This window comes from Anser cygnoides, chromosome 7 (genome assembly GCF_040182565.1).
Source record: "Anser cygnoides isolate HZ-2024a breed goose chromosome 7, Taihu_goose_T2T_genome, whole genome shotgun sequence".
NCBI lineage: Eukaryota > Metazoa > Chordata > Aves > Anseriformes > Anatidae > Anser > Anser cygnoides.
Window position 1 is genome coordinate 3461018 of NC_089879.1, and position 143873 is coordinate 3604890.

Here is a 143873-nt window from a genome sequence, read left to right on the forward strand (position 1 = left end):
TACTTCATGTCATTTTATGCTGGCTTTTGAGGAAACACAGCCTTTGTAGGATTGTGCTCTGTTAGTGTCCACAGGCATTATTGACTTATTTCAACCACATTTGAGAGAGGCAGAGATAGCAAGTTTGCAACAACTTTGTGAAATTAAACAAAGAAGGATGTAACAGAAAGCCAGATACATCGTCAGGTATCAAGGGATCCACCAAGGTCACAACAGGAAAAGTGGCTTCCAAGCACAGCTGAACATGACCTAATTCAGTGTCACTGAGCATGAAAACCAGATTCCTGTCACCTTCACAGACGTTGCAATCAATTAGGTGTGTCCTCACGGATGGTTTGTCCAAGCCTGTTTTGTAGTGCTGATCAATCACCTGGTCCTTCTGCCTTTCAGAGATGCTCCTGCAGATCACATTTGGTTTTGGCCCTCAAACTGGGCAGTCTTTGCTGCCAGCCACGCTAAGTGCCAATAATCAGCCAGTTCTGTGAGCAGCATATAATTAAACTTGTCTCGTTTGGATTGAGATATTCAGGCTGCTGAACAAAAGATTTTCTCCTACTTCTCTGTGTTGGTTTTCTATGCTGCTGTCATCAAAGAATGCATTAGCAGCCTTGCAGCCCATATGGTCCAAGGTTATGAAACAAGAAAAATCTGTAAGAGGCAATAACTTTTATTATATTACTTAATACAGAAAAACCTTGACATAGAAAAAGCGCATCAGCATTGTGCTCGTGGTCTGTTTGTCAAGACATTATCAGTATCGTTGTTCAACAAAAGACTTGCCTCTGGAACTAAAATAAAAAATGTTATTTAATATTTGTGCTACAGTACAGATCAGTCAAGATTAGGAGGCTCTATTTTGCTACTTATGAGCCCTAAGAGTTGGAGTTACTTTACATCAGTGCTTCCCTCCTCTTTGAAGGCCACTTCTGGTGCCCTTGAAGGATTAGAATTGGCATTGCTGTGCTTTTTACAATGTATTAAAAATATTCTAGATTTTTAATTACAGCAAAGGCTGCTAAAGGACTTCCAAGAAGAGTTAATACACAGGCTACATACAAAGACACGTTACGACTTTCTAAAGCGCTGCGTATAACATCGAACCGCTGGCTGCTCCTGGCAGATGCCGTCCAGCATCAGTTTCCGTGCGTCAGCCCGCTCCCGGCCCCAGCGCCCAGGGGTGAGGCCCATTGTGCCGGGATTAGCCGCACACATGACCGTCCCACGGGGACAATAACCACCCTGCGGCTCCTATTCACAGCCCCTGGGCACAAGCAGGAGCCACAGAGGTCAGGCTCAGCGCGCTCCGTCCCAGTTATTCTCCAGCCCAGCCAAGCAGCAGCAGGCAAGAGCACCAGCAAACACGCTGGCTGTTACTTCTGGTCTGTTTTTTTTTTTTTTTTTAAGTGCAAAAACTGCTACTGCGAGACGTCTTTTGGTGCAGTCACCAGTATTTTGAAACTTGGGCCAATTTTAAGATATATATGTTTTGAGGCTTTTTTGTGTTATTAAGTGACTTGGAGTGGGACGATCTGAGAACAAAGCAGGCAGCTGGACCCCGCGACTGAACTTCAGCCCAACTTTTCAGCCGAAATACTAATCCTGAAGCAAGCAGGAATGGATTTCCTCGGGCTTACAGGGCCTGCGTGACCTATCAGTACAAAGGGCTCCCTCCGTCATCCTTAATGTGCTTTTGCTGAGTGTATTATATGTAAGAAAAATGGAGTTTTTAATATTTTCTCCAGAGATGCACTGCTTTTCAGAACTGCTTGACTGCAGTGATGGCGATGAAGAGGAAATACTAGAATTTGGAGAAGATTTACAGCTTAATCCTTTTGATGGCTTGCCTTACTCTTCCCGTTATTATAAGCTTATGAAAGAAAGACAGGAACTTCCAGTATGGAAAGTGAAATATACTTTCATGGAAAGTTTGCTTCATAATCAAATTGTGATTGTGTCAGGAGATGCTAAGACTGGCAAGAGCTCACAGGTGAGTATTAGAAAATACTTTGTTGAGCTTTTCTTATTTTTGGAACACTTACTATTGTACGCTTCTCAGAGATACTATTCATATTTTGCTACTTGCACAATTTTTGAAAATAGAAAAAAAAAAAAAAGTGTTCAATTTGCTATTCACTTATACTAGATGCACCAGTATCCAGATTTATGTTATCCTGGTGTCTGGTTTTGGTTAGTAGTGGGCTGTTGCTACACTGAGTGCTGTGTGGCATGGTAATATAAAATATAACAGCATCCAGTTCTGAAGAGTTCAGCTGCAGTGCAGGCACACAGCTGTACTGGTGTCTAGCAATCCTGTGTGTAAAAACAGATGTGCAGCCATCTATTGTAATCCGAGGTGTTAAGGCCAGAGAGAGTAAAGTACTAAAGGTGACAGAAAAATCAGTCAAATATAGATGTAAAGCATATATAAAAATACATATTTGAATAAGTTTCTGCAAATACTTACAGGCAATTGACACTTTATGTTTCTCCATAAAAGCCATTTTACATAGTTGATGGTGTCTTTTAGGCTTCGGGGTAAGTTGTGTACTGAAGAATAATAATTTTCAGCCTGTGATTGTCTACTACAGTGTCATAAAACAACTAACAACAACCTCAAGCTACAACTTTTTACATTCTAAATACTAAATTTTAAAATTTCAAACCCTTTCTAAACACTGGCTGAGGAACATGTACATTAACTACTGTAGTTTAAAATTCAGAACCAAATGTATAAAGAGAGAAAAAAATACTGTATATATTCTTGTATCTATCAGTACATGTACTGTAAATTTTTGTTTTGTTTGTGTATGATAACATCACATCTCAACTTGAAAACCTATCAACTATATAATTTCAAATCTGTTACAGAACATATCAAATACAATCCTTCCTTACTGATGTTACAGGTGCATTTTCACTGTCTTCAGAGAGGCCAAGGCTAAGTCTAAAATAGTCTAGGACTTATTTCAAGTTGCTTTAGTATTTTGTCAGTAAATCATTCCTTTGGCATTTTGCTGGCTGCTATTTTGCTCAGCTGGAAAATTTTGTCATCTCCTCCCTTGTATTGACTAAACTTGTCATTTCTTCCTCTTTTTGTCCATCATCACATTGAACGTCAAGTGGAAATGGTAAACTCTGCAGTACCTCTGTTGGATTCAGCTCATATCCGTACTTGGAAAGCATGGTTTTGTTCTGATTAATGTTATATCAGGAAAGAAATACAGTGGATTTGCAGACAGTTCATAAGAGAAGGTGGAGAAGTTCTCAGGGAATGAAGGACTGAAATCAGTAGGGCTGTTTCTCAGGGAGAAGCCATAGCCCTTCTCTCACTCCAGCTAAGAGCAAATGGTTTTTCAAGAACACACGATTTACAGAATTAATGGGAAATGCATCACTAAAGCCAAGATCTCAGTTGATTCCAAACATATACATATCCAATAGGACTATTAAATTCTACCGTTATAATAATGTATATAACAACCTAAGTCTGTTACTCCAATAAGCAGAGAATTGTCAAGCAAATATTATCAGCCACAATATGAGTGTTTATGGCTGGGAATTAGGAGGAAACTTTCCTGCATGTAAAGCTATAGGATAGTTTACTGTTGCAGGGCTTCTCATACCTGTCAGAGACTGATGCTGGACACTGCTAGAGATCACATATGGAACTAGAAACATTATCCTTCAATTGAGAATTCCCATGTTTCCATTAAAAATGCACACAGCGCCTGAGGCCTGGAATATTTCTTGGAGTGGAAAGTCTTCACCCCCTGTAATTGACTGTGATTTATATAAAACAAATTTTGTATAATAATAAACTGCTTATTGACAACCTTCAGCTCTTTCAATTGTCCTAAAACAGGTTTAACGAGATGTAATACATTACTGGCTTTTTAACCATTTTTATAAACAGAAATAACTACACAGAAATAAATTTTATGTGGCTGATGTTGTCACACCTAGTTTACATATGTTAAGTAAAGCAAGGGATTTGAAACCTAATACTTTCACTGAAATAATATTTACAATGAAATTGTACATTCTTATAGCAATAACACATGATTTAGTATTTTCCAGTATTGATTTTCTACTGTAAATATATAAGCTAGAGAGCTGCTGCATAACTTTCTGGAACAGTTCAGCTTCAGATACCTTGTTTGCAAAGTAATTAATCTGCAGTTGCATTTATTTATTTATTCAGGTATTTATCAGTTTGAAATCCTCTTCCTCCTGGGACACATTTCTCACGCCAAGCACCTGAATACAGCACCGCAGGGGCAGGGTTAGCACTAAGCCAGCTAGAAGCCTCAGTCAGCAGATGCTCACGGTGACACTGCCCGTACTGCCTGCTCCCAGATGCAATATATTCTCCCCTCAGCAATGTGTTCAAACTAATCCAAGTCCAGTTGAGAAACTCCCAGACAGACCTTTCAGCTCATGTCACCCCAACTCTCGACCGTTTAAGGGTGTCAGACTCTTGACATTTAGCTGGTGGATAATTTCTGTGCCAGGAGAAGCTCGTCTGCCCTTAGTCGGGCAGAGAGCAAGCGCCGGGTGCTCGGGTCGATTCGGTTCTTCCACAGCCTTCTCCTTTTGCATTACAGCCTTTGTTAAACGTGTTAAGCCCTGAAGATGCCCGTTTTCTTGTTTACACGTAGATCCCCCAGTGGTGTGCCGAGTACTGCCTGTCCTCTGGCTACCGGCACGGCGTGGTGGCGTGCACCCAGGTGCACAAGCAGACGGCCGTCTGGCTGGCCCTGCGCGCAGCCGACGAGATGGACGTCAGCCTCGGCCATGAAGTGGGGTACTTCGTCCCGTTTGAATGCTGCTGTACAACAGAAACCATCCTGAGGTTCGTGTGTTTAGTGTTTCAGCCCTTCAGCCTAGTGCGTGCCTTACGGTTCTTTGCGAGGATGCTGCAAAGGCTCGCAGTGGGCGGCTGCCCAGTCCTTTGTAAAGTTGCTTCTAATATTTTAAAGTATAACTACTGGAGATTTTGCGATTAGCCAATAAACTGTAGAAGGCCTGAAAGAGGTATTCTGTATTTAATTGCAGTAGAGATTTAAATGGGGTAATGCTAGCATCTGCGCAAAAGTTCTTTAACCGTCTCGGTACACTCTGTATCCTTCTACTGTTTCTTACTCTGTGTTCCAGGAGTGTTTGTAGCCATAAGAGAAAGCAAAGCCAGAATATAAAAGCAATTAAAATGCTGTCTAGTTGAAAAAAAAATTTTAAAAAATCATGTCTAGAAAAGGGTGTATTCAGTAATGAGAAAAGCACTAAGGAAGATTTTTAAGGAATAAGAAATGTACATAATATGTCAGATATAGATAAATAAAAGCAGCCACACAAGGGTCCAGATTTTGAGCCACTCTGAAAGCTAGATTTGTTTTATCAGGTTACTTAATATAGCATATTAACATATATATGACTATAAAATTTGAGCCTTTTTCCCAGCAACATGAGCTCCCCCTGATTTCCAGTGCAGGCGAGGTACTCACCACTTCTGAAAACCAAGTTCCACTGCTCTTCCTTTTATGTGTCTTTTCTTTTTCATGGAGAGCTGCGTACCCCTCACCCAGCAGCATGCCTTCCTGCAGCTGCACCTGATGTGAAAGGGAGACGAGTCCTATCCTTCCACATGTTGAAACCTGGTTCAAGAAAATTCAAAGTCCTACTGAGCAACACAGCGAAAAACAATATCCTTTGTAAAAATTTTGAGTAGCAGGAATAATAGGAAAAAAAGTGGAGAAAGCCTTACAGTATGAATTAATCTCTCGTCTTGGTTCTGGCAGTACATCAAGTGTGTGTGTACACCTTCATTTCCTTATCTGAAAACATTAGTTCATAGCTTAAGGATTAGTTATGGCATGCAATATGCTGAGATAGTTTGGAAGATGAAAAGCAATATAAGTGATGATTTTAGGGCAGAATTATTTCTTCTTTTGCCTAGAGCATCTTTTCAACTATAGTGCCATTTAGCATCATTGACTTTCATTGAGTTTTTAGCCACTTAAAAAGGATTTAAAGAGGAAGATGAGACTGTGATACTGTCTACAAAATAGGCAGTATTCATTCTTATCAAATCTGTCTTAGTAGAACAGAAAGAACAAAGCTGTCCCCAGACCTTTAATTAATTTCTTAGAGTCAAACCTGAATATTCCAAGAAACTTTGTGCAGTTTTCTGTTTGCATGGTGCAGATACTGTACAGATGATATGCTGCAAAGGGAAATGATGTCTGCTCCTCTTCTGAACTCCTATGGAGTCATCATCCTGGATGACGTGCATGAGAGAACTGTTCCAACTGATGTGTTACTTGGCATTCTCAAAGATGTCTTGATATCAAGACCAGAGCTGAGGCTGGTAATACTCACTGCACCTCACATGTCCATCAAACTGCAGAATTACTGCGGCAGCGTCCCCTTCATAAGAGTGGAAAGCAAACACCACGCAGAGGTCGTATATTCCTGCAGCATTCAGGAAAACCATTTTCTGTCTGCACTGAGACTGCTCTTTGAGATACACCACTCAAAAGAGAAGGGTGACATTGTGATCTTCCTGGCATGTGAACAAGTAAGTTATTAACTCATTCTAGGATTTCTGATTTTAACCAAGAAAAATTTACATCTGTGTTTTTATATGACCTATAAATATCTTGTTGCCAGAATTTAAGACACTGGACATTGCTAACAGCTTCATTCCAGGTTGGTTTTTTTTTTTTTTTTCTGCAAAAGTGTTTTTGTATGCATAATGCTTCATTATCTGCCCAAGGAAGTGGTAGAGTCCCCATCCCTGGAGGTATTTAAGAGACATGTGGCTGTGGTGCTTAGGGACATGGTTTAGTGGTGGACTTGGTAGGGTTAGGTGGTGGTTGGACATGATGATCTTATGGGTCTTAACTCAAATGACCCTATGAATCTATTATTATGTGTATAACGTAAACTAAGAATCTATCAATTTTTTGTAGGTTTGAAGAAAAGCCATCCTCTTCCTGTGTGATGCAAAAAATAGCAAATGTGGCATACAGGGACAGGAGTCACAGATGTAGGGAGTTAATGCATTGCAACCCATTCTGGCATTGGGCTTATCATACTTTATTTTATCCCTTTTTGGCAGGAATGGACACATCCAATTCGCATAAACATCCTACTTCACATGAATGTTTTTACCCTAAACCTGCCTACAAGGTCTTTCCATTTGCATTCTCCTTTACAGTTGCAAATTTCCCAACCATTTGTGTACACAACAGCAGCAGGTAAATGCCACTCCAGAGGTGCTACAGATAATTCAGGAATCCATATGGATATAGCTGTTCTAAACAGTGACATCTCTGAATCCCTAAAGTGACGCTCTAAATTCATTGCTGTCAGGATTGCATAATTAGGTCCTTCTCAAAAAAAAAAAAAAATCACAAAATTTTATACGCGTCAAACCAATGTGCCTATCACTTATATTCAAATAAACATTTTAAAATTTGGAATTATTTTAAATTATTATTATTTTTAATTTCCTGATAGTGGTCTCCATCCTTCCACTTTGTGAAATTAAATCTGCTTTAGAACAACAAATTAACTTTCATAGCTCCAGATTTGTGAGATAATGACTTTTCACAGGCAAAGATAAATTACTTTGAACTACCCAAGGGTTTTTGGTTTTGTATTTTTCTTTTGATTGTACTGCTATTCATTGTAAAAAAAAGGGGGATGGATATGTAACATTTTTAATGATGCTAGTAATCAGTTATAAGCTTCTTAGACACAAATTTTGCAAACATTAATGAATTCCCTGTATCAGTTCCTAAGATTACAATACATAATGTTAGAGAGAAAACACAGTCTTTCCATTTGGAAGTACTAGGAAGAAAGTTTTATTTCTGCTAAAAACAATTCTGACAGGCAAGCCCCACACAATACTAAAATAATAATTAATTTATTGCTGAGAAGAGATTACTTAGTTTTCTCTCTCATGATGAACAAAACTCATATGAATCGCTACCCCACAGTTCACACCCCACGTGATCTTGCTTAACTGTGATTTAAAGTTTCAGCTTGCTAATGGCTCACTGTTCCTTAGCACTCAACTTTTTTCTTTCTACTGAACAAAAATGTGAATAAACCAAGAGCATTAACATTTTTGGTGTTGTCTTAGTGCCAGCCTTGCTATTAGATGTCATTACCATATTTTTGTAAGATTTCTTATGGAATATTGTAATTGTAACTACTATGGATGTGGTGTCACTCTCAAAGAGGAGCTCAATGTGCTTTTTCAATTTTGAAAATTTTTACTAATAAATTAAAAAAAAAATCCGTTTCAAACTGAGTGAGTCTATGCCTATTAAAAGTCATGCATATGGTAAATTATTCTATTAAAAAAAAAAGACAAAACCAAAACAAAAAAAAAACTTTTAAAATTTGTTTTTGACCTCTGAATTTGTAACTGTTTTTAAAGGTGGTGTTCCATTAATGTACCTTAGGGGCATTTTATTTACTTTATTAGTCTTCACAAAATTTATTATTAACTAAGAAAACACTATAAAAACTTATATAAGTTTTATATAATAAGCCTCACCAATGGCTCACCTGAGTATCTGTTACAGCATTCCCAGGCCTGCACACATGACAAATTTGCAGCAAAATAACCATTTTTCAGAACTAAATCACAGATGTGGATGCATCCTACATGTCCTATATACATAAAGGTTAGAGGCCATTTCATAATTTCTCATTCTTGATGTTCCTGTACTATATTTATGCACATCTGCCTTCCCCTGGAGGTTGGTTTGGATAAGATTAAAGCTGGAGAGAACTGTTAAGGAAATTGCACAGGAGAAAAAGACATTTCAAAAAACAGCCCAGATTTTCCATGGTCTACATTTAGTGGAGATGTTTGCTGAATTCTCATACATACTTCTGTTCCATTCTGGTTTTGTCTTGTAATGATCATTCATGTAAGATTTAAATGTTGTTATAGTTTGATATATAGATAAACTTCATTTTAGAAAAAAATGTTTTAAATATTGATATTTGTTTTTCACATTCATCATAAAAAAATAATCTTTCTCCTGATTACAGGAAATTGAAAAAGCCTACCAAATTATCAGACAGGAACAGTCTAATTTAAATCCCGACCTTGGAGAACTCATCCCAGTTCCTTTATATCCCACAAAAAGAGACTTAATCCCCAAACCAAATCAAGACAAGCAGAAATGCTACAAAAAATACAGAAGAAAAGTGCTGCTCACCACAAGCTTTGGAGAATCTTTGATTTGGATTAAAAATGTAACCTTTGTCATTGATGTTGGTGTTGAAAGAAGAAAGGTTAGTAAAGTTAACCAAAATCAGGATGCCAAAAATGAACAATGCATAGAATTTTTTTCAGAGCGCAGGAAAAGGAAAGGTATAATTGGTGCAAGTGATTTCTAGAAATATATATATATATATTTCCATTCTTTCATAAATTAGATTGTATAACATTTTTAACATTTCAGTTACCAAAAGGTAAATAACTTCCAAAGACATTGGTATGTCTTCAGTTTCTTAAATACAGAGCAAAATACAATTAGTTCTTGGCTACCTGCTGGCAGTTTACCTGGTTTAGTAGATTAACCTCATTCCTTATTTCCTTAATTCCTGTGTAAGCAGCGTAGTGCCACAAATTAAGTAACAAAGAAGAGGGGCTCAGACAGGAAACCACTTCTTTTTGAAGTTGCTTCTGCCCCGTCTGCATATGTACTTCCATCCAAGTAGCTCAAAACATTGCAATTTATTTAATTAAGACCTTTTACAGTTCATTCTATGTCCTCAGTTCTTGTTTTCCATCCCATCCTGGGAAGAACTACTGCAGCAGCAAAACTAGATCTTGTTTCATTTATAAAAAAGAAGGATGTGAAGTCCTAACAAATGAGTGACAATGTAGGAACAAGTCACTGCATGAGCTGGAAAGCTGCACTACTACAGGCTTTATAACCGCCCTACATTTTCTGCTAGACAAAATAAATTTTCCAGTAACAGGCAAAAGGAAAAATATCAGAGGTTCTGTACATAATCTGCTATTGAATCACCCAAATTGAAATTAAGTGTTCCTAAACTTTTCAAACAGGGATGACTAATGCTGATTAGCCTGGAGGGTTAGTTCAGGCAAAGGGTTGGGAACTAACACTACCTCTCATTTTCATTACAAAAAGAAAAAAAAGAAAAAGTGTCTAACACTGGCATTTTTAAGGGTTCTCATTTTGGGGTTATAAACTAACTCAGCCTCAAATCAAGGAAAAAAAAAAATGGTTATACTTCTGTGTGGGAGGAACAAAAGTCTAAATACAGTTTTCAATTAGACCATGCATAACCCAGTTATTTCTGAACTACAGTTGTTGTTTCAGGTGGATGACTGAAATGAATTTCACTTCCATTTTCAGTTGGATGGAGATGAATCTCAATTCCACTTTAATTTGAAGCCTAAAGTAGAAGTCAGTGCTTCCAGATTTCTGTGAATCACAAATATGAAGTGATGGGAACAAATCAGTTTCATCACAGTCCTGATGGCTGTCAAATCACCTTTATCAATTACACAGTTTCTACCCTTTAATTCGATTACTTTGTCATAACAGCTGAAGCTCAGTCCTCTAGTATTCATTCCTCAGCAAATCAAATTTACATTCAATCCATATGGCTGGAAGTCAGTTCAATCTAGGCAAACGTTTGTGCAGAAGGAAATCCCACATAAGTCTTGCAGTTGGGATATATAATGAATTTACCCAGTGGAAAATAAATTTGTCCATTGTACTGAAGCACATTTTATCTTTTGATTGAAATCTTGCTTAAAGTAGACAAGGTTGAATCAGATGACTTGACTAGAAAAATGCCTTACCCAGCTCTTGCCGTATTGTACAGAAACTTATGGACATCACCTGGTGGTTGGAAAAGTGAGTAAATCAGCTCCTTATTCTAATCAAAATAAACGTAAAATTAAGAAAAAAATAAATAAAATGGGACCTTGCACATCCACATTACAGTCCTTGTGTCCTGTACTGACCTGACAGATTTCAGTATTAAGACAAAAATCTGGAGCTACGGAACAGAACATTAACAGGCAGTGCTGGGATTCTTTCTTTGGAAGAAATAAACTTTTTTGATGCTTTTCTTGGTGATACAATAGATACATTTTTTTGTGCTTTAGTATGTTACGTTTCTTCAGAAAAAGACATCCATCTTAGAGAATACTTACAGAGCTATTGCAAAACTTAAGCATCTGTCAATTTATCAAAGTGTTGACTGTTCTCATTTCCTAGCTGGTGAAATATACGTTATAAAAAGAAATGAAACTGTTATTACACACTGTATTCAATAACCTAGACAAAAATGCAGTACAGACCAATACTTCTGTAGTCTTCACTTACTTATCTGATGCTTAATATCTCTTTCATTTAAAGGTGTACAATCCCAGAATCAGAGCAGACTCTGTTATAATGCAGCCAATCAGCAAAAGCCAAGAAGAGATGCATAAACAAATTCTGGGCATGTCTTCATCAGGTAGAATTATTAGCTCAAAATGCAAACCCATCAGTGTAATTATTAATAGGATCAATGTGACAATGCAAACAAAGTAATTTTCCTGAAAACTCTTCCAGGAAAACTCTTCTGCTTGTATCCTGAAGAATTTACACACAAAGAAATGAAACCAGATTTACCAGCCAAAATACAGGAATCAAACCTGACTAGCATGGTTCTCTTCCTGAAGAGGATGGATATAGCAGGCTTAGGACACTGCGACTTCTTAAGTAGGCCAGGTAATGATGATGCACCATTTTTCCATATAGTTTATATTACTTTTGTGGTTATTTAAAGAATAATTTTGCCCTGTTATTCACAGTACTGTTTTTATTGAAGTACTTGTAATATAATTGCCACTGCTTTTACCACTTACCTACTAGAACAACAGTTCATAGTGCAATAGTTGCACTTAGAAAAAGGGTACCCACTATGAACCATTTGCTCTGAAAAAGACCATCAAGTATCTGAACGGAATTGGAATTAAAAAAAAAAAATCAATATTCCAGACATCTTCTCATCTAGGTTTCATATTATTTTCCTGGAGCCCACAAAGAAAATTTGTGTCCCATTGTACAAGGCATCGTACAGATACCTAACAAAATATATTCTTTTAATCAAAAGTTTACAACCCAAATAAACTACTCTTGTTACCTTGGGGATACATTTATAGGAATTCAGCTATCTTCTTATCCTCGAGCATCTCCAATCTGAAATTTACCATAAGCTGTTGCTTAAGGACAATATTATTTATAAAATAAACCCAAATAAACTTGATATTAGGCAGGAAATATGCTGAATTTTCAGTTAAGAGTGCAAAGAAAGTGGTTGCTTTATATTACTATTATTATTTTTTGTTTTACTGACTTCATATTTGGGGGCTTTTTCTACAGAAGGAAATTCTCCTCTGTTCTGACCTACCACAAAATCTGAGTACCACAGCAAATGCTGTTGATTTGAAGCTAATTACAGTGAGGGAAATACCACTGATATAATTGCTTTGGAGATCATGTGATGTGTTGCTAGTTTCATTTATGATAATTTTCCAGTGCAAATAGGAAGACCTTTCATATTGTCCTCCCCTTCCCTCTACACATGCATGGAATTAGAACAAACACTTGTCCTTCACATCTTGTGCACCTTAATTAATCAGTCACAAAGTTTAATTCCCACTGTTGGGTGTTGTGCTACATTCCAAGTGGAATTTTAAGTGGAATTTATTCTGCTTTTCCCTCGTCTATCTGCTTTGCAAAAGCATACCTAACAGAACTGTGAAAAAACATCGCCCTCCTGAGCAGTAACTAGTTGAAGATTGATGAGAATCAGCAAGTATTTTGGCCTTGTGAGTGTCACCTCCTGTGCTGGATCCAGGAAACCTTCATGGAAAATGGTTATGGAACAGAGTTGGTTTCCACTAAAGTTTAGAAAGTGTTTTACTAAAAAATAAAATAGAAATAAAAATCTAAAATATATTATTGCCTTTACTTCATATGAAGAAAGCTGTTCTTGAACTGCAGAAAGAATTAGTTATGTTACACTAGGAAACGCATTCAGCATTTTTGGATTTAAAAGCACAATGGAGACAGAGTTGGTATTCAGTAAGAATGAAATGCTAGAGGCATTTAAGGATTTCACAGATGTACGAATTCTAAGTTTTGTCTGTATTTTGAGATAATGCAGCTGAAGAAAGGATCTTGCTGATGTGTACAAAATCGTAAAGGCATTTGATGAATGCATCAGCTTTACTTGGATGGGCATTAAATATGAAAAAGTTTTTGCTAACTAGATGAAAAGTGTGAGTTCAAGGTATTGAGAAATTTGAGGAATTACTGAAACAGCGTGAGGAATGTTAGATACATTGCTTGACCAAAAAAAAAATCCCACAAACACTGTAGGGGGTTAACTGAAATGGGATGAGAAAGTCTGCAGAAGTTCCTGGTCTTCCTGTCTCATGGCCCCACAAAATCAAACATTTGAAACACTGCTTTAATTGTGTAATAAAACTCTTCCCGGTTTATCCTAGGATAGACCACACAATGACTTTATTTGCCTTGGGGCTTTCTGCTTCTTAGTGGGCAAACAACCTCTTTCCTACTAAAACTTGGGCTGTATTCCTACTGCAGCTCTCCAAAGATGTCTGTAGAAGCCACCCTGTCAGAATACAGACAGTTTCACATACCTGGTGCTAAACAGGTTTGTCTGAAAGAAACAGGACTACTGATGTAAGGATATTTGTAAGGGGATTTAGTTATCTCACTGCACCGGCCAACGAACTCAAAACATGTCAAGCTTTCAAGCACTGAAGACCTCCTTTTGGGCCCTGCACCCTCCCAAGAGCTTTGGGTCAATGATCTGTACCTGTGGAAGCCCGAGTTCCCTCATCTGTGCTCAGAGCCCTAACCTGCACGCTTGGTGCCGCGGTGGCTATAGCAGCACAACAGCACCCAGCTGAGCCAGGGACTGATTAAAGCCACACCCTGAAGTTAAACTGGTCCCAGTTAAATTACAGCCATGCAGCTTTTTCATCGGTAGTCATAAGGTCAAGTAGTTTTTAGACCTTTGTGGATTGCAAATTGCAGGGGAGTGTTGCAGACGAGGTGAAGAAAACAGCTTCCAGAGATGGAAAGCATCCTCTCCTGTGCAAGAGATCTGAGCTTCCCAAGAAAGCTTTGTTATTTTTGCAGCAGCTCAAGTTTAGTTGCATAAGTCTTCTGAAACCTGAAGAAGATGAGGAGGGGTCTCCAAGATGGTATGCAAGCATAGAGTGGAGAAGATAAGCAACAAAGCTCCCAAAATGAGAGCCGTTTTGCCCACCCTCAGCCAAGCAGGGTACAAGATCAACTGGAAAACAAAACAAAACAAAAAGACACTGCAATATTTCAGTATGCTCTCATTTGACTTTGCCAAATCAATTGCTGTTCAGAGGATATAGGTGCTAAAACCAGAAATAGCCTATTTTTCCCCCGCATAGTTTGTCCTGAGATTGACTACTTAATGGCTCTTCACCTCCTTGATTTCCCGTTGAGCAGAGGGAGCAAATGTGTTGCAGCTCCCCTGTCATGCTCACTCCCAGAAACAACGTGCCACAGGATTGCCCATGCACCATTTCTGTTCAGCTAACATTTTCAAGTTTTCTTTGCAATGGAAGAAGGAGAAGGGTTATGTTTGTTTATTTATTTATTTTTTATTTATTTATTTATTTTTTAATCAAAGGTGAATTTCTCCTAAAGAAAATGACTTCACCGAAGTGTCAGAGAAATGTATGGGCATGATCTGGCAAACAGAAAACAAATTAAATGTACACATAAATTCATTTATAAGGAAAAAATGCAAGATGCATAATATGGAAAGAATTTCTTCCAGTTGTATGAAGTACTTCTTCACAGCCCATTCCCTGCACACAGATTAGTGAACATATAGTAGATAAGCAAAGAAACAGAAATTACCTCAGTAAAATATTTTATTTCTGTTCTACAACATAATGCACAAGGTTTTCTTTTTCTGCTGCTCTTCCAGAAAAAAAATAAAAGCCTGGATTAACTCTGACTCATTACTGCATTATGAGAGCAACAAACATGTCAGGCTTACAGCTGCTGCATTTAATTCATGCTATAATCAAGATGAGCAAATGCAGCAGACTTGTTACCCTTTTTAGAATTCATGAGCCATATGAAAATGTATTTGGCACTGCAGTTCTGAAGTGCATTATTTGAATTCCTGTGCCACTATAATAGCGATGTCCTTACATGTTTATCAGTTAATCAGCTAGATCTTTATTGTGTTATATAATGGGAGAAAAGAACTCTTTTCACATAGATTGCCGCAACATTATGCATCACTGGAAAATCCTTATTTAAACTATGCAAATCGGTATAAAGACTAAGCCATGTAAAATTTCTGTAAGAAATCAAGGTGAAAGCAGTTTGCAGATTCTGCATTTGTGCAGAATTATCATAAGCAATTTTCAGATTAAAATATTTGTCGATGGCCATGGATCCCATGACATTTGAGACCTATGCTATTGTAACTCCACTGAGCAGGTATTTCTAGAATATCCATAGTAACAGGAGTTGTATAAATGTGTATCATTTCAAATCGTTTCAGAGAAAATTTGTTTGTGTGTTCTTTCATTAGAAACAGAGTGTGTCAAAGACAGAAGCCACGCGAGGTCTGCTCAACAGAGAGCACTTCATGGCAGATTTGTTACTCGAAGCTCAGTTGTCGATTCTTTTATGTTTTAATTTCGGAACTTGATTGATTAAATAGTATTACATATCGCATAATGGAAAGCTTTCTGATAGCGTAGATATGGCCACACACTTTGCATTCTGTACTGCAGCCTGGGCACCCAACAACGGAGCACATAGCACGCTGCATGCAGCCACCTGCTTCGAACAGGGAGCTGCTACCACTGCCCCACAGGGGGTACCCCAAAACGGGGAGGGGTGGCCCAGTACTGTTAAAGCTAGACTAAGCTCATGTCATTCAGTAAAAAGTAACAAAATAAACCATATTAATTATTAAATATTATTAATATTAAATATTTTTTCACACTTACAGGACTTTAAATTATACTCTGTGGATGACTGCTTGTTGCACAGTCATCTACATGCCTTGAGGATGACACAAAGCAGAAAGAAACCTGACTTCCTTCACAGTCACTGTTAGCCCTGCAGCGTGGCTGTAACTCAGGGCATTTATGTCAGGAAAACACAGGTCAGCCCCCATATCCTGGCTGTCCCCTCTGGCAGAACAGCACAGTAGGGTCCATTACCAGCCAGCTCGGAGGCGTGAAGCAGCAGCATAAGCAGGAATAGAAAGGCTACAAAGTATGAGTTTGGCAAAGGAATTTTAATGATCAATTAAAACTATAATTTCAAAATAATAGCGATAGAATTGGTAGCATCAGAGCGTAACAGACTCATACAAAAAATAGAGCCTCGGAAGTTACAGGGAAAAAAAAGAGATTCAAGATGAAATCTGCACACAGAAGCTTGTCCTAAGAAACAAATACCAAGAAAAAATCTTTGCATAATTCAAAGAAAACCTGGCACTAGATTTCTCCATATCTTCAGTTCGTTATCCAAAGAGTAATGTTAAAACAAACAAACAAACAAAAACAGAAAACGCCATTCCCCAGAGCTGGTCTCCCTGCAGTAATTACTCTGGCAGCTCTTCATGCTGTTAAACCTAATAGAAAGTGGAAAAACTTGTGGTTTGCCAGGCAGCGAATCAGCTCTTTAAAGACAATGTCCCTTCACCTGACATCTGTTTCAGCTCCAACTTTCTAAGAGCTACCCTGACGTCCACTTCAGCTCTAACTTTCCTACAGTTATTTCTGTGGAAAGGGAAGATCTATCAAGAAATTGGTATTTTAGGCACTCAAAACTTTCACCGAGTAGGAGATGAGAACACAGGGCCTGTCAAGTTAGATCCTCCAGATAAGCATGATATGCCAGTTCAATGGACTATTAATAATCATGAACTGTACCTTTCATTCCTGTCTCTAATACTCATTCTTTGTAGAACTTTGGGCAAATCACTAAATCATTTGCTTCCTTATGCAACGAGAGTAACACTTTCATATTTATTTTATCACCCAGTAAGGGCTTCAATTTCTGGCGTGTAGGATGTGATACAGAAAAGATTAAAGGTGCAGCTACCTTTAGAAACAGCTTACTCTGTTCGTGTCAAAGCTGCAAAAAGCTGTGAAACTAAGAATGTCATTTTAAGCTAGCTTGAAACCCTCAATAAACAATTTCAATGCTAACAACGACATTTAGCTACACATTTGCTTTACAAAGCCCACGTGTGACCATCACCAGTAGGATGTGTAATTAATAAAAGTGGTCCAGCTTCCCTGAGACAAGTCCAGAGCAATCCAGCCATAAGTAGCCAAAGAACACAGGCAAGGGAAAGAAAATATCGGAGAAGGAAATAACTTTCAAACTTCCAGGGATGTGACAGCTTCTTGTTGAAAGTACAGGATGTGTCTTGAGAGCTTCTTTTTGACTTTGCTCCTGTGAAAGCAGCAGCTGAGTCACCAAGCCTCGCGGTTTGCCTCCATGGCAGCAGCGGCCCTAAAAATAATGATGCTTGCATCATTATAAGACAATGCAGGTCGTTCTTTAAAGAAAAGCTTTCCATATTTAAGCATTTATACTAATTTTATTTATCATGATATACATTAAATGACATTACTACATATAATAACATTGTATTAATATAAGAATAATATCTAAAAGAACCCTTAAATGAGCATTTGCTGCCTTTACAATGGCTTTTTATTGACTGAGTTTGTGCCTCAAAATGCAGACTAATATATGAAATCCCTATTCCAATTTTCATTTTCTTACTATTCCTTCACCTGCTTAATCTACTTTTACCATCTTGTCTTTTCTAACACTATACAACTTTAGGAGTCAACTTTTTTTTTTTTTTTAATGTAACACTGATAGCAAAATTGGGAAGTAATTTGTGCTTATAAATCTCGAAGCAACTAACTCTAGTGCATAAAAATGCAAATTACTGATGCTATCAGGGAATTGAAATTGACTGCCATATAACCATATATTTTGTAACTTATGGCACAAACTACTTTGTTGATTTCTGGAAATTAGTTTTCCTTGATTTCCTAGTAATTACTATATGTCTGAATGACGACTCTAATTCCCCTGTATTTTCAGTCACTGATAACTCTTTCCTATCAGTGACTCTCATTCTTCATCAGATGTTACTTTTCATTTCCTTAAATATCTTAAGTATTTTCTATTCAGATGCTTCAGCTTTTGCAAGGGCTCACCTCTTACTCCATTGTACCTTGTATGTCTGATAATAAATGTTCTCTCTAGGCAGAAACCCATGTGAACTCTAATATTAAATTAAACAGGTTAAAACTGAAGAGTTTTGACTGAAATTTATAGAATCCTGAGAGAATTTCTCTGAAAATGAATAGTAACTGTTTTAAGATTAAATCATAACAATAACAGATTTACACTCTGGAGAAGTTCTGCAAAAGCAGAAAAAATGTAAAGGGAATTAATAAAGTATTTTCTTCTTCCTACATTATTAACTGAAAAGAGTTAAAAACAACAGGTGTTTGCTTGCTTTTCATTTCACTTTTTTCTTTAATTCATTATACCCAATTAATTACAGAGCAGAGTGATGACAATAAACAAACAGTTTGTTGCCAATTAAGAAAAAAACCAAAGTCAAGACTTTGCTGCAGGAAGGCCAGGCACCTGGAGGTTGGTGTTATGGCTAAAGGTGACCTACCAAATCCTTACTGGCTGTCTTTGCTTTTAATCTTCACGATGCAGAAGAAAGCAAGAAATGATTTCTAGTCATCTATTAACAAACATACAACTCTAAACACACAGCCTGCTTGTGTACATTTTTTTTTAACTTAGAGATTTTGGGGCAATTATATGCAAACTGACAGCAGCCCACAGAGATCTGAAAAAATTGACAGTGCAGTCATCAGTTTTCCAGTGCATGCTTGGCTGGGGAAGGGGCAAGTCCTGCTGTAATACAATTTTTGCCATAAACTTCAGAGGGACTGGGGTTTGTTATCCGCAACACAGAGGGAAAATATCAAAGAGCTCTTAAACTGGAGTAGGGGGAAAGCAGTCAATAATAGTACAGGGGCCAAGATATACAGAAAAAGATTCTGCCTTCCACAGCTTCAGATGCAGAAAAGCAAGATAAAATAGTGGAAAAAAGTAAAGGAGAAATTCAGCAGGATACTTGATGAAAAACAGAACCTTTGTCAAGCCCCTTTGCTATTTATTCCCATGCAGCTGAGAGGTTCAGAAGAGCTACTGCAAATACCATCTTTTTGTCTCTCGAGAAGTAACCGATGAGATGTAATGATAACTGATGAAAAGGGGATATTTTGTCTGTGCATATAAGCCATTTTCTGCATCTTCAAATCTTGTGGGTTGTTGTTTTCGTTCACCCCCTTCCGTCTGAGGAATGCACACCTATGACTTGCAGAGGTACTCTCATCCTCACAGAATAAGCTTAATAAGCCACTGAACAAAACTGATTAAATTGTGTCCATACTCCAGCAGTCTTCAGAAAAAAGAGCACTTCAGCCTGAAAGCTCGGTGTTCAATGTATGCAGAAGCAAAACTCCCCGCTGAACACTCCTGGCAGACCTCCACTTGCCTTCCTCTGACTTCGAAGATATGAAAACCATCACTTTGGTCCTTGTTCTCCTGCTGTCACTGTTCAGACTTGCACCTTAAATATTCAGCTCTAGCTCATGATCTCCCTCATGTTTGCCTCTGTTTGAGTCCATCTCATACACGTGCTCCCTTCTCACCCTATGCGGCCCGAATTCACCCATTTATTTGCTACATTTTTCTCTTTTTCTCCCCCAAGTAGTCTCTCAGCCTACCTAATTATTTTCCTATACTCACTCATCATTTTTTCTGCCTCGCTGCTCTCGCTTCTCATACAGGTTATAAGGAAGTTATAACCTACAGTAAGGCAAAATTGAACATTTCATTTCGTGTGAACAGTGAGAAAGTACAGCCATTTGCTAGGGAGACATTTTCTTTTACTATGTTCCCATTATTCTTCTGGCATCGTGAGAAATTCCGTAAAGAGAAAAAAAAAATAAAAGCAAATACTCCATATACCTGCAGGATTGGTAAGACATGTACAACTCCTGTAAATGCTTGTCTTCTCCCCTGACCCTGGTTTCATGGTTATCCTTCTTAGAGCTGTTGTTACTTGACCACCAACCACTAAAGAGTATACACACAAAAGAAATAAGTATTCTTTGAGTAATTTCTGTTATTTTTAATACTGTAGTCAGCATTGTCTTGACTTTTAACAAAAACTGTTCTTATAGAATAAGGATCAATGGTTATTTTCAGCCTTACAGTTGTTACCCCTTATTTTCCTCCTTAAATTTCCTCCTGAATGTTCTCAGCCTTCAGTTCATCTCATTTACTACTACTGCTTCTTACTCATCGTCAAATAATGGAAGCTGACTTCTATCATTTTCACATAGAAAACATACAACAGAAGTATTGCAATGAGAATTCAGACATTCATTTACATGCAGCCATTCTCAGGAATTTGAAGTATTTTTCCTTTTTGTTAGCTCCTGAAAGCCTGATGCAGGCTTTGGAAGATCTCGATTACCTAGCGGCACTGGATAACGACGGAAACCTTTCCGAATTTGGAATCATTATGTCAGAATTTCCCCTGGATCCACAACTGTCAAAGTCGATTCTGGCTTCCTGTGAATTCGAGTGCGTTGATGAAATGCTCACCATTGCAGCCATGGTAACAGGTACTCCTAATTCGGGTCTTACTGCATGGCTTGGGCCACCTGCCAAAAACACGTCGACTTTTTCAAAGTCTGTTCACGGGGGCAATCCAAAGGCAAACTTGTATTGTTCACATCCTGCTTTTTCAAGTAAATGAGTGTCTTTGGCTGCTTAAGTCCTGATTTTGAGCATGCAACGAAAGACAAGTACCAAATTTGTAAGTAGCACTCCAATTCTGTGTTTCAGATGCCCCGTTAGCTTCCAGCCTTTTGTCAGAGCATGCACAGAACATTCCTTCCAAATGCACCTTCTTATCTCATTACATTCATGCACATTCATTACAGAGTGGAGAAGTAAATTAGGGGAAATTTCTAATTATAGACAATATTGAACTGTTGACCTACAAATAATTACTTTGTGATCTTGTTTCTCCACTTCCAATATAATAATTTATGAAATGAACGTAACTTAAAGTGCTCGTCCCATCCTGTCCTGGTGGATCACTCTGCTCCTACGTAGCATTGTGACACAAACCAGCTGGCCCCGAGCACTGCGCTTGTGAAGTCTGTAGCCAGAACATTTAGATTACAGGAGGTCGTTAACAGGAGGACTTTTTTCATGGATGTGACACAAACTTAGCCCTTTTGCAAGAGCCGCTGTTGAAATCTTAATAGACTCAGTTCTTCAGCAGCAACCCAACATTGAAGATTACAGGAAACTGAGAAAAATAAAAACAAAGCAGAAATACAGGTGGAGTTATTGACTAGAGTGCCTGGTTTGTGCATGTATCTAAGCATCTTAATAACTATCAGCTTGATTTTATTTTTGTTTTTTTCCTAAGCTCCTAATTGCTTCTTACACACGCCTCCTGAAACAGAAGAGATTGCTCTTACTTGCTGGAGAAAATTCTCACACCCTGCAGGAGATCACTTCACTCTTATCAATGTCTTCAATGCCTTCAGGGAAGCGGCTGCAAACTCCACAAGCCAATGTAAGTGTACCCATGTCAGACCAAATAAAGCCTTTTTTTTTTTTTTTTTTTTTAAGGAACAGTCATTGTTGGTATTAGGTTCATAAACCCTTTTTGAATTTTTTCTAGAATTGCTAATTTGCAGGGAGAGGAGAAACCTAAGATGGCAGCCTTTGCTAACAAACTTTTGTCTATTAACTAATTAGAAGTGACCTAGGACAGCACAACTCACCCAACAATAGCACTCACCCAACATTAGCACTTTTACAATCGTCATTTGAAGTGACATTGTAGAAAAACAGAAAGATGCTTCCTGCTATAAGAGCACAAAACCCAGGTTTCAGATGTGAAATGACACGAACCCAGCTGAGGAGGGACTTGATTTCCCAGCAGCCCAGCAATTGCTAAGGTGGTTGTCAGAGTAAAAGGAAGGTTTAAGGGAAGAAATTGGAAGTTGTAACTTTCACGACATTTACGGGAAGCCAAATGAAAGCCAGGGAACCATACAGCAGACAAAAGGACTTTCAGGGACTCTTCAGGTGAAAGAAGCTTCTCTGCTGACAGGAGACATGCCAGAACAGCAGTTCCACTTTCTAATACAGGACAGCAGGATGTCCTAACGCAGGATTGTTTCACGTTCAGTAATGCTGAACGTTGGAAAGGTCCAAGAGAAACTGTCCTTTAACAGCGCACGATATCACCAGCTCCACAAACATGATTTCACTTCTGGGTCCCAGCCTGAATCCAGAAAGTCAGGAAATAGAGTTGCCAGTCATTCTATTTGAAGCTATTACCTTTTACGTACCAAGTAAGGGACGTCTAATATTTTGATTAAAAAATAGCTAAAATTTGATAAAATTACGTGAAGATATCAAGTATTGCCCACTCGCTTTACAGACAAGATCAGTGAGCCTAAGCTGTCCATATGGCTCTTGATAGCAGAATTTCGGACAGCTCTGACACAGCTACTTGCTCTAAATTGTGTTTAATCTATTGTACCAGTCAGAGCATTTTACAGAGCAGTATCTCTGCAAATAGTACCTATCAGTAAGACTGTGCTTTAAGCCAAAATACTGTTTTTCCCTCCACAGACTACAGTAATGAAAAATGGTGTCGTGATTATTTTCTAAGCTGTTCTGCACTGAGGATGGCAGAAATTATCAGAGCCGAACTAGTAGAGATTATGAAGCGTATTGAACTTCCCATTTCAGAACCGGACTTTGGATCACAAGAAAATACACTAAACATTAAGAAAGCTCTCTTATCTGGTTACTTTATGCATGTAAGGAAAAATACCGTGGTTTTATCTTACTGTGTTGTTAACTTACGTAGAATTCTTTCAGAGAAATTCAGTTAGGTAATGAAATCTTTTGATCATCAGAAAGGGTAAAAGCCCCTTTTCCTACACCGTATCAGACAAACACTTTAGCTGATTCCAATCTTCTCCCTGGTGTTCAGCTATCACAGCATGAAGTCCACATACTTCGCTGCAAAAAGAACGCTGTCAACATGCCTTTCACTCAAAAGAACTTTTTCACCTCAAAAAGCTCTAACTTGTAATGTTTTCTCAGATATTATTTCCTTTTTGAAGATGTTTTTTTGTGGAAATACACTGAAATACACTTGTCGAATGTTTAGGTATACATAATAAACAGCTTTCTTCATCTCAAGCAAATGAGGTAACTCTAATTGTGCACATAAATAAGATTAATGCTTTATTTCCACTTGACAGCATGCTTTCCTGTACATCACTGTGCTCTACCCAAAAATACAAGAATGATTCCTCCAGATAAGTTATTACTTCAAGTGCCCCACACACATTGTTTTTTAAAGTCTTCCAATTTTTTAAGAATACATCTGTTTGTGCATAGACCCTTCAAAGCCCACCACCCAGTTCATACATTTACTGTATAAGCCTGTCCGTATTTGTTGCAGATGGTTTCCTTTCAAATCAACATTCTCCTTAACAGTAAACCCCATTTCACAGTATTCAGTCCCTAGCTTTCCCCCAGAAATTTGGGAATAGGTTTATGTTCTCCCCATGCAAATATCTGGAAACAATTTTAATGTCTGGATTGAATATAATAGGGAAACACTGATCTATGCGTCTTGTACATTCAATTAAGTAATGGATAACTCTTTGCTTTTTTAGATTGCTCGTGACGTAGATGGCTCAGGTAACTACTTAATGTTAGCACACAGGCAAGTAGCCCAGCTTCATCCTTTCTCATCATATTACAACACCAGAAGAATTCCTGAGTGGGTTTTGTTCCATGAGTTCAGTATATCAGAAGACAATTTCATCAGAGTCGTCTCTGAGATATCCCCTGATCTGTAAGTTAACAATGGTGACACCACTTCTTCACTCGGGTCTCTACCACAAAAAAACAAAACTTAAGTCATAAACAGGGTCAGGATGTACATGTATATTGAGAGCAATGCTTGCAGAACAAATCAACTAGTGTCTTTTCCTTTTTTGTTTTCATAAAAGTAGCTATCTTCTAGTTCAGCTGAGAAATCCTTTGTCTCATAACTGATTCAGGCACTGAGTGAGCCTCAGTGTCTGCCACTGTAACTGTTATCAATTCATCCACTGAAAAAACACCTTACAAGATGCAAAAGCTCTTACAAGGTAATATATATGGAAAAAAAAATCAAGGAAAAGTTGACACTGTGTACTTATAGATTAATCTAGCAGGAAAATTATTTGTTTCCTGAAAAGCTATTTTCCAGCAAATCTTTTTCTTGACATGTTTTATGTACCCAGCCAACTAAATCATTCCATACCAACTGTTTATGAATTCAAGAAAAGACTACAGCCTCTTCTCTGCAAAACGCTCTTTGTACTGGAGAATAAGCATTTCACTGTCCTCTCTTTTATTTCCAGTGGTTGTAAGAAAGTCTTCTCCTACTCTTATTGAACAAAAAGTATGTTCAAAATCCTGAGAAATTACTATTTAATGCAATCTGCAGTACTGAGAACTGAACCACAATGAACCAAAATCACCTGATGCATAGGCAGAGGATATTAAGTCCAGCAAGCCTACTGAAAGCACAAATCACTACTACATCTTGCAGACAGCTTTGTTTTTGAGTTTAAATACCAGTTTTGTAGCTGTATGCATCAGCGTATTGATAGTCTCTTGTATAAGTCTGAAAATAGCTATCCAAACACTTCAAAATTCAATTAAATAATACTAGTTTTGTCTTATTTCTTCAACAGGTTCGTGAAGCTGACACCTCAGTACTATTTTAGCAATCTTCCTCCTAGTGAAAGTAAGGATATTCTGCAGGAAGCGATCAATCACTTGTCACCTGTTTCAGCCATGAAGGAGGAACAGAAAACGAACAATGACAACAAAGAAAATGAAAAATATCACCAAGCTCCCACGGAACAAAGATGCATTATTCAATGATTTTAGACTATCATATATTAGATCAATATAAATAAAACAGTATATGTACTATACATCTCCATCTTAACTCATGTAGTTATTTTGAACTTCTAGCATAAATGTATTTACCAGAAGAAAACATATAGAAGCACTTTTGTTAACAAAAGGAGTTGCACACATTGTTTTGTTCCATCGTAATATATGACTTAGATCTGGTTAAAAACATTTTGAGAAGTTCTTCAGGTTTTTTTTTGTAACACTGGACTTTTATTGACTGCTTAATGATGATACCAAAGTATAGTAAGATACAATATTGTGAAATATTAATTTGATGGGTATTTTTAGTTGTACCAACTACTTGTCTTTTAAGTGTAGAGAGGAAGCATTTCAGTAGTACAAAACCGTTAACTCCATAGTAATCTTCTGAAAAACATAAAGTTTTGCATGTCTGATTTATAAAAAAAAACTTTATAGGAAAGTTCATGGAGAGAGATAGTCTTTGAGTTTATCCATAATTGCACTAATTCCATCAGCTGGAACTACCATAACAGTCCGCAAAGGTTTCATCGGTACATCATCAAAGGACCATCTGCCGCCCAAACAGGTGTCACTTTCCTCTTGCACAGAATAGTTGAACTTCAGAAGAGCTTTCTAAGCAACAGAAATAAATGCATTAGGATTAAGTGTTTTGATTAGCCTGAAGATAATACATCACCTAAACAAAGTAAAATTAATGATCCTATCATGCACATGCTTGTTAAGAAGAAAAAGTTATTTTCTTCCCTGTTGAAAGTCCACCAACACAACCTACAACAGAATCCACTATTAAGTGCATTAAACTATTTGCTTTTCACCTTATTTTACAACTCATATTAAACTCTAAAATGACTGCCATCATTACATTTTGGTAGCATCAGAATAAAAAACAAAAAGGAAAAACTAACACCCCTTCATTTGCTTACTGTGACTCATTTTACATGGTTTTAAAACAGCATCTCCTTTCATATTATTGCATCAAGAAATGTGGACCCTTAGAAGCCATTGTGCCTAATATTAGATGCAATAGACATGGTCAACAATATTATTGGTTAATAATACTAGACCTTCAACCCTGGAACAAGAGCAAACCACTAGCTGTGTAATCTTGAGAATTAGCAGATCAGCCAAAACCCAGAGGAGAGGAACAGTAAGAGACTGCAGGCAGAATGGAGCCCACATGAAAGGGGATTGTTTGGGGCAGGCAACATGTGGAAGGCCTGATGGACAGGAAAAAATTTACTTAACAAGCATTTCTAGTAGTCACATGAGCCAGTTTATGAAGTATGAACTGAACTCCTAAGGAGAAAAACTAATCTAACATCTACCCTTGCAGGGAAAGTTAAGTTCCAGTCTCCCTGTAGTTTGGCTATTTACTAACTGTACCTCAAGGCTGTAAATTCAATTTGGGAAGACTGGAAGAACCATCAAATTAATTGAGTGGCTTTGCTAAAGAACAAACGATTTGAGCAATTGTTTTAATCTAAACTTTTAATCAACTCCAAGTCTGTTTGTAATACAGTTTTTCTTCTGCTCCCTCAATAACATTTTAAGGACCAGAATAAAGCACAGCCAAGGAACTGACAAGTGCAAGAAGGCATCTCTCTGTTTTATTCAGCTCTAAGTATCTGCCTCACTGCATTTAATACCATTTTATGGAAATCTAATTAACGTTGTGTGACTGGGGAGGATATACACTCCAACACTAATTTATTCAGCACATATATATTCTTAAGTTCAGAGACTAATCTTGAAGGATTAGGAAGGAATTCTAGTATTAGAAGGATTCTAGTATACTTCAGAATGTGTTAAATTATTTTGTTAAAAATGCTAGAAAGACTTACAAAGAAAAGTAAGTTCAGTTTGAGTCTACCCACTTGAGTTGAAAATTATTACAATTTAGATAAAAACGTACAATTAGTCTTTAAAACGCTTCTCTAAATAACTTAAAAACAAACACAAAATAGGTCTTTGAGAATGTAACACCTGGTAGACGCATGGGCATCACAGGCTTCTCCCCTTCATTTTTTTAATAGCATGTTTACACAGAGTTCATTTTCGGTTGGTAAAGCTGCTGTGACAAACACAAAAAGAAAACCCTAAACTTGTTGCTGCACAGAGGCTACAGCAGTACTCCCTATAATTATCCAAGAATGTGCCCGGTTACATTTTTCTTCTTCCCAAGGAATATAATCATAGCCATATCATAGCCTCTGCAGAGAGGAACGTCATGAATGATTACACAAGGAACTTGTGCCATTAACCATGATGCATGTGCAAGGACTTTATCCTGTAGGCACTGCCAGAAATGAAGAAACAATGGGCTCTTCACAAAACAATAACATTATAGAATAACATTTTTAAAGCTTAGGAAAAAGAAAAAAAAAAAACCACTGAAAGTTTCTATGCGTTTCAAATTACGTTTTTAATTTAATTTCCTGCATCCTTGCCTTTCTTGATTTCGCTTGTGACCAGAATTGTGTAGGCAGCCTGCCTTGGGAAATTAGAAGTAATATTTTCATCTCAGTATTTTTACACTTAATATTAATATACTTGTTCTGAGTATAATAGAAAAGGGAAGTGATGTCTACTTGTTTTCATCTTCAAAGGCCATATTCTGAGGAGTCTTTGAAAATAACAAGCATCCAAAAGGAAATCGACACATCAGCTTTGCACACAATACCAACAACACAACTGCAGAGCTTTGCATCTGTTAAGTTTCTTGGAAAGAATTCTCAGAGAAATATATTTAATTGCATTACTATATCTAAACAAAGCCTCAACAGCTGTTTCTCTGACACTGGTCTAACTACATTAGAAGAAAAGGAAATGAGATCTGTGTTTTTAAGTGTTACCATGTACTGAAGGTTCTGATTGAAAGTCCAACAACAGAATACTCTGCGGTTTTTTTTTTGGAAACTTTATTCTTTTAAGTGTTTAAAGCTGTGACACATGATTAAGTTAGAGCACCCTGCAAGCTACTACCTGTTGTTCGAGCTGCTGCTCTCAAACACCACTTGTTATGTAGATCACGTTAGCTTAAATCCCTCTGACAAAGCTAACCTGCTCAACCAGCAATTCACAAGCTCACAGCCGGTCTTCTCCAGTCAGCAGTTTAGCAAGTCTTCTGCATTTGCTATTATTCAGATTAAAGACAAGAACTCCACCAATCCCCAAACTAAAAATGAGTAACAAATTGTTGCAAGGAACACTCAGAAGTCCTGGGACACGCTGTTAAATTCAATGCCCAGATTCATTACCATTTATTCATTCATCCTCAAAACGTGGACATTTCATTCACAAGTCTGACAATTATTACGTTCAGTTAAGGCTCTTCAACATCGCTACATAAGTAAAGAGATGGAGTTAATTCTCTGAGGCCAAGACACACAGAAAATAACACTTGATATTTCCCTTGAAGCCTCTGCCTATTGCAGGTATCCTTCACATTTTTTTCATCAACCTCACAGCTCTGGTATCAGGTAGTAATGCTGCCACAGGCAGTACCTAGGCAACAGCATTCTTACCATCATGCTAATTGTGGCCTGATACAAATCACATTAGTAAATTCATGCCAGTGCAGAGGGTTAATCAATAGTTTGGACTTATGGGTGCTTGTCAACTGCCAGCTGAACGTGAGCCAGCAGCGTGCCCACGTAGCCAAGAAGGCCAACAGCAACCTGGCCTGCATCGAAAATACAGTGCCCAGGACTGAGGGAGTGCTTGTCCCGCTGTACTCAGCACTGGTGAGACTGCTCCTCAAGCAATTTGTTCAGTTTTGGGCCCCTCACTACAAGAAGAATAGTATGAGTTACTGGAACATGTTCAGAGGAGAGCAATGAAACTGGTGAAGAGACTAGAAAACAGAAGACATGAAGAGTTGCTGAGGGAACTGGGGTTGTTTATTATGGAGAAATACGTAACCGTATCTTTGTAAAAATATCCCTCGAATTTATGGTGGTACACCTTTTTGTAGCTGTTGTAAAGAAAAAATAAATATTTTGAACTAATTGAATCGAGTATGTTACCTCATAAAAGAATTCTTCCTCTGCGTTTGCAAACATTAATTCCTCCTTTTGCTGATTTCTCTTCCCTTCTCTCTTCTTAGAATTGCTCTTTGCAGCTTCTGTAAAGGTCTTGCTGATAAGAATGTAATAGTGGCACTTTCCACATGGTTTGTTTGTTCTCTGTGCTTCCGTCAACTCTTTCCTAAAGATAAATTAATGTTTAGAGGTGCAAGTTAAAAATAAATGTTTACACACACAATTTAAACCTTCAGCAGTGTAAAAGTAAAACTTATGATGTATTAGAATAGAAAGTATATTTGTACTGCATCCTATTCTTTTACTGGTGCCTCAGAAAAAAAAAAATGTATATGCATTCCTAGTACTTAACACACTATTTGCACTTTAAATCAATAAAAATAAGGATGTCTTTTCACCTCCCTCTGCCAACATATCTTTTTTCCAGAATATTGTTCACGGCAAAGAAAGTATTTAAAAGGATTTGAAGTGCAGCTCTCCTTGAAATACATCACTTTATCACTTCCACGAGGAGCTCTAACAGCCAGAAGATACTCTTGCCCACCCTTGTGTTACACATTATCACTGCAATGCTCTAAAACCGTTAAGACAAAGAGACGGATCTGAATTTGAGTTGTGACAAGTGCAGTCCTAGCAGTAAACCTCAAGATCAAGCCCTCGAGTACCTCGTTTTTTAATTTAAAAACCTTACTGACTAACCCTATCTACATGTTTTCTTTCATATAAAAGTAGTAATTCCTTGAAGGGCTATGTTACTGTTTGAACGAGCCTAACAGCAGCCAACCTAATCTGACTTCTAATCTCACCTCACAGAGAGGGGAAAAAAAAAAACAACAAAAACAACACATCTTCGTTCAATTACTAGAGTTCCTTAACCAACATGATTTCCTGGTTCTCAATGTGGCATTAAAACAATATGCCATCGTATCACAGCTGATTTATTTACTTACTGTCACCCAATCTATGGTGTAAATACAAGAATTCAGAAAAGATCAACCATCACCTAACCTGCTTCACTCATTTATCCGAAACTAATCAAAATACTGCATATGGTTTTCATGGGCCAGAACTTATCCACCTTCTAAGACTGTCCCTCAATCCAAAACTTCCGTTCCAGAGCCAGATGTTAACACAAGATCAGAAATATCCATGTTGCTCTATATTAGCAAAGTTACAATTTTAAAATTTTCCTAGATCAACATGAAAATAATCTGCAATACAAAGACATACTATAATACACACACAGCTATTTCTTTAGATGAAATCTCTTAAAAATATGTGCTGCGATACCATCTTAAATGTATTGTTTGAAAAGCCTGAGGATGTAAAAAGTATTTAAAAAAACACAGAGGAGAGGAAATTTCATCTCATATGAGATGAAAATCGTTTTTTTTTCAGTTCATGTCTTACTTATACCTATAGTATCAGTTCTCTTAACACAGTTCTATATAAATAAGATTTCTGAAGAGATATGAAGGAAAAGTACTGTTCAACATCACATCAAGAAAAAAAAAACAACTTACTGAAGCTGCTGGTGCATGGGCAAAGCAATCTGTGGTGGTACATTAATGAATCTTTCACTTAGTAGGAAACCCACAGGCTTAGTATCATCTTTTAGGAGCTTATCCAGTTGTTCAACTACATGCTGTTCACAATTTTTCTCACACCGGCTTAGAATCAGCTCCTTGATTTGTTCAGTACATTGTGTACCCTAGAATCAAAGCGTACATTTCCTTTACATTCACACATCTTGAAAATGAACCTCAAGAGAATATTCAAGAGGTCTATCAACGATTTCCTAAGTGGTCCCTAAAGCACTGTACAATGTCTCTGAAATTATTTACCAACCCTGAAGCTGAGGGTAAGCAACAGTTCTTAACTGATAGGAATGCAACTAGGAGCTACAACACCAGTACCTTCAGCAGAAAAAACTGAAATCTGCAAAAGATGAAAGTGAAGAAATACGAGAGGATGACAGTCCAGTTGCCCTGGAACTACTTGTTACACCTAATTTTAATTCTCTATTCCAATCTTAGCTTTATGTTTGACCTTCAGCAAGTTATGCAGGACTAGAAAGAAAAGAAATTCAGAATACTGAACCAACTGTCTAGGCTTGCTATACAAGGCAGAAAAGCAGAAGAAAGCCTCACTTAGGACAGCCTAGAAGTTAATCATGAATACCAACCTTCCTTTCAGTTAAGTTTAAGAAGCTTATAAAACCAAAGACTTCATCATCGTCGTCATCTTCATCACTGCTGTCTTCCTGGACCTCTGCTTGCTATTTAATAAAGAAAAAGCAACAATTCATTTTGACATCCTATTTCCACTCCCAGCAGCAAAAAATGTTCATCTTTCTAGAAGATGCTCTGCAGATGACAACCATCTAGGTAATCTGTACCAACACACAACCTACAAATTCTGGTTATGGTTATGGAAGTGCCACATCATGGAATGGCTCTGTGTATTTAGAGCCAGCTATAGAGAGCAAGGTCATGCATCTTCTACAGCAGGATCTTTTGAAAGGCACTAAAATTTGATAGCTCATATTTAATATGCAGCTTACTGGCATAAGGGATAACACTACCTTAAGCAAAACATTTTTTTTTCTTTCTAATGCAGAGGAATAAACCTACAAAGCCTTAAAAAAAGAACATAGAATAGAGCTTTAATAAGAAGGGTAAGAAAAAGCTCAACAACACTCCATAGTAAGAAACTTGGCCAAGCAATAGGGGATCGTGCAGTTGTAACATAAGTATTACGTTAACCTTGGGCAGAAAAACTGGTGGCACGAGAAAAGACGAGAAAGTATAGCAATGACACAATGCAACCAGGTACCATGGCATTAACTGTGCCCTGCAGCCACAGCTTGTCTGGGTTTGAAAGTAACAGCACCACGAAATCCTGAGCACTATACGGAACAGTACTGAACAGCTTCCTTGGCCAGCAGTAACTCAGGAGTCTCTGCAGAGTGCTCCAATGCCACAGGAAAAGGAATTCAGGGCTTGCTTCAGGGTCCTTTCCTACACCCAATGAATTCTGCAGACTACTGAGGAAACCACAAGAAGAAATTGCATGGGAGTATTTTTGGTGTATACTTCTCTATATCCTGAGAATGCACGGAAATTATAAGGTCCTATTTCTTACTGAGATGTAACACAGAGATACTTCAGCGTTATGACTCTACCACACCAAAACTCATTAAGAAAACTGAAGAGACTTCTGTATGTGAAAAGAAAGCAATCGAAAGAGTAAATCAAATTCCTCATTTGGCTGAAACTAGACATGGAAAATCTCACCTCCCGTAGAACAATTATTCTCAAAGCAAGAAAGCAAGCAAATTACAAACAACATTAAAGACAGGAGCCGCTTCTGGAGATGTGTTATTTCATTTTAAAGTAAAAGGTATTGGGCCTAATTTACATAAGTGATTTCTATCTTACCTTGATAATACTTCCAATATGATTCTGTTGTATTAATATATCTGTTAATTCAGCAGTGTTAACAGGAGCTTTTAGAAACAACTGGAAAATAAAGAACAAGTATTAAGATGTTTTAGACCTCATACTATATCGCAGGCCACTCAGTAGAAAATAAAATTAGAAATTTCTCTAAGTTGTTATGCAATGGTGTGTACCTTCTTTAACTTCCATTTAGTGGGGTTTGTTTATTCCTACAATGTGATACCATAAAGACCAAAAAGCAGCTTCTTAAAGTGCTTGCTCCTTGACTCTTTAACAAGCTGGCATTTTGTGTATTGAGTTTGGTACGATCTGAACAGTTGCTGAGCTTAAATTTACAAGAACGAAAAGAGCCAACAGAAGACTGGAAGCTGCCACACTGAACACACACATTTAGAGCTGTAATTTATAAAAAGCTCTCCAAAAAGATGATTAACACTGAATGAGGTTTTCCAGGCAGCAACTAACACAATGAAGAAGGAAGGATTATACACACTGTGGCCTACGGTTCATTGGGTAAAGTTCTTGAAACTGTGGTTTAGTAGACACATTTATTAAAATGTGGGTGTATTTAATCTTCGTGAGCTGAACCACAGTAAAACTATGATCCCATACAAATAACATGAATCAACGACTCTGTGTGACTCTACTATTTAACAGAAATATCGTCCAAGCTAACAAGAAACCAAAGTACCTGTTGAAGTAACTTCTTTATCCCACTGTAGTCATTGTCTGATATTGAATGTGCTTCAAATTCAATATTCACTTCCTACAAAGAAGCAAAATGCAGAAAATCAAACATACTTTGCTGGAAGTCATATGAAAACAAAGCTAGACTATAAGAAACTTGAAGCAGTCAACATCAGAAATTGATCTTATTTCCATCTTTCAGTAAAATCATCAATTTTACACTTTTTATCATTTCTTCTGTATTCTTCAGAGCGCGCTTGTGAAATAATTTTTTTAAAATTAATTTAAAATTGCATTGTAAACAAACCTTCAATGCTTTGTTCCCCCAATCTGGTTCCCATAATTATGCTTACTATAACCACATACACTCTTAGCGTAAAGAAGTTTGACCCAGCCGCTTAAACTCTTAAAACTGCAGGATTGGAGTATAACGCCTTGGCTAAAGATGAACTTTTCTGCAGACATTCAGACTACTACATCCGAAACCATACTTCTGCTATTTCCTCCAATATCAACGGAATCGTTATCCCACTCAGGAAGTCTGTTTAGTAGACACACAATGAAACACAGAGCAAAAAAAGGATGTGACCTGTACCTTCTTCCAGAACAAACGCTGTGCATACACCAAACATTCTACTGTTATTCTATTTTACTAGTACTGCCTGTCAAATCTGTATTGTCTACTTATATTTCTGTGAATCACTGTTCAAGATCATCTAAACTGACTTTGCTATTTAATTGTTGGGTTTCATCCCACTTTCTGAACGATTTAAACAACCGAGCCTTACTTTTTCACCCATTAAGACCCACAACTCTCTCTAATCCCAAATCAAGGTCCTGGACTTGACTGCCCGCTGGGAGAACAGCCTTAATAGCATATTTACAATGCAGAAAACAGGTACACAACTAATTCTGAAATGGGGAAAATGAAAATAAGGACGCTCATTATCACATACATTCTTCTGTGGTCTAGCACGGGTACGTGACACACAGAAAACACCCTCAAAACCCCTGACACTCAAACAGTGCTCCGAGGCTCAAGAAACTTCATCCACAAACACCACCCTATAAACCACTGTTCTACCAACATTTTGTAGGAAAGCTACATAACGCACTTTAAAAAATATGTAAGGTCAAACTAAGTCAATACCCATTTTATGTGGCACGTATTTCTAGTATGTGGTAAATGTGCTTTTTTGTCACATTGTATAACTGATACTAATTTTCTATTGTGACAGTTTAAAAGTATTTTTTTTTATTTGGTAACAAGCTAACTGAGGTCTTAGCTAAGAAAAAAAAAGTTAATTAACTCAAAGTAAAATCCTAGTGAATAAAATAAAGTTAGCGAAATATTTGTTTTGAAATATACCAAGTTAAAAAGAAAAAAACATGGATACTTCTACTCTTTTGCTCCATTTACACCCTATGAAAATGAGAAATGGCCTTATCACCCTAAGGCTGTAATAACGGTGAAATCTGGGGCCCATCCTCCCAGAAAGAAGCCCCTGCCCAGCGCTGTGCTGTACAACCGGCACGTTCCCTACTTGTGCAGGCACAGCCACATAAACAGAGAGCTCAGGGAGGAAATCAACATGTGATCTTGATGCCTGGTGTGGCTCTTCTTTTCTTTAAATACACAGAAATTAACGCCAAACAGAGCACACGTGTGCTGAAGGCACTCCTTTTAAGCAGCTGGCTGTGGCTCCGCACAGGAGCTCGGCTGGTCGCTGCATCACTCGTTGCAGCTGCGGTCCCAGCGAGCACGGGGGTGTCCGCAGCGGTGTCCTGCTGGCTCCAGCACACGCCTCTGTGGCTCCACAGCTCACCTCGGTCACGACGAGCCACGCGCGGCGACAATCGCTCACCTGGAAGAACAAACCTCGGCCGAGCGCGCCCGGATAAAGGCAAGGCTTACAGGCGGACCAAGGCCGGGGGCGAGGCGCTACCCCCAGCCCCCCCCCGCGGTGCCCCGGCCCCACTCACCTCCTCCACCCGCTCTTCCTCCGACCCCGAGCCGCCCGAGGACTCCGAGCCCGAGTCCGACTCGGAGCCCGGCTCCGGGGCTGGCGGCTGGGCCCGGGCCCTGCGCTTGGGCGGCGTGGCCATGGCGGGGCGGCGCAGGCGCTGCGGGGCCGGAAGGCGGCGGGCGGTGCTCGGGCCGGGCCGGGGCCGGGTGAGGTGGGCAGGGGCCGGGGCGGTGATGGGGGGAGGCCGGGGGGGTGGGGAGTGCAGCGGGGCCCGGCCCGGACCGGGAGGGAGGGATTTGGGGTTCCCCCACGGGGTGCTCCCCTCGTGCTGCTGGGGCCGGGTGTGCCCAGGGCAGCGCTTCTGGAGGCCCTGGGTGTGTGCTCAGAACGAGCCCGAGCTCTGCTGAGGCACCCGGAGGTGTCCCGTAAATGTGTCCTCGTGTCCCCTGCGCACCGACCACCTTCACGCTTGGCCTGCTCCTGCGGCTCCTGGCAGGTGCCCGGCGTGTGGGAAGGGGTCTGGGGCCAGAAGTGAGGCCGTGGCACCTGTGGCGTTAGTCAAAAGAAACTGCTGACCCCAGAATCGGAGGAATCAAGTGCTTCCTGCTTGCTTAAAAAGGTTAATTCCTAGGCTAGTTACAGGTAATGTCAGGCAAATGAACAGAAAAGGTAGTAAATTTAAGTGTAAACACAATGCAAATATGGTCTTCCTAAACAATAATAAAAAACTGAAAATGCATTGAAAAATCCTTCTCACCAGAAGTATGAAAGCTGCCGCTAACATTTGAACCTCTTTAATGCAGCTCATGTTCTGCATAGGACTTTGGGCCTAGCTCGTGGAGAAGGATGGGTGCTGATGAAGCTGTCTGAAGAGGACTGGGCTGCTGCTGACCAGAAGCACAAGGCCTGAGGTCTAATTCTGGCTTTGTACATACAATCCGGACAGGTCAGAATTTGCTTGTCCCTTTTAGGTGTCAGGTATGTCCGTGGTGGGCGCTTCTGGTTGTTTGGTTGTTGGTGTTTTGGTGTGGTGGGGGTGTTCGGAGCTGTATTTGCTCTGGAGCGCTGCCAAAATATAAATGCTGATCCGTAGGGAGAGAATTCAGTGTGGGAAAAGATATATTGGCAAAACCCTTTGCTGCAGTGCAACTGTCTCAGTGGGGCTGCATGCGATATATCTGCATACGGTTTTCCATTGTATTTTTGAAACTATATCAGTCAAGAATCACGCTAATTATCAACATTGCTCCTGGTAAAAATCCATGATGTAGTGCAAAGGTCTGAGTTCTTTGCAGCTCCCCTGGACTGGCATGTCAGGGAACAAGTTTTGTGATAATAGACATCTAAATTGCAGTAATTATTCTCAAAAAGCTCTGTTTGCGTTTAATGGTGTATGTATGTTATGTTAACTATGATTTGGTAAATTTGTGAAATATGATTCACAGTAGTCTTACAAGTAATCCTTTTTCCTTCTCTGGTTATTAAACCCAGCTAATTTCTGTAAAAGAATATTAGTAATACATACATAGTATCAAAAATCCTAGCCCAAGGTTTTTCAGAGTTTTTTTAACGTGTCAAGGGTGTCTCCAAATTCATCTCCATTTCTGTTTATGATGGAACAGACAATTCCTTTTACACTTGGCAATCGAACCTTATTGTGTGGCCCATACAGTTTCTTACAATCAAAGTAGGGTTAGAGTTTAAGATATTTTGCAGCACTTGGTGTCACCTAAAAGCAGAAACAAAAGGACCCCTTTATTTCTTTTTGCAGGCTGTCCTCTGTCCTAAAGCTAGTTAGTTCACAATTAGTTTGGGGAGAGCTTTTAGAATGAAAATGCCCTGCAGAGTTTTACTTTGTAGACACGGTTTTATATTTTTAAAAAAAAAGGCGAAGCTGCTCTAATAGAATACTTTTCTAAGGGAGCAGGAACCTGGAGATACACAGCTAGTAATCAGCTCTGTATTTTAACTGAAGGCACAGTGATGTTGAATTTTACTGTTCAATGCTGTGAATGGGAAGCATTTCAATGATGTCTGTAAGCATTAATAGTGCTCTGAATGCACAATGTGACCCAAAAGTACCCTTCTAAATTAAGTAATGTGGACTAAGAGAAATAGCATCAAACTAGTTTGAGTCTTTGGTCACAAACAAATGCCTCAGAAGTTCTGATCACTCTTCTGGTTTGTTATCAGAGCTACCTCAGTGGTTCCCTAACCGCAGACTGGCCAATACAAGTTTTTTCCATCTTTGTGTGTGTATTTGCTGAAGACAGAAAATCTGTTGTCCTTTTATTAGCTGTTTGCAAGCCTAATGGCTTTTAAATGGTATTTTCTTAACATTTGAAAAGCAATCATTGAAGGGTTGTTATTGGCACACAAGCAAACAATGTGCTTGTTTCCTGAGCCAAAAGTGGGAGGCCAGCAGCATCCTATAAACTTGGCAGTGTAAAACTTACTAAGGTTATTCATACGCATTCTCATTTCCAGATGTAAGCTGGGCACCGTTTGACTCTGCAAAGTCCATGCATTGCTCTAAGTAGAAACTTTTTATGGTTGTTTAGAAGTTTATGCATTCCTCTCTTGATGAAATATAATAATACATAAAATGAAATGTATATGTTAAAATAGAAGATCTCTAAAATACACTTTCAGCAGTTCATAAGAACTTGCATGTAATTTTTTTCCCATACAATCTGGATAGTTTGTGTTGCTCCCTAGTGGAGTCTTAACTTCACCCTAGAAATTGACGTATTTCGGTTTGAAACTGACCGGGTGCGTCTATTCCTCTGAGACCTGGTCAGTCTTCTCTCCTGCCTGCCTGTTAAGACATCATTTTACCTGGATTCACATCGATGTGAGCAGTGTTGGGGCACAGCTGGTAAGAAAGTGGGTTTGGATGGGTTGTGACCCTAGCATGTTGTGTGCCAGCCCTGCTTTTGGAAATGGGTGTGTTCCACTTTTTTGTATGGTCACACCTGCTACCAAATCTGCAGAAACCTGTCTGAACTGCTTGGGCAAGAACAGAATGGCCGAGAGGCTTATGGCTGCTGAAAAGGACACTAATTTTTCAGCATTAATACCAGAAGCTCTCGGGGGTACTAGCTGATCAAAACAAATGTTGTTTGTGACTGTACAGACTTACAGATTCCCTAGCTCTAATTCAGTCTTCTGTTGGGCACTTGCAGCCCCTTCTTGGAGTCAATAAACAAGCTGCCTTCTGGCAGAGATGAAAATAAGCCAGTGGCTTCTAGCAGCCTTCTAGTGGTTGTGCAGTCTTGCTCCTTTTATAAGTAAGCCAGATGGCTGAGTCCAAAAGGCAGTTGTATGATCTCTTTGTAGAGGGGACAGCTAGCTAATTGCACCTTGCAGTAGTAGTTCATGGTATTTTGTAATTATTCTTTGGTTTCAGTATGTTTTCCATGTAGGATCTAAGTAAAATTAATTTGATTATTGTAACTCACCTTGTTAAGTGTGGATGTTTACTGTAGCACGTAATGAATAATAAGAAATGGGTAATAAGGTTTAGTTGGGAAGTTAATTCATTTCTAACTAACTAAAGAAATAATTAGAGCTCTGCTCTCCCTAGGTGAACCTGAATAGACTTTCATGTTATCTGGGGTTTTTATTACAATACCTTTGGAAATCATTCTTTCCAAAAAGACTTACAATCTTGTATTGTATACTTTGGAAGGACTTTTAATTTTTTTTCCATATGCTTACATTTTGATGACTTCATAATGTTATTAAACTCTACATATTTAGCAATATATACTTTGGAAATAGGAAGGTTGGATTGGAGTGAAAATTTTGAATGTGGAAACGGAATGATTGTATGGTACTCATAGACTTTAAGGGTACCTGTAGATGTTTAGAGCCTAAGCACTGCAGCTGGAGTTGTAGTGAAGATTGTTAGTAACTTCAGTATCACAACAATCAGGGCTACAAAAAACTGCCTGCAAACTGTTTACAAGGATGTTGGATTTCTTTAATTACAGGCTGTTATAATCTTAGTGACTGAGAAAAGTCTCTTAGGGCTACTTAGGCTTAGTAGCAACTGGATACTCAGAAGTATTTGGGAATCTAAATCTTGAAAGCCATGGGATCTACTTTAGCATTTGCTATAGGTTGAAATCAGTGAGAATTGTACTTTTCAAGAATATGACCCCCCAGCGAAGTCCTTGTTTCTTTCTCTGCATGTGCTTCTAATTGCTGCCACTGACTTCACGGGGTATTTCAGAACTGCAAAGCCTAAATGGTTCCCATTGTGCCAATTTTGAGTACTGGAAGTCTTGTAGGAATGCGCACTTCCACGTCTAATAGTAAGGTGCATGGAATTAAACACCTCAGTTATGAAACAACATTAACCTAGGTTTAAAAAAAAAAGGAAATTTAAAATCCACAAAATGACTGTATTATGACAGTCAGGTACTGAGTTGCTGGAGATGGTTTTCTTTGGGTGCCCTTACACCACCTGCATTTTGCAGTGCTTCTGGCTGTAGAGGAATGCGTGATGCCATGCTTGTTACTTGCACCCAATCTGTTTACTGTTGTCTTAAGCTGCCTTTTCAGAGAAGTGTTTAGATATTTTTTCAAAGACAAATTTGTCCAAATGGGTCTTTTTGGTCTTTGAAGTTTTGAGGATTTCAATGCATTTCATGCACATGAATCAAATTTAAGACGTTCTATACATCTGAATATTTGTATTTGTTCTTTTTAAAGAGAATTAGCAGGAACATAACACATGAGTAATTAAGGTAAATGTGCAATTAGAGAATAGATTTGTTTGTTTCTATTAGTCCATTTGTTTACTTTGATGCTTATTGGATTTGCTTAAGGGTTGTAAACCACCATTGAATTCAGCACCAGAGTCAAATTTTGAGGAACTGAGAACCTTCTTGCATTTTTCCTATCTTCCATTTTAATGGCAGAATGTATTTTTTCAGTCTTGCCTTGTTTACTACAGATGTATCAAAAAAAGGCATATGAATTATGTGCATTATATTCAGATATGTATGTCTTTATACCTGTGTTTGCATTAAAAAAAAATGAAATGCTGTCCTGCACATGCTTGCCCCCCTGAAAAGGGTGATAGACCAAATACACCCAGTTATATCACTTGAACGTGCAGACTCCCTATGAGGAGCATAGGGTTGAAACTGGCACAGAAAAGGATAGAATAAAACAGAATAGAACAGGATAACATTGTTACAGGTAGGAGCACATTATATTGCTGAATGTGACTGCATTTTAAGGGTTGTTACTTCCTTTACAAAATATTTTCTTTAAATTCACTTTCCTTGATGGCTTTCATTGTAGTTTCTCCCTTAAGCGGTGTTATCTAAAGCCAGCATGTTATTTGCTGGTCTTATCAGGGTGGATATTCATTCCCAGAGAATGTACATTAACTGCTTACTCATTGTATAGACAGCAGCGCAACTGTTAGCGGACCAGTTTCTTCTGAAGCTGAGCTATTAAAGTTGCTATTCAGTAAAAAGACCTCTAGATCTAATTTAGATTTTTTATTGTATTTCAGAGTTCTTTTGCAATTATTTGGCAAACAATGAAGGTTCTGTTACTGAAGGACCCCAAAGACAAAGATTCAGGACCAGATCCGTATATTAAAGTGAGTAAACTTAATAAAAGTAAACAGTTGTGTCACTTCACTATTATATAATACTGTCATCCAGTTTGTTAAGATAAATGAATCTAATTGTTTCAAGTGAAAAAGCTGCTCAAGCAAAATTAGGAGTACATGTCTGAAATTACATTATCTTCTAAGGAAAAAAGTAAACTAGAAAATTGGCTGTTACAAATTTCCCATAACTGAAATTTTTTGTACTGAATTCAGCATTAAAATTCTTAGACAATGCTGATATTAAGACAATTTCATTTAAATTAATTAATAGTGGTTACGTTGATGTGATAGTTCTATGATTACAAAATAATTTGGTGATTTCAACCAGAAATGTAGTGGGCAAAGGAGGCTGTGTGTTGCTGTTGCCCTTTCTTCTGTAGACTTCATTGATGGGAGTAGTTCTTGCTTGTGAAAGCAGTTCTATTGACTTCAAGGAATTACGGAGATGTTCAAGGATATTGGCAGGGTTAGTTGATTATTTGTCACTTGGGAGTTCAGGGCTATGTGCTGATTTATACTGTAACTACACAGTAGGAGACCTCAGTTTCACAGCTGTTTATTCAGAATCATGCTGTAATACTAAATCTACAAATATAGATTCACTAATAAAAACAAATCAGATACTGTTGTGTTTTAGTTTAGGAAAAAATACTTGTGCTGACCTAGTCAATTTTTTGAAAAAATATTTAAAATGTAGAAACTTATTTCAAGAACTGTACATATTTTTCCATAGGAATTAGGATTATATGGACTTGAAGCAACTTTGATTCCAGTTTTGTCATTTGAATTTGTATCTCTCGAAAGCCTATTTGAAAAGGTAAGTTTTGAGTTATTTGGGTTGTCTTATTTTCAACAAAATTTAGGCCATAATTGCCAAGGTGCAGTATCATATCTTGATTTAATAATACTGCTGCCTGTTTTAGTACCTCTTTGTTTTTCTACAAACAGATGTTGGTAATACAATACAGTATTGTACCCAATAACAAGTATGTCGTTGATATTTTCTAAAGAATTAAGTTAGATAGAATAGTAAGGGATAGATTTCTGTGGGTGGTGTAGCATTTTGTCACAATAAAAAAGTAGATGACTTGGGACAACTAAAGCTTACCTGAGGTTCACCATTACATTGTGCTGAAGTTGTGTACTGCATCTCCTACGTGCATGGAATAAAATTTCATAATTGCTGGTCTCTTTGTACTCTTTCTTATTCATTTTCATATGTTGAAAAGGTTTTCTGAGAGAGGTTACCTTTACTGAAAATCTCCAGCAGCATTTAATTCTGTTAGGTGTTTGAATGTATCGCAGTATGCGTTTACAAGTGACCCAAGAACAGTTTTCTTTTTTGTACTGATTTTTGAGAGCATGCTGGTGACCTTAACTGTTTTTTGAGTGAGCAGAGGGCAAGCAACAAGGAGCTGGCTGGGCAGTACCACAGTGTTAAGCTTGGAAAAACAATTGATTTTTCCTGTGTGAATTTGGAATACCTCCCATGTCGTTTCCCTATCCCAAAGGTCATTTCAGTGACAAGGAACCTTGTCTGCTCCTACTGATTTTCAGCATTAATATCACACAAAGTATTCAATGTTTGTATGCATTTATCATGTAAATATCCTGGTTACTGATAGTAATCAAATATTTGCCTATTTCAGTTTCAGATATTTATTGAAGCTGCTTTGTTGTTCACAAGATTATAAAGAATTGATCAACTTATTTTTTTAAATGTATATACTCACTTCTACTTAAATCTGCTGTTTACAAATAGCTCTCTCATCCAGAATCTTACGGGGGCCTGGTTTTTACCAGTCCAAGAGCATTAGAAGCCATCAAGATCTGTTTGAAAGAGAATAGTAAAAGTGAAGGTAAGTGCATATTTATATTCCTTGTTCTTTCAATTTCAGTATTTTGTGAAGTTTGTCACTTTATTTCACCCATCAGAAGCTGTTTGGAGTACTCCTTTTGAAAAAAACATCCTATAGCTCTTTTGACATCATAAAGGCCTCATGCTAAATGGAGCTTTTAAGGGACTGAGTGTTGGTTTTTCTGCACTTAAGATGCCATTAGAAATGAAAAGGGTAAAGCTTTTGGTGTAAATTACTAATTAACGTGGGCTTTTTCCTCAATCTGTTGTGGTTATCTTTGTTGAAGCTACAAAGTTATAAACAAACTCATGGATGAGCAGTATTTTGCTGCAGTGCCTGGTTTTGTTTACTAAACACTATCCTCCCTTTAAGGGAGGTGCTTGTTACAGAAACTGACCACTGCTGCTACTCATGTAATTCATTTGAAATCTTACAGAAAAAGCTATTTCTGTCTTGCATATAAAATTTCTAAAATGAGTTAAGTGTTAGCTAAAAAGCAGTAAAGAAATGGTAGTACGTAGAAACCAACAGATCAGTTGTGAGGAAGAATCCTGCAGAGTGCTAAATACAAACTGGCATACCAATGAGCTATCAAATCTTTGTGAACTCTTCTAAACTCTTCTGAGAAGTGATAACTTCCAGCATTGAGTTCCTATGGATATTTACGTACCCTTACATTTCGTGACTATCTGCTCCATATTTGGGCTGTAGTGATAGTAATCAACGTACAGTGAGTGAGGTTAACCTCTTGAATAAGTGGTAAATACACTGATACTGTTCACTTACTTTAGCATTTTCAACAGCAGAGGGCTATATTTCAATATTTTTGGATCAAATGTGACGTCTTTCATACAGATACCATCCCCTAATCTTGGTTAGGGCTTTTGGAAGTTGCTGAAGTATATACTTTAAACAAATGAGTCTTCATTTCCTATTCGGGTTCCTTTTAAAGCTACTCAATGCTTATCTTTCCTACTTTTTTACTCATTTAGGAAGGTTTCCTCTGATTTACTTTTTACTGTTGTTGTAGCTTCTATTTCTAATATCTTTTTTCTTTCCTGAGAATGCTAGAAAAGAACTGAGTGTCCTATGCTGTATGGTTTTTAGACATGATAGTAAGACTTAATTTATTTAGCTTTGATCCCTTTGAGTTTCAGGCATAGGGATAAGGTACCTGGATTCAAGAATTAATTAACGCCTAAAGGATGGTAAACCATTTTCTAGTAATTGTGGTCTCTGGTACATTTTATTTCAGAGCTAATAGCTTTTTTTGGTGTATGTTTAACATACAATCAGATTCTACATTTTCCACATGTAAGAATAAGAATTACTTTATAGAGTATGTAGTGAATACATATACATTTTTACCCTTTTTTGGTGTTAGAGAAGATTTTTTTGTTCTAACAAACAATTCAATTTTAAATCTACATCTGTATTTGCAAGTTGTAATGTTCAGTTTGAAATTCACCAGTTTGTATGTTGAAATCTCACTTTGTACTGTCTGCTGTCCTTTCTCAGAAGTTTTGTTGCTTTTAAAAATTCTTAATACAAAATATAAATGAACATTGCAAGTTGCATATGATCTGACATAAGGTGAAATAAGCATTAAAAGTGCTATTTTACATAAGCAGATAAGAGCTATTTACTCAAATGGAGCTTTTAAAAATGTGTTTTTGACTGCTATTTACACAATGGAAAGAATATATTGAAAATTCATTTTTATACATCCCCAGATTTTGCTGAAACATGTAGTGCTGTATTAGTATTTTGCTGTACTTGTAGATTTAAACAGAAGTCCAAATACACATTTAGCATTCGTATTCTGTTGCCATATGGTTAAACTTACTGTTTTACAGCCTGGTCAAAATCTCTTAGACAAAGATGGAATATCAAACCAGCGTACGTGGTAGGAAAAGCTACAGCTTCTCTAGGTAAGCTGGAGTTTGAAAGAAGTCGTCTTAGATAAATCTGTCTTAAGTACAATTTTTGGAGAATTGGCAGCTGTTCAAGTGTGTTCAGAAAAAATATAGGTAAGTTTTATAAATTGATATTTTGAAAAACAGATAATGTGTATACAGCTATCTGAAGTAAGCATGTACAGATCACCATCTGGTCTCCCAGTACCTTTTTTGTAATGTGATGGTAACTACTTCAGAAATTTGGTCAAAAACGCATGCTGTTCTTAATTCCCAGATTATTTTTTTATTCTTTTCGGAAATGAAATCGGGCAACAGGAATTATAGCATAATTGTCTGAGATGGTAGGAAATCTGATGCACTGGCCCATCTTTCCTTCTGCTTCTGTCGGGTATTTGCCAAACAGAAGTCACCAGCATACAATCACTTTACTTCAGTGGGCCAGCTGCTTTATTTGTCTTCACACTGATTTTAATCCGATGCAATATAAATTTGGTGTGCACAAATAAAAATTCAGTGTAGGTTTTAGTTCATGTGAGACTTTCTTGTTGTAAAATTGCATAAAAGCTTTTATCTTCCCACTGAACCACGCAGGAAACATTACAAAAACCAATAGCATTTGAGAATTTTAAAAGTCTTGGTGTTTTTCTGCCTGTAGTCCAAAAATAATCTGGGTAAGTACTGGCTACCTTCATAAGAATGTTTTTGCAGGCGGGCTACTAACAATACTGGATCATGTAATGGTGACACCTAGCAAGCACTGTGAATCAATCGAGTCTAACCTAAATTAGTTAACTTGTCAGGGATTCATATTATGCCTATTAACTTGTTTAAATAACAGCAGCGTTAAACTCTGCAATTTTCTGATGGGATTTCTGCCTTTGTTACAAACAACAGCAGTAGCCTCACTGGGAAGTGAGCTCCAATCAGACCATGTCAGGAATTGCAGGCCATTCAGCATGGTCAGGCAGTGCTTTTTGCTTCACCACTTCAGGTGCGAGAGTTGAACTCTCCAAAACAGCTTAGCCATCCCCAGAATTTTTCATTTGTACTCCTTGTATGTGTGTCTCTAGAGCCAAAATTGAATCTTTCATAGCATGTTACTTGTTCAAATGCTCACATTTTTTGCTTTCAAGGAAGTGTTTGTGTGCTTAGATCAAATTGGGTCTCCCTTTCCAACCTACATGTTTCTGTGACTGAATCTGAATTGCTCTTATTGAATTGTTGCTGTTGTTTTGCTGCTTTTGGTTATAGTGGAAGAAATTGGCCTTTCCCCACAAGGAGAAAAGACTGGAAATGCTGAAAAATTAGCTGAATATATTTGCTCAAGTAAGTATCTAAAATCTTCTACTTAAATTAAGCTCATGTGCATCGTTTATTACATATAAAGTCAGGTGTACCTTGAAGCAGAAAAGTATATACTATGTAATTCATCATATGTAGAGTCCTTGAATTCAGCTTCTGGGAAAATACTAGTGTTATCTCTAAAAGACAATATTTTGAAATCCCTATTAAAATACTAACTTACATGGAATCTTGGACTCTGTAATTGAATACTATAAGACCTGGTAGACAAAGTGCTTTTTTAATTAGTGGTCAGAGCTGTAATGATTTGAAATTGCTGTTTAATCATGATTTAAATGATTCTGACTGTAGGTGTGCTGATTCTCTGTGAACTTTGAATGACCTGATCTTCCTTGCTTCAAACCAGCTGATGCTGGGCATTTTTCACCAAGCCATAATTCAAAGTGCAGAAGGGGAACTTCTTTCCTCAGAATGAACACACAGTTTCAGAGAGCTATTTTTCAGCACCAAAGGAGGGGGATTCTGGAGTGGTTCTGAAGAAGCAGCAGGTTCTGATAGCCGCTAGTGGGAAAGAAAAGGTTTACAGCCTTTCACATAGAATATCTTGAGCAGAGGACAGTTTCTTACAACACTGGAAAACTACAGAAATTAACTTGCTGCTTTAGCATTTTCATTATCATTACAAAAATGACTGCCTTTGAATACCCTTCAGTTTTAATAACCAACCATTGATTTTTCAATCATTGGAGATTGTTTGTTGTTGATACATATAATCGTGCTTGGAGATTTATTGGATTTATTGGATGGTGCATATTTATGCCCTCACAATTTATAAAAGTGGCTTACAGAAAAAATACACTAAGTGGTTTTTAAGAACCTCTGAAGTACAGCTTAAATTATATCAAGTTCCTTATTTTTGTATTAATTTATTTTTCTTTATTCTTTTATTTGTTTTAACATAAGTAAATGAAAAGAGTAACTTAACATCTTTTATGTCAATAAAATTTATTGTCAGAATAAAAATAAAATCTGCAGCAATGATATTTCTTTTGCTACTTGCTGTGCTTTGGTACCAACTTCAGCTTAAGGGAAATAAAGGAGTTTACTTAATTATTTAGTGAGGTTTAGTGTCTTTTCAAGACAAGTAGTTTTCTTAGATGGGAGTTCCTCACATTAAGAAAAACTATTTTGAGAGATGATGGCACAGTTGTGTGCAGCTGTATACAATTTCACCTTAAAATTCTGTGCTTCTATTTGAAGAAAAGACAAACTCTCTGCAAAGAAAGTCTGTTTAATTCCTGTCCAAAACCATCAGAGCTTCTATCTGTATTTTAAAGGTAAAGGATTACTGATAATGAGTTTCAGTTTACATTAAAGAAAACTATTTCTTCGGTTTCACTTATTGCTCATCAGAACTGCTCTTACACAACATTTTTAACAATGTACTTTAATAAGCATTGAACAGTTAGTACACCTAAAACAATCACTGTATGGGCATCTAATTTTACTAGGGAAAGTAGCTGCAACTGCTGTTGTATAAAAACAATTGTCAGATAATGGTGTTACAGTGTTTTAAAAGCTTACATTGTAGTAATCTTCAGAACAGTCCCACACTTTTTTGAGACCACTTCCAAGTTGACTAAAATCTTTTTTGAGTTTTCAAGAAGTGGTAGCAGTTAGTGTGACCAAGGAAATCATAAGTAGCATGTATATACTCCAGATCAATTTTGAAAGAAAATAATTGAGATTCTGTGATAATTAATCCTATAATACTGCAACATTTGATTGAACTGTGTTAGATTTGAGTGTCTTCACTCTACCATTTTTCTCATGTAGAAATGCGATCTCACTAGGCTATTCGATTTCATCTGAATCCTTCCTTGATTCAAAATGTTCTTTGTCGGTTTGCAGAGCCCTAATACTCATTTTTATTAGATAAAATACAGTAACGAAAAGCTTTCCGAAATAATTAACTCATGTGAGAGCCCTAAAATCAGCAAATTACTGAGAATCTCAGACTCTCATATAGATGGTGCTATTTCATTCTTCCCAAGCCTGGTGTTGGCATTCCCCATCGTTATTGTGTTTTCCCTTTCATGTGAGTGCACTCAGGGTGTACAGAGTTAGGATGGCTGCAGGAATAGAGATGTAACCCAAGAGACACATGTGAATAGCATTATCTGGTAGGATATTTTTTGAGCAGAATTGTTTTCCTCTGATAACTTATTAGAAACATAGTCCTGTGAAAACTGCATCCCAGGTGTCATACTCTACAAGAGAGAAGTTATAAACAGGACCAGAAAAGTTCTCCTTTCAAAATAACCAGGGGGCTTTCATGTGTAGGCAGTGCAACAATTACTTCTCTTCTAATCTTAAGAAGTAAAGGATAAGAGGATGTGAGGATACCCACTTCCACTCTAGCATTGGAAGTAGAACCATTTTTCCTTGGGGAAGTAGGAAAATAGACTTTCAGATATACTGAAACTTTTCAGCAAAGTATTTCTGTCCTCTTCTTTGACTTCCTGAATATTCTTTTACAGAGAGAGCGCTGTTATGTACAAAGTGGGACTGAAATTTTAAATGTAAGAATTGGGGAAGATTGCCTCTCTGAGGGAGAAGAGATAAATTGTGCAGTGCTTGTTTGTCTTTGTAGACTTTCAAGGGGAATAGAAATGCACTTTATCTTTCACAAGATCTTTTTAGACAATGTATTCATATTATAGTTACGGAATATTTTTTAATTTACATGCTAAGTAGCTCTATCCTCTGAATTGTGGATGCAGTTGCACTGCAAATGTTTTCAGCTATTTTAGAGCTGTGTCTGTGATGAAACATGCAGCATTTGCAGCAGTGTTCAACATTTGATACCTTTAAAATGTATTAAATCTATCATGTTTGTTCTCTATTAAAAATGTTAATGAAATGTTCTTGTTTGTGTATTTACAGGAGAGAAACCTAATTCATCATGCCTGCTTTTTCCTTGTGGAGCCCTGAAAAGAGAAGTACTTCCTACAGCACTTAAAGAAAAAGGTTGAACTTCCATTAGAGCCTTGTTAAATTAGTCAGTTGTGAGAGAATTTGTATCTAAAGATTTTGAACCAAATTTGAATAAGTAAAAATTGGGTTTTCTATTATCTTGTGTAGAAGATGGGAGTAAAAACTGAGGTTGCTGTCCACAGTGCTGGGACTGAGTTGTAGTATGGCTTGAGCAAGGTTCTTTGCCTTTGTTCATCACCTTTGTTCTCACCTGTGAGAAGGAAGAAGACTTATTCACAGAAATGTTGCAAGACTTGCCAGTTTTTCTTAACATGCATCAAGGTCCTCTGGTTACTAAAGCTTTATTGTGTCTTGTATAATTGATAGTAGAAATAATCTAAGAATCCTTCACATAAATTTTTCTGTATCTTTTTAATCTTCTTAGGCTGAAATTTAAGTGCAATTAGTATATTAAGAGTGTTTTACTGAAATAATAGAAATTAATGAAATACTATTTAGTAATGAGTGTCTATTCTGATTCCAGGCATACCTCTGGAAAGCCTTACTGTATATCAAACAACGCAACACACCAATCTCCAGGAATCATTGAGCAGTTATTTCTCACAACAGGTATTGGATGCTGATGTAACTTGAGAATTTTTGAAGTTTGTGATAAAACCTGGCAAAATATACTAATTTTTATCATGTGTCTGCAAACAACAGTTGTGGTGATACAGGGATTTCCTATATAGGCTTCTTTTCTTCTTATCCTGCTGACTACCAAGAAAATACTTCAGGAAACACTATAGGCAGAGCATAAGTCCCTCAGTTATTTGTTACAGCGATTATAAAAGTCACAATGCCTCTGATGGAAGAAGAAAACAAAACCTTTCACACCTTGTCTAACTTCCAGAAGATAGATAAACTTCAGAATCACTGAGAAATAATGGCATAAAAAATTACATATTCGGTTTATTCCTTTGAGCTGGACGAATGCTTTTTAGATAATACCATGTAAAATATTACATTTAGTGAAGTTACTTTTTGAACAGGATTTTTTAATTATTATTGTCATTGTAATATTACTGGACAGCTTTGAAATTTTGTGGGGCAGAAAACTACTGATTTTTCCTTCATAAGATAAGGCCATGTTCCTTCTCTGATTATCCAATTTATTAATATGAGTCTAGTTTAAGTGTTAAATTCTAAGTGACATGATGTTGACAAACATATTGAGTTTTATTTGCTAGAATTCTTATTATTTTCTCCTTTGAAAACTGTCAAATGTCACTAAGCAAGGATCATTACATAGTAAAAGATTTGAAGCTAGTAATAATTGACTTTATTTTGCTGAGATTGGCTTTGTGAAATTTCCATTTGTAAGAGTCTACATTATATCTAGGATTAATTTTATTCAAAATGCAGCCTTTCTGTCTTGGAGAAACTTGGCCTGCCTGAGCATGTTGCACCTCTTTTTAAAATCTATGCATTAATGTCTTGTTAAATCACATATTGATTTTAAAGTCCTTTTTCAAGAGGTCCTAAAAGGCTATGGCATGGGCTGTCTAGCTGATACATTGCAGTATCCTGCTATTCCTAGGTGGATATTACAATTCTAATCCCCACAGAACTTAGTTTATACCAGTTATAAAAGTGAGTCAGTAGTAAATACATATTCTGTAGCTTCCTGAACTCTTTTTATGGAACTCCTTACTTGCTGCAATTAGTATGTTAGTTTCAGTGTGAAGCTATTAAAATGTTTCTCATGAGCTTTCTGGTTGTTAACTGATGATATTGTGGTTATATAGTGCCTGGATAGCTGATACAACATGACAAGTGTTTCTCACTTTGTGAGACAATGAACAGCAGTGTGTTAAACTATCATTCTCTTTTCTATGAGCTAAGGCGAGCTTCCAAGTCATGCACCGTAAAATAACAGCAGATGTAGAGCTAGCATATCCTTCTAGCCAAACAGAAAATCGTGATAAAGAAGGCATGTGCTTTGGGTCTGCAGGTCGGGAGCTTGGGACCTTCACGCCAGACAGAATTTTGTAGAACTTTCTTTTGGCTACAGAATGTTTCTGCTGCTATCTTAAGACAGCCTTGTTCTGGGAGAGAAAGCCCTCCCAGTGGTGTGCAGTTTTAAGCCAGCACCTCATCTTCGTCACAGCATCTCTGCGTGGGCAGAACTTAGGATAAACAACAAGAGCTGGGAAGCAGAGAAAATGTCCAGAACTAAGACTGAGAATGGATTTAGGGAAATAAATTGTTGAGTTTATTTTTCTAAACAGGAAAATGAGTATGGCTGCAGAAAAATTTCAATACTTTTATCACCAGTTTGTGTGACAAAGTATTCAATTAAAGTCGCACCTGGATTTCAGCTATCTGCACCACAGGAAACCCTCTTTGTTGTTGATGAGAAACAGATGTTAAACCAACAAAAATTCATGTCCATGTAGAGACAGTTAGAGAGGCTTGTATGAAAGTGTATTGATATTATGCTGGAAATGTGAGAAATCTGTGCCAACCTGTGGTTTATTTTACTCAGGGAATCCCAGCAAGTGTTGTGTTCTTCAGTCCATCTGGTGTCAAGTTTTGTCTCCAGCACATTCAGAAGCTATCTGGGGATTTTATCAACCATGTGAAGGTACTTTTTTCTCTTCAAATGGTGGTGAAATAAATAGGGTGTAAGCTTAGGTTGGGAGACTGAAGGAGAGGAAAGCTGTTGCACCCTTTACAAACTTTGACCAAGAGTGCCTTAGACCAAAAAAATAGAAAAATACAAAGTCTGGAAGGGGTAGGACTGTAAGTGTAGTCTCTAGCAATCTATGCAAGCTAAATAGAGGTTAAGGGTGCAAAGTGTCTGTAGAGAAGCAGCAGCTTACCTAGGTGGAGACTGCAGAACACAAAATTTGGGAATTGTTTGAAAATTGTTTTGCGTTGAGAGTACAGAGGACAATGCTCTGCGTTTGCTTGCAATACAAAACCAGCCATCATAAAATAAGCACATGGAATACATGATATAAGAATATTAAAGTTTGAGAGAAGGTCAAAGAGAATTGTATTATGAATGCTTTATTTCTTGTAAGTGATCAGATATCTGTGTTAAATGTGAAGTAACAATCTGAAAACTCACAGAATAATTCACTTCAAAAAAATTGTCAGTTAAGTCTAACAAAGCAATACCCTGAGAAATTGAAATACAAGAATTTGTTTTCTAACTTACATTTTTAAGACAATAAGTCTGTGCATGTTCTGTCACAGTATTGCATAGAATGAGAGAAAAAGCTAATGTTTTTGCTAGTTAAAGAGTCAGAAGAAGCATGTATTCTTGAATTAGGAACTGTTTTAGGCTCAAAGGAGAAGAGTTTGCATCAGTACACATTGACACATCTTAGTGATCCTAGGAATTAGTACAGAAATTCTAGGGAAAAAAAGGAAACAAATCATTCTAATTAAGAGACTTTCTTAATAGCAATTAGAGATGCGAAATAAATAATTCCAGTTCTCATGTCCTTTAGAGTTATGAATATATAACCATGCTTCTCATTGCAACATAAAGAAGAAACATCTTATTGTACAGGATTTTTGAACTTTCGATTTACATAAGAAAGCGTAATCCCCTTGTGATAGCAGATAAGAATGCTAGTTTGTAACTTGTTCCAGTAAATTTCAGTAAAAAGAAAATCACTGAAGCTGGTACTGGCAGTTACTGATCACGTACCTTACATGTTTGTTGGTGGAAAAGCAGCCTGATTTCAGTGTGGGGGGAAGTAAGGCCAATGGCTGTCTCAAGGAAGCACACAATACTTCTGTCTTCAGCAGTACAAGGTAGCTTGTAATGCGATTGTCCTTGTTTGTGTGTTCAGCCTAACCACAGATGGGCTATCACCTGCACCCATCAAGCTGTTCACACTGTATTCCTTGTAACCTCCACTTGTTCTGCTTTCTTATTGGCATGCTATCTTATTTTGTAGCTGAGAACCCTTTAACAAAAAAAAAAGAGTTGTTTTCACCTAGATTTTTTTCCCCAACAACTTGCCCAGTTTCCACTGGGTAAAGGCTTTATCTTCTCCTAGTCAAGGTGTGATTAGCTCTTGCTTGAGTCAGCAATTACAGGCTTAAGCATATTAAAATTCCTCTCACTTCCTGTTCTTTTTGAAAGAACAACTATAAATGTTTGTAATGAAGGAAGAAATAATCTTTCCTAAGTAATTTCCAAGTAGCTCAACTGATGGCTGGTTTTTAGTAGTGAAGATCTTCAACCTGACTGGTTAGTACAGTTCAGTAAGCTCAGACGTACAAGCTGATATACTGACAAGGTCAGCAAATAAAGCAGGATGTGTACCTAAGTCACTGTTAAGAGCTTGTACCATACCTGCCTACACTAATTGTAACTGCAATCAATGTCATTTCAGTTTGCTGCTATCGGTCCAACAACTGCTGAAGCCATGGAAGCAGCAGGAATCCCAGTAAGCTGTACTGCAGAGAGTCCAACTCCCCAAGACCTCGCTGCTGGGATCCAAAAAGCACTTCGCTTACAGAACTGCATTTTATCTAAGAACACAGCACATACTTCAGGCTGAATATGGTTCTCTAGAAGGTTTTTAATTTTGCAGACCTTGTCCTGCAAGAAAGTATTGTTTGGGAATATGCAATGCTGTCCTTGTCAGCAGCTTGTGAGAGCAGCTTGCATCTAAATATCTAAGAAATCTAGAATCTGTCCAGCATGTCTTAAAGCCTCTGGCTATTCCCCTTCATCTTATGTGTGCAGTGTAAATATTTTATGCGGACATTCCTAGAAAACTAGCTGCAAGAGGCTAATCTGCATCAGTGTTATGTTGACATCTCAGGTTCAGTGTGTTACCTCAGGTATCTTCCCCTAGTACACAGGTTTTCATTCCTGTGTATAGTCAATTTTACATGCACATCTTCTATTTTTTCTGTAAAAAAAATCATACTTGCAATGAAGTATTTTTTTGTTGTTTTAAAGCTTGCTTGTTTGTTTTTTGCTTTCAAATATTTATACTTTCAAATATTTATATTAAAGTGATTGTAGATCCTCAATGGAATAGGACAATTCCTGGAGTAAAGTTGCACTGTGTGGAGCTGATAGCAGGTCAGTTATTGACACTTAATATCCTTACAGTACAGGTCTTAAAAATCAGGTTTTGATTTTGTTTCTGTAAAGGAGGAGGATTTATTAACAAAAATAAACTGGCTTGTCATTGTTAATAATGGTGTTAGAGTTGTCTAGTTTGGTTGTGGCTTATGCTTTAATTGTTTATCTGTGAAAGGAGAAAAAGTAATCCTATTTAGCATTAATGCTACCTTCAGCCAATGCTATGAAATTCATAGATTTAAATCATAATGCACTCAATTATAATCCTCATGAAAGTCACTTGTGTTGTTAGTATAATGCTAAGGTTCATAAAATAACAGAAATCCTCATTTGCTCTAAGTTTATATTAGCTTAATTCTGAGTATATGACCTGAATTTCCAATTAGGTAAGAAGCTTTGTACCTAGGATAAGAGTTAATCTGAACCCATTTATGTTAATATAAACGGAAATAATTTCAAATTGTATATGTGGGTTCACCAGTCACACTGGGCACAATAACAACCATTTGCTTTATGAAGCAGTTTGGTTTCTTGAGATGAAATAGAATCTCAGAAGTATACTAATTGCTGGAAGATAATGTTGAGCAGTGGGAGGAATATTTCATCATTAAAGAACATCCTGTAGGATCCTGGGATCACTATGGTAACTGGATGGAGCTGCAGGACTCCGTGCAGACGTGCCCCCAAGGAGAGAAGGAAGAGAATGAACAAGAAGCAGTTGTTGACTTTCTCTGCCACTTTTTTTAAGAACGATTGAAGTTAAGCTGTTTAACATTCAGATACAGCTGGGTAGTGTCATTATAACATGGAGTGTGCAGAACTGTTCATCTCTGCATTCAAAAATAAATCTGCAGCAGACTGGGGATTTGGAAGTCAGTTCAAGTCCCCTGCAGTACTGCTCACATCTGTAGCATTGGAATAGAAGACAGCTGGAGAAGATTTGTGTGAGCTAGTGCTTAGGGGCAGAAGGAGTGGTAGGGTCAATCAGAGAAGAGAGCAAGAACTGGAAACAGAAGGTGTTCACATGGGCTTGTGCTCCCTTGCATTATATAGCAAATACTTCGGATATCTAATTATTTGCCTTGTTCATCAGCTCAGGCCCTTTCTACAGGTCTCTCCAGGAGACACTATCTGTTCCTATGACTTCCACGTAACACGTTCTTACTGCATTTAATATAACAAAAAAAATCACAAAGTTTTCCACCAGGAAAGTGGGTTGCCTTACATCTGCCACATCAGACTGCATGTTCCTTCTTGACCTGTGGCAAACAGAAGATAACTTGGAAGACTTGATCTGCAATAGGTGAGGTTGGTCTAAGGGAGGCATAAGTGGCATTTGCTGAGGAAGTGGGAGGCTGTGCAAAATTGCTGTGACTCAGCTGACATTGTCTGAATTTCAGATCCAGACATACTCATTGTTTGTCAGTGAGCTGAAACTACCAGCTCTATAGCTTGGTTCACTGTAGCACTTAATATATTTCATTAAAAAGAGAAAAGGGAATAGAATTGCAGCAGCTGAATGACCTTTCCAGTCAGGTCAGCTGAGGGCCAGGCCTGGCTTTATCTAAGGAACCTGTCCACACCTGAAACAACCCTTCCCAGGGCTCAGTTGCCAGCTGTGTTCTTCCCAGGTTGGAGATTAGGATTTCTTCTTTTTAGAAGACCTAAATATTCTTTACAATAGGCCAGTGGTTATCTTACCCACTGCCACCCTCTCTCTAGGACATGGCATGAGCCTGTTCCTTACAGACAAACATTGCCTAAGGAAGAAACCACTCTTCCAGTTGTGGGCTTTGTGATAGCAAGTCTGCCTCTGTAATTAAGCAACAAGAACCATCCTGCTGTCTTACTCAACCACTACAGTATTCTTAAACCAGTGAGGGCTTAACATTTTATTAGTAAGCCCCTTGACAGATTGCAGATCTGATGTATTGTGTGTCTTGGTGAAATATTCTAAGACATCAGTTCCCTTTTGTGACAGGAAAGCAAGAAGAGGTTATACAACTTCCCCCAAAATAAGCAGTATGAGGCTTAACTACATACAGCAAGTTCTTTGTTCTCAGGGCTTACACTGAGGGTCTGCTCTTGGGCTGACAGGGGTGTGCCAAATACTAAGAGCTGCAAGAGAAGCACATACTGGTATCTCTGTGAGCAGCTGCCTCTAAAATCAGCAGGATGGAGATGTGAATGATGCTGGAGAAAGCAGTGCCTTTGAGCCTAGGTTGGTGTAGTTCGGTGCCAGTAAAATGCAGTCAGGAAAGGTCCTGTCTGAAAAAGCCCATTTCATCATGTTGCCCTCCCAGGATAACCAGAGATGACACTGTAGTCTGTCCTTTTTCTCTGGGACAGACCTTTTAGACTTCTGTAGTGAAAATTGCAGCAGTGCATGCACTGAGCTAGCCTGCATGATCAGAGCTGCTCAGTGGCTTTCAGGGGACTTCTCCCTTAGCATAAGGAACCTGCCAGTGCCAGTCAGATCAGTAGACTATTCACTGGCCAAGACTAAGTGTCTGTTCTCTGCACCCAAGACTGCTACTGATCTCAGCAGTCTTGCTTAACTACCTTCAGCTCTGAAGAGATTGTCATGAACATACTGCTCCTGCCCATCTGCACTGCCAGGGTGCCTGAGGATACCAATTTCAAGCACAGTGCTTTTAGGCAGCTTGCCTCAGAAACCTGCTGTTCAATTTTCCGCAGCTTTCACCTCACAAAAAGTGAAGGCAGTATTAAGAGGTGATGGATACAGGCAGACCCCAGGTAGAAAAGCAGGAAAGGACACCAAAACCCACACCCCCACTCTGCCCTTTCTTTCACATCAGGCACTTAAAACTGGAAGCACCAGAAATCAGGTATGTTAAGCCTCTCATCTTCCATCCTTTCACAAGGTGTACATCCTTCTTTCAGATGCATTCAGGCTCTGGGTTGCATCAGTGTCTTCTGAAGACAGATCCAAGGTATAATTGTAAAACCACATTAAATTGTTAGAGGTTTCCATAAACTGCTGGTTATTTTTTTCTGTGTGAAAAGAACCTGCCCTATATGAAAAAAATCATTTCTCTCACCTTGATCTTAAGTATCACTGCCTCAAAACAAGCAGCTTAGTTTATGCAGCACACATGTAAACTGTATATATGTTTAAGTGACAAATATACTCCTACCACCTAAAATGAGCTCCACTTCTCATTTGCAAGAGGAAAAGATTAAATAAACAAACATACCCACAAAAAAAAAACACAAAAGAAGCAAGCCCCCCTTCCTTGTTTCAAAATAGCAGCTGCCCTTCCTGCACTGGACAACACCTTCCTCCCTTGCCAAGTCTTACCTGGAACAGACACACAGTTGAGCAGTTTGCTTCTGACAAAAGTAAAAAGGTCACAACCACTAAAAACAAAGCAGAATGTTTCATAGGTTTATTTAATAAATAAAAATTTTATTTAAAAATATGCTTTTATTTATTCACAGTTTCAAGTCTGAAAAACATAATACTATTCTCCATCAAGTCAAAACACAGCTAAAACCATTCAGTTCCTGTTGTAAAAGAAATACCAGTGATGGCTAATATTTGCAAGGACCTTGCAAAGCTAGAAAGGCACCCATTTTTGTGCAGGACAGTAACTTCAATAAGAGAAACATGTCCACATAATCAACAGGAATCTCCTTGTACAACTTCAGTTCATGTTACAGGTTAAAGTGTTCCAATTAAGCTTTGCTTACAAAGTATATTTCATTAAAAATCAAACCAGAGCAACTGTGAGATTACATTTTAATGCAAAATATTTGCATCACTGCCAAGCCCATTACCTTTAAGAGAAAAAAATGTGCATTTCTCCAAGATAAGAAATTAAGTTTTTATCCAGAACCTCAACTTTGCATTTCAAACAACGAAATGCTAGTAACCGAACCATTACGGAGCTATCACAGGATAAGGATCTCCTGTTCTTCCCCAGGTGTACTGTGTAACAATGTAGACAATATTCTTATCACCTCTGATAAATCCAAATATAAATCCAAATCCCACATGGGAAAAAAATACCACTGCTCCCACGCAGATGCAAGGCACTATTTCTGCTCATTTGCAGCACTTAAGTCACTGACCTCCTCCAGTACCAGCTTCACTACTTTGAGTCAGCTGCTCCAGCAGATTTAGGATTACCTCTATCCGCTCCAGCAGAGTCATGCTTTTGTTAGCAGTTGCACGCAACAGAAGGGAGTAAACTTGCTTGTTTGTTTTAAGAGTTATTTCTTCTTCATTAATGGCCCTGAAAAAGGAACAGATAAAAGCTATTAATCTGACCACGATATTTAATTCTGCAAATTATCAAGACGATCATCAAGGTTATTGTGTAATAATTGTCTCTTAACCACATGGTTGGTGCTTGGATTTGAAACTTATTTCCTTAGTTCTTATTTCCTGCCATTCCACAGCATTGCAGGCAGAGCCTCTGCTTACACTGCAGGAGGGATAAGGAGTTCCAGCTTTTCTTCAGCTCCAGCCTGGCCATTTTATTAAGTTATAATCCCAAAACACATTGTAAACCCTCCAGTCAATGTCTCTGTGCCAAACCTCTGTGCTTTTGTCAAAGTTTGGCTAATCTGATCAGGCCAAATGCAAACAGACACCTGAGCACTTGTGAGATGCTATTTGCTCCTATTTGTAACGTTGCCTCCCATTCGCTCAGCCCTACAAACCACTACGGACATCAGCTTCCTGTTGAAGTCTGAAGCCCGTGATCTGGCCTCATTCTCTCTAGTTCCATACACCTAAATTACTTCCAAACAATAGAGACTTCTCCATGCCCAAAACCTTTACACAAGAGCTTTTCCTCTTTTCCCAGTCTGCAGTCAAAGCTCCTGTTAGTATTTGTCAAAAGGAGAAAACTGATGTAAGTCACACGAGTGCCAGCTACTGCTTCAGCAGTGTCACCCCTCCTCTGTGCCACCCCACGTTTAACATCCGAGACTAAAAAATGACCCAAACCAGAAAAAAGAAAAAACTAAAAACGCTACTGCTGGTATTACAAATAAATCAAGTGTGCATGCATACAAGTAGCAGTCAGTTTAATTATAAATGCTTCAGGAATTAAAAATTTAATTTGCTTTACCTTTTTTGTAACACTTGGCAGAAATCAGATTTATTTATTAAACAGAACAGGTAGTCAAAAATAATAAAAGCCACTGAAATGCAAAGTATTTCTAGGATAAGCTACAAGAATTCCCAGAACAAAGTATTAGTTTCAATTACTTCTTTCCTCCAATTTACATAGCCACGTTCAGTTATGCTTATGCATTTAATTTCTAGAAGGTAAGACTGATTTCATTCAGTTTTATTGCTAGTCTGCAAGTTTCACTATCAAACAGCTTTACCACATGTTCTTCTGTTCTCTGCCAAAATGCATTCACGACTCAAATAGTATTCATGAGCTCTAATTTCCTCCCTTTTCAGCTTGCTTATTAAAACCCAAGACAGACATCATTTTCTCCTTCTGTAAAGCAGAACTAAGGAAGCATATGGAAAACCTATACAATGTACCAGGCACTAAAAAGGATAAATAAAAAGGTAGTTTTAAGCTGAGCCTCAACCCTCTGCTGTTTCAAGAAGTTTAAGACGTTACAGCAACACTCCCATTTCACAATACTCAAGTTTGAACTGCAACCTGTTCCTTGTGTGAAATCTTCAGTACAAAGCCTCGTTCAAGAGAGGTTCAATGGTAAGAAGTAAATGGAGAAAAGTTTGTTACACAACACTTAGCCAGGTCATCAAGCCACAGAATTGGAACAGTTTAGTCAGTTACCTGGGACATCTACTTGGTTACATACAGGTTACACTTTAATCCTCTGCTTTTCACATATTCAGATTGCCACCTTGTGGAAGCTCTTTTCTCTAAGCGAATGCACCTAAGCCATCACTAGAAGAGCATGCAGGCTTTCTTCTAAGTCTCATGTTTTTCCATTTACTTGTCTCTTCTCAGCAAACAACTTATTGTGCAAGATGAATTCATCTCGCAACTTACTGCTTCAAAATAACACTTAACATCAGCAGCATTTTAACGTCACGAATGATTAACAACTTCCAACTTCATCTAGTAAAAGAAATAACAATTGTAGATTGCAGAAGCTACAGCAACATGACACATTTGCAGCTGAGGGGATAAAAGGTGTTCTTTGGATCCCCAAAGCAACACCACACACGTTCACATCTAACCAACTGAAGCAATGATACAAATTACACTGCCACACCTGATCACAGCAACACTTCAAGGTCAACAGAAAAAGATAAGCCAGGCATGCTCCAAGCTCCAGCACAAGACAGAAGATTGTTTCTTCTTGCACTCCATTTGGCATTAGAAAGGTAACGATGAGCATTTTCCCCACATACATCCTTCCGTTTACAGCACTACTGGTACACCTACATTTATTCTGAAGTGTTCAGAATGTTCAATGTGAGCTCAGTGTTGTCACTGGTACATTTTATTATCAAAATCTATCTAAAGATCAGTCCTACACAGCAGCTTCTCCCCTCACTAACCTTGAGGTATCCTGCCACAGATGAATACCAACATCAGTAAGACAGAGGACCCCATTATAAACGTACCCAACGCACTGAACAAACACTTCTATTTACAATAAATAGAATCAAGACAGTGAGAAGTATGCCAGCAGCTTATGGCAGTACAGGTTAAACTGCTCTGTGTGCATTTACACCTATGAAGGACAGGAGATTTATATCCAACAAAGGATAAGCTAGATGCTTTATGCTCTGATATCTGCGATTTGTAACTGTATTGTGCTTTTTATACAAAAAATTGCAATTTATTTTTTTGAATAGAGGCCATTCAGGCTAACATATTTTTTTGTCTGTTCTCAGTCTCTGGACTCCTATCAGGAAAGGAAAGAAAAAACTGCCAAGCCTAGGAACACACAGCAACGGTGTTTCTTGGTCATACCCTCAGTTACATACACACACGAAGAACAAAAAAATGTTCAAGCTTTAGATGATCAATGAACACACTGAAAGTCTCCCCCTAAAAAGAATCACACACTGTTGCATACCTAGGAATGTACAGTTTGTACACATTTATGTACCCAAATCACATCTGCACAACACGTATCAAGGTTCAACTTACCCACTCTTCTTTTTTGTTGAAGTTAAGAGTTTAATGGATTGGAGGAGAAGGAATGACATTCTAGACTCAAAAATACTAAGTAGCTTCAGTACTTCTTCCTTGTTAAGGGCAGTGGAGGAATCATTAGGTGATGTATTTTCAGTACTACTCTCATCTTTACTTATCTACAAAAAGAAAAGCAAAAAAACATTTCACCCAACTCCTCCATTAGAGGAACAGCGATTAAGTCAGATGACCATACTTGCAGGGTCGCTTACACTTTACAGGAGTGGTACCAACTGCACAATTGCTGGTTATAAGGCCTCAGTAATTGGCTTGTACTCACACCTACACAAGTTACTACAACTACCTATGCTAAATGTATTTAATATTTAATTATAATACCAGGCAAATACGGACTTGAATATTCAATCTGCTGCTCAAGTTGTCAGTAAAAGATGATCACATCAGCAAATATGAGTCGATGTTTATCTAGGCATCAAGAACACTGCCTACAGATAGCCTTCCACGTTTTAATGCTGAAATATTACATAGATTTTATAAAAAAATCTAAACTTCAGTGGCATTATATAAAGTGCTTTTTACGGAGGTTAAATAGAGGAAAAAAAGACTCTGAATGCAGAGATCAGCACATCAAAGCAGCAAGATAGAAGGGGAAGGAAAGTCTTGGAGAGATTTCTTGTTCTAAAAGCCAAGAACTTATGGTTCCATTCCATGTCGGATTATTAGTGTTGCAGGAAGAGGTGGAACTTCTGACAACATTCAGATATAGGCAGGTTCTAGAATTTTTTTCATCTAATTCCACCTAACAGCTAGAACTACACTACAGTAGGCTCAAACCCTGTTTATATCATTTAAGCAGCTAAGCCAACTGAGCAGACAAGCCACACCTTAATCACCAATTGACCGATTTTATGCAAATGCACCAGACAAGGGAGCAGACAATCGATAACTTGACTTCTGTTTACCTGTTCACTCTCTGCTGCAAGCTCTTTTCTGATGAGCTGGAACGCACACTTGGTCTTAACCATTATATCGAGGGCCCCAAACAAAGTCTTTAGTTTTCCAGCACTGCTGTTCTGACCTGAAAATCAAGGACACTGTTAATGGCTTATGTTCTGGTTTGTGCTTTTTCTTTCTTCCAAAGACTGAGATTCTCATTAAAAAAGCGCATATTGTTCTAGTTGAATGAAAAACAGTAAAAGAAAAGCCTCTCCTCTTCCAAACAGGACTATTCTGAGAAGCAGATTACTCCTGCTTTCATATGCAGTTATTTAGAAGTGAAATAAGTTAACAGGATTTTAGAGGACTACTGCAGAAAGACAGACTTACTTGCCATCTGGAATTCTGCAAATGCCACTCTTTCCAGCTGCACGCGAAGAAACTCACAGGGTGCATCCTTCAAGAGTTGAAAGAGTCTCACCGCTTTACTATAATGGAGATCAGCAAGTACACGATGTTGTTTCCTCAAATGCTCATCACCAACCTGCACTCCGAATAGGGTACATAGTAAATGTCAGATGATTTGTATGTTCATGAAATACCCATTAGAAAAAAGTGTTATGCAAAGTGTTAGGTACCAACCATTCCTCATCTCATTTCAAAATTGTTCATCTAAGTGTCTGCACACTTCTAGAATGCATCACTAGCCCACCACCACTGAAGTTACTGTATTTTCATAGTTAATACTAACAAATCCACATGAAGTAGAACCAATTTAATCATAAAAAAACAAAAAACTAAGATACTGCACGGCAATGTAGACTGGCATACTGCTTCCTAGGGCTTTAATAAGTCATTAGCAGACAGCCTTTCTGATGGATCATTAGCAGAAGTATCACAGGAGTGACTTGGAAGCAAAACCAAACTGAAGATAACACTCATCATCAACAGCCTCTATTATTCCAGATAGCTTTGCCCAGTCAGACTGTAACAAAGCTCAAGCACTATGAAGGACAGGAGGGCTACAGGGCAACCTCACTGCTCTCTGCTCCCTGTAGAGGGGAAATGAAGGAGGTGACAGTCTCTCCTCCCTGGTAGCCAACGATAGAATGCATGTGAACAGCACAAAGCTGAACAAGGGGAGGTTCAGATGAGACATTAAGAAATTCATTATCTTGAGGGTGGAAAAACACTGGGACAGGCTTCCTAGCACAGTGGTTGATGCCCCACACCTGCCAGTATTCAAGAGACATTTGGATAATACCCTCAATAATATGCCTTAACTTTTCATTAGCTCTGAAGTGGCTGGGCAATTGGACTTAGTGATCTTCATAGATCCCCTCCAACTGAACTATTCTATTCTAGTCAGAAGTAACAGCTTATTTGCAGATCAGCGTGAAATACATCTTTCTGGTTAAATCATTTAAATGAAGATATTCTAGCTCTAGGTAGACAGATAAATATCAGTCTTCACAAATATTACATATTAAGCATGGAACCTATACAGAAAAGTGAACAGTTTGTACTAATACCTGATTTCTCAGGCAACTGTGGTACATGGAAGCAAGCCTGTGGTGGATGGTTGCAGCCCGATACTGGCAGAGAGGCTGCCGTGGAGACACTGTATCGACATCACAGTATTTCAAGGACTTCATCATGGCTTCACTAACTTCCTTCTCTATCTACAAAAAAAACAAAGCCACGTAGTCATGTTCTAGTTTCAAAGTAATCACACTATGTGGAAGTGTAAGGGTTAAATCTATTAAACAAAACCTAAAAACTTTATATGACTCAAGTTTTATGGTTTGCAAGAACTACTTCATACAAGATTTTAATCTAATAAAGGTTTACAAGTTATTCCAGTATCAGCTGCCTGCTGTTCAGTTTTTCAAGAAAATAGCTTATTTTATCAGATTTTGTCTCAAATCCTCTTCATTACCTGTTCCTGAGCCTTTCTAGATAAGGGAGCATAATCCTGCTGTAGAGTTGCCATAGTGAAGTATGTCGTAGACAGCTCCCAGTTCACAGAATCCCAAACAGCTGGATGCATGTCTCTCTTGCCAAGTGATCTTAATGCTCTCAGATAGTAGTCAATAGCCTACAGATTGTAAAATAATGCATTTATAGTTACTGCTTGTAGTGATTATAAATACAAGTTCATTTCCTTTTACCTGTTCTCAAGGAATGATTTCAAAATACGCCTGAGCCTTCTTTAGTATTTTCCTTATACCCATTTTGGTCATAGTTTTTAATCCTGACCAATGCATTCCCTTCTCCTTTGTATGTGCTATTGCCATCTGTTAAATATCAAGATCTGAATGTCACAGCACTTTGTGTATCAGAGCAATGGAATCAAACCTAAACACTGACAAACAGAATCTATTTAATCTTAAAAACCATGAGAAAGCATTTCTCAAGATAAATGCCAAAACATCAGAAGTGCCGGTTACATTATGGAAATGGCCAACTTGCAGATCTGTTATTGCAACTGTCCCTCCCAGGTACACTAATTACTTTTTGCACTCTCCTCAGTAATAAGCCAACAAGGACCATTCAAAACTACTCAAACACTATTTGAAACAAATCCGTGTCTAAGGAGTTATATGGTTCCTTCAAGCATAATACAAGTTTAAATGAACCAAAAAGAAGTTATGTGGTTTTGCATCCTAGACACATTGTAATAGGGAGGGAAGACTAGCCATTAAAAACATGCCACAGGGGACATTCTAGGAAAACAAACTCAACCTCCTCAAACCAACACTGCAACATGAGAGAGGCAGCTTTAAGAAAAAAACCACACCCCCACACACCAAAAAACACAGGAAACAAAAAGAGATCAAGTTATAACGTTAAGACTCATCACAATAAAACAAAGGTACTTCCGAAACATGCATTTGCTTTTGGTAACTTCCATGTGTGCTACATTATTCACTACAGGTATTTACTTTATTTTACGTATTAAACATGTTTAGGAGACCCCTTTATTTTGGGGCAGAAGTCCAGGGGTAGCTACTTCGCTCCTTATTTTTACACATTCAAAGGGAAACATTCAGGTATGCAATTTCCCCTCTACATTTAACCAAGTCGGAAGTAGTACGTTACCTTATTGTAATAAAGGGCCTCTTCTGGGGAAAACTCCCTTTTGAAGTCACCTTCGGTCGCACAGTGCGCTTGAGCACAAATTCGCATGAGTCTTCCCGTGTTGCACAGCAGGAGAGCAGCATTGGTTGCATCATCAATTGACTCAAAATTCTGAATTCCCTTTTCAAAGCAAGAGAAGCTTTTCTTCCAGAGTTGCTGCTCTGTTGTCGATACGTTCTTACTCACTGAAGTGAAAAATACATAGCTTATCAGCAGTTTAAATTCTCAAAAAACACTGAACAAACATTTCCATTGTTTTCTCACAAGTTTATAAAGATGGTCTTTTAGAACTAAAATGTGGTAAAATATTCTGAAAACCCAATTTCATGGAAAATAACCTCTGTTAATACCAGAAGTGCACTATACACAGTACATGTTAGAAAAAATTATGATAACATGACAAAAATCATAAATTAGCAGAATAAAACAGATTATAAATGCTTTTTCCCCCACTACAGTAATATTCGTGATATGACAATTGCTCCTACAGACCTTCAGTATGAAGTAAGCAAGAAGTGATTTTTACAGACAAGTGAAATTCAGTATTAAGGTTTTTACTTCAGCTAAATAGCAGTTCTGCAAAAACATGGTGATGATGAACAATCACCAAATTAAAGTCTAACACAAGCTGCTCCAAATATTAATTAGACAAAGGTCACAGAACACAGCCAGTATTTAGGAGTATTTACACTGAACCACCAGTGTCTAGTTCGTTCCAGTTTAAATAACTAGTACTTCTAGACTTTTTTTTTTTAAAAAAGCCAACCACCAAACAAAAAAAACCAAATTTTTGGAGGGCATTCAACATATTCTATAAGAATTTCTCCAAGGCATCCCATTATTCAGTTTAGGTTCAATTAATGAAGTATACAAGCTACATTGATCTCTAGACCATATAATGGACATTAAATTATTATGTCCATTATAAATTAATGGACATTAAATCTCTAACATCGTTTTTAGAAAAATACTTACTACAAAGCTCTTCAAATGTCATCTTTATAATCAGGAATTCTTAAGATTTCCCACTCTACTACTGAACATAATCATTGTTCTAGGTCAGTAAAACAGTGTACAGTATGAAGTGGAAAAAGAATGCTTACCCACTCTCTCAGTCTGCACTGCAGCAGCCTGGTTCATGTAAAATACTCCAATTTCATTCCTGATGTTACCCATCCTCTTCAGCACCTGTATGTGCTGCTCAGGATTTTGCTTTTTTAAATTACTGAAGAGTAAAATTTCATAAGCTGCTTCATAACATTTACAGCTGACTGAAAGTTGGCATTCCAGGTCTGTAGACAAGTCAGTAGCCCAGGCAAACACTAAAAAACAAAAAACAAAGCCTGCCTGTCAAACAGTACTTCCAAATAAATGCAGGTCTGTGACAGCCTAGATGAAAATGACTAAAGTATAAGACCAATGTCAGGATGATCACAATTTCCACACCCAAGCAGGATCTATCCAATAGGTAAACAATTTACATCTTCAGTTAGTTTACAGCTCAGGCATGTCACGCAGTATCTTGATAACCTCTGTACTTCTGACAGAGATAAGCTTTCCCCAAATAAAACAATGAAACATAATGAAGAGTGAAATTACTTTGTCTGCCACACAGCTAGATCATGACAGTTATCTTATATTGGTTTCATACCTTGGCAGCTGGATTCTCTGTGAAGACTGTGTAGTATTTCCTGATCTTCCTTTGTCTGGTAGTTATATTCTTCAAGATACGCTGCTCTGTTGTTTGCATTTTGAGCAAGCATTAATTGGATATCTCCACAAAGCGTTAAACACTGACAAAGAAATACTAATACTTCAGGAAGCATGCTGGCACAGAGACAACAGTAGGTATCTATTAGAAAAGAGCACAGGGGTGAGGGAGGGGGGAAGAGAAGAGAATCACACTTCAGAAGTTTTGACACGGTCTGACAGTGTAATTGGTTTTATGTTACTTGTCACGTTTATTCTCCATATCCAGACAACACATGTCCTCCTAAGAAGAACTAACTTATTTTAAAATCTTTTTCTACACATCTGACAGCTTCAGAAGAGAGACTGGTTCATTAAAGATGAGCATCGACTGAAAATTACAAATACTAATTTCAGATTTCAGTCTAAAACCAAGGAAAACCAAATTTCTACAGACCAACTCAAGTCAGATACAGCCTGAAAAATGAATCTTCAAACAGCACAGCTTAAATTTAATTTTCAAGTCTTCCAAGGACTGGAAAGCTGAAGAATTTTTTGAGTTACTGATAAGCATATTGATGCTTTGAGTAAAGATCATGTTCTTGTTTTGTATGTGTTCTTTCACATACACGCCCACCACCCTACAAATACGGAAGCAAAATAGCAGTACTGCAGCAGTAAGTTGATGACATTTTCTGATTACTTAATATCCCAAACAGCCTGATTTCCCCTTTTCCATTTTCCTTGGTAATACATCAGGGTGTAATTCATTTTAGAGGAGTGTCCAATTCAGCTGGTGAACAAGTTTGTATTTCTGAAAAATCTGGTAAACATTTAGATGAAATGGGAACCAGCAGGCAATTCCAGAGAGTAATCTGCTTGCAGTGCTAGCACTAACACAGAAGGCTACCTCTGTCTTGGACCAGGGCTGAATGCTCCCACCTTCAGTGCTCTGAAATTTAAGATCTGTGCTATAAGTTTTTCACTGCATCAAAATAGGAGTAACCTTTCCTCCAAACAGAGATGAGCGAGTTATTCTTACTACAGCCTTCTCTCCAGAGCACTGAGCTACACACTTAAACACAGAGGCGTCAGACTTGTCACTGCACGCCACTAGGCTCAATCATGCAGAGGAGCGTTTGATATTGTGAAAGATACGTACAGTCAGCGGCACTGACGACAAACTAACAACTTACCGTGGCACTGTAAAGCCAGCTTGATGTATCGTAACGCTCTCCCATACTTCTGTAGAATCATAGCAGCATCAGACAGGACATAATAAGCCTTTGATGATTTCAGAATGAGCTGGAGCTTCATTTTATATTGCCATGACCCAGGAATCATTCCTGACTGACTGGAATGCTTACCCTTCTGAAATGAGCCCACTGTAACACAAACAGAACCTCATCAGTAAATGTCATGGCCATAACATAAGCCACAGGCATGGCCCAACTTCACCAGTATACAGACTGGATGTAAATTGCCATATTACAGCTCTACACGAGGATACCACCTTGCCTGCTGCTGCATTTTTCTTCTGCAGAACGGACTCAACACTTGGAACTTTTCCACTTATTTCACCTGATAGCAGGATGTTGGAATACAGTGAGTACAGTGCCAGCGCAGCTAACCTCCCACTGTCTGAACGGCTTTTGAAACATTGGTGCAACAACCGGGGCTCTTCCATTTGGTAGCAGCAAAGAATAAGTAAGTCACAGGCATAATTTGCCACGTTTTCTGCCAAATCCCTACGGTATGTTCTGTATTAATGTCTCAAACTAAGGAAGTCTCCAACACCAAGGGAACTGATAACCTAGTCATTTCTAGAAGTAAGGCCAATGTGCTTCTCACACTAATTCCAAGATATCCTCAGCATAAGATGAAGAACATTCCTTCTTTGGTGCTGCTGTTATTATGGAACCAGAAAAAAAGCCACTGACTTTAAGCACATTAGAGGTCCTGATGCCAAGGGACAGAACTTTGCTGTCCTGACAAGCAGGTCTGAAGCAGAAATAAGAGGCTAAGTAAAATATTGAGGATCTTTGCAATATTTACGTCCTACAGTACCCAGGAAACACTTGTTTCTAAATAAAAAAGTTATGTGGGCATTCTCCCTTCCAGCTGGCAAGCAGCTGCAATGTGTCATCAGCTCCAAACAGCAGAGACAGAAGATAGAGCCTGGCTGCAGCAGAGCTGAAATCAGCACACTGTTCTTACTGAGCTGACCCCAGTCACATTTTTCCAGTAGATCTTGGTAAAAACTAATCAAACGTTCCACATTAACAGTACTGTGCGGAATTCATGCAAGCTTGACACAGCTCAACATCTCTATCAGAAAGCTGCATTCTGTGGTCACATATCTGATATCAACTAAGAAAGCATTAGTACATCTCCAGGTCATTAACATCCATGAGAAACAAAATTAGAATAAAAAACATCAGAACACTTCAATAAAACTCAGACTGAATTTTTTTTTGTTCAGAGATTTAAAGGGGAAATGAAGAAAAATGAAAGAATGAAGAACTTTACAAATATATAAGACTGAAATTTCTTTGCTTACAGGACTTATCACTCTGCAGAAAACTATTTTCTTAAGGAGTCCTTCCTAGACTCTTTTATGGGACTCAAGAGCAAAATAAAAGTTGGCTATATAGCCTGAAGCTTCTGGACTTTGAGTATTTAAAAGCACCTTTCTTTCCTGCTTCCTTCCACAATTTAGAGCTACACAGAAAAACCCAAAATCCTAGTTATATGTATATAAATATGTATGTCTACTATAATACATAACATGTATAATATAATCCTAGTATAATATGTATACGTTAATTGCAACGTTTATATGCTTGCTGCTGGATACTATGTGTAACAGGGAAACCTGCCAGAAGAAGTGAAAAGTTCTTTCACAAAGCTTCCAAGTCACAAAGAAGAGAGACTACTGAAACTCAACAAAACACAAGACAACCCCCAAAAAGCCCCAACACAACACACACCCTACAGACAACTTACAGTGCTCCCCACACCAAGTCTACTGAAGCCCAAACTACTAAGCCCTTACGGAAATCATCTGGAAGCCACAACTAAGTAAGATCCAGCAACATTATGTGTTTAATACAAAAAGATGCTTTGATATGCAAAGTCTCCCAAATGTGCTATTCTCTTCATATTTATGAAGAGATACTGCGTCCTCTAATTTTGTTTTTATGGAGTATATATATATATTTTTGCTTATACAATAGTGTAATTAGCAACCTACAAGTCTACTGTTTTGACAAACAAAGTAGCAGCAGTTTCTGTTGGTACTTGAAAGGTCTTATTTGCACAACAATGCAACTTACTTTTGTCTAAAAATAAGGCCATCTGTTTTTCCAGACACTCAGGACCACCACTGGTGGATTCATCTTCATATTTCAAAGGGATTGGCGTGCTGGGGTCAGCTGCAGGAAGGTCACTCTCTTTTTTAACACTGCTGTCAACAGACTTCAAGCCCTACAAGAAGAAATGCTTTAATTCACCTTGAAAGCAATACTTCACAAATACTGAAGACACCAAGAATTGTGTACCAGGTGAAATACCATTAGAAATGTGACAGTAAGCTTACCTCCAGGACATAGCTAAGCACCAGCCGGCAGCGTTCCTCAGTGCCATGGCAGACAGGAAATGTACAGCTAGGCTTGTTTGAGGGGGGCAGCAGGGGAGAAGCAGGAAAAGAACAGAAGTTCAAAATACAAAATATCAAGGTCACTAGCTAGAAGGAACAAGTGACAGACTGCAGTAAAAAAACTTGTTAATGAAACATTTGAGCCCTACACTGGAAAGCACCAGTGTTATCTCAGAGAGTAATTCATATACCTGCTTACCACTACACTGCTTACTTTAACATCTATACTTGGCTTCTCTCAGTAATCTCAAGAGACAAAGCAAGGAGGAAGAGAAAATTTATTTCTCAACATAAATTATGAAAGTTTCCACAGATAATCTGCAATGCAGACCCAGGCAGATTTGATACCATACGGAAACTCTTCCATCAACCTATAAATTGAAGCAGCACTTTCAACATCTTTGCATTGCTTGGTAGCTTAGGGCTTTTTTTGGTTTGTCTTTGATTTCTCCTGGGGTGGAGTAGAAGGGGAAGAGGAAATGGGAAATTTAGTGTTTCTACACCTGTATCAGTTCCTGTGTTTTCAGCTGATGGACCCTCAAGTGTTAAAAATTAAGAAGAGTCACAAATTTTTTAGGAATGTTTGTTCATTGCTACTCAGCACAGAGATTAGAAGAACAGGTTTAGTTTTTGACTGATGGGAGTCATTCAATTCTGTAATCTTATATAATAGATAAGTAAAATATCAGAAGTAGAACAGTATGGACAGTTTCTTTATTGGTCTTCTCAGTTTCTCACTTTCCTGTTTTTCTATAATAATGAACATAAGATACATTAAAGGTAGCAGTGTCACACTTCTGCTCATTCATTTACAAAGCACACTTATGCCAATGAAGCTTCAGGAATACTATAGTTATGCATCCAGCTGCCCTCTTAGGAAGAAGATTCAAAAAGACATGAAGTTTTATTCTTCATACATATGAGGAGTATGACATACATTAAGGCAAACTGCCATATCCTGACCAAGTATCCTACAAAGACAAATTAGAGAGGGAGATCGGAGACTAACCCCATGGATCTAAGCTGATGCTCCAGTAAACAAAAACTTAATATTGCTCCAGAAGTAGGGGGAACTAGAAGAGGCTCACTATCCATGTAAACTTGTGGTCACCTGCAACTGTTAAACATGACTGCAGTTGACTATTTTCTCTGCTGCTGTAAGAGGAATAACTTTTATGTTTTAGTAGCTAGTAATGCAGAATCATGCCCCACAAAAACAGGCGCTATGCAGTAGAGGAGAAGTTTTACAATACAGAAGGTTTAATGTAAAAGCCTCAAATTCTATGAGCAGCTAAAGAAAGGTTTATTTCCCTTCTGCCTCATACTTCTGTTAACCTGAAATCAAAAAAACACACAGAAGAAATCCTACAATGATAGCTTAGAACAAAACTAACAGGTAACTGAATTTTGATAACAAACCTTGCTGTATCAACGCTTTCAAGAAACCCCTTAAAAAAATCCACAACTTCACTTACACGTATTCGATGAACAGACTTGTATTTTTCTGGTACTGATAACTCTCCAACAGATTTAATTATAGCCACTGCTTTATTGTCATCTGGTGGATCAGAACTGTTACTGTAAGAACCGTTTTCATCACTGTCAGGCATTTCTTCCTCTTCTTCACTATAACTTTCATCAGAGTTTCCATTTATAGGGAAGTCTGTACTGTCTTCTTTTTTAGGTTCATCCAACTGAAAAAGCTCTGATAACATGTAGTTTGCTGAAGCAATTATCTTTTTAAATAAGGAAAGAAAAATCAGTGATTTATTTTCAAGTTAAGTTCTTCTGTTGATGGGCAACATCAATGCAATTTGTCTTAGGCTGTATTTACAGGTAATCAACTACCTAACTGTACTCAGACTATGTTCTCAGAGTGTTTGACCATGTTTCAGTGCTAAATTTTTAAGCAACACTTATACTGTCTTCATTGATTTGCTTATGTTGTCAACAATTTGTATGTGCACACAGACCCTGCAGTCAAGCTTGCCCACATTTGTTTTTACCCACCTTACAGATGAAAATAAAAGACAAAATCCCCCAACTTCTAGAGAAGAATAATATTCCTTACAAGAAGTTTCAAGCTGTTTTCTTTCTACCTCAAGTTTACTCAAAGCCTAAATTCTTGCTCAGATAGTTCTCACATTCCTATCACAAGAGGAATTTTGACACTCAGAGATGAGTCACACTGCATCAAGTCTGCTAGGAAATTTGGGTCAGACCTGGTTAAAAAAATACACCACACATACTGCCTTAAAGTGATCATATTTTAGGCACCTGGACCTTGAATTGGCCTGAAAAGTTTTCTATTACATGCCTCCCAGGCTCCACCTCAAATTAAGGACTCCTGTGTACCTCAAGAATTATCCAAACACTTAAGCAATAGATTTCAGGCTTGAAGTTTTAGATTTAGGCATCCAAATAGGGAGGGATCTGACTGCCAAAAAGACTTTTCCACTGTATTTGCACAAAGATACACAAACACACTGTTCTTACTTGAGGATGTCTGCCATTGTCCAATAACTTAAGACAATTAAGAAGCAGTGTTCTGATAGTGCCATAGTGCTTTTTGTTCTGGTTTTTCTTCAGCATCATATTACAAGCAACTCTAAAAGAAAAAGTTGAACAAATTAGTGATCCCAGGATAATTTCTTTGTGTTAGAAGGAAACAAAATCTTTAAAGCAAGTTTAAGTCTTTAAAGTTATTTAAAAACTCACTTGTACAGAAGAATTGCCACTGGCATTGTAAAAGGATTTTGATATTTGTCTTCTGTTTCTTCACAAAGGGTGGTTAGGTCATAGAGCTTTACTATATCACTCCCACTTGCTGAAAGGCAAGACATTTCATTAATCAGCATGACATTAACATAAATGTTTTCCTTTTTATCTAAAGTTTATCTAAATTTACTTACCCTTAAATAGCCAGTAAGTATGTCCTTCTTTGGTGCAATTTGATTTTAGAAAAGATAAGATATTTTGAGCAATATCTTTTATCACTTTGGTAGAGAAATTAGAGTTTTCTAAATTGGGAATATCTTCAGTCTTGATCATTTCATATTTCTGCAAGGAATACATTTTAAAACAAGATTAGGAGGCTTTTCTGCTACTACCCCACCCAAAGCAGGTCAATGTCTCTTAACTGCTTAAAGAAACAGTCTACTATTATGATACAGTGTCAAAGTAATTTTTATGACTTCAGCTTTTATTGAGTAGTGCTATCAAGATAAGCTTGCTTTTAAAGAAAACTCACTGCTATAATAAACTTATGCCTAAGTAAATACAGAACAGAAGGTGAGAAAGAAGTTGTGTAGTTAACAATATCTACCCACTATTTCAATGAAACTTAAGTCAGCAACTACATGTTACCAGGTGCAACGAATGAACCCAGCTGGTATCTGTAGGCTATTGTAAAACAGTAAATATAATCAAAACTTAAAAAGCATGCAAGTGAACATCACAGGTTCTAAAGATGCAAGAAAATGCTTCATTTCTGCAGCTACTTTTTTTTTTGGTCTTCAAGCATCTGTGCAAGTAGGAATCTTGCATGCATGGACGAGAGGAAAAGAGAACAAAATGTTTTCAGATGACTGTGTAAATGTTTCTTGTTTTGCAATAAAATTTTTGTAATCTTTGTCAGAAGAGTAAGATTAGAAAGAGCTATTACAATTGCAACAATCTCAGAAACTGAAGAAGTAGGCATAAAGCCAAGAGTCAGGCTTACCTGAACAATTCCATTAACATGAAAGCACATCACAAGCTCTGGTACATTGCATATTAAGTTGTCCAACCAATAGTCAATTCCTGTTAACACATTTATTGGCTTGTTGTTATCCCTAAAAACAAGTATTTCCACTGTTATTTAAGTCCCTGTTTACACTCCAGAAAACAAGGTACATTTACTAATGGGATTTAAGTCACCTTAGTGGAAGGATATTAAACCAATTATTCATGAATTGTTATATTTTAAGACAACAACCAAGGAGTTGCATCAAATAAAAAAATGTACTGATCTCTCCAATAGAATACATTCACATTCCCTTGGCAGTTTTAAGTTTTTGCCTACACTTAGATTGAAGCTTTAACAAGCTTTACATGTCACACTATTACCAAAATAGTAAGTACTTCTAAAGGAATGGCAGCATTAGCAGCATCTAATTATAGTGCAAGCCTTCTCCCAGACCTTCCAAAATTCCTTTCAAAGCAAGACTGTTAATTTCTAGATGTGTCTTAAAAAGATGACAAATACACCAAGTATGTTTCAAGTTTTTGCTCATTCCCTGAATATGCATAGGCAGGAACAGAAAGACCAATAACCAAGTAATCAACATAAAGCATTTTTGAACAGAAAACAGCCAGAACACAGAAGTACTATTGTCACAAGTTTTGAGTACTTACAAAGTGCCTAACTAGCAGCTACTGAAATTCAAAATTCCAGTAAAAGAAATGGTACTGCCATCTTTTATAAAACTAGCAATAGAAGAAATTATGGACATTGCGTTTTAACATTCAAATGCACGCTAACGTCTGGAAAGGTTGCAAACAGCCACTACTTTCAAATAAAGATTTAGAGCTAGAAAAAGCAGCAGAATATCTCAAGTCCCAGTGCAATAGCACAGCTATGAGACTTCCTGTTTACCAGCACTTCATAATGCCACTGCCATTTAAGTCTAAAGCATGAATTTTCTTCTTTAAACTGCACGTAAAAATTAAGAATCAACCAAAAGACCTGCAGATAGTTCAAGAGGAAAGCAAAGCAAAACTCAGTCAAGGCTGGAACATATAAACTTGTTAACTTCAAAATTCACCTGAGACGTAAGCTCACAGCAGGGTATCTTCCACCTCCAAATATAGGCATATTTGATCCTACTAACATGTGGATATCTTCAAAGGTCCACAAGATGTTACGGACAAAGTCATTTTTAAGTCCCTTCATTAAGAGAAAACGGTCTATAAATCACTGGTATAAACACACGTTCTCTGTGACAATCTGCAGAACTACAGGAAAGCAAGATGCAAAAGCAGCAAATAAAAGACAGCACAAAATGAACTATGCTATGCGTTCACATTAACTTAAAAGACTCAGATCACAGATGCCACAAAAGCTACTTCTACAGGGGACTTAATTTTTCTCTTGGCTCCAATTTAGACCAAATTTTTTTAAAGTGTTGGATTAAATTGGGGGGGGGGGGGGGGGGGGGTTGTGTTTGAGCTCAAATTTCACATATAAGCATACCTGACTGTTTTCCCCGTCATTGAACAAAGTAGTCAGGTTTTGTTCTTTGGGGGCTGAGGCCACATGCCCCACTATATATGAGGGTTCAAGAGGCACACTTCCCTGTGAAGAGCACAAGGATAAGGAGTGATTCTGCTGCTGACGTAAAGCTAGGCCATAGAAAAAGATTATATATTCTGAACAACAAAAGCACAGGAAGCAAAAACCTTCACCTCTACCATCTTTAAATAGATATATAAACTATAAAAAGCCTTTAGTCAGTGACTAGAATGCTTCTTTAGCTATAGCTAGTACCAAAATTTCTTATATTCTCATAGGCCGTAAAAAGTTTTTATAGAAACACTAGTACCCCAGAGTCTGCACCAGATTATCAACCTCGAGAATGTAAGTCCTCTAGGCTGATATAAAGAAGTCTAGAGAGAGACACTGCACAAATGCACACAGCTTCTTTACAGCAGCGTCTGCTTTGTCAGTAATTCCTAAAGAAGGTGAAAAAGAAACGTAACCCTTTTTATAAGAGCACTGAAGTACTGAACTATTTCTCTACTTTAAAATATTATATCAGAACATATACAGTAATAATTTTAAGACCAATGCAGCTTAGAACCTTCATAACTTAGCCACCCAAATCATTTGGCACACCTCATGGTAACACCGTTTAGCACAGTAATTATAATCTAGGTATACTTAATACAACAAATATTTTGGCCTCTCAAAAATGTAATTCCTATATTGCATTACTCAAAGAACAGGGGAATTACCAATATTCCTAAATAAGCTTAGCCACAGAGAAACCCTGGATTAGAGCCCAGCTTGTTGTATAAACACACAACACAAATGGAAGGGAGCTGTGTTATCTCACAGCAAGTATTGTATACATTGTTTAACTGTTTTGCAAATATTTTCACAGATCCATATTTTCCCCTTCAACAATAAATTCAGGGCCAGAGAATTTATTTTAATGGCAAACTAAAAAAAAAAAAAGCTAAAAAGCTTCTATACACACCACCCAGGTATCAAGTTTTCTTACTTCCACGTGAAATCATTGATAACTACTCTTACCCATATGTAGTCTCTCAGAGGTAAGTATATATGTATATGTAAATGTGTATAAACATAATATATTGAGTACTACAATGACAGAAAAAAGTTTCTTCTGAAATTTGGAGCACTGAAACACTGGCATGAGCTAAAATGACAAGATCTAATGCCTTAGTCCCGTCTCTCATGCAAGAGTATTATAGTAGCACCTTTGAAAACCTGAAATAATCAATATTCTATAGGGAACACAAATATTCTCTATGAAAACTAATGTGTCCTTTAAAACACTATTATGCTAACCTGGTTAGAGGCACCTGGATCTTCAGATAATGAAGAAGGCATTTCAAATGGAGCTGGCCAGGAGGCCTGTCCTGCTTCATCACCCTCACCTGGAACAGGACCCTCCTGGTGCTGTTTTGAACTGGAAGGAACAGGCTGAGCAGCTCCATCACCATTAATGCTGACAAAACATTAAAAAGTGGACAATATGTAATGAGAATGTGCTACAGAATTTAAATTTGATGCGTTAGTCTCAGACAGCTTTGGTAATGCACTTAAAGATTAGTATATTGACCAGTTTTACAGTATTGTGGCAGCTGTCACTATACCTAGCATGTTTCAAGTCAAATTCAGTTTTCAGAAGGAGTATTGAGATAGGGCCTTAAGTCATGTTATTTCATACTTTAGTATTTTAAAATGCTGCAATGCCTATTAAAAACATTTACATGTTGTCATTCCTCAGTTTCCTCCATATAAAGACAAAGCAGTAAATAAGACAGACCAATTCTAACATTTACTTCAAGAAAAGAAATGGAGCAGAAGTTGGTGCAGAATTCAACACTCATGCAGATATAAGGTTACCTGTAATATAAGAATTTGGAAAGTATAGCCTTCTGGTACCAGTGTTCTTTACTCTTCTTTTTTCGTTGCCACTTCTGATCAATCAGCCTTTGATAAAACTCTTTCAGCCACGTCCAGTCCCCTGTCTAGTCAATATCATAAATATGAAATTAATGTCAAGAAAGATCTGCAAAGTAAACCAAGTACCTTATTACTTTATGAATATTCAACCATCATCACCAAAAATTACTCCACAGCTAAGCTCTTGAATTGCTCATTTACTGAAAATGTATCTTCTAGAAAGTTACATTCCAAGGAGGTCAACTTCTAACAAAGTCAGATACATGGCAAGACACCGCACAGTATCAAATGATTAATGATAAAATTAGTAAAATAGCACAGCAATATAGAGGCAATTACAGGAAAGACTGATGTGGAATTTTAATTCTACAATACTGTAAATAGAAAGACATCAGATTCTCTGCTGCAGTTATTGGTTAAACCAACTGCTGCAAAATAGCAGCATGTGCTTCATGTAGACCTTTAGTACTAGCATATGGTTCTCAGGAATTTTGATACATGTATGCTTTCTTGCTGGCTACACTATTCTCAAAATAATGCATTTTGACCATATGGCATACTTAAAACAACACAAATGTTAACCTGAGATGATCTCATGAAGAGTTCTTGAATATCTAGCTCATCCAACAAGAGTGTCCGCCCAATGCGATGCACTGCCATGCTCACGTGTGACTTGCTGTACGGTATCTTCAGAAGCTTTTTAATATTCTTGCGGGAGAAAAGAGAACAGAGATTACATTCCATATAATTATACTTTATCATAAATCACAATTCTCAGGGAACTGGAAGCAAAGAATACACTCCTAACACTGGAGTTTGGACAGAGATCTGAGTAAAAAGCTGTCCAAAATAAACACAGATAAGTGAGTACGTGTCTCTTTTTCTTCCTCTGCATCATCTAAATTCTGCAAAGTGTTTCAATAGACTTTCACTTTCCCTCACAGGATACAAACACGACAGAAGCCATGACAGTACTTTACGATAAGGTCATACAACACAGAAGTTTGAATGATGGAACTTCAAATTACACGTACCTCTGAATCAGACACAACGTCCACATCATTTCCAATGGAGTCAATGAAGTCATACGCCATTCCAAAGCTACAGAGAACAGTACAGGTTAATATAAATGCAACATCACATTAAGCACAGACCTCCTTGTTCTCCAAAGGAGGTCAAACCTCTGAAAGCTTTTTCTTAATGAAAATAATAGAATTTAGCTGAACATTACTAGGGGCAATGAGATCTAAAGTTAGTTAGCAAAAACATTTTGACGCCCCACAAGTTCTCCTAATATATCATTGGAAGTGCTTAAATCCAAGTTCAAGACATCCTAAAAAGCAGTTTTGTTGAAATCAAGACGATCTGAAATATTGGGTTTCACTTAAAATTTCATTATGATTTAAAGACCTTCTGCATACTGTAAATTTCGCTAGCTAGTTGATTTAGCACGAATTTGCTTGTTCAACATGGATTTAGGAATTACTTCTGAAAACCATGTACTCACTGGCATTCAACTATTTAGCAAACGTGGGATTGGACTAGATGATCTTTCAAGGTCCCTTCCAAACTCTAACATTCTGTGTAACATCCACAGGACGCTGACACTACTTTTCGGGTTTGCCCCTTATATTACCATCTGGGTTCACTGATATGACTATGAAGCTGCCTTTTTTTTTTTTTTGCCTTTAATTAGCCAGTTCCAATTTCTAAAGACCCAGAACAGCCATAAGTGGGCTCCTTGACCACCCAGGGGAACCGCATTTGTTCCATTTCCATCCCTCACGGAAAGCAGGGCAGCTAGCCGAAGCAGACTCGTTTCTGATCAACTGACAGCAGCCAACCAGGGACGCACGTGAAGCCGGCGTCACTGACTCAGGCAAGGTGTCAACACGCACTTGAAGAAGTAAAATCTATCAGCAATATCGGCGTTATTAATCGTTTAGAAAGGAAACAAGGTTACGGCACAGAAAAAAGAGCAGATGATGAGAAAGTAGAAGAAGGGTCAAGAAAAAGCAGTATCTAGCTGTTACCAAAAAAGCCTTTACTTGGAATTCCATAGGGTCTGAGCTCACTGTTAGATTTAGCCTTAAAGATAGATAAAGAAAAGCCCAGCCTGGCGCACTCACCTCGAGAAAGGCGTGCTTTTCTTGTTGCTGCCGAGGATGGCCGTGCCCGCCGGCCCCAGCCGGGCGCTCTCCCTCAGCCAGTTGGCGGGGGGCAGCTTCAGGTCCGTTTTCTCCTGCAGGCGGGCGAAGGCGGCCTGCGGCGGGGCGGAGGAGTACTTCACCACGGCGCTGCTTTTCACCTCGCCGCCTCCCGGAGCCGGCAGCGACCCCTCGTCCCCGGAGAGAAGTTCAGTTTTAATTGCTGGGACAACGGCAATTACGCCTGCACCGTAATTAGCGCCTGCCCTGCCGCTCCCCAGCCCGAGGGGCTCCCGCAGCCCCGTTACCTGCTTGGGCTCCTCCGCGTCTCCTCCCCGCGGGGCCGCGGCCGCCCCGGCGCCGCGGGGCTCCGCCATCTTGTGCCCGCCGCGGAGCCTCCCTCCGGCGGCGGGGGCACGGCCCGGCGGCGGCACGGGGGCTACGTCACGGCACCAACGTCACGGCGCCGCCGCCGCCTCTCGCGCGCTTCCCCGTGAAGTCCCAAGAGGCGGCGGAGGGCGGGAGGTGGCCAATAGGGGGCGGGGGCGGGGCCGAGCTGCAGGGTCTGGTCGCGACATGTCGGCGCTGTCCCGAGCTTCGTCACAGAACCTTTAGGGCTGGAAAAGCCCTCCAAGATCCTCTGGTCCAACCACCCCCTACCACCAATGTCACCACTGAGCCATGTCCCCAAGCGCCACGTCCACCCTCTCCTTGAACACCCCCAGGGACGGTGATGCCACCACCTCCCTGGGCAACCCGTCCCAACGCCTGACTGCTCTTTCTGAGAAATGTCTCTTCATTTCCAACCTGAACCTCCCCTGGCGCAACTTGAGGCCATTCCTTCTAGTTACCTGTGGGAAGAGGCTGACCCCAAGCTCCCTGCACCTTCCTTTCAGGGAGTTTTGTAGAGCAATGAGGTCTCCCCTGAGCCTCCTCTTCTCCAGACCAAACACCGCCAGTGCCCTCAGCCGCTCCTCACAGGACTTGTGTCCCAGGCCCGTCACCAGCTTCATAGCCCTTCTCTGGACATGCTCCAGACATGCTCAATGTCCTTCTTGTAGTGAGGGGCCCAAGACTGAACACAGAGAAGGGACAGGCCGCCTGGGCATGGGGTGGGGCTTTTGGTTATGCTGAGGGGGTTCAGCGTTATGGAGACCGGCTGGAAACCTACAGGCACCTTAGGTACAGGGTAGCAAGCTGTGGCATGCTGGCCTCTGCTTGCACTCCAAATTTGGCAGAGACTTAGCTGTGAAGTGTTACGTGAATTACACCATAAATAGTACCCACAGGCTTTTTCCATGCTCATCATTCATTGTTTTTCTATTGCACGGTATTGTTCCTTCCCTATGCCAAAGCCACAAGTTTTTCATGTGACACCTGCATGCCACAAGAGAGTACAATTGGTGACTGGTTGAGAAGTTAGTTGCACAAATTCTGGCTGGCTGGCATCATCCCCCAAACAATACACATATAGCCACTGGGCAGGGTCTGCCTTTCTTTACTGGGGTACTTCTCTGTCCTGCTACTGATCTTCACTGAGCTTAGGTGGCCTTAAATATCCTTGAATTTCTTCTGTTTTCTCAAAGTTCATTGAACATGGCCTGAAGATTTGAAAATTATTAGGCAACTTGACAGACTGCAATTGCATAAACCTTGTTTCCCTTGTAAACCAAGCTAAACCATTTGCAATAATGGGCTTCAAGTTATTAAATCTGAAAATAAGTAGAACGGAATGAAAACAAACTGTAGTTTCATTCCCTGTCTGTCACATTCTTCATTATCCTTCTCTGGTTGTTCTGTCACTGACTTCCTTGGTCTTAAAAATAGCATGAGCTATCTGCATAGCCTTGTGATCTGATCCTGGCACGCATCAGTACAGTTCATTACACTCAAGGCTGAGACGACAACAATTGCATTATCTGGAACAGCTTATTTTTCATAAGCCAGGTTTACATTAGCATCTGTAAATCACCACAGAAGTCATTTTATGTTGTAATTAAAAGTAACTTATAGCATGGCATCATTAATAATAACAGCCAAATTATTGTTCTTATCTATTACCAAAACTTCAGCAGATATGTAGAGACAGAGTAGGTCATTTAGAATAAAGCCTTGAGAAATGGCAGGATGGCAGCTAGTATTCCCAAATATCATTACCTGTGTCTGATAGTAAGATTGAAAATTTGACTTTCCTGAAGGAACTTTGTAATTTTCTTTAAAATAAAGGTCTATAACTGTCTGAATCATTCATGCTTAAGTAATACAAGTACCATATTTTCTCTCATTTCATTTGCTGGCTATAGCATCTGAGTCCCACTGAAGTTAGCCTTAAATATCAATATGCTGGAAAACAGGCCAGTGCCACTTGCCATTCAAGTGTCATCTTCTTGACAGTCTGTCAAGGCCTGGGAGACAAAGTCTTGGTCTGTGCCTGATTTAGTGGGAAGGTTTGCCTTGGCTACTGCTCATGAACAGGCTTATGTTGAGGTAAGCAAGGGCTTTGTCTCTGCCCCGGTTTTTCTTTCTGTGAAAGAAGCCTTACATTTTGGTTCACTCTCTACTTCCATAAAATGTTATGTTACAAAATATTATGTGTACAAAAATGTCTTCTACACCCGTCTTAGAGACAGTAACAGGAATGAACACACTGGGACTTCTGAAGCCAGCAGGCAAGCAGCACAGTGCAGATCACCCCAAAGCCACCATCCACCATGTCCAAGCTCGTTCGCAGACTCGTCCCTGCTGTTCTCCCTGACCTATACCCAGCGCTCCTGAGCAGCGCTCAAGGGCCGGGTGTGCTGGCAATTACACCGTACAGGTGGTTGCAAGTTAGTCCTCAGACCTCAAGGCAAAAAAAATCCCTCAGGTGCTGTCAGGTTTTTTAAACAAATATGGTTCGTGGATGATTAAGGTGCATATGTGTGTAAAGCAATTTTGAAAAGTGCCTGAAATTGCATCTTAGAAATAATGTACCTCGTGTCCTTGTTTTTTTCTGCCCAAATGACTCTTCAGCTACCACCATTCGGATTGTAAGGTGTCACTGAAGTGCTGAAGAATTAGTAAATCATTTTAAAACAGAACTCCATTTCTCTCACATTTCAAGACAGCATTCGGTACTTGTGCCACATTTTTTCCTGCTGCAGCAAACCAGTAAGAGCAGTGGTTTTGCTCATCTGTTGATCAGATCTTACTGAAATGCCAGCATCACTTGGCAACTCGGTCTCGCTAAATACAAAGGCACAACACTAAAAATACGACTTTAATGAGCTTTGCCAACATCTGTTGGCTGGGACTCCTGCACATAAACTACAAATCCTGCAAACTTTCCCCAGGGCCGAAGGGTTCGTGGCGTGGAGACGTGACCCCTGCCCACTTTATGGTGGGGCCTCTCCCCACCACCCTGCACGGGGCAGGGCAGGAGGGCACGGGGGGGCGCAGAAAGCACCCCGCTTTCTCCCCGCACTGTCCCCTTGGAGCTCTGGGGGCGCTTCTCCTCTGTGAGGGGAACAAGCACCCGCCATGGCAACCGCGGTGTGCCGGGGGCTACCGGGCCAGAGTGGCAAGGGCCAGCGGCCTGCACGGAGCCATGCCCAAGGACAGGTGGCCCAGCCCCAGCGCAGAGCGCCCCGGTGCCTGGGTAAGGGGCGGTGGGAGGGTTTTTCTTAAAAAAAAAACAAAACCACACAGGACTTTTTTTTTTTTAACCTTGAACTGGATGAAAAGCAATGTGCTGAGGGTGACATTGGCCCTCAGCGAGGAGAGTCCCCAGGCTGCCCTCCCGAGTCACAGGTGTTTTCGGGGGAAGCGGCGCTCTGCGCTCCCGGTGTTTATGAGGAAAAAGTGTCCTACATATTCACAGAAATTATACTAAAGCAGCCTCTAACTGAGGTGGTTTTTTTTTTTCAGTTTTCCAGCAATGCTTGAGGTCTTTAACATTTAGTCCTAATTGGTGCTCTCCTGGGAGATGCCAGCCGACATTTCCTCCAGCTCCCGCCCTCAGTGGCCTCCCGGCGCAGCGATGGCGCAGCACTTTTTTCACTCTCTTAAGCCCTTGAGCCTAGAATTTCTCAGTTGTTCCCAACAAGTTTTGTGCTTTCAAGCCTACTGTCATACAACTGCAGGAGTAGCGTGGGGAAAAGAAGGAAAAAGAGACAAAGACGTTAAATGTTTTTACGAGGCTGAGTATCATTATATAAACAATTTCTGGAAAGTTCCTGCAGAAATAGTGTTCTTGTCCATTTTACTGATCCGCATCGTAAGTTTGCGGTAGTGCTTGCATTGTGTGGGGGAGGCTCCCGATGCTTCTAAGGGCCACTAGGTGCTGCTCCAATACCAATAATACAAAAACAACTGGGAAAACACAGTTTTGCCCACATTTCTGATCTGATTTTTTTTTTTTTTTTAATTGATCGCAATGTTCGTTATTTCCCAGTTTGCTCATGTTGGAGGATGCCAGAGTCAACCTGAGTCAACCACCAGCTCTGCCCTGAAGCAGGCCCAGGACGCGCAGGCGGCCCAGCACATGGAGGGCAGGCTGCCGCTCACATACAGAGCTCGGGAGCAGGTGAGTTACCGGGTGTGCAAAATACAGCCCGTTACAGACAGACTTTCTGCACGGTACCGCTTGCTAAGTTATAAGTAAGAACAGCACTTAGATTTGAGGTAGTTAGCAGGGCAGTTGGAGCAGGCAGGCTTTGTGCCTCAGGGATTAAAATGATTGCCGGCTGTGCAAAGGGAGAAATGTATTTCACTGTTACTTGGCTATAATTTGAGATACTCAAAGCCCTGCTGGTCTCCAGTGCCAGTTACTTTTCCCTTTTATTAGTTATTATAGCTGTTTGAGACACACTTATGTGCCAGAATATATTATGATCGATTTCAGTCCAAAATCTGTGTGTAAAGTAGCCCTATAAAAGCATTTAATTGAAATTTGATGATTCCTTTTGAATTGTCAGAAATTGTGGATATTCAAACAAAGAATTATTTTTGCTTATTAAAAAGTTTGAAACTTCCTATCTGAAACATTAAGTTTCCTTAATAATGAGAATTGAGATAATTTTAGAAGCAATAAGCAGTAATTTTAAATCATATTTAAAATATTGCAGTTTCATAAGCACATCTTTATGTCCTTATTTTATCATCACACTGAGTTTTGCTTTGCACACTTACTATGGGCACAGAATATTTTCTCTTTTCATTTTCTGTAAGCATAGCAATTACACTGAGTTCATTTCACAAATTTTGCTATAACGAAGGGCAGAAATGGGCAAGGAAGGAATATTTAAAAGGGAAGCTTGTGGCTAGTGAAAAGGAGACCATTAAAGTATAATACAACTATACGTGATGCTGATTTTCTATCTTTCTGAGGAGCATCTGGCCTTAACCACTGTTTGGAAAGAAACAGGTTAGATAGATGTTTATCAACACTAGTATGACTGCCTGATGTTATTATGCCTTGTGTTGAGCAACCCTTCACTGTTGAAAAGCATTAGTGGAATTCCTCTCTCTCATTAATAAAGAAATAAATGAGGTTAGTACTAAGAGTACAAACAAGCATCAAAGGCTAAAATATGATGTCTTGTGAACAATCTGAGGAGGAAGATGACATGTGACATTTTAAAAAGAATGCTGATCAGTGTTGGAAGCACACTGCGTGTGAAGCTGGATGATTCTAATTTCTTTGTATGAGGGAACTCACTCACTGTGAGGTTAATTAATTTTCTAAGAAACATAGGACTTTTTAAGCTTATATTATATCTTATTTATTACTTTGTGGTAGGCATGCAATTATTCTGTAAGAGATTTTTGTAAACATTACTTAATATGGGGAATCCTTCCAAGAAATGATATTCAACATGTAACATTTTGGTTTTCAATTTTCCTGTAGCATATAGGCAGTAGTAATGAACACTACTCCTAAAATGTTCAGATTGATGTGTAATTGCACTAGGTTATTATAGTAAGTCTAATATTTTACTGACTTTGAAGTTGTTTATTTTTAAGCACATCCAGAAGAATATATCTGTTGAACTTACCAGGCTACGGTCTGCTTGAATCTATATGAGAGTGAACATGTGGTATCTCCCCTCAAATATAGAGAATCTGTCTGGTATACCATATTGCCTAAGCTATGATCATGCAACTGGACAGCAATGCAATCAGGCAAATTCTGTATTTGGTCATTCTTCTTGCTCGGGCAGGCCTTCGGTTATATTTATATTTAGAACCAATTCAGGTTTTATCTCATAAAATCCACTTATTCTTGCAACACATTTAAAAACACATATTTTACATTAAAATCTCCTCTTCTGTTTGGAGGTGAATATTATAGTTGGAAGATGAAAAATGTATTTCACAATGGTAAAATTAAAAAACACTAGAGCATTTACAGAGAAAAGAAAAATTAAAAAAAAAAAAAAATTCCCAACATGAAACAGGAAAATAATGTTTGAGGAAGAACAGAGGGCATCTAATAGTCCAGAAGAGCTTTCAGTGTTTAGTTTTTAGCTATTTTAAAAATATGCTAATGATATATAGTAAACAAACTTTAAAAAATAAGTATGTTAAATTACTTTTTTTTTTTTTTTACAGCTGTCCTTTTTTCTTCTAAAATTCTTGTTTCATTTCAGAGTCTGGATGAACATTATGTTAAAAAATGGAATTATAAATTAGTTATGTGATTAATACCTCCTCCACTTCCCCTGCAACAAGCAGTGTACATGACATTCAGTACATAAATCATAGATTAATTCAGTTTTGAGGTCCCTTTTGTAGTTCATTTTAATTAGCTTTGGGCTTGCTAGTGAACAAACAAGGCAATCCTGACATATATCTCATATTTTGTTGCTTGTATGTAACATTTCTTATTTGAAAATTCATGCTTTTATATTAATCATGCATATGTGCAGCAAGTCAAGGGAACACAAATCCTCCTGATTATTTTGTAAAAAATAAAAGGAAAAGAAAAATACAGAGGGTCCATTTTGTCCCAATAAAATTATGTGTAAATGAAGATTTAACATACGAAAATGATTTCTATGTCAGAATGGAGCAGCTGTGATTTCAGCATCTGCCAGAATATAAGAACTAAGACTAGTAGACTCCAAACAAAGTATATGAAAATTCATATTTTTTTTCAATTTTTTTTTCAGAGAGCAGTGAACAACAGCTTCCCATTTTCTTCTCATGACAACAGACACTGCCTGCAGAATGTAGGAGAATATTTTGATTTTGTAAGTACCCAGCACTGAGAAAAATCAGCAAGATCGTTATCTTTTCTCTCCCTTGCAAAAATTATTGATGCTCAGAATTGTGAGAAGAGAAAAATGCAAATAGCAAAGAAAAACACACTTTTTATTAGTATAGGGATGTGACTTCTCTGGGACTGACACATGTATACAGCAGCACAGATGGTCATTGAGAATTCAAGAAGAACATAAAGCTCTGTGATCTGGGTCTCCGACAGGCATTTTCTAGTGGTTCTGCTAGGTATGGCTTAGCATGGTTTTGTACCCAGTTACATGTCCTATTACTCAGCTAAAAGTGATTGCCTTGTGATGAGCTTTTGGGGGAGTCTTAGCCACTTCACAGCCCCACGATTCACAGTCCTTCATATTTGGTTCAGACTCATCTTCATCATAAGTTTAAACAAAATCCATAGGACACCCACAATATATCTTCATACCTTATTTTTCTTATTACCTTATTTCCTTTTCTTATTACCTAATTTCCTTCATACCTTATTTCCTTCATACCTTATTTTCCATTTCAGCTCTCTTTAAACAAAAGACCTGTTTAAATGTATGTTGCAGAAGCCACAACTTTGAGATTTTAAATTATTCTGGCTTTGCTGTATGTGCAACAGGTTTGTGTTTTTCAGCTTTTGACATTTTTCTAGGCAGCAAAAGAAACTGAGCAGTTTACAAGGTAATGAATAAAGGAAGAAGAAGCAAGCTGTGATATTGAAAGCCTCCCTGACTTTGGGCTGTGTTAGACCTAGCTTTTGGGTATTCATAATTCATTAATACTGAGTAACCTCCATTTCTGTGCACTTCATGCAGTGTCTCACAGTTCTAGAGATAGTAATCAAACATAATTTCAAATAAATTTCCTGCAAGCTACAGACTGTGAAAATCAGGCTCCGTTTCTCTGTGGGGATAGTTTTGAAGATTCAGATTTCATAGTCTGTCTCAGTTTCTTTGCTGCAGTCCAAACATAAAATTATTAACCTAATTCTCTGGGTTACTCTAAAGATTAGTTTAGCTAAGTATAGCTAAACAGCTTTGAGTATATTGTATGCCAGAGAAATGCAGAGTGTAAGTGGTTTATTAGTAGTAGTAATGGATGGAAAGTCAACATATTTCCTATTATATATGCAACCAGAAATGTTCGTACAGGCAAGTCTGGCAATATTATTTTTAACTTGCTAAAGATCAACCATGAGTTCTTGAAATCACTGTGGTAACAGCTTTGATAACTTCCTGGTGGGGTAGTGACTGTTACAAGCTTCATCTGTGAAGCTGTGATTGTAAGTCATATGTTTACATGAATTTTTCTTTCAATCTTTTTTCTAGGGTATGGGCCGGAGAAAGGTGGAACCAGAGAGAAGGCAGCAGAATTCACAGAACTTCTTCCTGTGGGCTCAAGAATCAGTTCCTAGCAGTGAGGATGGCTTAACCATTTATCAGACATCATTTGTGAAGGATCAGAATACTGAGAGCCCATTCTGTAGGCGATATCCAAAACACCACACAGAAGAATCTCGCACTGACAAATCTGCTCCTGAGAATGGAAAAAACATGCAACCAAACAAGTCATCGTAATTATAAAAACACCTTTGTAGCACTGACTTACATAATCAGAGCCTTTTCTGGAGATCTGAACTAGTTGTCACTCAAATGAATGATGAAATAAATGTGTGAAGTGAATAAGGTGGTAGTATAGCTGAGAGTTCTTTGAAGTCAGCAATCCTGGGTTACTCTGAAAACATGCATTACTGTAAAAAATTTAATGAAGAAAAGCATTGTGAGGAAAAGCATGATTGTACATACTTTTAGAAATACCTGTATTAGGAGAACATAGGTGGTGACTATACTTGTGTTATTTGATACTGGTTGATCCTCATCTTCACACAAAAGCTCCTTCAGCTTCAGAATCAATGGTATGGCTATACCTCAAGCAGCTGACAGCATCTGTGTTGACAGAAGTGTATAATGGAACTGGATCCTTGAGGGTTCACCACAGCAGGGAGCCAAAACTGCATGTTCAGATATGAGATAAACTTTTCTGAAAGGTTTTATGGAGATGAAGGCATGTTGCTAGCCGTTAGGGAAACTAGATAACAAAGACGCTGAGCATTAGATTGCTGTGCAAAATAACTGTGATGCTTTGTTGTAACACAGCAGTAGCGTAAGTAAATAAAGAAAGGATGTGGCAGGCAATGTTTGTGTGCCTGTGTGGTAATTCTAGAAAATGGGATCGTATGTATGTATGTGTCATTCATGGCAGTAAGGCAAAAAACAGCTCAAGCTGAAAGTGCAAGGCTGCATAAAAGTTAGAGTTTCAAGTAGACTGGCTCTGAACAGAACTGATGGTTTTATAGTTACATGTCCCTAAGGAAGTGAATTCAGAACCAATCCTCTGAGCGCTCTGCTCCCAGGATACTTACTGACTTTAGTTATGGGAGGCATTAGAGTCAGACCTCTAAATAATGTGTTTTCCTCTTCTGGATCATTTCCATTAATATCAATAAAATAAAAGACAAAACTACGTATCTTATAATATACTATAAATAAGCTTGTTGCTATGCAAGATATTTTTTTCTTTGTTTACAAGATAAATGGAAAAAATAAACTCTAATCCCTTAGAATTTCTTGCACTATAACAGATGCCAGAAAATGAACTATGTTAAGAAATGATTTCTTCCTTTCAGTAAACAGATACATCTTTTTGTGTCGGCTTGCAATGGGTGATTTTTCTGTGTGCCATCACCATAGATTATATTAGAACATTTCCCCAAACATTTAGCAATTTTATGAGCACATGCTGAAATAATAAACTTTTTATATATGAAGTTTCCCTTACTAAAGTTCTTGGGGTACATATACAATACGCAGAAATGCAAAACATCATAGAACAATGTGAAAACAGATAAAAAGCCAAGTAACATAGTGTTATTAAAAAGAATTATTTTTTCTCAGAGACTGTCTGCCTGACAACTCTCGAGTCAGAATTTCCAGAGCTTTAGCCAACAATTTCATCTCCAAACCGATTCAAAACTAATATGTGTGCCAATCACATGGTAAATGAAGTACCCCATGCTGTTTGGCGTACTCAAGAGGGCAATCTTGGACCTCCATCAGAAGGAAGAAACACATTCTTGCTACATTGGTAATGTTTATCTATGGTTTAACATTACAACTGGATATAGTGAACTAAATTGCTGTAGTTTGTTATGCCTTAAAACACCAGTGGGAAATTCCAGATTTCTTTTTTTTTCACTATTTTTTTCTCAGATTTTGACTCAAATATAGATTTTTTTTTTTTAGAAGTAACTGGATTCATCTAGTTACATGTTCTCAGCATTATGACAGAGATTTTGGAAGAGAAACTGTAGAGCTCATGCAACCTCTGTACAAATTGAAGTACACTGTGCTGGGTTGAACAAAACTGGTGATTCCCACATACCACATGCTCTGACTGTGTTTCTTTAGTAAATAACATGCGATACAATACACTGAATTTTGAACTGAATGATAAAAGCCCCAGATAAATTCCCCAGAAAGTCATAGCCTTGTATAGTTTGGATAAAATCATTGATTTTATTTCATCTTGTCACAATAATATCTCTTAGAAGAAGTCCCTATTGAGTTAAAATACTTTTTCAATATGTTTTTTTTTTTTTTTCTTCTTGGGGGATGGGAGAAAGTGGAGGAGGTCTGGTAACTCCCATAAAGGTTTCCTAGCCAGTGCAGGAAAGCGCTGCCGGCTGGTAGTTAATTAGGATCAGATGGGTGGAGGAAGGCTCAGCACAATGAGCACACTATGGGTTAACTCAGCCAAATACTGCTCTGGAGAGGCAGAGGGTATGCTGTACCTCGTGCTCATACAGATGGGCTTTTCTGCACCTATTTTTTTTTTGGAGAAGAAGAAAAAAGTCATTTTTTTGCAAAGTTTCCTTGAACAGGATCTTCAAAAACTTGTACACAGCCAGAACCTCTGTACAGAAACAGACTTTGTCCTTTTGAATAAGCAGCAGTCATAACACTCTGTTTTTTCTCCTGAGCCTACATCAATTTGGGGACTGTCCGTATAGCTTTCTTAAATGGTCTCTTTCACATTAATTTAAAATAAAAAAACATTTATTTCGGTATGTTAGCTAAATTCACAGAATTCAGGCAAAATCGATCAAAGAAGTTTAAACCAAGGGGATGGACACATGGCTACAAGTTCCTTTGGTTCAATGTGTTGATACGCCTCAGCCTGGTAACAGGCTAAAATTTATTAGTATGTCTTGAGCTGAAGAGCAGCAGCTTTGTCACTTACCTTTCTGAGCCCTCAATCAAGAGAGCCCATTTCTCGAGTTGTGTCAGGACACCTGCATTGGAATATGATTTTATGTTTGTATTTGGATGGTTATGTCCACGTTTAAAGTATTTTTTTTTTTTTCTACCCTATGTGCTGATAACTAGATCTGATAAAATGGTCTCACTCCAAGCTGCGTTTACTTGGAGCACGTAGCCTTCTGGTAAGCTGGATGTCAGCCTTCCTTCTGCAGTTGTTTCACTTATAAAATGCCGTGACCTATGAAATACAGTCATTTTCACCCTGATAGGCAAAGCGCTGACGTGGTGCGATAGCAGATGAGTTTGGTTTTCCTACAATAGGGGGCAATATATAATTTTTTCCTTTTGTTTACTCGCTGTCTAAAGCAGCTTAAGGAAGGAGGATGCTTGATGCCCGAACTGCCCGCCCCGTGGGCTGGGTTGGGCAGGAGGTGGAGTGCTGCTGCCCGAGGAGCTGGTAATTCAGTGGGGATGCAGCAGCTTGACTTCCAAGTCATCTGCTGCTAATCGAATCACTGTGCTCATAATCAAATCCCTTCGTGTAGCTCAAATGTGGTTTCTTAGCATGTGCTCTCAAGGTTAGTCAGAGTGAAGTAACTCGATATAAATGGTGCACTGAAGATGAGTGTTTTTTCCCTCCCCAAGCTAGCAATTCCGTTGGAGATCTGTCTAAACCCACAACTGGTGCTGTTTAGTGATATAGTTCAAGAAGTGCAATCTTTTTAGTGTAGATAATATTAATCTTTATGAAATGTTCTTATGCTGGTTAAGCTTTTCCCTAGCTGAGTGAAATACTAGCATAGTTGTAGCAGTGCTATTGTTGAACCAAAAGTATAGGTCTCTGTCTAATAGAAAAGTGACCGTTCTGGCTGACAAGAAATATTCCTGAGGCACGTAGAAACTTTGGATTAGGCATCTATACGTTTACATCAGAGTCTCTGCAAATTCAGCTTTTAACTTCCCTCTGTCACTGCTGCATTATCTGATGACACAGATGACTAGGGCACAAAACAGACACCCATTCCGCCCTGGGATGAGAAAGGACTATGTATGTATATATATATGTACATACATATATATACATATATATGTATATATTCCAAACATCTTGCTTTATGCATGCCTCCCTGACAAAGTATGAAAATAATGAGCTGTTAAAACATTATCTCTGGGATATCAAATTAAAGGGAAGCCTATTCAGCAGGGGAGGAATCCTAACTGACCTTAATTTGGATGTATGGCAATAGTGGGTGTGAACGAACCATTAGAGCACCCGATTTATGATTCAGTCAGGCAGCCGTGCAGCATTTATGAAAAGCACGTTGTCAGGCTGCCGTCCTGTCAGATCCCGGTTTGTTGTACTTCCATATAGTCACCTGAAAGCGAAACATCTCAGGTTATCCTCTCTCAAATGTTGCATAGAGAAAGGAGCCTAGTTTGAAATAGGTAATTTTCAGACCAACAGGATCAAAGACGACCCGGGGCGCATGTCTAGTCCTGTTTCCCACTCAGGCTCAGTTGTGGCTTTGTCAACCTGAGTCTGCCTGCAGGACCGAGGGAATAACAACATCTCTCAGCCTGCTAACGGGAGGTGCTTCTCAAAGCCTTCATCTCTCCTGAAGCCTAGAAGTTGAAACCGTCTTTCAAAAGCTTGTAAAACAGATGGGGGGGAAAAAGTGAACTTGCATTTTCTTTTTCTCCTCCTTCCTATAGAGAATATGCAGCTAATTTTGTATGCACCACAAGTCGGAACTGTAGACCTTTCCAAGACGATTCATTTAAACCCCTATTAATCTAATGGTGGATGCTAGAGAGACCAATAAGACTTCCGCAGGTGCCTAAAATGCTGCTTCTGGAGAAGTCCTGCGTGCCTTAGTCTTGATAGCACCAAGCACAATCCTCTGTCAGGAAAAGATGAGTGAATTAATTATTCTTGTGTCACCACTGTGCTTTAAATCAGGAGGAATCCTCAAACATGTCAAGTTCTTCAGAGGTTACGAGAAGAGCAGCAATTAGCACCTCTTTGTATAAAACCTTAATTATTGCAACACCCATTGGGAAGAGGTTATTCTTTCCTCTGTTCCTACAGTTTGAGGAAGAAGGCTTTGGGTTATTACACGGTGATGCAAGTTTTCTTGGCCTTCCTCTTACTGAGACCGTCTCACGTGCATGTAATATTTAGATGTTCATCAGATCAGCAAGGGGATGCTCACGTATGTACATAGACGAGCACGATGAGCCAGCCCAGGGGTGAGGACACCCCCAGGATCGGGGTCCTTGTACGGATTTTAAAATTGAAATAAACATGACCTGAAGCAAGGACTGGCACTCAGGTCTGCCTCCTCGCAGGTGAGCGACCCAGAGAAAGCCTGTGCTTTCTTTCAAGCCCGATCAATATTTAACCGTTTCATACAAAATGCAGCAGCTTTGGCAGAAGGGATATAGGATGGTCTCTTCTCCGGACTACCCAAAACAGTTCAGAAATGCAGAAGAATTTTAGAATATTTTTTTCACCTCGCTGCAAAACGTATGGAAGTAGTAAAATGACAATCACAAAGCACTCCACTAATTGTAATGAGTTAATCCGTACAGTAGAGTAGCACTATGAAGTACTTGAGTAGCAGTACTCATTTTACAGATGGCTTAATTGTGGCACGCTGCACTGGCTGATTGCTAGAAGTCCCCAAGTCAGCAGCAAAGCCATGGCTATAAAATGGAGCCAGGACTCGACTTGTAGACTCTTGCTGTAGGCCGCCCTTCTTTCCCTGTGCGTGGATTCCCTGCAGAGCTTCAGTAGAGACCTCGTGGTCTGTCTGTGTATTTTTTTAAGAAATGATGGTTGTGTATATACTTTTATGAGCTCTTTCAGTGTTCTGTGGAATGAGACAAATTTCATCACTTGAAGGATGCTATTTCCAAAATAGGAGTGTATTTTAAATTTAAATGAACACACGCTTTCCCTCTCTCATTCTGTCACCCCTCCCTCCCCAAATAAAAGTCACATTTAAATTGTCCAGCATCTTCTAATGCCTACAAACAGCAGTGCCTACATATGAACAGACCAACGGAAGTAGCACGCACAGTGTTCAGAAGTAAATTCTTGTGGGATCAGGGTCTATAATACTAACCAGACATTCAGGCCTCAAATGGCATTTTAGGCATGCATTAATGACCCTAAGCGACAGACCTTCTCATCTTATTGCTTAATTAATCAATGGCCCAGTGGCACATTGGCAGTACTCTTTTTCAAGCTGTGCCTCCCCTCAGATGATAATCAGATGGTATATGGCTGTATCTACTTATGGGAAAGTCAAAACCCAATAAATAAAGTTTAATTTCCTGATTCCCCTGGGATATAGTGATTCTTTTTAACAATGCTTCTTCAGTTGAGTTGAAATTAAAAAACAGCATGATCAACATATTGCATAATATTTCATGGATGGAGTTAAGTACCAGGTTCAAAGATTTGATTTAAAAAAAAAAAAAAAAAAAAAAGGGCCAGAGGGGGGAGAAGGCAGTTGATATGGAGAAGACTGTTACAGAAGCAAAACATTTTCCATCAAAATGCCTAATCCTAGCTTTGTTATTGGTGTTAAACTCTACACTGGCAACTTTAAAGCGTAACTGTAAAGGTTTTCTGTGCATGTGAGACAACAATTTTCATTCTAAATTAAGCTTGCTATCATTTGGAATAGAATTAACATTTAATCTTAAAAATATTTTTGTAATGTGCAATACAGTTAGGTACCATAGGAGGGCAGATGTGTTGAATGGCTTTATTTTGATACGCCAGTTTTACTTCAGTATGAAATCTACTGTAGTGAGTTGAGTTACTGGATTTCTACCAGTCTTTGAGCTCTGAATCATCTCAGAGAAATGCAACAATGTGATTCAGACGCAGAGTTAATGAAGTCGCATGTCTTTATGGACTTAAACATTCTTTTCCAGTCATTCATTTTTGACGCTTACGAAGTTCAAAGATTATTTAATCTATAGTTATTTTGTTTTGCCTTTGAGAGTTTATAATCTGACTGCAGTAACTTACTTTAATCAGAATGACAATATCCAGCAAATCAACAAAATTCGTTCTTTAATTTACTTACTTAGATTTAATTCAACTTTTTATGACGATTTTAGCTCCAAGCTTTCAATACATGTTAATTTATACTATGATTTTCTTTATGCTTGAAGTTAAATTCAGTCTTAAATACAAACGAGCTTTATCCTCTGAGTTAACTAATTCCATATGAAATCTGAGATTTGAAATTCCATTCAATCCGTGTTTGCCTCATCAAGAGAGGGGAAAAGTGAATGAAACTTATTTAGTTAGAGGGAGAAGTGTGTGTGTACTTTCATGGCTTAGATAATCCCTCTTTGGGACTGGAAGGGACCCCGCTGCAGTGAGGGGCCACCAGGAGCTCGTGCTGGGTCTCCACCGACAAGCTGTTGGATGCCAAGGCACCATCTCGGAAAGTTGGTGTGATCTCCCCGGTCTGCCTGTTTAGCTCTGGTGTCCCCCACAGCTAATATCGAAAAGACAGGTCCCTAGGTCACTACTGTTCCTAAACAGAGACTGTCCTGCTCTACTCTCTTACCACATGGTGGTTGTAGAATGACGGCTGTCCATGGGTAATGCTACTTCTTCTGAAAATGGAGAAAAACACACACCATCTCGCACTCAAAGAGTGAGATGAACATTTTGTCTGTCTCTATAATGAAGTCCCTGAAGTAGAAGCAGGCTTATTAAGCGGTGAAGACATTAAGAGGCACAATTTCTAAGCCAAATCCAGCCTTTCAGATGCAGGAATAACTGCCTGGCACCCTGACCCTTTCTTGCTGCTCGGCTAACCCTACCTCTTCCCCCTGAGACTGGCCGAGTCTCTGTGCAAATACACCGTAACGGCTGCAGGCGGGATTCAGGCCGATTCGTGGCAGCATCAAGCACCTCTAAAGGAAATATGCTGAGGTCGTGGGAGGATGATGTGGCACAGTGCTACTCCCTTGTCCACAGCCACACCAGCCCACAGAAGGCAAACCCTACCGAGGTCCATTTCCCTCTGCTAACATTTTTTGGGAAGCCCTTGCTAACAGTTGCTCCTTCTATTCCGGTGTTGCTTCAGACTATCGGCATCTCCCAAAGCTACGTTTTGTGAATGTACCTCAAGGAGCAAGATCCTCCTCACCTTCATTCTCCCCTGTTCTCTGGTTGCTGTTGTCTTAGTATCTTGGTTCTGATCTTACTGCCAAAATAAAAATGAAAAGTCAATATGGAAGCTGTTACACATGCAAAGATGCTGCTGAAATCTGTCAGTAAAAGTCCTGGGTCAGAACCCTGCCCATTTGATAATTTCACTTATCCTGGTATGCAGATGTCTATCACTTTGGATAAACTTTGAATAATCTCATCCTGGTCTCCGGTGTACTCTAAATGTTGGTATCTAATGTGAATAAAGTCTGTCGCAACTGTTGGTCTGCTGGTTGCACCATGTGTAGGAAGTCTGTCTTCAGATTTTCTTTGCGCTGTAATAAAGACTATTTAAAGCTTTTTTTTTTTTTTTTTTTTTTTTTTTGTAATGGAAACCTCTCTCCCATTTTTCTGAATGGCATTACTGTATGCTAACATGCCGACAGAGATGGAAAAACTATTATAGGCAGCTATGTTTTGCTATTTCTTCCCTACTTCTCCCCACTCCCCTTTAACTCCCCCCAGTAGGATTTTTGCAATACGTTCTAGAAATACTGTATGCACTCTGACACAAAACAATATCTCCAGCAGTAATAATAAATTAGACGCTGTGGGAATTTAAGCTTGTTCTTTTGTCCAAGGTGATATAATGGAAGTCATTCATAATGAAGAAAAAAGTAATTGTTATGCAGCATTTTTGTATTAAGCATGCCTCCCCAAATTATCCTGAGTATAAAAGAGAATGTTTTTAGAGCTTTGTTACAACCACGGTTGAGCAAAATGCATGTGAATGTCCTCTTATTTGCATAGCTGGGATTTCTTAAAATATAAACCATTCATATGTTGTTAAGCTCCCTCAAGCCTTGCTACCTCACAAGACGTCGTAGTTTTATCATTAATCAAAACAAAGCCAAAATCAATAAACATGCATAATCAAGACTCTCTGATTCCCATATGCAAATACACTACATATTGATGAAATGTTTCTGAATCTAAAATAGTTTTGCTCTTTTTTCCTCTCAGGAGTCCCTGAGCCCTTTAATTTTAATATTTTATGCATTGCTATGCAAACAGTGTAAGAATGAGTTCATGTATCAGAGATAACAAGTTAAAAGATAAATGCTGGATGAATCTCCTAATACTTTTTTTCACTTTGTTGACTTTAAAGGCAGTTTAGGCATCTGAAAGGCTGATAATTACTCGACCTTTCAGGGCCCAATCCTGCACTTGGCAAAAGCCATTGCTCTGCTGTGCGCGTTCTTGCTGGCACCAGAGCTCAGGCAGTCGGGTCCATTCACTTCTTCACTTTGCGGAAATCAGTTTTTTCTTATGTGCAGGGCAATGGAAATTTTAAATAACAAGGGGACAGAAGTGCTGTTCAGTCGGGACAGGTTTGCATCCTTGGCGTGCAGCTGAGACATTTACGGGCACGGCCCAGGTGAGGTGCAGACCTCCAGTGCTCAAACTGGTCGAGGCTCAGATCTTCTTCTCTAACAAATCATGCACATGATTATTGCTCTACACTGAGCGCTGCCCTATATAGTTTTGAATTCTTTATCAAACATATGTCTGTTGTGATACAAGGAACATTACTGTCTGCAGATGCACCCAAAAACGAATACTTAACAGAAGACTCGCTAACTTCATAGGTTTTGGGGGTGTTGCCCCACTATAGCTAAGAACTCGTTTCAATGCATGGCTCAAATTAATGCTGCAAGTTCCTTTAATCTGAATCACAAACCTCGAACGAGTGAGCTGTAATGGGGTAAATCATATCAGCAACTCTGCTTACCTAGTTCTGAAGCTGCACAAATCCACAGCAAGTGCAAACCACGGACCCAGGAAACAAGAGCACCAGTAATGAAAGGATAAAAATAAAACAAAATTCTGTGAAGGCCAAAGCTAAAGGAAAAGAAGGGCAAAAAAGATCAGTGGTAGAAAAGCCAGGCTGCAATTAAGTTGAAAAAGTTCCTTGTTTGCTAGTCAAATAATAAGCCGTGTCAGAGCTGTAGAATTTTCTATTCGAGCATAATTGCATCTCTTGTGTATCTGTGGGACTCTGCTAACCGCAGGCACGATCCTCTCGTGAGTCATCCCCTCTGAGCTGATTTATTAACAATGTGAAAAGCTTAAAGGTGTGAAGTTTATTTTATATCATAATAAAATAAATGTGGCAGCGATCATAGATTAGGAAGCGTGGTTTCAAACTTTCAAGAGTCTTTTAGGCTTGTTAATTTGCTGCGGATAGGTTTCACAATGGGTACGTCTGTTTGCCAAGCCGTGCTTATTTATATTTGCTCACGGCTTGTTTTCACAACTGTGGTGTACGATAATTTCCTAAGCCTTTGATAGAAATGGGTGCTCACGTGAAACAAATAGGCGGATCTTACCTGTAGGTGCTCCCCTCATGGGTGGAAGCAGAGCAGAGAAGGCAACGGGGTGTTATGGATAAACCGCGTAAAGCCGAGGGGTGCAGGGAGCTCCTCAGGGAGGGTGCTTGCTGACTTCAGTTTGTTACGAGAATGGTTTAAGGGAAACTTTTTGTAGGTATTATTATTTTTTTTTATTGACTCTTTAGTGGTCTGATCCAAAACTTTTCCTTTTGTAACAGGATAGAGTTTAAATTGTTATGGCAGTTGCCTGTGCTACAGAGCGTATTTGGCAAAGGGAGGAATAAAGGTAACTGCAGCAATGGGATGATGACCGAGAGGATCAAATGCTTCAGGCCAGAACACCTCGTGACGTGGAGAAGCTTGCTTTCTTCACTTAAATTGCTTTACTGCTGCTGCACAGTGCTCGATACGGGTTTGCCTACCTGCCTGTGCTTTAACCACGCTGCTGTTCAGAGGCAGCAGCGTGCCCCGCCAGGATCGCTGTGTGTGCTACCAGCACTCCAAAGAGCATGGCAAGGCAGTCCTCAGCATCCCCCTCCCTACTCAATTTCCTGAGACAGAAAAAGGAGTGGGAGCTGTTTCTGTTTGTTTTGCCCATTGCTTATACAGTCTGAGGTGGGACTTAGCCCCTGACCTTTGCCTTCCTCATCTTGGTGACTGTAGTGCAGCACTGCTGCTCCTGTGTTGCTTCTTGCATTATGTGCATGAGATAAGATGTGTAGTCTTCTACACCTTTGTTGTTGATTTTAATTGTAATTTGTTATTTTGATAGGTCCAAGGCTAATGAGTAATTGTTATGACCTGACGCACTTTGCACTTCTATGCTACATCTTTTCGCACTCTTTTATTTTCAAAAGTTAAAAATTCATCAGCCAAACCAGGAAAAACAAGCTACAAAGCCTATCTGGTTTTGGCAAGGATGGTAGAGGAAAATAAAACTGAGGCCATTTTCTTATTGCTTGTGGAAGGTATTCAAATAAATAAGAAATTAGACATAATGAGAGTTGTGATTCGAGTGATTCATATTTTTGAAGCTCTGGGGTTTCTTTGGCTCAAACTTTCTGAAAAAGGGCGGCGTATTACCATTAATCACAAGCAGGGATCTTCAGTCTCCAGGACTGTCAGCCAAGCGCCTCTTCTCATCGTTGCACTTGAAAAGGGGAGAATTCGAAAAGAAATTTCCTGGTGATCCTGAGAAAAAGCTGTAGGGTAACAGAAAACATGATCTTCTCATCCAGGTATGAGGGCTGTAAGTCTGAACATCAGTGTGTACTGCAGCTCAGAGGACTGATACTCAGGGGGTTATTAATCTCTAGCTACATGGAACGCCATTTATATTTAGACAAACACGGCGTTTTGTGTTTTGAAAATATTTTTCATGTGAGACTTCTGAAGTGCATTGTAGAGAATAAATGGACCTCTCCTCACCCTGGAGAGGTATAATTAACCACTTGGCAGGGATAGGATTGGAACCAAAGAATCCCCCTTGCCTTTATGTCCTCGCCCCACTCTGAGCATCTTCGTGACCTTTTTTGGAAAAGTTTTGCAAAAGTAATATCTTTTTTTTTTTTTTTTTTTCACATCCTCAGTTTTGTTGCGCAGTGTGGTCTGTTTTAAATAAGCTCTACAGTGCAGTCATTTAAGGAAATGAAGATATTTCATAGCACGCCTTGCATTTGCATTTGAATATAGGCCACCCTGCTGTTTGATTAAACTGGAGTTTAAGAAAACTATAAGAATCGAGGTTCATATGCAGTGCAGTACTTCACACTCAGATTGCAAAGGTTGTTGAAGGAAAAAAAAATGATAATATCCTTGGAAGTACATGACTAATGAGAATATATATAGCACTTCTGAGACAGCTCAAATATATAATTATTGTGAGGATTTCACAGACACATAAATATAATGATCTTCAGCTAAGTAAATTGCTACCTACCAATGAAATAAATATGGTCCCTTCAGAATTTGAAATAATTCAGTACTGTAGGTGGTGGGAAATGATTCACCTTAGCTGTTATCTCTGGAACAGTAATATAGAAATATATCTGCCAGTACTGTTACATTTACATTGTTCTTCATATCCTGTGGAGTTTGTCAGAAGATCTGTGGTCCCCGCTGATTTCCACCCCCTTATTTTGATAAGGCTCTGCACAGCATGGCTCAACAATGGGTTGGAGCAGCTAATATTGTTTACCACAGTAGGCATCTCAGCCATAATATTTTTCCAAGAAACACTGATGTGTTTAAAGGTCAGGTTGATACTGATTTGACTGCTTAACATGAATTCATTTTTCTAGGAGTAGAAGGGTGTACATGCCATGGGATAAAGGTTAAACTGTTGTTTATGCACTCGATAGGTGGAAAACACAAGGCTTTAATACACATATCGTAATAGCCTATTCCGGTCAGTCAGGGAAATGCGGTGCTTTACATTTAAATGGGAGTTTTGAACGCACAGGCGCTTTCTGACTATCTCTACAGAAGAAAACTAACCAAAAAGTTCAGAGTTTCCCTGGGAGATGACGACTTTGCAGCCAGCTTAATTTCTCTGTGGGCACTGTGGTCCAGGCTACCGCCAGGTCTCTCAGCAGCACCGCTAAAACTCGACGTGGGGTGATGAGGTGCCGGGGTCTGCCCCCTCCTGCTGGGGTTAGGGCAGCGAAAGGAGGGCAGCAGGGCGATGGCAGACCTACACTTGTGGATGTGCTGCTCTTGGCATCGCCAGTGGAGCGGGAGCGGCGTGGGAGCGCCTGCCCCTGCTGGAAGGGGGGGTCCCCTCCCCGCTGAGCCACCGACGGCGCCGGAGTCACGTCGGTGCGGCTGGCTGAGGCCTGGGCTGCTGGCTCCTGCTTGTGCCAGTCTGACGTTCCTGGGACTGGGGCTCGGGGGAAGATGGGCCCTGTTCTGGCAGCCTCGGCTGGGCTGCTTGGGCTCCCCAGGGAAACAAGCCCTCGCCAGGACATACTCTGTTCCCAGTTCCGTAAAGGTGGGACGTGAGATGGAAGCGTGAGCACTCGGTGTTGAGCTGTGCTCTCTGCACATCACCCGCTGTGCTCTGCCTGCGGTGTCCTCGGGGCCGGGTGAAGAGCGTTGTGCGTCCCAAAGCTGGCAAGGGGCCTCTACAACGTGAGCACAAATAGAGGGCGAGGGTACGCACGCACAGCCACGTAGGTGTCCATCTCGTCGTTCTTTCCTGGTTTCCACGTTCAGGTATTTGTTCTTACCAAAGTATAATTTCCTCCATCCTCTAAGAAATCTCCAGAAGAGATTTTATTCAAAGCCCAGTCCTTGTTTTGTGGGAAGTGAATTTTGCTTCAAAGAAATGGAGCTCTTTGCCAGATTTCTCCTTTCTTTCTAGTACCGTATCCATCTCAGCCACCCCCACCTTTACCCTCCCTCTCCTTTTCTCTTCTTGCATCCTCTCAAGGTGTGGGTCACCTCACTGACCCACGCTGTCCATAGTTCTCCTTCCAGCTTTCTTCTCGTTTCTGTAATGAGAAAATCTTTGATGTTAGAATGAGCCAACTGCAGCCATGTGGAAAACTAACATACCTCTCAAAGAAATCACCAGCACTTTCTGATCACAGCACTGATTTTATTAACCACGCCGTTTGTTTTTGGGGTAGGGCTTTTGGGGCTTCTTGGGTGAGTAAGAGGGACGGAGTCACAGACATTGTGCTGTTTTCCATGCAGTGCTCCGCACTTATTCACTGAGGCAAAATTGCTGCAGTAGACCAACACCATCTCTAAAAGATGTGTTTTAAGAACTCAGGTTTACTAATCAGCACTGATAAGCACATGGTTTCTGCTTTCAACTTTGCCTTGTAAAAGGATTAGCTCATTTTGCTGTTTGTTTTTACTTTTATTGATTCATATGGGCTGCAAACTCTGCTTGAAAGCCTCAAAGTCCACCCAGAATTTTGCTTAGTGAAGTATCTTATAAATGTTTTCTAGATCAGCTGCTGTTTTTAATTTCTAGAGATTCTGTGTCTGCAAAGGCTCTGGTCCTGGCAAGGCAACTCAGGTCACTTCTTTGATCCCGTGTTCAGCGGGAAGTTCTCACACCTTGACCATCTTGGCATTTGCTTTGAGAACAGATGGAGAAAGCAGTCCGTAATACGCCTGTTGGCCTAAAAGCAGAGAATTTAGTAGTGCCATGAGTGGCTTGCTGGCTGACATCAATAGCACAGGATGCTGTACTTCATTAGCTTTGCTTTCACAAGAAAGACCCACTGTATTGTTTTGAAGAATGTGTTCAGTTGTTTTAGCAAACTTAAAAATCCCCCATGGCTATATAAATAGAACATTCAAGTGAAATGGCTGCAATGGCAGGGATAAAAAAACCTTGCAAAATGCTCCGTCTACAGATCACATTGAAACCTGAAGCTGTATCAGCTCAGAAAAACTTCTGGATTTCTTCTTTTTTTTTTTTCTGGAAACCCCACAGGAAGATTTCTGACTGAGCAAATAGAGCTTGACTGCATTTTGGTTTGGTATTTCAGCTCAGCGCTACAAATACTTGTGTCAAAGATCTTGGCTTGAATCCTGGAATTATTTCAGATGCGACGGTGTGATAAAAACAACAAAAAAATCCTCTCCAGGATTTCCTGCCTGCCTCTTACTTCTGCCAGGTTGCTGTTACTGAAGAGGGAAAGTTGCAAATCTAACACTGTATTCCTGCTTCTCATGGGAAGATAATTTCAATGGATGCTGTGTAAAGAAGCCTCTCTACTGTTTTAAAAAGGAAAGCAAGGCGCGCGCCCACGCACACAAAAGGGTCACGTTAGGAAAAACAGCACAAGCTCGGCACTGAGTCCTTCCATTTTCTCTCTGCAGCATGTTTTTTGTCTCCTGGCCCCGCTCCCCACACCAAGGCAAAGTCCCATGGTCCGTTTCCTGTCCTCAGAATTAATCATTCCTCTGCACCGAGAGCTTCTCACTGCTTTCCTAGAAAGCCATCTGACTTCCCGATAAGTGGGGCCTTATCACTTAAATGTTGAGCAGTTGCGACAGCCACTTGTTAGATTAATTCCAGATATGTATTTCGCTAGGGTAAAGCCAAGTTTCTTAAATTTTAATAAGTATTTAAAAACACTGTCAGAAACAGATATTATATCTAATATTTGCTGTTGTTGGTCTGCCTTCAAAGAGTTCAAGTGAATGTTTACATGTGGTTATTATTTTAGAAGTATTATCCTACAGCTATTTCTGGAAATCAGAAGATTGGAAAGTATAGGATAAATATCATTCCATGTTAAGGTAGTTTCAGAATAGGAATAAGGGGGAGTTGGGGGGGAACCTTATTCTGTTAGAGAGTTTCTCGGTCTTCTTTTCCTGTTCAATAGTGAGTAACAGATATTCACCACAAAGAGTTAGTTGAAAATATTAGTTGAACAAAGTCGAGGATACAAATTGACTTTCTGTTTATTGGTGATTTTTCTAACGTCCTTATTACCACAGTGAGTGTTTTTGAGTCATACCTTAATGAGATAGCTGACACCTGTCAGAGTTTTCTTATCTCTTCCTATGGACTTCACACTTTGAATTGGTGCAGTCTTTGTTACACGCCCTTATTTATTTATGTATTTATTCATTCTTTTTACCTGAAATGTACTCACCAGGCAAATAAACCACATAATGTGTACTGAAAGTAAGAGTGTGAAGTATATGGTGAATTTGGGGATCTGGAATTAATGATCAGAACAGTAGGCTGAGAGATGCCGTGAGTCCAAATACCTCCCAGCTTTGCATCTGTTTCTAACCAAAGCAGTTATCATTGCTAGATAAGCTCTCTTTAATGGAAACCTAGTAAACCTAATGGGTAAGGAGGATATAACAATACAATATAATGCCCGGTTATATAGGTTGAGACATAATATTGCTCAGCCACATTGAAACAGCCTTGGAATAAACTAAAAAACCCCATGCCTTCTCAATAATAGCACAAGACAAGCCTTTATCTGTGAGATGTTGCCTGGGCAAGTTGAAGGCCTATTTAATAGTGAAAGCAAAACAAACATCTGAGATTAAAAGTAAGTGAAAAGAATGTGGTTCTGGTTAATAGCGTAAGGCAAGGGTTGCAGACACCTTCGTATTAAAAAAGGCAATTAATATTTATTTCATATCAAAGCAGAGTACTAATTAGGGCTGTGCTCTTCCCATCCCCCAGGGAAATAATCAGATGAGTGAATCTCATCTGGAAAGTTCACATGTGGCAATGAGAAGCTCATCATGAAGATAAAACCAGGAAAGAACCTGGGCGACCTGATGAGATGTTCAGACTATCTCATAGACTTTGCTCTCTAATGGGGTTTAAAAGACCTAGTATTAGTGAATTTATTTTCCTGGATTTCTGGTGACACTTTCTAAAAGGCCATGATTATATATAGCTCAGTCACTTGTCAGTGTCCTTTCATTAACATGCCTAAAGAATCTTAATTGCTCAATCAGAATAGCAGATTTTTCCTCTGCTGGTAAAGTTTAAGAGGTTATTCAAGCCAAACAGAGAAAATGGAAATCCTGCCCAAATGGATCCAATAGAAGGAACAAACTATTACAGGAAAAAGTCAAGCAGGCCTAGGAAGGAAATTGAAGAGCAAATAACTGAAGACAGAAAGATAAACAAGAATGACTTCAAATACACCAAAAGTAAGAGTAGCAGGGAGTAAGATACAAAGGCAGTGCTGGATATTGATATCAAAAACATGACAGAGCTGAAATAAACCACAAAAATGAAAAACAACAACTAAGCTGAACTAGATGGACTTCAACATTTAAATGTTTGAACTGTTAAATAAAACATGCAGACCTTCCTACCTGCTGGTTACCTTGCTGTGTGATGAGAGTTCAATAAAAATTGTGCGCACCTTTAAGTAAAATACCCAAGTGATTAAGTAAGCCTATCTTTGTACATGGATATCACTTGAAATGATAAATAGGAATGATACAACTTTTTCAGCTAACAAAAAATTGCTTTCCACCTTCAACTGCCCCCCTCCTTTTTTTTTTTCTTTTTTTTTTGTTTGACTAAGTCTTATCTGTATGTGTGCCAAAGCAGTTTGTATTCCACTGGAAAATTTCAACTCTTGCCAGCCTTTCCAATAGCCCCATCAAGGTCCTCTCCTTGGAAAATTTAATGTTTGGGTTTGGGATGAAAAATTCACATTTCAGTCTTAAAAAATTGTTAAGATGTTCTTGGGGAAAAAATCCTGTTTCCAACCAGAAGTAATCCTAACTGCACCAGAAAACATTTGGGGAAAAATACAGCTTCTTTGGAAATAATTCTTTTCTGGTCTAGTAGAATTTTTCTTGTTATGGTTACCTACTTAAAACAATGCACTTAGACTTTGTAATGTGCATGACAAGCTGCTAGAACAACTAAATTATCAGGGAGAGAGCTTTTCTTTGAGCTTTTTTTTCTTTTCTTTTTTTTTTTTTTTTCAGTTCCGTAACTACTTTCTTATCTGGAGAAAAAAAATTATTCACAGCAACAGTCAACTTCTAAAGTATCTATTAAAAAAAAGTAAGAAAGAGAGGGGTGGAGGGAGATCCCAGAGATTCATATTACATCTCATTCAATCTCTTAACATTCAGGATAAGGTATGATGAAACAAATTGCCCAATTCCTGAAGGCTGGAGAGGTTGATGAAACTTTGGGGAAAACAACATATATCAGTGTTTGAACATCATAAAAGAAATTAAATTAGGTGGTGCATTAAAGTACATTTTAAGAAATCATTAGAACTAACCACACAGTTTTTAAACCCTCTGGAGAAAGACCCAGAAGTCCCTGCAGGAAGAATAACAGATAACCATTCAGAAGGATAACTTTCAGCAGTTAAATATAAGGCTGTCTGAAGAAATGCATAAAAGTAAAGCTGAGCTGTTACAATGCCGCCTTCTGTGCACAGCATAACCTGAATTACTCTACTAGTTTCTGATCAACCCATATCAGAAAAGATTTTGTGGAAATAGAACATCTAACATGTACTATTACAGCTGTGGGAAAACTTCCCCAAAGAATTTCAGTAGTACATAAACTCAAGTAAGCAAAAAGCTTTCAAAAATAATTCGAACAAAACCTGTTAAATTTAGTAAAACAACCATGCAATTTTCATGACATTTTCCTGTGTGGGTGTACACATATTTAAACTTCTTCAAATTGATTCTTTGATGTTTTGTGGATTGTATTATGTGCTTTGAGGTGTTTGTGTAAGGAAAGGTGAATAGCTACAATTTTTTCTTTTCTTTCTTTAAATACCTCGTTTGCTATTTCAGATTTAACTGAAAGATAAAGTTTGTCTCCTAGATGCTTAATGTTATTAAATCAGCAGCAAGATGTCTGACATGGTTTGCCATTGTTCGTAGGAAATAATTAGGCTGTGTAGTGGAGTCAACCCCAGTGGAGTACAGGTATATCTGCTTTATAACCTTTAAGACTGGAGTCTTAATTACACAATGGCAGTAATCACTTCAGCACTTCAGTCCATTTTGCTGGATGTTGACATTACTAAATTATCTCATATTCTAAATGCAAAGTAGCTGATTTTTCCTAAATGTATTTCTTGGCAACCAAAAGGCAAATTGGTCTGGTTCCATTTTTAAGGAGGGCTTTGTCCTTTAATGGTCCTTAAATTAATCCCACTAATTCCACCTGAGAGGATGACACTTTCAGAAAGCACAGAACCAAATTAGGCATTGTATTGCTTGCAAGCATTTACAAATATTCTGTAGTCTGCTCCTACTTACACAGAAAAGATTTCTGCAGTTATTTAAGAACAGAGATATAAATAGATTAATGCCATTAAAGAGCAGCCTTCCTGCCTTGGAATTTAATGGTAGAGATATAGAGGAAGTGGAGGACAGTTCATCCTAGAAGACGCAAGTTCATTTCCAGCAGAACTCAATCCCTTAAATTAGGTAATAGTGATACATTTGTAGGTATACATCTTAAGAACTTTTAATATATCTGTATTCTATCTCCAATCCACATTCCTTAGTCTATCTTAATTATTTGACTGATCCTTTGGATCAAGAGACTATTGTTTTATTGACTTGCTTTATCTAGTAAAGCTGTGAGGTTTCAGTGTTTGGAGATCTACATTCTACTGTCTTTGCTCCTTTATATAAGACAAATTTTTAGGCACAGAATTTCAGTGACTGTTCAGAGCTCAAAAAATGTGTGTTCAGAGCAGAGCCCAAATCTGTTGCTTGTTCCCAATCTCTCTCCACAGAACACGAACTCTTCAAGAACCAAAGCTGCCAGCTATTAGTCCCAGCATCTGGGCTGGATGTTCCTACATCTCCTGATGCAGCCACGCTTCCTCCTCTCCTGCCACAAACACACAGATACTGCATCTGCCTCAGCCTACATCAGCTTGTAGTTAAAGCAAGGATTTTCTCTCCCACCTGCTTGCAGTGAAAGGAGACTGTGTTGCTTGTCTTTCCCTTTCTTGTAACCTGAAGGACCAAGGGGGAGTGCAGTGATGTGCAGTAGCCTAAGAAGAGAGGAGTTCCCTGTGTTGCACTGACTTCATGAGATCTGCTCTGAGCACTGCTTACAACAGTGGACAATGTCTACCCCTTGAAACTGTTTTCACAACTTTTCCATTCTTTCCTTTTTTGATATGCAGAATAAATCTAGTGCAGGACAAACTTTTACAAGTTTTCCACTAGATGGTGCTGCTGTAAACTGTTGTCTAACTCATCCCTCGGTGGGTACAAAGAGGGCGGTTTGTGCATGTGCACACAGCCGTAGGATGTGAGTGTTTATCACGACTTTCCCAAGGAGGGCTTTCAAGCTGAAAAGACTCCAGGAAAAAAAATGGAAAAAAAAAAATGTACTTTTACTTAGCATAGCATAGCATGCTTCGAGCACTGTAATTATAGCTACCCATGCCAATTAATAGGTAAAGCGGCACAAAAGTTACTCAGCAATATACAGGCTCCATGATTTAAGATCAGAAAGACATATATCTTGATGCTTTCAAATAAACACTTCCTTTGCTGGAAGGAACGAAGGACGGAAGGAAGTTCCATTAAAAAAAAGAACTAAATCAATATAAACAAACTATTCATAAATCTGTAGTAGTTCATCAGGGAAAAAAAAAAATGTACGCTTCCTTTCACTTAGTTATGGGATCAGATTACCTTTATAGTATGGTGTACAAAAAAAAGTAAAAAAAAAAAAGAGGGATTGAAGAGCATCTGTCCTTGCAATCCTCATGCCTGATTCTGTAAAGGTAATTATTTACAGTTCTTCTGCGATGAACCCCATGTCTTTCTCTTAGCCTGTGATTCCAGGCTTCCAGGCTAAGAAAAAACATGAGGTTCATGATATTAGACCAAGCTCTCATCCTGAATTCTTTTTCTCTGGAACTTTACTTGGTAATTAAGAATTTTATCTTGGCCACACAAGAAGGAAGAAGTTCTAAAATACTGGTTCAAGAGTTAAACTTTCAGTTCAGTATCTAAATCTTTCTCTTAAAATCCAGGACAGTCAAGGGAGATGTTAGCACTGCCCTCAACCACCAGGAGCACGTAATCCAGTTCCTCCTAAGGGCTTCGAAGCATGATGGGTTTGGAACTGCGAAGTATATAAAAGTAGATATTAAAGTGTCATCTACATCAGACTTTAACAATTATTGTAGATAAAGTTAGCACGATATGTTGATTTTAAATGAAAACTAATAAGGTCCTGTTGTACCTCACATCGAACAAACCTTCTATCAGAAACTGAATTGGACTTTCACCTCCCTGCTGAAATGCCTATTGCGACAAGGGCAATGAAGCAAAAAGCAAAAGCCATGATACAATTTTCACCGCCTTCTTCCTGATACAGAGTTCTGCGTTCTTTCCATGGGGAGTGGGAGACTTTGTGCTGAGTGCCACCAAGACCTGGGAGCAGAGGCCTGCCTGCATCGAGTAACCCAGAGACAGGCAGAGCCAACACACCGAAGGGAGACTTCTGTATACATCTCCTCGTTATCTTTGATGGGATCGGGCCAATATTACAGATGTAGTTAATGATGTATTTTGCAGCTGGATTAAAATGGTTTGTCCGTGAGGCTGCCAAGAGGAGCGGTTGGGGCTCTCTCCTGCTTTGCAGGCCTGTGGTCCCGGCCTATCTAGCGCTGGCAGCAGTGCTTGAGGAATTGCAAGATGCAATTTGCTGCTGCAAACACAAGTGTGAGAAGGGAGAAGGAAAGGTTAGTTTCTTGCATGGACCACTGAAGCTGAAACTAAGGAAGCACCAGAGATGCATGCTCAGGACTGAAGGAAGGTCAAGACCACCCCTTTCACAGCTAACGTGGTCTTAAGTGTGCTTCCACGGGCTGTCACACTGTACCCACAAGCATCTAAAAATTATTCTCAAGTAAAATTTATTGACTAACTCCAAAATGGAGTTAGTGAAAGAAACTTCTGGCTATATCGACTTGAAGATGCCCAGGTCTTTAAACGCTTGTTTCTTATCTTTGTTTGCTAACTGCCTGAGAATCCTCCTTGAGCTGAGTATTAGGTTTGGCAAGACCAAGTAAAAAGCTCCAAGCATAACTCAAATGTGATCCCTCAAAAAGATTTAGAGCTGTAGCTGGGGAAGGATGGAGAGACAGAAGAAGGAGGGAAGTGACCTGAACACCAAAATGTCTTGCAAATAGCTGTGATTAGAGTACTTTTACAAATAAATAGTACTTGTATAAATAAATGTAATGTGTTACATAAATAGCGAGTGATGTATATTCCATTTCCTCCTTTGGATAGGGAAATTCAGATCTCTTCTCTCTCGTGAATTATTTGAGTTGTAGAGGGATGGGCCAGGAGTACTACTCAGCTTTCCTTTTCAAGAACCTTTAGTCCAGTGAACACTAATAGGAGTCCAACTCCGTATGTAGGGCACTTGGTTGGAAAGGGCTGAATGGGATCTGTCTTAAATTCAGTGAGTGTTTGGCTCAATATACAGAGGAGAGATGATCTAAAGGCAGTCTAAAACCTATTATATATTGAGTTTCTGTATCTCTGGAAAGATATCAAATCCTATTAATCCTTACATCAGATCTTAAAGTATTTATTGAGGGATCACAACTTGTGCATTTATCTGAGTTTCATACTATTTTCAATCTAGAGCTCTGTCTTCTTATGATCCTTGGCAGTGATACGGTCAGACCAGGAATACAGCAAGCCCGTGGATAGAATGAATGCTGTCGGTTAACTTCCTGCTGCTGTGTGTGTGTGTTTGCACTGCAGCTGAATTAGCCACCTACCAGGACAGTAGACGGCTGGAAATCTCAAGTTTCAGGCACTCCCATGTGAGAAGTACATGTACAAAAATGGGGTTGGTTGATTCTGTAGAAAGAGTGTTTGGTTCAATCTGAACAGGGACTTTTTGAGACCAACTGTGCTTTGGAAGCATTGCTTAAAAGGTGGAGGCTAGAGAGTTGGTTGTTGCTATTTATCTGAGGTGGGGATAGGGATTTTAGAAGGGATAGCAATACATGAATAATGATATTGATTTTCGTACAAGCTGAACTCTGCATCTCCTTCCGGAAGGTGACAAAAAATGGGACTCTTTCGCCATAGTTGTGGTTAAATACCTGCCCTGTGGCTGCATTTCTGGTGTCAAAATTAACTAAATGTATTGTACATTGCTTTTATTGAAACTGGCAAGTGAGCAAGTCGCTAATAGTAACAGAGCTGTTGTGTAATCAAAGCTAATCCTTACCCATGGTAAGAATCAGAGTCAAAAGCCTATAATCCTACTGTAGGCTACATTCCTCTGTAGGTTTCCTCTTAATTTCTCTTGTTTTTTCTCCTTGTGAACTGTTTTCTGTATTTTTAGATGAAGTTCTTGACCTAAAATTTGTATTGTTGTTTTTTGAGATTTTTTTTCCACGGGGAATGTGTTCTTTGAGTTTGCCTCAGTGCCCTCTTCATTGCATAGCAGCCTGCCTTTATGTCTTCAAAGACAATCATGCTACTGGCAGTGCTAACACTTTTCATTGCAAGCCTCGCTCTATTTGCTGCATTGCTCACATTCCAGGTTTTTAAATTCCTGCTTTATTTCTGAGAGTCTCAGCTTCTGTTTAATAAAGTAAGAGGAAATAAAGTCTTTGTGTCTATGAAGAAAAGTCTACTGTGAAGGTCTATAAAACAGAGGGGGAAAAAAAAAAGAACTTCAGATCAATCCTGTATTTGTGCAGAGCTGTTGCAGAAGTTTTGAATATTTACAGCTAAGTATCTTGACATTTGGTTTACAGAAGGTAATGGTTAAAAAGGACATTGCATGTGTGTACGAGAACACATAGGCTCTTGCAAAGGCTTTTCCTCTTTCACCATCTTTGAACAAGTGTGTCCAGGTCCTCTGCCCTAAACAGCCCCTTGGTTAGTGGTTCCAGTAACAGTTGCTGGAGATTAATTATAACTCCTTAGTGCATGTATATGCTGATTTCCTGATGTACCGAGTTTATCAAATCAGTAATTAATATGTAACAGCTGTTCTGTGGCTTCTTCGCAGAGTTATTTTTAGGAATAACTGACATCGGCTGTGATCCCCGACTGCAATGTACTGTATAGTCACTGTAGGGCTTCAGTGGCTACGCTGGAAGGGACTGGAGATCCCTCCAGTTTGCAAACCAGTCCCTGGGAGGAGTCACCATTCAACATCTGAAATTGAGAGCAAGCAGACCGCAGTGCTCAGACTGTTCACCAGCGCTGCTCGCGGATGCCTCTGTGGGAAAATTCCTCCATGAGACCTGCAGGCGATCACCTTACGGCCCGGAGCATGAGACTCAACCTTCTCATTATCTGGCTTTGAATAGACACAAGCGTCACAAAAGGTGGAGAAGTCCCCCAGCCTCCCTCGCTGGTGACCTGTGGCAGGAGGGCTCTCTGCAGAGGTGGTCTGCCTGCTTGGCTAAGCAGCTCTCCTTGCGCTCCGATGTCAGGCAGGGACTGCTCTATCATCGACTGCGGCGACTAAAAAGGAGAGTTAACCAGCAAAAGCGTCGCTTAAACTCAAGTGCAACATTTTCTGTGCAATTTTTTCTTCTTCCTTTCTGCTGTCTGCACATCTTTGATGGACTCATCCAGGTGGTACTAGAAACCCAGTCCTGAGGTGGTGGTGATTTAGGCCCCAGAGGGGTCACGTAGCAGCCAAGGCGGCAGGTTGCTCCTGTGCCTCTGTGCATGGTATGGTTCAGCCTTTCCATCTCTTCTCCCCTGCCCCTAAAAGCAGCTTCCAAAGGTCGGGGTCCAAAGCCGGGTGTGCACTCCATGTCCTGCTCCTTGCCCAGAGCTCCTGGGGCTCACCCCTGGGAAGGCAGCTGTGTGCAAGGGTCCGTTCTGCCAGCGGGCTGCCGTTGTGGTTACACTGGTGTGTTGGGGCACGGTGTAATTTTCTCCTTTGGGAAGGAAATTTAAAGCCCTAGATCAGGCTTTTTGAAATCTCCTAGAGTCAATTTATTGTTTTCCTCTTCTCTCGTCCATTCTCCCACTTCTATTTTTCCCGTAAACTTTTGAGAGTTGCTCATTTTGGGGTATTTCTCCTTTCTGAAACTTCATATAATTCCTGCAAATGTTAGCTTGGGTGTTGAAGGACATTGACTGGAATCACAAATCCCTATGTAGCCAACGAGTAGCCAGCATGTGAAAATCTTTGTTCTGCCTGAAATATAAAATGGGTAAAGCTGAGGAAAGAATACAGTGTTGGTCAATGATGAATTGAATGAGTAACTTTGTAGATGGGCACTCATCAGTGATTAATTTGATCAGAAAACAAGATTAATGACCAGTCTTCAATTTACTCATACTGTTTTAAACTGATTTAAACTGAATAAAATGACTAAAACTGGTTTAAAATGATTTAATTATGTATTAAAGTTATTCAATGATGATGGAACTGAGATCGGTATCTGTTTCAATCTTGTTTCTCTTTGAGTTGTTTTAAGTGGAAAAGAAGAACAGGAAAAAAAATATATGAATTTTTGTGTTTGTTAGAGCTTCAGGTACATAACTCTCCTTTGGATACAGTGCCACACTCATTCTTTCATCTGCAACAATCCACACTTCATAATCATTTGCCTTATAATCTGGAAATTTAATTACTACCATTAATTGCTACCACTGAGCAACAATATCCCACCACTTGTCCTTCTCTAACACAACACATGTACTAAGCTCCATGTTCAGTGTAGAAATTAAGTAGGAAACTTTCTACGGAGTTCCAGACAGGTATTTTGGATTTGCCTGTTCATGAAGAACATCCTGAAATATTGCGTATTTTTATATGCAGCCTCTTCTATTTCAAATAAGCTATGGTAGTGAAGTATGAAACCAAAAACACTTGATACAGTGTGTCTTGAAGTCACAGGGAATTAAAATAAAAATCAGTACTGTCTAGCCAAGGATGCTCATTACTTTACATTAGTAAAAATAGATTCTCGTTTTTAGAGTTTTGAAAATCTCTTCCACTAGACAACCATGAGTGAAGAGTTTCTTCACAGACCAAAGCGTTTTTTTTATTTTTTAATTAGTGGGAGTTTTGTCTATTTTGGAATGCACAGTTTCACATGAAGCTTCATTATAAGTCATTTTAAATATAAAGGACTTTATAAAGGACTCAAGGCCTTGGAACTGATTTTGTGAAGAGGTTGTGGTGTATCCATCTGTGGAACTAGTTGGCTTCAGAAGTTATTAGGTATCATGATTCTGTCTGTGGTTTGGGAAGAACTAAATGACCCTGAAGGGTCCTTCAAAATTCTGTTATTTTGTGATTAAGCAGTAACTCATCAAAGTTTGATCTCATGCATATCTTGTATAAACTGAAGCTCATACCTCTCAAGTGAGATAAGGGTTTATACCAGGGTGTTTCATCAGCCTAAGTAGGCTCAGCAGCAGTATTTAATTACCACTGATCTTATAGAAACAGTAAATTAGAGAGAAGACAGCTTCTCTTGAAAGCAAAAGAGGTGTGTACCAGGCAGCTTCCTTATGGGAAGGTGAAGTAATCCAGGTAAGGCAAAGTGGTATCGCAAGCAGTTACAGGAACCAGTTATGAAGTCCTTCCAAATTCACATAAGACATGTATGTTGTGCTGTGTTTTGGAATTATGCCTCTCAAGGAATGAGGGGCTGTTTAGACAAGCAGTGAAAAGAATCGAAAAGCAAATTAGGAAGGCCTAGAAAAATCTAATTGCAGTTGTCTCTTCCGTCCCCATGTTTGATTTTTGACTCCTCAGTCTTAAGAGACTAGGAAAAAAATAGAAGATGTGGCACTCTGAATATAGAAATATCAGAGCAAAGACACCATGGATGAGTATAATGAATGGCAAAAGAACGGGAAGAAAATGTCAGCATATATTCTACATAGAGACTAATAGCTTTTTAAAATCAATAGTTTATTTTGCTGAACTTTGTTCACTGCTGGCATGTAAGTTAAAGGATCAGAAAGAGTTAGGATGCACTTCATCTCTGTTAGCATCGATAATAAAGATTGAATTGGTGAGTATTATGGTGAGTTTCCACCAGTGCAATTATTTACCTCTTCTTTCACATGCATGCATTTTCTAAACCACAGCAATTAACACTTGTGGTTCAGAACAGCCCCCTTAATGTGAATAATGTTGTGTTTTTTTAATCTTAAACTGAGTTACACATAATACATCTCTTGCCAACGGAGGTGCTTTGATAGCAATAAACATCCTCTTCCTGCTATCAAGAGTTTGGCCCTGTGATCTGTCTTCAGCTTGTAGCTGTCTTACTCTCGTGTAGCTTGTGATGGGAATTGGTATTTACTAACTCCGCAGACAAGGTGAAACACAGCGATCCAACAGAAAATGACAAAAGCTCCACCGCAGACATTGCAGCATTTTGTACACATTTATGGTGCAGAATGGTGTTTTACTCTATTCCAGCTTTCAAGTACTGACTGAAGAGTAATTTTGTATTTAAACTAAGTAGACATTTTAAAGTGGCTAAACCACTTTATCTGTCAACATTTGTGCCTCCTGTCAAATGGCTAAACCTTGCCCTCCAATGTATTTGCAATTTCCTTTTAACTATCAGGCGTTTGTGGAAAGTAGATGGCCCATATGCTACTTCCGGCAAATCTGTTGCTTCATTTAAGCCAGAAAGGGTCATTAGACCCTGCTAGTTTAGTCTTGCATATAACAAACACTGCAGGATTTCACCTGGCTATCTTATTTTTGAGTGCATTAATTTTTCTTTTTCATTTAGAAGGAAGAATCAGAGTTCCATTTATTAAAACAGCCCTTGTTCTCATGTAGGAGGAGGATATACAGTCAAAGATAATCTTTATCTCTCATTCTCTTGATATTACGGAAGAGTAGCTATCATGAGGCCTCACTTACAACTAGAATGAAAAAAAAAATAGTGTTCTTTCCTTCATGTAATCTAACTTTTAATTTTCAGGTAATTAGAAAATACAGGCAAAAATTTAATTGGAGGAGGTCATGCACTTATGATCACCGCAAATAATCTTCAAATGCATTACAGGTAGCTTTTGTATTATCAAAATGTTCAAAACGCCTCATCTGACAAATATATTGTTAGAATACATGATAAAGCGAAAAAGTCAACAAAGCAAAAAAAAAAGAGAGATTATTCCTTTTACATGGGATGCAGACAAATTGCAACTGTTGGTAGGGGCACTTGGTCATCAGAACTAACAAATTAATCTGCACCTAATAAGGACTATGCTCAACGCATGAGGAAAAGTTTCAGTAACAACAATGGGAGTATTGTTGGGAGAAATGCAGAAAACCCATCTGCTGAGGACGTGTGACTGAGTCATACACAAAAATCCCAAAGAGAACTGTGCATCCTGTAGAGCAATCTGGTATTCAGCTGAGAGGAGATCTGAGCTAGCAACAGGCTGGACCTGCCTTCTGAACACCTTTCTAATGGAAAAAAAAAAAAATTAAAAAAAAATTCAAATAAAATGTTCCTACTTGTTCAGCTGATGGAGTGACCTTTCCAGAAACTTTTACAAATTTCCAACCTCTGAGTCTTAGGTTTGAAATATGAATTTAAAAAGGGGGGGAAGGTAGAATGGGAGTGTGTCATTTCTTTTGGTATTTTGTTTCCAGCTCTATCCTTTGATCTCTGCAGCAGTGTAGTTCAGACAATCTGTAGGAATATTGCTAAACCAAGTTACTTTGTTATATTTTATTTCAGCCATTTGTCAGCATATGCCATAAAAATTTTAGTTTTCTCTCTTGATCTTTATCAGAGATTGCTGTTTCTCTTTGATGTCTCCCTCCTTATTTGACATTTGGGTCTGGTTTCCCATTTAATTATCTAACTCACCATTGCTATTTTAGTTTAAAAGTTCACTGCAATATTTTACTCCTCCTGTTTCTTGGTGCATTCCTCTGTGCTCCATCTGAGGCACAAGCAAACGAGGAGGGCAGTCGGTGTGTCAGGGAGTGCTGGGCCTGAACCCTCCTGGGAGCGTACGTCAGCCAGTCCCACTCAGCAAGCCTGGGCTGCAAAGGTAAGCGCCGATTCTGGGTTTCCTAAATCAAGATTTCCAGGAGCCATTCTTTATCTGAATGAAAAACTTAGTCCATTTCATGTAGGTTTGAAAGTCTGAAGTGTAAACAGCAAGGCAGTGAAAATATCTGTAAACTACGTCATTTCATACAGCTACGGTTTCTACAAACCACCTTATGAAAATACCATCCTCGGTGGATAGCTGTATCAGAAAAGAGAAGGAATTCCTCAGGTTCTGTAGCTCTAAAGCCTTGCTCTAAAGTCTTCCTCATCTAGATTGCAGTTTAGGGGGCATTTCAGATTAGTAGATCTTGGGTAGTACAAGGAATTTGATCCCAAGGAATTTGCCCTCAACAAAAGCAAGATCAAGCAGGGAGGGCATTTCACCTCCCTCTGCATTTCTGGGAGCAGACTGAAGTGGTGAGGGGCTACCACAGGAGCGGCAGATCGGCAGGCATTAGGTGCCTGCTGTGTGCACGTATTCCAGAAAGATGTTTCCTGAAGGCTGGGAGTGGGTTCAGGACACCTAGCTCTTGGGATGGCTTTGCAAGCCATAGGCCGTTGACCTAGGTGGGAATGACCAAAGAAAGAATGACAACTTGATCTGCGGAGTTTATTGCTACATGGTGTGGCTATGTGAACGTGAAACTTAAGGATTAATCAGGCTGTGCTCCTTGCAACCTGTCCTTGTGGGGTCAGTAAGAGTGGAATAGACACATTTCAGCTTCATGCTGAGCACGGCCTGTGAGAGGACAGAGGACGTCTGCGACTGTTTCGTGCTCTGAGGTAAGGGACAAGTTAGAAGAACCTCTCTATGGGTGCCCCAAAATAAAAGACAAAAATGTTTCTATTGATTATGATGAAGAGCAGAACTGGGGCTGTGCACAGCTACAGGGTCAGCCCTGGCATATGGCCTGAGGGTCTTCAGCGCAGGGTGTGGAGCTCCATCTGGCAGGCCCAAAGGCACTTATCCCCTGGGAGCCGCAGCACAGCTCTGCAGAGCGAACATATTGTGCTTCTGCCTGGGTGACCTCCTCCCCGCCCCCAGTTTGGCAGCCAGACTAAAATGGTGGAGGGGAATAAAAGGTTTGATCAACCCCCTTCCACCCCTTTTTTTTTTAGCGGGGGTCTTTTTCCCCCTTTTCAAATGAAATCTGTGAAAGCAAAGAAGAAACTGGGGAAGTGGTGGTTCCAGCCCGCTTACTGAAGTTTCTCATGAAGTGCTTGTAAAGAAAGAAGCAGACACAGTTTCAGCACCCTTCTCTGCCTGAGAAGAAGGAGTATGCATTTCCCACCGTTAAGGAAAACTACCCCAACTACTGTAGTAGTAGTTTTATGTCCCTCTTGTACCGGGGAGCCCAGAACTGGACACAATACTCCATACTCAATACTCAGTGCAATACTCAATACTCAGCCTGACCTACCGAGTCCACCGCTAAGCCAGGTCCCTAAGCACCACGTCCACTCATTTCTTAGACACCTCCAGGGATGGGGACTCCACTCAAGTGAGATGTTTGGTAACACTAAGTGAAATAATCATACAGTCCCATTCTGTAATCAACAGGGAGCTGTTTCCTAGCTCTAAAGTCTTTCTCATCTAGATTGCAATTTAGGGAGCATTTCAGATGAGTAGATCTTAGGTAGTACAAGGAATTTGATCCCTAGCCACTGGGAGTAAAGGAGTGACCCCTTACATTCCCATCAGGTTTTAGTCTAGCTGAAGGTTTTGAGGATTCCTTGTGGAGATCCTAGGATATTCTTGAGTTCAGTAATCAGAGGCTGGGGACATAGTTGACTACGTTAATTAAGACGAGGTCATGTTTTTATAAAGTTTTTTGTTTGTTTGTTTGTTAGTTTGTTTGTTTGTTTTTAAGTATGAGAAGTTATTTGAATGTTGGGCAAGGTTTTCTAGCAGTGTTGAGCAATAAACTGCAGCAGCCTCCTAAGGGAAGAGAAGGAAGCTTCACTGACAGCAAGCTGCTTAGCATTAGACTGGACAAAGCTGTATAAAATATCCCTCAGGGAGCAGATTTTCAGTAATATTTTCTTTTCCTTGGTGTAATTCTGTTTGAGTTGTAACTTTGCATGTATGGAAGGCCTCATTCTAATGGGCAGCGACAATAATGCACTAATGGTGTAGGCAAACACCTTTTTGCCTTAGCACCTCAAAAGGCAGGAAATTTAAGCCTCAGGGATCTCAAAATATTGAGCTGTCTGTTTCCTCACGTAAGGTCAAGTTCGAGCTCATCCCCCCAAATACAGCAGTAAGCCCTTTCCTTCTCAGGTCCCTTGCAGATGAAGCCTTCCTGAGTGGATATTACCGTGGGGACCCACAGGGCAGTGGGAGAAGTACCTCATGAAACGCAGTTGGCCGTCCCGTCCCCACAACTCGTCAGGTCACCCATGGGTGTCCCGGATGGTGACGATAGACAGGTCCTGGCTCCTTATTTTGGCAGGGCTCTCAGCTTGCTCTGTCCACAGGCTTTGCATCTTTGCACAGAAAAGAGGGTTCAGGTGGCAGCAGAGTGTTCCCTATTTTCTTCCCCGGCACCCTGGGGGTCCTTGCAAAGGAAAGAGTTTGCATCTGATTTGCAGCCGTGCATTTCTTTAAAAGACCGCTGCTAATATCTTCCTAAGTTTCCTTTCAAAGTTATCATAGGGGGAAAAAATAGAGAGCTAAGGCATTAAGGACTTTACATGCTCAAAAGGACAGCGGCAGAAAAACAAAGAAACTTAATCTGGGATACACAAAGAAGAAGTGCTGGGGGGAGGCATGCTGTAGCTGTAATGAGAAACGGCAAGATTGACATGTAAAAGATGGGACAGGCAGCAGAGTATAAATAGTAGCTGCAGTTTATTTGTAACTTTCATTTTTAGGTGGGGATGATTGACACATGGATGGGCTGGATGAAGGTAACCTCCCTGATCTTTAACTTGCAGGTCACATGGAGAAAACTTTGAGAAAATACTCCAACATGTAGATGTCAAATTGACTGACAGCCGCGTGTGAGGTGAATTGCATTTACTGGCTTTTTTACATGCATCACTTCACAGAAATGATGGCTGCCATTTGAACAAAAAGACATCCTTCCCGACCGGGGTCAACAAACTGACAGTGCCCACCCATTAATAGAAAACACTGTCATTTAAAATAAAACGCCATGGAGAAAACTTCAAAAATCTATTAGCCAACACAGCAGATAGTACCAGTTTATGCCCATGAATTACTGTATACCATTCCAGTGTTAATGTACAGCGCAGTGTGTGGTACAATTTTCATCTGTAACAATATATATAGAATGCCATATGGCTGACAGCATGTACTACACATGTCAGCTTCTTCTGTTTTCTAGCTCTGTACATCTTATTTGCTTCTGTCTAATTATCTTGTTCTGTTGAGGGGAGGGGAAGAAAATAATAAAAGCCAATGAGAATTCAACAATCAAGGGCAGCAAATAGTGCCAGTTACTTAATTCCAGCACTAATGTGTTTCTGCAATATTTCTTAAAAGATGCAAAAAGACATCCGTTGCGTGAGGGGGAGTGTGGTGCCGGAATAAAGGCTCTGTCTATGGTGTTTCAGAAAAAAAAAAAAAAAGTAAAAAAAAGCAATGAGAAAGAGCAGCCCATGCTTTAAGTTGTCTGCTTATATTACTCAATTCTAGGTATAATTTTTCCAGCTGCTAAAATGTGCCCATATTGCTGCCTATTCTTAACTCTCTGTCTAAAAGAAATACCTTGATTTTTTTTTTCCAGCGGAAGCAAAATAATGCTGACAAAAAATGATGTAAAATTGTACCCCAAGACCAGAAATGGTCTAAGGAGCCCCTTAGAAGTTAAAGACCTGAATTACAGTTTTTTAGAGGGTTTTTATATTGTTTAAAGGTCAAAGCACCAAGATTTGTCTTCAGAGGCTTAGTCCTGGCTTGTCTGTCAGTCATGCACAGTCTCTTAAAGGCCACTGGCAATTGCCAGAGCCTCCTCCTTGCCATGCTCGTTTTTTAGTGAGCAGTTGCTCCACTGAGACATACGGCTTGCAAGAGTGGCAGGAGAAAGCCCCCATCTCTTCTGGAAGGGGAGCAGGGGACAGGGAAGACATGGTGGGAATACCACGTACCTGCAGAGATCCCAAATGGGGCTTTTCCTACTCTCCCCACTCCTCCTGAGTCCAGGGCTTCCAGGGACAGCAGGGTGGCTGCAGGGATTCTAGGAGGGGACGGGAGGTGGAAGGGTCTTCTTGAGCTTTCGCCCAGTTATGAAGCCTTCAAGCGTCAGGCTGCAAAAATCTGTTGGATTTTGGGTACTGATTCTGGATACATTTCTTGCGATAGCCCTTGAAGAAGGACAGGCGTTAGCAGGGAGGGCAAGGGGCTTGCATCTCACATGTGAGGGGTGATTGTCAAGAACTGAGTTCTTCCAGCTTCTGCTGCCCAAGTGCTGGCGGTGACAGGGACGGAAATGTTGGGACGTGCTGCTGCGGTAGTTTCTTGCTGGACTGTAAAGTAAAACCCTTGACTCCATGGTTAGAAATGATCGGTTGGTCCAACGCAAACTTAAAATAGTAACGTGCTTGGGTCATTAACTTTTACTAGCTTCAGCTTTTGAAATGAAGCTCAGTGCCATGCTAGAAAGTCAGTATAGTTAGAAATGAATTATGAAATTGGTTGGGAAAAGCAAATGACCCAAGCAAGTGGCTTCGTGCACTGATTTTAGGGTGGCAGATGCTAAATAATATTAGTTAACATTAGTCTGTGTGTATAATACGTTCATAAATTAGGGGCATAAAGTGAACTCCAATTTTAATGCACACAGAATCGTCTTCCAAGCAGGTAAAAAAATGCATGATCCATGAAAGTGGTGTCCAGAGCTGCCTCGATGATGTGCCCAGTCTGTGTGGTTGGGATGCTCCAAAAAGGGTCATTCTTTGATCAGTAAGGCAATTTTTCCTTAATGTTTTCAATAGCAAAATGGTTTTTATTGTAGATATCTCATTGAAAATTCAGGAAGCAGCCGAAGTTAACAGCACTCTGCTCTGTTGTGTGAGGATCCCTTGCCATATTTTCTCTTAAACCTAATTAAATATGACTATCCATTTAGGAAAAGAACCCTTAGTATCATTTTCCAGAAGTTTACTTAATTCAATATATTATCACTTTATGCGATGACATTTTGCTCAGTGGTAGTGCCATTTCTGCTAAACTTACAGCATGATTGCAGCTGGAATTTCTTACTCCCAGTAATGTTTGTGCTTCCTTTGAGTCGTCTTGAAATTTGTATCATTTCCAAGTACGTGATATTTCATTAACACACATTTCTTCTCGTTCGTATTTTTGTTGATTGTGTCAGATTCCTTCTGTACAAATTCCATGGTAATTATGAGGAAGAAGCATGTTCCACGCTCCCATTTTGGTGTGAAACCTGTTTCAGCAAATGGCATGTAATTCCTCTCTCCTAACTTTAAAGTGGAGATTTAATTTTCACACCGGAGGTGTCTGAAAATCCAAAATAGGGGTGTAGTGCAGCAAGGCAGAAATAGAAAACTTTTAACATAGAAAATATGAATATTTAATACAATGAAAAACAAATCTGAAACTCTTTAGAAAACACTCCAAAGAACGCCTGGTTTCCCCACTGAACGTGGCTTCAGTGAGATCTGAGGCTGTGCAAGCACTTTAGGGACAGCCTCCTTGTCTCAATGGCTGATGCAGAGGCCATGGCAGAGCTGACTCTTCATCCTGCTAACTGCAGATATCCTGGGATCTGGAAGGGGTGAGGCACAACAAAAGATTTCTTGGGGGTGGAAGGAATCGTAGTTCTAGTTTTTGTATTCCAGAAAATCAGTGTTGCAAAGTAGAGGAAGAAATTGAATTGAAATGCTTAATCTGGGGGGAAGAAGTCCTGGGGCAGAAAAATGAGAGCAGGGTGGCCCTGGAGCCACAGGATGGAGGAGCTGTGTGTCCCCACGTGTGCTCACTCCAGGCACCAACAAGCTGGCCTTTGCTCTATTTTTCTGTCTTCCTCCCTAAAACAATGACAATTAGAAGAATCAAAATATCAACACATGTTTGAGTATGAGCATCTTATTGAATCAGCACACTGCTATATACATTTGTACAAATGTTATATACTGCGAGTTAAATTCAGCTCCTTCACCCTCAGCCGTGGAAATTCAGCCCTCCCAAAATGGGCAGTTGACAAAGATGAAGTATGAATGGAAAAAATAGTTGACTTATCCATGACAAATTACAGGATCAAGTTCTACTATGTTTCATTAGTGCAATCCAGAGTGCTTCAGTTATTTGAGCATCATTTCTCTGGCTTTCTACCAGGGCAACTTAAGCAGCGGAGTATACCATGCTCTACTGCCTGTCAGACTGATCAGACCGAGTAGTATTTTGGTGTTGAATAGATTGTTTTTATGACGTCTCGAAAGTATGCTTGATCCAGGCTCCCCACTCGGCTCAGGCCGCCAGGCACCTGGGCTGGCTGGGCTGCCTACACAATGGCCATAGGTGACATTTTGTGGCAGTCATATCCCAATAAACTCACCTGCCAAAAGGAATCTCTCCAGCGTCTCTCCTGAAGCTTATGCCTGTACTTCTTGTTGCTAAAACTGAGTGTTGCCTGCCTAAATGTTCCCTGCTTGTTGGTTGGTCTCACTGATCTCCTTCCTTCTTGTCTGCTGCTCTGGGCAGGTGCTACAGGATACCAGTTTCTGTATGAGAAAAGGACTGTATGCATTGCAGTTTGGTCTAGGGATGACTTCTGGGTAATATTAATCATTAATTCTAATGATGTTAGTGGTTTGGATCCCATTTCTGAGTTGCAGGTTTGCAAACACTTATATTAGCCTGAAAGGTTCAGAATAAATGCGAGGTATCATCTGTAATGGGTATGAATGGCTCACTTATTGAAAATGGTGTGAGTGATTAGCTTTGGCGCTCCGGTCATTAATTTTGGTCACAGACACTTACAAGAAGGCAGAAAGCCTGCAGGGAAATCACGCCAGGCCTTTGCATCTTCCCTTTCCATCAGGAAAGACATTCCTGCTTCCTCTGCCCTGGGGCTACAACAGCTCTGGTTTTCCTCACTCCCCATACTTGCAGTGAGCTTCCTTGTGGATAGGTTCTAGTTAAATGACCTTTTGTGCCTGCTATTTGTATATTTACAAACAGTGAGTGAGATCTCAGCTCTTCCTATTTCACCCCTTCAAGTGCACGTGCTTCTTCTAGGACAGGTGGTGTCTTCGTGCTTCCAGTTCTCCTTACCCAAATGCCACTGGCCTTGTATTCCTTCCCTTAGCTTTTAATCTGCTATTGGAGCTGCCGACACAACGGTCATATTTCCAGCTTTGTGTATCTGGCTATGCAGTGGGAAAGACAGTTCCCAGAGCAACTGCTGCAAGAAATGCTTTTTGGCATCCAGATGTGTGCCCGTTCCTCTCCCTTGCTGTTCCTGCGCCGTCTCGCGGCCATGCATCAAGGCGTGCGGGCAGGCAGAGAGGCAGATGGTGATGCTGGCTGGGTGCTGGCACTGAACAGGGGCTTTCCAGCAAGAAGGAACCCAGCTCAGCTGCTCCTGCAGAGTTACAGAGGAGACCTCTGTAAGGTCAGCGGCAATGCTGTTCCTTGCTTCAGCATCGCCGGGCTTGCAGATGGGCAATTTGCTATCCGTTTCAGCCACAGGTACAACTGAAAGCATCCTGCCGAGAGACCGTGTGCATGCATTGTGTTGTTTGATAAGCAAATGGTTCCCAGACAGGTATGCTGGGACAGGAAGCCAACCTCGACATGGCAAACCCCAGCTTACCTCAGTGCGCTGTCAGTACTCCCGCTCCGTGGTGGATTGCTCTTCCCGAGTGGCCTGGGGTTACTGAGGAGGTCTGAGATTCTCGGCCGTGCTTTATGCCGCATTCCTAAAACTGCAAAAACATTTAATCCATTTTATTCCAGTGAAATAAAAATTAGATACACCATTAAGAAAAATGCCTCCCACGGGATTTCCTTATAGATGGATTTCTTTCCTACTATTCTCCACCGGTGGGATGCTGAAATTCTGGGAAGGATCTACAGATTCAGAAGGTGTGAAGGGGGACTTCTAGCTCTTTGAATTACTTTATCACCCTTCCTCTATCTGTGCCATATGCTAAATAATGTTGTTAAATTTGGCTTTGATTTTTATTGTTTTACAGTCTTATAACATTCATAATCTTGGCTAATCCAAAGAGCGTTTGTTTGGGAGTCTTATTCATTATTTAGGCCAAAATATTTAAAAAAAAAAAAAGTCTGTCAGTTCTGGGATTTTGCTTTTATGTGAGTTTTACTTGGGGGTTCCAGACTTGTTCTCTGCAGCACTGCAGGGCACCTTACTTCCACCGCAGACAGCAGAAGCTTTGGAGAAGTGTTCGTGTCTTGTAAAGCAGAGAGTGTAACAGGCTGCACGATGGGTCTCTTCTGCAAGAGACATGAAGTGACCTCTTATGATTGTTAGAGACACTAAGCTGCACTTCAGTGAGAAAATAGGTTTAATCAAAAGTTAGTTACATTGGCCTGGCCAAACTCTGCCCTAAGAAATGCTGTTTGCTTCTGCTTAACTCAGCACTTTCACTGGGCACAGCATTCAGACAAAACCTCCTTCCGAGACTGTTGAGTTCTAGTTGTCAGCTCTTGAAAAAATTACTCTCCTTCATCCCTCAGCAGCTACTTTTCAGCGTTGGGTAAAGATGTTGAAGCCCTATTTGCTTTTCTGTGTTTATTTTATTCACTCGTTTCCTGACGATGCCTGTGGGCTGGCCCTTGCACAAACACCGAGTGGCAGCCAGCTCCCGCTGCAGAGCTTACGCCACGAGTGGAGGGCAAAGGGAACAGAGGGACACAGGAGCAGGACAGCAGTGGGGGTCAGGCCAGCTCCGTGGGGTACCCCTGCCCCTTGCCTCTGTGCACAGCCATCAGGGCTTCCATCTGCACCCAGCACCATGGGCCAACGAGCCTGAACAGCATTCGTCTCCAACAAATACAGCAACTTGTCCAACCGAATGGCTGGCTGTGGGCAGCGATCTACATTTTCTTCCCACCAGGAGCTCAGGCATTCCGGACGATAAATGCACAGTCAGCCAGCACACACGCTTGTAGATAAAGAACCTCTGCTGCAGAACCCGTTGTACATAGCCGAGCCTTCCTGTGCCAGTGATGAATATTCACGCCGTGACTGTAGACTGGAAGGTGGCATCTTCCTGGATGAACTGGGGGCTAGATGCTCTGACTGTGTTATTTGGACCACTTTATTATAAGGGGTTGCAATTTTTATTGCCTGTTGCAAAGCAGCTAGATTCAGTAGATCTTCCCAGAGATCAAAGTGTGTCTCTAGGGCAGCCAGTAAATTAGTGGAGATTATAAATGAGTGCATAGTCATTGATGTCTTGAGAGCTCGGCTCAAGAGATCAGAGAGCATTCTTTCCCCTTTTCTGTTCATAAGTCTCTTTCTAGAATAGATTACTTTTTTTACACTTAAAAGCAATATTCATGGACTTCATAAGAACAAGTATTTCAGTAGGACATGCTCTGATCACATCACTCCCTGTTGTATATGGTCTTATTATGGACTGATGCTTCCCTTTAATACAGAGTCATGGAGACTGATGTCAGTGATGTGTGTTTGGGGAATCGTATCGCTTAACTAATTTCATCATATTTTATAGCAAGTACAGCCTCCGTAGGAACTTTCTCAGAAGAATGGGAGCTCTTTGAAGCTCTGTTATGAGGTGCAATGAGTGTATGAAGCAGAATAAAAGCAAATTAGAGAGCGCTTTACTATCCTGAAAAAGGAGATTATAGCTATGGTGGGGAAAAGTAAATATAAAACAAATCACACTATGCCAAAAATTGCAAATAAAGAAAACAGGAATAAACATCCATTTCATGAAGGGATTTGAAGTTAACTTTTAATATCCAAGCTGGGAGATAAGTCAGAATTGTGTCTTTGTGCAGCGGATGAAACAGAGCTCTCATTTACTGTAACAAATCTAGTCTGTATATTGTAAGAATAACCTCAGTCTGAAACATTTTACAACTTTTAAAAAAGTTCCTGAATATTGCATGAAATAGGAAACAAACAAGCAAACAAGCAAACAAAAACAAAAACCATTTTTCTGAACCATTCCACTTTAGAGAACTGCTTTGTGTGGAAATGCCTCCTGTAGAACTACCTGAGTGGGGTTATCCAGTGGTATCAATGGAGAGAGCAGGTTTTCAGAGGTGGCTTTGATACTTTGATCCCAGTGTGGTATTACATGGAGTTTCTGCTGCTGCTCAGGTGGATGCTCTGGTCTGCCTGATCGGAGAATTATAACCGAGGTGAGAGATTCCTGGTGAAGGACAGACTCATACTGCAATGTGAATGCCATGAGCAGGCCAGCTGGTTGCACTCTCCACCTTCCTGTCTGCCCCTGTAGTAAGCCAAATGTCTCCTACAAGATTGCTCTTTCTCATTACTCTGCCCTTGGGCAGCTGAGGTAGTTGTTAGGAATATGCTACTTTTCCTTCAGGGCTGCTCTGAACCTTGAACCAAATTCCCCAGAGTTCAATAAAACCAACTTATTTTTCCTTTGCAATGACAAAATGGTCAGTTCCATTGTCTTATTTCTCATTGAAATGAGGATTGGCCATTGTGAAAACACTCCACAGGCTGTCAGGTAGGACTAACCCGATTTTGGTAAGATGGGCAATCCGAGAAGTACGAGCAGGCTGTTGAGGGGGCAGCTTATGTTATGGGATCTTCTTGTCCTGACTGTTCCTGGTGGGGCCCAGCCCTGTGCATGGCTTGCGGGTAGGTGTGGGCACAGTGGGATGACATTTTGTACCATGCAGCATTTCATGCCTGCCTGCTGAAGCCCGTTGGTATGCAGCATAAGGTGTCACCAGCCCTCAGCTCCATTTCCAAGTGAGTTGCGGGTTCTTTTCTATAGCTTAACCCATGTGAAAGACTCAGAGGAATCCAAGGATGTCACAAAGATGCCATAAAGCCCAATTTGATTGAAAAGTACTAGCTGAAATGCCACGTCTGAAACAACTCCTTGCCAAAGAACAGGTTTGCCAATATGGGATGCATCATGTGTGCACACTGCTTGGATGCTTCACTCCTCATGGGAGGGACTGTTGGTGTGCCTTTGCCTTTTGTCACCTCTTGCTATAGCTGATAGTGCTAACCAGGACTGGCAGTTTGTACCAGCCAGGCGGTAGGTTTTTTTCTGTAAACCAGTAGGTTTCAGATTGGCATCAAGTCACAAATGCCTTTAACTGAAACAACACGACAAGTTTTAGACATCTGCTGGCTATCCTAGCTGACACAGGAAAATTTGACATGAAAGTTTGCAAAACAATGGTCTGTCACTGAAGACATTAACATTTTGAAAATCCACTTTGTAAGAACCCCTTAATGATGCCTATTGCTGTGGTAAATTACATAAAATAAATCACTAGCAGTAAATGAAAGTGTATAGGCTTTGTTTGCCGTGTTTGCACTATTACCCAGCTTAAATGAGTGACATATCACAAAGTGACATGCACCATGCTGTCTGCAGTGCATCACTTGTGCAGCATTTTCCTAAGGGCTTAGCACTGAAAGCTTCATTTTGGTGAGCAAGCTGTAACATCTGCCGAGAACTGTAGCAAAAAGTGATGTTATTACTTTGTACAGAAAGAAAACCCTACCACCCATGTGAATTACTCTGGAATTTGTTTTCCCTCTCTGGATGCAGAGGACTGAATGAGTGATGAAATATCACATCAAGAACTGGTCCGACTATTGATGCTTTTTCATAGGGAGAGGAGTGGGCTATTTGAGGATTTTTTTCTTGCTTGAAATATGGATTCTATTTTCAAAGCCGATTCCTGGATTTGTCATTACAGTGTTGTGCTTTTCCACCTATCCTTACAAAATATTTAGACTGGTTTTTGTGATCTAATGTGACAGTTTCTTAACTGTCAGGTGGTACCAACTTGGATGATATCTTCTGCTGCTTTCTGTGCTGCTTACGCTCTGAACACTTTAATTTCCTCCCTGTCTTTGTTCAGGGGTCTTGATTACGCACTCTGGTCATTACACAGCGTAACTGTTTGCTTTATTGTTAAGACCCATCTGAGGACAAGCTGGGGTGAATAGCTGATGCAGTGTAAACACGTGTGACTAATCCGTCTGATATGGTACTGGCTTGTCTTTAATATTCTGGGCTGAAAGATAACGTCTGAGTGTGCCTGGCAGAAAAAGGGGTGGGGAAGGAGGCAGGAAGCAGTTTCCTTTGGGCATGAAGATTGATGCTGAAAGACTATCAGGTGATAAGCTTTAACGTGAACCACACATTAAAATATGTTTAACTTTGGTCTGGGGGGAGCAACTGTCTCAGTCAACCTTGCATTCAGGTTTGAGTGCTCTGAGGATATGTAAGCAGCCAAATGGCTCATTTTGTGGTTCTGCACAGGAGAAAAAATGCACTTAAACATTTTAGCTTTCGAAATACGGAAAATAAATAAATAAATAAAAATCCATCCCTGTCTGCTCTAGTATAACTGTGAGGGAATCCTACCTGAGTTATATGGAATGACGTGTTTTCGCAGTCACCAGACTGCCAGTCTGGTTTTCGGTTCTTTGGGCAGGAAAATATGTGCATGGAAGGCAGATCGCACATGAGTGTTTGCCATGGGGAAGCAAGTGCATTGACTCAGTGAAAAAACGTTTGGCCTGAGAAACGTAGATGCTAAATGTTAGTGCTCTATTATAATAATGGGCTGTGGAAAGTGGTGGGAAATTTGTAGATGGTTGAGTCAACCCTGGAAGAACCCTTTTTCTTTAGGGAATGCGATTTTGAGTAAGTTTCTCCTGGTACCTGAGGGAAGCAATCAAGTTCAGAGAGGGAATAAGAAACATTAGGTTTGCAAAAACAACAAGGGATCAGACGGAACAAAAACCAGGGCCTGTATCTCGGTGCAGAGATCTGGTGCTTGAATGGGTCACACGTGGAGGTGCAGCCCAGCGGGTGACACACGTGGAGGTTCAGCCCAATGAGTGACACACGTGTGGAGCTGCAACCCAGTGGGTTACACAAACGTGGAACATCAACAAAATGGGTCACACACACGTGGAGCCACAACCCAACGGGACACACGCACACACATGCGGAGCCATGGGGCAGGGCTGGGCACGCGCTCTTGTCCGCCCGGCCAGGCCGCAGCCTGTGAGCCGATTCACATTGCCCACTCACATTGCCATGGCAACCCAGAGCCCCCAGACCCCGTCCCCACACTTTGGGAACCTCATTAAGTCAGGACCTCATTAAGGGCAGGACGGCAGCTGCGGGCTCAATGTGTTACGCTGACAGCCGTGGACGCGTTTTTATGGCGCTCAGGTGATTTTTGGCCCTCTCTAGGCCAAACTGTTGAAACTGCGGGGACAGCGGGACAGATGGCAGCATAAATAAATATTGCCGACGTGTTTAATGCACGCACATCTTCTGAAAGGTGCAAGCCAACCGCACTCAGTTTTATCAACTCCGGTAACTTAAACAAAGCATAAATAAAGGATAAAAGAGCACAGCTGAGATGATGAGGGTATTTTTAAAAATTTATTTAAGTAACTGATTTTAAGAGCAAATAGATTGAACTTGAGGCTTATAGTAGATCTCATAAAATGTTGCACAGGTATAAGTAATTAAAGTTTCCTTATCTAGATATACAGTTATCAATATTCAGCAAAGCAGGGCCCAGGTGGGTGACTTTTACATCGCCCCCCCAGGCTCTGCCAATGGAGTAAGATCTATTATTGCTTGGGCAGAGGAGTTTCCCAAACACCGTAGGCATGAAATACTGCAGCCACCCCTCATTTGGGGCTTTCACCTCACTCTCTAGTGCACTTGCCTGAAGTGGGGTTTTGTTTTATTATTGTAAATGGGACTTCATACCGTGGGTCTAAGCTAAAGACAAACTCAGCCCCCAAACTCTCTAAAATAATATACAGTGCATTTTATGTGATAATGATTGCAATTATTTCATGTTCTTCGTAATTCACCTATTTTGACGTAGGTTGTTGGAATGTGGTAAAGTCAGAATGTAATTAGATGCTTTTTGTGCTAGTACTTTGAATAGGTTCAAGTTGTTTTTGTCTTTTTCATTATTGCACAAGTAAAGTAGAAAAATGGTAGCATATAGTTTTCAGTCTCCTTCTTGAGGTAAACGAAATTAGTTGCATCCCTGACAAATGATTTCCCCTGGTGACAGGTGGTGACCTAGAGAATATTCATGGTTCTGATCATTTCAAAAGGACAAAGAGAAGGAAAACAGAACTATATAGTATAAGCATGTTACAAACCCTGAGAGCTCAAAACTGGTGTGTTTCAACAAGAGCTGACAAATAGCAATGCTGTCATCCAGGTGCTTTAATTTCACTGTGAAAGGAAATGACAGATGCCTCAGACCCTAAATTATAATTTGTAGATACTAAACAAAGAACCTCAATTAACCACTAGTAAAGCAATTATTAGTATTGGCTAGAATCCATTCTGCCCAGGGTCTCAGACAGCAATCCAGTCCAGTCAGCTTCCCAGAACTGTCTGACCTGGTAGGCACCTAAATTCATTCGATAATTCCCTACATCATTTGAAATTGCTCTGGGCCCTTAACCTGATAGCCGGAACCGGATTCTTTGTTTTGCATTTGGACATTTTTGTGGCCACTGATGGTCTCATGTGCAATGAGCACATAACGTAGGACATGTAGACCAAAATTCAAGGGTTTTTGCCTGCCCAGCTGGCACAGGGCATTGGGTAGGAGTGAGATTTTGTCTGAGCTCCTCTGGCTGCCTCATGAGCCATGTACGCCCACCTGCAGTGTTAGAAGAAAGACAGAGCTCTCTCAATCTGATTATCTCCTGGAGGGACTATTTTCTGGAGAGGTCAATTCAATTGCACTCAATGCCTAGAAGATAGGGTCACCCACTTTTTCTTGTGCCCTTTTGTTCTGAGACCAGCACGCAAAAGCAGAGCCCCACTGCTGCTGGTCTGTTTGATGAGTACACACAGAGGTGAGAAGACCTTGAAGGCCCAGATCCATGGTGGGGAACGGCACCTGATTTTTCCTATTGCTTCCCTACAGCCTCGGCCAAATAGGCAAACATGCATCTTCTCATGGAAATAAAACCCACTGAGGAATTAGTAAATATAAAAAACACCTCTTTGTCAAATAAGTCCTTCATTTGCAAATAGTTAGGGAATAGGAGTACTGGTTTGGCTACTCTAGAAGAGAGGACACTGCCCAAGATGGACCCGTGGTCTTGTCTCAGGCATGGCCGTTCCTATGTTAAACTTCAGCAGATTGGATTGCTGTCTAGAGGCACTTAAATTTTGTATATAGCCATGGGGAAGAAGGAAATGGAAGCATTAAACGGATTGGATTGCTCTCTGTGATTCTTCAGGTTTTCCATTAACTGCGTTAAAGATTAAGCAGTTACATGAGATGAACCTCTCTGCCCTGCTCAATGCCCCTTGGTGCAGGGATCTAAAATCTCCGTCAGACAGTGATTAAGAGGGGTACGTCAGAGAGACTGTCAGGATATCCCCTTTAGAATAATAATTTCAGAGCACTCCAGCCATTTTAGGAATGTGATCTGTGCTATGCATGGCAAATTGGACCCTTTTTTTTTCTTTTTTTTTTTTTTTGGCAGGTTTATTTTCTCATTCACCATCTTATTTCTTTTGTGTATTTAGAATTCAAAATAAATGCATTGCTTTATATAGTTCATGACTGAGGGCACTTGATATGCAGCTAATTTTATTTCATCCATTGAAAAGCAAAGTGAAATAAATACCTTTTTTTGACTGTGTGAATAAGATGAGCGAAAAGAATCTAAATTTAATGGCCAAATCTGGGTTGCTTTTCTGCTGTAGTAAACTCAAGGGAATCTTCTTAAGTAACTAGTGTGCACAGAATCAGGCTTTAAATGTGGCTGTTTTACCTGAGAGAGCCAAAGGACTTGCTTAATGGCACTCGCCATGAATCCTGCACAAGAGAGAGATAATGCCGCTACATATGCAGATAATATGTGATCATAAACTGCAAGTAACTATGTGATAAAAATGACTTTTGGTTGCCAGCACAACCCGTAAGAGCTCCAGGAAAGCTACTGGGGCATTTCTGTAGCCAAAGTGCTGCATAGCATCACCGATAAACTGTCTCTCTTGGGCCAAGTTTAGGTTTTTTTCCAAGTAGAGCACAAAATGTTTCTGACACATGCCTGTCAGGACTGCTCACCTCTGCTGTACGGGTAATTTGTAACTGTGTAGGTGGTGACCACAAAAAATGCATAAGAATCTTGACAGACTCCTGTGTCTGGCAGAATTATGCTCTGAGTCACAGATAAAGTATTTTAATTGTTAGTCTGTACAACAAATATCCGAGATAACATCTTATAACAAAAGGAGAAATCTTATTTATAATCACCATTTTTTAGTCATTGACACAATTAGAGTAGTGACAGAGGCCGTCCATTCCTCAGGTAACTTGTAGTGATGTTTAATAACTGATAATACCATCATTCATTTCCTATATTAATTTTATGGGTGCTTGCTTAATATATAAATATTTGTATTGTGTAATTAAAATGAATTAATGGATTCCCCAAAAACATGTATTAATTTAAAATGACTCTTAGTAAAACCAATTAAACAAGTAATTGTTTTACTTTGTATCAGTAATTTTAAATTGGCTTTTTAAATTGAGAAGCAAAATATAGCAGAGAACGCACCTGTGTTTCTAATTAAGCAGTCCACACTGAAAAGAGCAAACAAACAAGAACACTCTAAAATGATAACGAGTGAATTCCAGTTCAGTGTACATTTTCGTATTTGTTGTGCCCAAAGATAACGCCTAAATCTCATCGACTTCAACGAGACTTCAGCAAAGGTACAAAATGTCAGTAGGTACTCCAGGACCGTGCTGAAGCACGGACTTAAATTAAGACCCATGACAGAATAGTCCTATGGGAGTGAGCAGAGTTTTAGTAGTACATGAGAAAAGAAGCTGTCCTAGTAATCTGTAATTTCTTTTGTCAAATCCAGAAATAAATTCCATTTCATGATGTGCTGTTAAAGCAGTTATTCAGACGAATGTGGCTGCCAGTCTTCAGTCTCCATGTTTCACTGGTGTCAGCTGGGGACTCAGCAGACTCCATTGCTCATTTATTCAAGAAGAATGGCCTGGGATTTCTTGATCCCTGGGTTCTCAGAGGGGTCCAGTTTACTTTGTAGAGCAAACCGTGCATCAGATAACAGGCATACAGGTGGGAAAAAAGCACCTTCTCAAGTCCTTCCTGAAGCACATGAATTTGTGCATGCTAAAACCAAAAACATCACTTGCTCTCAAGTAGGAACAACAGTTTTTTCTGGGAACAAATTATTTATTCACTAAAAAAAAAAGTCACTTCACAATTTTCTACAAAGCCAACCCAAGCTTTATGTAAAAATTGCTATTCATTCTGTGTTTACATAATAATGGTGGTCTGTTTTTCTCCTCTCACACTAATTCAATAATGATGGTAATCAGCCATAGGAGAAACCATGCTTGTGCCCATTGTAACTAATTCAGACACTCAGAATACCCCAGCAGCTACCTAGGGATATTTTAAGGTGACACTCCAAGGACCATGCTGTGGAGGAGGTCTCCAGTAGCTAACATGCTGATCTGAGCATCTGCCCCCTGTGCTCCTCGTCATGCTTCAGTGACTTTGTCTTGGAGATACTGCACACGAGAGCTCATCCCCTTGTGCAGAAAGGGGTTAAAATCAGATTCAGGTTGAACATACTCTGCAGAACTTGTGTGATTGTTTGTCTCTCTATTGGCCCAAGGCTAGCCTTGATCTGCTTGCACATCCCATGGGAAAGGTGTCAGCATCTTGGCCAAGTCCCTTGGTGAGCCAGTAGACTATCAGATAGACAATGACTATCAAAACCTCGTTAGTAGCATCACTTGGAGTTATCTGTATATAAATACCAGTGAATTAGGAGGTAAATGTATTCCTCAGCAACTGCATAATTTTACAGATTCATTTTCAAGCAGTAACATACTTTAAAAATTAATCTCTTTTAAATGAAATGTTCATTTAAAAATGATGTTTAATGAGGTCTAATGCATCCTGAGATGCTGGCAGGAGAAGGTTTGTTCTGCAGCTGATCCTGACAAAGGAGGGTGGGGAGGTAATTAACAAAGACAATCAAACTTTCATTAGTATTAATAAAGCCTGCAAGTTAAAATGTTTTGATGCAAACAACTGCTATTTATGCTCCAAAACACCATTCTTTTCTATCAGTACATCTTTTAAAGATGCTTTATTGTGTGGGTTTCTAGTTGACACCACATGTAATAGATTTCTTGGAAATAGAGTTTAACCATTAAACATGAGGATGTATGTCATTATTTTCTTCAGCTAAATGCCTGAAGGTGAAGCTGAGTGAATTTAATGCATTAAGAAAGGTAATTATCAGATAATCTTGATTGCCAAGATTCTTCCTGCTCCAACTAAAACTGATGGTGGCATAATCTGTGTACGTGAACATCTCATTTTTCCTTCATGACTTTGATTTAGGTTTGACAGCAGCAGATAGCTATGCTGTTTTTGTATTTTCCTTCTAATATTTCTGCTGGATTTCTCATCTCTCTCCTTGTTCATCCCCATAAATTACAGTTCTTTTACCAACTCTTTTTCTTTAAGTAATAATTTTATGGTCAAATGGATTGCTGTGCATTAAGGACTAGAGGGGAAAAAATTGGCAAATTTTCCAGTAACAGATTTTTTTTCTTCTTTTCTGAAAGCTGAGGTGTAAGTTTGTCACAGCTTTCACAAATCTTCTTTCTCAGCAGTCATGCATCAAAGGCTTAGAACTGCAAATGAATTATTTTGATTACTGCTGCCCTGGGAAGATCTCCAGGGATGGGAGGTGGCAGGCTTAGCTACTGTCCATTCCTGTCGGGCCAAATCCTGCTCCCAGGGAAGTAAGGCACTGGGAACTTTGCCACTGGCTTCAGTGGGGCTGGGATTTAACATGTAGCACAGATGCTTTTAATTAAAAAAAAAAAAAAAAAAAAAGAAAAAAAAAGAAAAGGTCAGGCTCCCATGTGCTCAAAGTTGTTGACTCCACAAATTTTGTGGAATTTAGCATTTTTCTTCCCTGCACTAAGCCAATGTTGAGGTAAGTGAGGGAAGAGAAGACAAAATGAAGGATACCTGAGTAGACAATAAGAAATAAAAGAGAAACAATTATTTCCTGACATATTCATGTAATCAGAGACGCCTTTTTCTTCCCCCTTTGCTTTTGTCTCATATATCCTTACAAGACCGACTGTGCCACCTCTTTATGGCAAAGCCTTAGAGATGATGGCAGGAATAAAACTAATGAGGACCTACAGCAAATAGTCTAAACCAAACTGACTCATGATTTTTTGTACTTTATTTAATCAGTTCAAAACACTTTCATGCTAGGCAGCTTTTTTTTTTTTTTTTTTTTTTTTAATCACAATTTTTCCACAACACTTCTCAGCTGGAAGGGGAGAAGGCTGGGCAGGGGGAGTTCCTGGACTGGAAGCCTCTCCCCACACATTTCTCTCTTTCATCTTCAGTCCAGCAGAGGTTGCCTTTCTTGGGCTCAGCGTTTAGGTGGGCTCAGCCTTACACTCTTCTCCCCTGGGAACCAAGTGACAGCCTGCTTCTCATTTTCAGTCACTTTGAACTCATCCACCTGAGAAAATCATGACAAACCTGGCTTTCTAGCAGAAAAACTCTTTTTGCTACCTCCCTTCGTGGGTATTCTTATTGCCTGCTGAACCTGCACCTGGAAACCCTTACGCTCAACTACGCGCAGGTGCCTTGAGAGCAGAATAAGCAAGTCCGCAAGGGGAGTGAGGGCACAGCAGCTATTCCTCAACAGCTATGCCAGACTACTCTATTAGTAAAGCCCTGGGTAAGCCTGCACCAGCTGTGAGTGTTCCTCCTTCCCCCTCTGTCAAAGCAATTTTTTAACAAATCAGTGTCTTTTGATCTCAGGGCTATCCATTTTGGCAAATAACCTTGTCATCAGTGCCTGGTGCTTTGGAGCTGATCCTTGTGCCTCTATTATGTGGCATGCCTCTTTCAGAGGATGCTCCTGCAGACCACTCTTACCTTTCCTGCTGCAGTCATCATCAATCCCTTTTGATCTAACCCTGCAGCAATAAGTCCTCAGAAACAAAAGCATGCTCTTACAAAATGATGTTCCAATTTTTCAGTTTGTCATGTCCCTCGGTTATCTTAACCGAGGCCGGAATAAGTGAACTATTTGGCTTGTTGTTCCTTGAATTTATGCAGGGACTCTTTAAAATGTTTTTGTTTCTGGTAGATAGAAAAGAGAAACAAATACATCAAGTATCCGTGGCTGCAACAATGGCATGCATATTCTTCTTAAGCATGTGTAACCTTTCCCAACAAGGTTTGGCTTAAGGCTCTTCCTTCTGATCCCACCTTGTGTGCCTGTGTTTGCCTTGAGGCAGTTTGGAACCTGTGTTCTCTCCTATTCTCCTACCCCCTTTTCCTTGCCACCTCCTCAGGGCAAGGATCTTCTTGTCCCCCACCCAAGCACACGGTCCTTTGGAAAATTACAGGTAGCATCATATCCCTGGAAGTAAAGGAAAAGGTAGAACAAATTATATATATCACATAATTGCAAAGGGCAGACAAGCAGATGGAGGTGGAGAAAAAAAAAAAGAAAAAAAAAAGAAAAAAAAAGAAAAAAAAAGAAAAAAAAAAACAAGTTCTTTGAAGAAAGCTTAAGGGTTACTTAATTAACCAAAGCAGAGGGTCTGCCTCAGGGTGCATGTTTTCTGGCACTGCACTGCTGGGGGGTGGCCAGCTTCCAGAGCAGAGCACTTGGCTTTAATTTTCTTCACTCCTTTGTAGCCTTCCCACAGCTTCACCTTCCCCGTGTTGTTCTTGGTTTGAAATCCCTCCATCTCCTCCATTTTGGTGCTGGGGGAACGGACTGATCTCTTGATGTCCGTGAATGCTTATTGTTAGGGCAATTTCTCTGCAGACCAAGTCTTACAGTAATACAAACTTTTGCTTGGATGCAGAGGGTTTTCCTCAGTCATGCCATTTCTCTCTGCCATTTCTGAACAAAGTGGATGTTCCCTCACCGTGTTCATTTTTCTTTCTCAGTTTGCTTGCCTCTACCTCACTAAACACTCAAGGAGCTGTGATTTACCCAGGCTCATGGTTGGAGCCATCACTCGTACATCACTGAGACAGCCCAGCCCTGCTACGCTGCCTGCGTCTTTTGGTACGGCCTGGGGAGGCTCCGACAAATTCCAGGAGCTGGGAATCCCCAGGGGAGATGGCATCTTAATTCACAACACATCAATGGAAAATATCAAATGACCAGTAAGTGTTGCTGTGTTTATGCAGCAGCAACAGCGAACTTGCCAGATAGCATGAAGGCAAAGTTCTTGCCAAAAAGGCCATATAAAATGGGTCTCTTATTTTAATTAGAGCAATTATTCATGGGACTCCAGATGTTTTTAAAAAAGAAAGAAAGAAAAGAAACCTCTGCCTGACAATGAATGGCAACATAAATTGTCTGAGTTCTCTGTGTCGGAAGGGCAGAATGGATCCACTGATCAATATATCTCTCTAGTTTTGTAAAATAATGTTAATAGCTATTGCCATCAATACTCCTATGGAAAATAATTTAATAGAAGATTATTGTCATTCTATGACTTTTTTTAAAAAAGCCATTCATTAGAATTATATCCTTCTGCAAGCTGGCTGAAAAAAAAAAAAAAAAAGTGCTATGAAAAGGGCTCCCTGCTGTACTAAATTCTATAGGCCTTTAGAGGAAATTCCATAGAGCTGTATTACATTTCTATAGATTTAATTCCTAGGGGTTTCTATGGGATTTTTCGTCTGGGAGGACATGTGTGAGAGATCTAATGTTCTGTTTGTATGTGCTTTAGTTTCCAGCAGTTTTCATCTTTTTTGTTTGTTTGTTTGTGGGCTACCTAAAAATTTTCCACTAGAACATGTGGGCCCTTGGGTATTATAATTATAAGCTCAGTGACCATGGACTTAGCTGCTTTATACAGGAACTGGGAGTCGACAAACTCCAGGGATCTCTGGACAACACATAGAGAACCACTGCTTTATTTCTTTCCTTTATACTGCCCGGGGAATAGAAAATGGAACCACCACTCACTGTGCTTGTAAGTGACTGAGCATAGTTGCCTCCACGTTTAGACTTCTAACACATTACCGTAATCAGCACCACTGTCATTTATTAATTTACACAGTTTCACATCTGCTTTTCCAAAGTGAAGATCAGGCTGAAATTATCCCCCAAAGTATGAAAACGGGAGCAGCGTTAAACCATAAGTAATATTACTGCCATGGTGTTAGTTTTCAGAGAAAGAGCATTAGGGGATTGGAGGGGGTACTCCAGAAACAAAATATCCCCAGGCTGCTGGGAAACTCAAAATATGACAGAGTGTCTAACTAATAAAAAAATCTGCATCTGTAGTACTAAAATGCAGTTTGTATATTTGTCTCTGTGCTCATTGTTGGATTTTTACTGATATTCATTAAAACATCAGAATCGGTAGGTATTTTTTCAGAGACCAACATTTTGCCCCCATTTTGGTGTTGAACAGCAGAAGGACCTATATAATATTGCACATAATTAGTTTTATTTTGACTTTTAGACAGTGACCGTTCATTATTGTATCCATCTCTGTGAGTAACCTAGAAAATCATTTATGAAAGTGCTTTTTTCTGGCTCTGAGAAACCATTCACATGAGTTATATGTAGGTGAAGGAGCAGAAGTTTTAAATTATCCTGATGCAAAACAATTCTCAAGGCAAGATGGACTTTTTTATGTTGTAGGAACTTTGTGAGTCCCCATGAATCAGTGTATTTGGAATCTTATGGAACACGTTCAAAACTGTCAAAAAGGTCTATTCAATATTGAATATACTTGTACATTCAATAGCAGAGAGGAAAATCCAATGTCTGCCAAAAGAATGTAAAAAGGACTGATAAAACAAGTAAAAATCAGTTCTTTCAACTCCAAGAGGTTTTGTTCCTTTTTTTTTATTTTTATTTTTTTAAAGTAAAAAAATAAACACAAAAGCTGCAGTTGACAGTGTCTCTGACAGCACTTTTGTAGCCATTTAAGCAAAACAATGCAAAGCAGCTTGCTGGAGGACGCTGGCAGAACATACTGTAGCTTTCAAACTTTGCACAGACTGCTGAGAAATGAAATGTTTGACTGAGAAGCTGATGTGGGTTTGGCAACATTGCTTAATTGATAGTGTAGAAAGAAAGAGGATTCTGCTTCAACCATCTGCAACAGTAACTGGGACCAGCTCTTTGTGCAATAGCATCTGTAGCCTTTGGTCCACCTCCGTCTCACCAAAATATAATTCTGGGGAAGCAGTCCGACTCGTACACTTGGAAGGTTCAAGGAGTGTGAATTTCCTTTCAGGTTTAATTATGAATATGAAACTCCTCTTTGGTCTTTCCTTGTTCCTGCTGGAAGAGAAATTGTTTAGCGACTGAGCTTGGGGAGGGGCCAGTGTGACAGACCACTGCCAAGCCACTCAGGTTTTTGTGTACCCCACGTGGGAGATGGAAGGTGTTTTAATGCCGCACTGCCAGGGTTCCTTGTGCATTTGGTGGCAAAATTGGGATTTCTGGCTATGTACAAATTAAAAATGCATTGCAAGTCATTTGTATCTCTCGTATCAGTCCTTGCTCCTCTTCAGAAGCGATGGCAGAGCCACCTGCATGAATCCTGGCTGAGGGCCTTCACGCACTGCAGCACCAGTAGATCCATCGCATTGGTCACGCATGGGACATGCCAGGTGGCTCTGCGGGGCTGCACAACATGCCAGCCAGGTCGGGATGTGTGTGTACATCCAAAGTTATGGCCTTCCTCATATCTCAAATCTACCTGCTTATGGTTTTTTGTTTGTTTGGTTGGTTGGATTTTTTGTACAGATAGATGAGATCCCTGAAATTGGTGATCTTGCCTCCAACTTGGAGCAAGAGGATCTTGTTCCTGGATAAATGCAACAGTTGCTGTGGTGGGTCAGAGAGTGGCTTGTTTCCCATCTCTAGTAATAGCCAGCACAGCGAAAATGAAAGAAATGTCAACACGGCCAGTTAATGGATAAGCCAGGCTGATTCAGAGCACTTCTTCCCAGTACTTCTAAATCATAAGTGAAATTAAGCCTTATGGCAGAAAGTTGTAAACCTCTTAAGAAAACCAAATCAACCAAACAAAAACCATTTATTTTCAGGTAACAAAAAGAATAATCTCTTGGTGCTTTCCTTACTTGCTTTTTAACTCCTTCATCTTTTTCATCTTTTTCATCTTTTTTTTTTTTTTTTTTTAATATGGAAAGGGGCTGATCTAGCCCTGATGTTCCATAACTTGCACAAAGAGCAAGTTTCCCAATGAAATTGCTTGAGTGTACAAGATTCAGGAACAGGGCATTTAGTTGTCAAATTTTGATATGAAAGAATTTTGCTGGAAGCCTCTGTTAAGCATAAAAATTTAATCACACCAGCGTTTCAGTTCTGTAATGCTAAAGAGAGAAACTGTAGGACAGTTCCTACTATTATATCAATATCAGCTGTGAAAATAACTTCAAGTGATGACAGTGTCTGTGGCTAAGACGACGTTACACCGCACTTTGCCATTATCAGCTTAATCCTCCTCAGCGTCCATCCATCTGAATTCCATTCCCTCTCTGCCTTCAGGCACGTTACACACAATTAATAAATCACCTTCAGCAACTCCATTTTTCCCATATATGTAATTTTGGCTGAATGATGTTCAAAAAAGGGAGGTACTGCTATTGTAGTAACTGAATATATTTTTAGTATGCTTGATATACAAAGCCTTTATTTCTAATCTCTCCTTTATTTAGTGGCATATATCATGTCACTCTGACAAGGTTGTAATCCTAATAAATCTGTACCCAGAAGAAGAGAACCACATCTTGATCTAGCAAGCCAGTTATCGTTCAAGTAATGAATATGTCTGCGGCTTGGGTGGGGACAGAAAGCATGATGAGCTGTTGTCCAGCTTGGTCAGCCTGAAGGAAGCATCACATCGTAAATCTCTTTTGGTTCACCTTCTTTTGCCTGTTGGCTTACAGCGGGAGTGGGAGATCCCTGTCATGCATCTCCCTCCCCTGACAACTACTGGGCCCAGCCTCTGGTTCCTGGTGGAGGAGCTGGGCCTCAGCTAGGGAGCGTGTGCCAACGCCAGAAAACCATTTGCCTTTCAGAGAACCAGCACTCATCTGAACAGGAGCATCAACACTCATCTCGACAACAGAGTGATGAAATGGCATTTTCTGCATAGCTCTTCAGGACTGAGTCCTTAACTGCTAACAAATATCCCTGCGTTTTTACACGTACTAGCTAGAATTCAGATTATATCTATATATAAACAGCTATAGTGAGTCAAAGCTACAGTTTTAACTTGCAAAAAGATATATCTTCAAAAATCTGGGTATGCTGTTTGCTGATTCTATCTTTTTTAAAGTCCTAAATAAGCAAATACATTTTCTTGAAATGGTGTGACCCAGAGGGAGGCATGTAAATGTACTGGCCTCAGAGGAGGTGACCCCGACTCTTGTGACTTGTAATTAAGAGCCTCTCATTGAAATTGGCAGGAGTGTCTGTTCGTTCTGGCTGTCACTTGTTTTTACTCCAGCTGGCTAACAAGAAAAAAGCAGTTTACTTGCAGGTTTTTATCTGGAAAAATCACAGCAACCTGTTGTGACTTGTATGGATTTGTGAGAGAAATTATAGCAATGTTTTGATATAGCACGAGTGGTAATACTTCTGTCATTGGCATCCAGTGGTGAAGGCAGTGATAACTTCACCAGGAGAGGAATTAGATAAAGTAATCTGCAATAAATAAATTTGCTCGGGGTTGTAAATCACTGCAGCATTCTTTGCAGCATTTTGTCTTCCTCGCTGGCCTTCAGAGGTTCAGCTGTCTTTACTGTGCTTGACACACAGTTGTGCCTCTTCCCTCATCATCAGCTGAA

The 143873-nt window shown here is 39.5% G+C and overlaps 5 protein-coding genes across 16 annotated transcripts; 3 read left to right on the forward strand and 2 right to left on the reverse strand.

Annotated features, from left to right (window-relative positions):
• Positions 1-1274: 1274 nt before the first annotated feature.
• DHX32 (DEAH-box helicase 32 (putative)) lies at positions 1275-25214 on the forward strand. The gene is made up of 11 exons (XM_013185838.3): positions 1275-1987; positions 4659-4852; positions 6202-6574; positions 9073-9318; positions 11427-11526; positions 11625-11783; positions 20660-20851; positions 21670-21819; positions 22890-23080; positions 23951-24132; positions 25022-25214. The coding sequence occupies exons 1-11, from the start codon at positions 1718-1720 to the stop codon at positions 25212-25214; spliced, it is 2250 nt and encodes a 749-aa protein (XP_013041292.3). The 5' UTR covers positions 1275-1717.
• Positions 23497-35558, reverse strand: BCCIP (BRCA2 and CDKN1A interacting protein). Its single transcript, XM_048075292.2, has 7 exons — positions 35404-35558; positions 33425-33499; positions 32713-32793; positions 31458-31550; positions 30796-30983; positions 29258-29438; positions 23497-25844 (listed from the first exon to the last, which is right to left on the reverse strand). Exons 1-7 carry the CDS (start codon positions 35524-35526, stop codon positions 25674-25676), a joined length of 912 nt encoding a protein of 303 aa, XP_047931249.1. The 5' UTR covers positions 35527-35558; the 3' UTR covers positions 23497-25673.
• UROS (uroporphyrinogen III synthase) lies at positions 34971-56970 on the forward strand. Of its 10 annotated transcripts, none has more exons than XM_067000255.1 (11): positions 34987-35324; positions 36191-36365; positions 40921-41010; positions 41756-41839; positions 42785-42881; positions 44738-44812; positions 46052-46126; positions 49049-49132; positions 49623-49708; positions 51627-51725; positions 53497-56970. In XM_067000255.1, the coding sequence occupies exons 3-11, from the start codon at positions 40948-40950 to the stop codon at positions 53662-53664; spliced, it is 831 nt and encodes a 276-aa protein (XP_066856356.1). In that variant the 5' UTR covers positions 34987-35324; positions 36191-36365; positions 40921-40947; the 3' UTR covers positions 53665-56970. The 10 variants fall into 10 exon arrangements, with proteins under 10 accessions (XP_066856362.1, XP_066856356.1, XP_066856357.1 ...); XM_067000256.1 differs by having other exon boundaries at positions 36191-36333; XM_067000259.1 differs by having other exon boundaries at positions 36207-36365.
• Positions 56971-57595: 625 nt separating this feature from the next.
• Positions 57596-80559, reverse strand: EDRF1 (erythroid differentiation regulatory factor 1). Of its 2 annotated transcripts, XM_048075186.2 has the most exons (25): positions 80405-80559; positions 80079-80287; positions 78984-79050; positions 78532-78657; positions 77890-78014; positions 77329-77488; positions 75988-76089; positions 75560-75681; positions 74476-74587; positions 73667-73814; positions 73473-73581; positions 73251-73362; positions 72230-72490; positions 70695-70766; positions 70432-70582; positions 68293-68481; positions 67059-67259; positions 66511-66729; positions 65369-65592; positions 64206-64364; positions 63799-63948; positions 62657-62810; positions 62293-62408; positions 61325-61488; positions 57596-58459 (listed from the first exon to the last, which is right to left on the reverse strand). In XM_048075186.2, the coding sequence occupies exons 1-25, from the start codon at positions 80471-80473 to the stop codon at positions 58288-58290; spliced, it is 3693 nt and encodes a 1230-aa protein (XP_047931143.1). In that variant the 5' UTR covers positions 80474-80559; the 3' UTR covers positions 57596-58287. The 2 variants fall into 2 exon arrangements, with proteins under 2 accessions (XP_047931143.1, XP_047931197.1); XM_048075240.2 differs by lacking the exon at positions 75988-76089.
• Positions 80560-83584: 3025 nt separating this feature from the next.
• Positions 83585-89026, forward strand: TEX36 (testis expressed 36). 2 transcript variants are annotated; one of them, XM_013185779.3, is made up of 4 exons: positions 83585-83733; positions 84529-84660; positions 87248-87328; positions 88670-89026. In XM_013185779.3, exons 1-4 carry the CDS (start codon positions 83683-83685, stop codon positions 88916-88918), a joined length of 513 nt encoding a protein of 170 aa, XP_013041233.3. In that variant the 5' UTR covers positions 83585-83682; the 3' UTR covers positions 88919-89026. The 2 variants fall into 2 exon arrangements, with proteins under 2 accessions (XP_013041233.3, XP_047931378.2); XM_048075421.2 differs by lacking the exon at positions 83585-83733 and adding an exon at positions 84100-84351.
• The last annotated feature ends 54847 nt before the right edge of the window (positions 89027-143873 follow it).

Excerpts from the sequence above, each read along its gene's own strand:
- DHX32 (XM_013185838.3), top strand. The coding sequence starts at position 1,718 with ATGGAGTTTTTAATATTTTCTCCAGAGATGCACTGCTTTTCAGAACTG. Across the intron at positions 1,988-4,658 it reads AGACTGGCAAGAGCTCACAG|ATCCCCCAGTGGTGTGCCGA; the intron begins GTGAGTATTAGA and ends GTTTACACGTAG. Across the intron at positions 6,575-9,072 it reads TCTTCCTGGCATGTGAACAA|GAAATTGAAAAAGCCTACCA; the intron begins GTAAGTTATTAA and ends TCCTGATTACAG.
- BCCIP (XM_048075292.2), bottom strand. The coding sequence starts at position 35,526 with ATGGCCACGCCGCCCAAGCGCAGGGCCCGGGCCCAGCCGCCAGCCCCG. Across the intron at positions 32,794-33,424 it reads TAAAGAAGTTACTTCAACAG|TTGTTTCTAAAAGCTCCTGT; the intron begins GTACTTTGGTTT and ends TTTATTTTCCAG. Across the intron at positions 29,439-30,795 it reads CCCATGCACCAGCAGCTTCA|GAAAGAGTTGACGGAAGCAC; the intron begins GTAAGTTGTTTT and ends ATTTATCTTTAG.
- UROS (XM_067000255.1), top strand. The coding sequence starts at position 40,948 with ATGAAGGTTCTGTTACTGAAGGACCCCAAAGACAAAGATTCAGGACCA. Across the intron at positions 41,011-41,755 it reads GACCAGATCCGTATATTAAA|GAATTAGGATTATATGGACT; the intron begins GTGAGTAAACTT and ends ATTTTTCCATAG. Across the intron at positions 46,127-49,048 it reads AGCTGAATATATTTGCTCAA|GAGAGAAACCTAATTCATCA; the intron begins GTAAGTATCTAA and ends GTGTATTTACAG.
- EDRF1 (XM_048075186.2), bottom strand. The coding sequence starts at position 80,473 with ATGGCGGAGCCCCGCGGCGCCGGGGCGGCCGCGGCCCCGCGGGGAGGA. Across the intron at positions 74,588-75,559 it reads GCTGTGAGCTTACGTCTCAG|GGATAACAACAAGCCAATAA; the intron begins GTGAATTTTGAA and ends ACTTGTTTTTAG. Across the intron at positions 73,363-73,472 it reads GTGGCAATTCTTCTGTACAA|AGTTGCTTGTAATATGATGC; the intron begins GTGAGTTTTTAA and ends TTTTTCTTTTAG.
- TEX36 (XM_048075421.2), top strand. The coding sequence starts at position 84,115 with ATGGCGCAGCACTTTTTTCACTCTCTTAAGCCCTTGAGCCTAGAATTT. Across the intron at positions 84,352-84,528 it reads CCATTTTACTGATCCGCATC|TTTGCTCATGTTGGAGGATG; the intron begins GTAAGTTTGCGG and ends GTTATTTCCCAG. Across the intron at positions 87,329-88,669 it reads TAGGAGAATATTTTGATTTT|GGTATGGGCCGGAGAAAGGT; the intron begins GTAAGTACCCAG and ends TCTTTTTTCTAG.